The sequence below is a fragment of the Cuculus canorus genome, chromosome W, assembly GCF_017976375.1.
Source record: "Cuculus canorus isolate bCucCan1 chromosome W, bCucCan1.pri, whole genome shotgun sequence".
In the NCBI taxonomy this organism is placed as follows: Eukaryota; Metazoa; Chordata; class Aves; order Cuculiformes; family Cuculidae; genus Cuculus; species Cuculus canorus.
This window is the reverse complement of record NC_071440.1, coordinates 19,113,553-19,257,731: the sequence shown is the minus strand read 5'-3', so window position 1 is coordinate 19,257,731 and position 144,179 is coordinate 19,113,553. Positions and strand designations below refer to the sequence as shown.

The 144,179-nt window shown below is 42.3% G+C and overlaps 1 protein-coding gene across 1 annotated transcript; it reads right to left on the bottom strand.

Moving 5' to 3' along the window:
• Positions 1-63,974: 63,974 nt before the first annotated feature.
• Positions 63,975-116,452, bottom strand: LOC128850235 (transportin-1-like). The gene is made up of 22 exons (XM_054053228.1): positions 116,245-116,452; positions 109,629-109,778; positions 106,798-106,904; positions 105,573-105,706; positions 98,586-98,667; positions 96,856-96,978; positions 90,388-90,506; positions 83,720-83,780; positions 82,875-83,043; positions 80,833-80,985; positions 79,470-79,695; positions 78,336-78,507; positions 76,944-77,030; positions 76,097-76,204; positions 75,738-75,896; positions 74,970-75,057; positions 73,839-73,937; positions 73,539-73,634; positions 70,640-70,715; positions 69,737-69,836; positions 67,122-67,196; positions 63,975-64,082 (listed from the first exon to the last, which is right to left on the bottom strand). The coding sequence occupies exons 1-22, from the start codon at positions 116,450-116,452 to the stop codon at positions 63,975-63,977; spliced, it is 2,700 nt and encodes an 899-aa protein (XP_053909203.1).
• Between the last annotated feature and the right edge of the window lie 27,727 nt (positions 116,453-144,179).

Sequence of the window (144,179 nt, the reverse complement as noted above, 5' to 3'; positions counted from 1 at the left end):
GGGGTATAAACTCTTCAGGCGGGACAGGAAGGGTAGAAAAGGAGGTGGGGTAGCCCTCTATGCTAAGGAGTGCTTCGATACCCTTGAGCTGGATTACGGTAAGGAAGGGACTGAGTGCTTATGGGTTAAAATCAGAGGAGCCCACAAGAAGGCAGACATTGTGATGGGAGTCTGCTACAGACCACCCAGCCAAGAGGAGGCAGCTGATGAGCTCTTCTATAAACAGCTGGGGATGGTCTCTAGAGCTCTACCTCTTGTCCTCATGGGTGATTTCAACCTTCCAGATATCTGCTGGGAGTACAATACAGCAGAAAGGAAGCAGTCTAGGAGGTTCCTGGAGTGCATGGAAGACAACTTCCTCACACAACTGGTGAGCGAACTGACAAGGGAGGGTGCCCTCCTTGACCTGCTGTTTGTGAACAGAGAAGGTCTTGTGGGGGATGTGACGGTTGGGGGACACCTGGGATTAAGCGATCATGAGATGATAGGGTTTTCAGTTCTAGGTGGGATAAAGAAGGGGATTAGCAGAACAGTCACGTTAAACTTCCAGAGGGCAGACTTTGGACTGTTCGGAAGGTTGGTTAGCAAAGTCCCATGGGAGAGAGTCCTTCAGGGCAAGGGAGCCCACGAGGGCTGGGTGTTCTTCAAAAATGAAATCCTAGCAGCTCAGGAGCAAGCCATCCCTGTGTTGCAGAAAAGGAGCCAGCCGGGGAAAAAGCCAGCTTGGTTGAGCAGGGAGATTTTGGGATGCATCAAAAAGAAGAAGAAGGTCTATGAACTTTGGAGGAAAGGGCAGGCGTCTTGGGTGGACTAAAGGGAGGAAGTGAGATCGTGCAGGGAAAAAATCAGGAGGGCTAAGGCCCAAGTAGAAATCAAATTGGCTAAGTCTGTGAAAGATAATAAAAAATCTTTCTACAAATAAATCAACAAGAAAAGGAGGACTGGGGACAATATTCAGTCCCTATTGGATGCAGAAGGAACAACAGTGACAGGGGATAAGGACAAGGCTGAGGTACTTAATGCCTTCTTCGCCTCAGTCTTTAATAGCAAAGAAAGTTGTTCCTTCTGTTTACAAACACAAGAGTTAGAGGAGCAGAATGAGGCTTCCATGATCCAAGAGGAGGAGGTTAGAGACTTGCTTGCCCAGCTAGACACCCACAAGTCTATGGGGCCGGATGGGATCCACCCAAGAGTATTGAAGGAGCTGGCAGATGTCCTTTCCAAACCCCTTTCCATCATCTTCCAGGAGTCCTGGCTGACTGGGGAAGTTCCACTGGACTGGAGGCTGGCTGATGTTATACCCATCTACAAGAAGGGTTGCAGGGAGGATCCGGGGAACTACAGGCCTGTCAGTCTCACCTCAGTGCCAGGGAAAGTCATGGAACAGGTAATCTTGAGTGCTATCATGAAGCATATGCAAGAGAACCAGGTGATCAGGCCCAGTCAACATGGGTTCATGTAGGGCAGGTCCTGCCAAACTAACCTGATTGCCTTCTATGACAAAGTGACCCACCTGCTGGATGAGGGAAAGGCTGTGGATGTAGTCTTCTTGGACTTCAGTAAAGCCTTTGACACAGTTTCTCACAGCATTCTGCTTAGGAAACTGTCAGCCTCTGGCCTGAACAGGCGCATACTCTCCTGGGTGGAAAACTGGTTGGATGGCTGGGCCCAGAGAGTGGTGGTAAATGGAGTTAACTCCAGCTGGAGGCCAGTCACAAGTGGTGTCCCCTAGGGCTCAGTGCTGGGTCCAGTCCTGTTCAGTGTCTTTATCAATGACCTGGATGAAGGCATTGAGTGTATCCTTAGCAAGTTTGCAGATGACACGAAGTTGGGTGGAAGTGTTGATATGCTGGAGGATAGGGAGGCTCTTCAAAGGGTTTTGAACAGGCTGGACCACTGGGCTGAGACCAATGGTATGAGGTTTAACAAGGCCAAATGCCAGGTCTTGCACTTGGGGCACAACAACCCTATGCAGTGCTACAGACTAGGGGAAGAGTGGCTAGAAAGCTGCCTAGAAGAGAAGGACCTGGGGGTGTTGATTGACAGCCAACTGAATATGAGCCAGCAGTGTGCCCAGGTGGCCAAGAAGGCCAATGGCATCTTGGCTTGTATCAGAAATGGCATGGCCAGCAGGTCCAGGGAGGTTATTCTGCCCCTTTACTCAGCACTGGTGAGACTGCACCTCGAATCCTGTGTTCAGTTCTGGGCTCCTTGCTACAAGAAGGGTGTTGAGGCTCTGGAGCGTGTCCAGAGAAGAGCAACGAAGCTGGTGAAGGGGCTGGAGAACAAGTCTTATGAGGAGTGGCTGAGGGAACTGGGGTTATTGCTCTGTACAACTACCTGAAAGGAGGTTGTAGAGAGGAGGGAGCTGGCCTCTCTTCCCAAGTGTCAGGGGACAGGACAAGGGAGAATGGCTTCAAGCTCTGCCAGGGGAGGTGCAGGCTGGGCATCAGAAAAAAGTTTTCACAGAAAGGGTCATCAGGCACTGCAACAGGCTGAACAGGCAAGTGGTTGAGTCACCATCCCCATCCCTGGAGGTATTTAAAAGATGTGTAGATGAGGTGCTCAGGGACATGGTTTAGTGGTTGATAGGAATGGTTTGATTAGATGATCCTAGTGGTCTTTTCCAACCTAGTGATTCTATGATAAATCTGAGTGACCTTAGCTGTGTTCGAGGATCAGATTGTAATCTGATGAGATTGAAATCTGTTTTTTGCAACTCTGGGAAGCTCCCAGTTGTTCACAATGTTTGGAGTCTTAGCAGCCACATGGATGGCTGCTTGGAAAGGGAAGTCTGAGAGACTTAAAGCTAGTGGAGAGAATGAGGCCTTGAAAGAGACAGTTAAGGTGTTGGTGATAGATAGGCCTTGAAAGCAGAGTGTGTGGCTCAGGGTCCTTTAGATGAAACAAAAGTGATTAGATAGCCACTGCTGGACAGCGGTGGGCGATGTTGTGAAACTGTTTTGTCCCAGAGGCTCCTGATGTGGCTCATTGTCTTTTGGAGGACGGGGGTGGTGAAATCTGTTCCTGCTCCTGATTCTGATCCTGAGCTCCAACTCCTGATTATCAATAATGGGAGGGTGGCGAAGCCTGATCCTGCTCTTGATGTTGATCCTGACTTCAAACTCTGGCCCCTAATCTTTATTGATGAGGGGGAGGAGTCTGAAACCTCGATTGTAAGGAAAGCAAATGCATGTGCTCTAACTGAGCTCACTCAGTTGCAGAAGCATGAAGGAGCACCATGCTTTGTGATTCAAACATTACCTTGATGGGGTGGAGGAACTGGATTTTTGGAGAAGGATGATGTGATTTCCATCTCTACCCCAGGGATCCGCCACCTCACTGGAAACACACAAAAGGCAGCTTGCTTGCAGTTGATGTGTGGAGCATCAGAGAAAGGGGGTTCCCCAATATTTAATGGATGGCCTGCCCCTATCTGACCTGCAATTGCAAGTAGAAACATGGCAACCACTGGACAAAAGACCCCTGACTCAAGAGAAGGAAATGCCTGTGGCCCCTTTAACAAAGGGAGCAGCAGCCACTCCTTCATCTCCTGTCTGTAAGATGACCAGGCCCCCCAGGAGAAAATGAGAAAACTCATTGGGCTACCTTTAGCATATACAAAAAGCAGTCAATGGGCTTATTCTAGAAGGCTCACAGAAAGTAAGCAAGGCTACTTTTCCCCTTGGCAAATCTAGATACTGCCCAGGACAGCCTGTCCTGGTGAAACTCCAATTATTGGAGAGATCCCTCTTACTCAAAAAACAACCTCTCTTAATTTGTATGTGTAGGTGCCCACCAATGCCCACAGAAAGGAGCATAAAATAAACGCATAGTGGATTGTTCCTTCTTTTTAAAACCGGTTCTGTTCTGGACCAAGTTTTTTCTTTTCTTTCTGTTTTTCAGGGAAAAACAAGAGGATCCATGCTGGAGACATGTGCAATGGGGACATGACCTGCTGTCCCCTCAGCTGCTGAAGACAGGCTGAGATTTTGTTTGTTCGTTTTGCCACACTTGTTGATTTTGTCTTAGTGTTTGATATGATCAATGTGGCTACTTTCACTATACCTGTATTACAGACTTTGGTTTTCCCTAAGTTGAGTATTTCCTTTCATAAGAGAGTTATATATTTCTCTGTTAATATTCTCTTACTGTTATTATTGCTCCTCAGAAAGAGAGGTTTAGACCCACTGATGTCAACTGGAAGCAAGAAAGTGGTGGTGAAGGATATTCTTCTGAAGATGTCATCACCACACAGATTTTGTGGTTCTGTCCTTGGGATCCAAAATTCCATCCTTTGGAGGGACCAGATTATTATGAGGCTTCGCATGTGCCTCAAGTTTCCTAATACTCTGGTTTTAAGCCCCCTAAATTAGTCTGAGTCACTGGGATTCTGGTTACAAAATGGAACCTTAAACTTTTGGGAGAATAAATGGCACCCCTTTGAATGCTCCAAAATTATTGCTTGTGGTTTATGGATTTGGATTAGAGTCATGTATTTACAAAGGCTATTAATTTAAGGGATAGAAAACCAAGGATAAGAACTGTAGTTTCAACTCTATTTGTTAAAATGTTATTTTTTGTTTGCTAGATTTATACTTGTACTTGTTCACTTGGCTATTCTTATATTAATCTTGTGTGATCACCTGTGCCATCCAGGTTGTCTTTTCCTTCCCTTCTTTCTTCCTCTCTTTTATAACTCTTCCCTCTCTCTCGGCTTTACTCTCCTTATCCTCTCCCCTTCTTGTAAGGGTCACCACTATAGGCAGCCCGGATCTGAGTTCTGGATTTGAGTTCTGCGACAACTGTTTAAACCATGGGGTGGAATGTAAAGTCTGACTTTACCTCTTTGTTTGCCTTAAACATTCGTCTGAGGGTTGTCCATTTGCAGTCTTGTTTTGTGGTGCCATCGGTGAATAGCAGAGGGGGTACAGCAGAAGACAGGGAGGTGATTCGAGGCAGCCAGCATGGCTTCACCAAGGGCAAGTCCTGTCTGACCAACCTAGTGGCTTTCTGTGATGGGGAGACCACATCAATGGACATGGGAAAAGAAATGGATGTGATCTATCTGGACTTCTCTAAGGCCTATGACGCGGTCCCCCACAACATCCTTCTCTCTAAATTGGAGAGATATGGATTTGATGAGTGGACTGTTTGGTAGATAAGGAATTGGTTGGATGGTCATATTCAGAGAGTAGTGATCAATGACTCAATGTTCAGACGGAGAACTGTGACAAGTGGTGTCCCTCAGGGGTCCGTACTGGGACCAGTGCTGTTTAATATTTTCATCAATGATATAGACAGCGAGGTCGCGTGCACCCTCAGCAAGTTTGCGGATGACACCAAGCTGAGTGGTGCAGTTGTCACACGGGAAGTATGGGATGTCATCCAGAGGGACCTGAACAAGTTGGAGAAGTGGGCCTGTGTGAACATCATGAGGTTCAACAAGGCCAAGTACAAGGTCCTACACCTGGGTCAGGGCAATCCTCAATTTCAGTACAGGATGGGGGATGACGTGATTGAGAACAGCCCTGTGGAGAAGGACTTAGGGAGTGCTCATTCGTGAGAAGCTCGACATGAGCCAACAATGTGTGCTTGCAGCCCAGAAAGCCAACTGTATCTTGGGCTGCATCAAAAGAAGTGTAGCCAACAGATCAAGGAGGTGATTCTGCCCCTCTAATCCACTCTTGTGAGACCCCACCTAGAGTATTGTGTCCAGTTCTGGAATCCCCAACATAAGAAGGATATGGAACTGTTGGAATGGGTCCAGAGGAGGGCTACAAAGATGATCAGAGGGCTGGAGCACCTCCCATATGAGGGCAGGCTGAGAGAGTTGGGCTTGTTCAGCCTGGAGAAGAGAAGGCTCCGAGGAGACCTTATAGCAACCTTCTGGTACCTGAAGGGGCCTACAAGAATGCTGGAGGGACTTTTTACAAGAGCATGTAATGATAGGATGAAGGAGAATTGCTTTAAATTGGAAGGAGGTATATTTAGACTAGGCATTAGGAAGAAATTCTTCACAGTGAGGGTGATGAGGCACTGGAACAGGTTGCCCAGGGAAGTTTTGGATGCCCTATCCCTGGAAGGGTTCAAGGCCAGGTTGGATGGGGCCTTAGGCAGCCTGGTCTAGTGGGAGATGTCCCCGCCCATGGCAGGGGGATTGGAATTAGATGATCTTTAAGGTCCCTTCCAACCCAAACCATTCTACAATTCTACGATTTTGGATCAGGATCTGAAGTGTTTAATTCCTGCTGTCTTTAACCCACTGCATAAAAAAGTGTATCAGGTTCTTGGAAATGGGCTCTATTCATGCGGGAAATTAAGGAATCAGTAATCAGTATGTAAATATATATGCAATGTAGAAAATACTATGTAAAAATACCTGAACTAGGGGAACCTTATGACCTTATGGCTGAGACCAGCCCCCATCTCTGATGGGCTGTATTCTCATGTAGCTGCATTTATGGATCTGTCCACCTGCTTGCTAGCAGTAGTCATGGGCTAATTCTTTTTTTGGATCTACTAGCCACTCTTAACATGCATTTGGTCTTGCCAAAGTCTTTTCAGGGCTTGATCATATTGCAGGATGGCAAGGTATATGAAGTCTCAGCATGGGCTATGACTTGCACCCATCATACCTATACCAATTGAACATGTTTGTGCACCCCTCCTCCCTGGGGCTAGTGGGGGACCAGAGACAAATTCCCACATAAGGCAATGAGGATCGCTGGAGCATTATTGCAATGGAGGAGTTCTAGGCTACGTCAGGAATCCTCCTTTTCAGTGGCTGAAAATAATGAGGTTACTTTCTTGATGACAGCTGATTACCTAGTTTAAACTTAGGGATTGAGATCACTGTGGCCAATGGGTGCATTTTTTTTTATATGCAGCTGCAGGGAAAAAGGCTGTGCTCTGCACTTGCCTTCAAGAAATGTATAGATGTGTTTTTAAATAATGTGGATTTTATTCTAGACTCCACCAAAATTATTAGTCTTTCTGGTGTTAATAAGTCTTGATGAGAAACCCCAAGAGAGAGATCAGTCAGTGCTCTCTGACTATGGGATTTCTGATTCACTTGCTGTTGATCGATACTTTCCTGTTCATAGGCATTGCAACTTCTGGATCTGAGGGAGAACCTCTGCCCAGAGAGGTTGTGTAGTCTCCATACTTGGATGCTTTTGGGACTCGTGTGGACAAAGACCTGAGCAACCTGGTGCAACTTCTATGAATTCATAGCTGATCTTGCTTTTAGCAGGAGTTAGGGCTGGAGACCTGAGGCCCATTCCAACCTGAATCATCCTAGAAGCCTAATGCTGGGGTTGCTAGATGGGCTTGATAATTATCTCCATGTCTTTCCCTGGTGAACAGCTATTCATTTCAAATTTGTATGGTTTGGAAACTAGCTTTCTATTTTTTGTGTGTTGTCTAAAAGAGAGGAAAACCCCACGTTCCTGTGAGCATTGCAACTAGGAAGCCTGATTTCCTATGGTTTCGTGTCTTGAGGTTGATTGATTTTGATGTTTAAGAAAGTATGAACTCTGACTGAAAGCTTTCTGATGGTCAAGTCATGTTAAGGGATCTCTGGGGTGTGTGTGTTTCTCCAATATTTAATAGCATATGGAACCATAGATTGATTCTTACCCTGAGTGGATATACTTACAGGGTCTTTATCTCTCTCTGTTCTCCACAACGCAAACTTTTGAAACTTTGTAGACAAACTAATTCTTTGAGATGATTCCTTCTTTGTCCAGTTTGCTTAAAAACTTGCCAAAATAGAATCATAGACTCATTTAGGTTGGAAAAGACCTCTAAGATCACCAAGTCCAACTGTTAGTCCAACATCACCATGCCTACTAATACACATCCCAAAGTGCCATGTCTACATGCTTTAGAACACCACCAGGAATGGTGACTCCACCACTTCCCTGGGCAGCATATTTCAATGCTTCACCAGTCTTTCTGTAAGAAAATTTTCCTAATATCTGTGGAAGAATGGCTCGGTGAACGAGGGCATGATTTAATAGCAGTGAACAATCCAGGGTTTGCTGTCTGTAGCTAGGCCTGACCTTGAGATAAGATAAAGGGAGTAGAATACAAGAATGTGGAATTCAGCGCTGGAAAGTCCCGAAGAGTTGTGAAGCTGATGAGAACTTTGTATCTGCCCCATTCACAGAATCACAGAATCACAAGGTCGGAAAGGACCCATTGGATCATCGAGTCCAACCATTCCTAACACTCCCTAAACCATGTCCCTAAGCACTTCATCCACCCGTTCCTTAAACACCTCCAGGGAAGGCGACTCAACCACCTCCCTGGGCAGCTGTTCCAGTACCCGATGACTCTTACTGTGAAGAATTTTTTTCTGATATCCAACCTGAACCTCCCCTGACGGAGCTTCAGGCCATTCCCTCTAGTCCTGTCCCCTGTCACTTGGGAGAAGAGGCCAGCTCCCTCCTCTCCACAACCTCCTTTCAGGTAGTTGTAGAGAGTAATAAGGTCTCCCCTCAGCCTCCTCTTCTCCAGGCTAAACAACCCCAGCTCTCTCAGCCGCTCCTCGTAAGACTTGTTCTCCAGCCCCCTCACCAGCTTTGTTGCTCTTCTCTGGACACGCTCCAGAGCCTCAACATCCTTCTTGTGGTGAGGGGCCCAGAAATGAACACAGGACTCAAGGTGCGGTCTCACCAGTGCTGAGTACAGAGGGAGAATAACCTCCCTGGACCTGCTGGTGACCCCGTTTCTGATACAAGCCAAGATGCCGTTGGCCTTCTTGGCCACCTGGGCACACTGCTGGCTCATGTTCAGTCGGCTGTCAACCAGCACCCCCAGGTCCTTCTCTTCCGTGCAGCTCTCCAGCCATTCTTCCCCCAGTCTGTAGCGCTGCATAGGGTTGTTGTGCCCCAAGTGCAGGACCTGGCATTTGGCCTTGTTAAATCTCATCCCATTGGTCTCAGCCCAGCGGTCCAGCCTGTTCAGATCCCTTTGCAGAGCCTCCCTACCCTCCAGCAGGTCGACACTTCCTCCCAGCTTAGTGTCATCTGCAAACTTGCTAAGGGTGCACTCGATGCCTTCATCCAGGTCATTGATAAAGAGATTGAACAGAGCTGGACCCAGTACTGAGCCCTGAGGAACTCCACTTGTGACTGGCCTCCAGCTGGAGTTAACTCCATTGACCACCACTCTCTGGGCCCGGCCATCCAACCAGTTTTCAACCCAGGAGAGTGTGCGCCTGTCCAGGCCAGAGGCTGACAGTTTCTGAAGCAGAATGCTGTGAGAAACTGTGTCAAAGGCTTTACTGAAGTCCAAGAAGACTACATCCACAGCCTTTCCCCCATCCAGTAGTTGAGTGATTTTGTCATAGAAGGTGATCAGGTTAGTTTGGCAAGATCTGCCTTTTGTAAACCCATGTTGACTGGGCCTGATCACCCGGTTCTCTTGCATGTGCTTCATGATAGCACTCAAGATTACCTGTTCCGTGACTTTCCCTGGCACTGAGGTGAGACTGACAGGCCTGTAGTTCCCCGGATCCTCTCTGCAACCCTTCTTGTATATGGGCACAACATCAGCCAGCCTCCAGTCTAGTGGAACTTCCCCAGTCAGCCAGGACCTCTGGAAGATGATGGATAGGGGTTTGGAAAGGACATCCGCCAGCTCCTTCAATACTCTTGGGTGGATCCCATCCGGCCCCATAGAATTGTGGGTGTCTAGCTGGGCAAGCAAGTCTCTAACCGCCTCCTCTTGGATCACGGGAGCCTCAATCTGCCCCTCTAACTCTTGGATTTGTAAACAGAAGGAACAACTTTCTTTGCTATTAAAGACTGAGGCGAAGAAGGCATTAAGTACCTCAGCCTTGTCCTTATCCCCTGTCACTGTTATTCCTTCTGCATCCACTAGAGACTGGATATTCTCCCTCGTCCTCCTTTTCCTGTTAATGTACCTGTAGAAAGACTTTTTGTTGTCTTTCACAGACTTAGCGAGTTTTAATTCTAGTTGGGCCTTGGCCCTCCTGATTTTTTCCCTGCACGATCTCACTTCGTCCCTGTAGTCCACCCAAGATGCCTGTCCTTTCCTCCAGAGCACATAGAGCTTCTTCTTATTGACGCATCTTGAGATCTCCCTGCTCCACCAAGCTGGCTTTTCCCCCCGCCGGCTCCTTTTCCGGAACACAGGGATGGCCTGCTCTTGAGCTGCTAGGATTTCATTTTTCAAGAGCGCCCAACCCTCATGGGCTCCCTTGCCCTGAAGGACTGTTTCCCACGGGACTTTGCTAATCAACCTTCTGAACAGGCCAAAGTCTGCCCTCTGGAAGTTTAATGTGACTGTTTTGCTAACCCCCTTCTTAATCCCACCTAGAACTGAAAACCCTATCATCTCATGATCACTTAATCCCAGGCGTCCTCCAACCGTCAAATCCCCAACAAGACCTTCTCTATTCACAAACAGCAGGTCTAGGAAGGCACCCTCCCTTGTTGGTTCGCTAACCAGTTGTGCAAGGAAGTTGTCTTCGATGCACTCCAGGAACCTCCTAGACTGTTTCCTTTCTGCTGTATTGTACTCCCAGCAGACATCCGGAAAGTTAAAGTCTCCCACAAGGACAAGAGGCAGAGATTTAGAGACTGTCCCCAGCTGTTTATAGAAGAGTTCATCAGCTGCTTCTTCTTGGCTGGGTGGTCTGTAACAGACTCCTATCACAAAGTCCGCCTTCTTGTGGGCTCCTCTGATTTTAACCCATAGGCACTCGATCCCGTCCTCACCGTAATCCAGTTCAAGAGTATCAAAGCACTCTTTGACATAGAGGGCTACCCCGCCTCCTTTCCTACCCTTCCTGTCCCGCCTGAAGAGTTTATATCCCAACATAGCTGTAGTCCAGTTATGTGAGTCATCCCACCACGTTTCTGTGATGGCAATGACATCATAGTCACCTTGCCCTACAACAGCTTCCAGCTCATCCTTCTTATTGCCCATGCTGCGTGCATTGGTGTAAATGCACTTCAGCTGGGCTGATGAACCTTCAGCCCTCGTAAAGGGAAGAGAGTTTATTCTCGATTGACTGGTCCTTGGAATAACTAATTCCACAGACCCAGTTTCATCCTTACTGTCCCCACTTGTACTCGCCCTCACTTGCCCTGTTGTGGTGTACTGGTGGTCCTCTCCAGCACACCATTTCTCAGCCGCCCGTTTCCCACTTCCAGGCTCATTCCCAACTAGCCTGGTCTCCTCCCCTTCCCCCTTCACATCTAGTTTAAAGCTCTATTTAAGAGCCTAACTAGATTTTTAGAGATAACTTTAGTCCCCCTTCGAGACAAGTATGACCCATCCCTAGTAAGAAAACCTGGGGGTGGGTGGGTCACCCCATGATCAAAGAAGCCAAAGCCTCTCTCCTCACACCAGGCTCGGAGCCAGGCATTAATCATCTGTACGTTCCTGACCTCCTGTTCCATATTCCTTAGTATTGGGATGGAGCTAAACACCACTTGCGCTCCAGAGCCCTTTATTCACTTGCTTGAGAGCATCTAACCAATTATGTAACAGCACAAGGCGCGTGAACAGTATGATAAAACCAATTATGATTTGTTGTGTTAGCGCGTGTATTATTAGGATAAGTATATAAGGAGTGCTAAGTGTGTGAATAAAGGAGAACGATCATACTCATATTGAGACTCCATCGTTACTCTGGGTCCACCTCCCACCCCGACATCTGGTAGCAGAGGATGGTCACAGGACACCTTTAACTTCTCCGAGACTGCGGTAAGCAGCTAGAGGAGGGGAGTGGGAAACCGCGGCTAAGGGAAGCGCTGCCTGTGAATAGTCAAGGTAGACAGCTGGTGTGAGGTCGCTCCTCGCCCCTTAGGGATAATTATGGAAACAGAAGCTGTGGCAACGCTACTTGCGGGAATCCCCTCTAAGAGAGGGCATGAACTGCCCACAAAACTGCTGGAAACAGAAGCTGAGGCAATGCTACTTGCAGGAATCCTCTCTAAGAGAGGGCATGAACTGCCAGCAAAACTGCTGATAAAACTTCTACATTTAGGTAGAAAATGGGGACACTTTATTGATCCACATACGATGTTTTCTGTTACGCAGTGGCGAGTTTATGGAGAAACGTTGTGGCAAAAGACCGTATCAGAAACGGACAAGGATGAAAAGGAAGTTAAAGCTGTTTGGGGGGACTGCACGATCACGAAAAAGGGCAAAGAGCCTTTTGGGGGCTGTGGGGAAACTTGGCGAACTGTCGTTAATACTTTACAAGCGCTGAAGGCGGAGTCAAAAGTTGCCGCTGCCGCTGTGCGCTCCATAGCCTCCCCCAATCCCCTGGCTGAAACTCATCGCACCACGACGAGTCGTATGAGTGCTTTCTTTGGGGTGAGCCAGAATTACCCAATGAAAGGAATGGCTGGGAAAGTTTGTACCAGTGTCTGCGAGCTCTTAAATCCAGCTGTAAAAAGGGGGAATGCGTCTGAGGACATAGACGGCCCCAGTGCGCCGGAGGCGCCCGATGTTCACCCATCAGAGGGCGGAAGTGCAATGACACAGAAACCGGAAGTGCCCACAGTAGCCGGCTGCGCTGATAAAGTGCGGGGCGGACCAAGCTGTCGGGCTAGCGAGGAATCGGAGGAGGAAGAAGATGCCACAAAAATGCTGTAACAACCAAGGACTGTTACCTGTTAAACAGTTGATACAAACCTTATTTTATAATATATGTGCATATTGTAAGTGTTGTATGTGTTCGGTACCGTGTATAGTTTAAATATTCATACCATCATGCTCTTCTTATTGACCGGTCGTAAACAATATTGTATAGGTATATTAAGCCAGCTCTCAAAAGAGTGGTTCTGTGTGTGTATGCGTGTGTGTGTTTAAAGCGCTTTAAACGTTTGTAAGATTTGCAAATTGGGGTTTGGTTATAGGAGCTTGAGCCTCTGTTTGTTTTGATTAATCTTAAAAATACAACTCTGAGACCTTTCAATCTCAAACGTCCACTAAGCCGGCAAACAGGTAGATTTACCTGGGACCTTTGAAGTGAAAGGCTGCAGAGGACACAATTTTAAACTGAAAAAAAAAATGCAAAAAGAATGTAGACAATAGAAAAAGAAAATGGATAAAACCCCAGCCCTGTGGCTGTGTGTGAGTTTCCCCCCCACCCTATTCCACCCCCAGCCCTGTGGCCGTGAGTTTTTTCCCCCCCCCCCCATTCTTCCCTGCCCTTACTCCTGATCTTGTTTGAATGTGAAGGGTTTTTGTTTTGTTTCAGCTTGGCAGTCCTTATCTCTCTAGTGGAGTAACAATTTATGAAGAACACTCTGCATTCCAGTGTTCCTTATCAGAATCATTTGATGAACTGGCACTGCAGACATTGAGGGATATGCTGAGAGATAAAGGACTTGTTGTTGCACCTGAAATAGTACAAAGGTCACCTCTGTGGAAGTATTTGGGCTGGTGCATTTCTGATGCCAAATCCCACCGCAGAAAATCGAACTGATGACCAGTTTATGAACTGTTAAAGATGTTCAAACGTTGTTAGGGAATATTCAATGGGTCTGCCGTTGTGTGGGCATTTCCAACTCTGATATTGCTCCCTTGACTGTGTTGTTGCACAGTGCCGACCCAGCCTGCAAAATTGAGCTTACCGCAGATCAAAGGACTCTTTTACAAAAAATCAGTTGTTGCTTACAAACATCTTGGTCATCTCGAAGATACTGAATTTACCGATCTCCCTTTTGTTTTGTAACAATAGTGAATCCCCATATGCAGTCATCTCTCAATGGCAAAACAAAAGAGGGGAATCTGGGAAGGACGGGGAGACCTGAATGACCCTGCCATTGCCAGTAGCAAGAGAACCGATAAAGCTGAATCATTCTGGGTATTGGAATGGGTGTTTCTGGGTGTGCAGCCAAAAACGAGCATTCAAACCAGACCCGAAGCTGTGGCAGAGTTAGTACGAAAAGGCAGATCTCAAATTATTGAGATCAGTGGCCAAGAACCTGCAGACATTAGCATTCCAGTTAAGGCTGTAGACCTAGAGTGGTGGTTACGAAATGTAATACCACTTCAGGAAGCCCTATGAGGATTTGAAGGACAAATACATTCGCAGCAGCCGCAAGTGAAGAAGTGGCAAATATTGTCACGAAATCAGTGGCTGGAGAGAACGAAAGTCAGTATGCAACCACTGGTGGATGGCCTTACTGTATATACTGATGCCGGAAAATGACTGCATCGTGCTGTTTGTGTATGGCACGAACGTGCTGAATGGCACAAGCATATTTTGGAGGGACAGCCCCAAGATTCTTTACAGACCTTAGAGTTAACTGCTGTTGGTTGGACCCTGTTGAATTGGCTAACCACCGCTCTTAATGTTGTAACAGACTCATTATATGTAGCAGGAGTAGTCCCAAGATTAGAGGATGCTCTTTTAAGACAGACAACTAACCCAAGATTAGGAGCATTGTTTGTGCAATTACGCTCCACGCTTCAACAACGCACAGAGCCTTGTTGTGTTATTCATGTGTGAAGTCATCAACTTGATGTAGGACTAGGAAGGGGTAATGAGATATCGGATAGCTTCATTAGTCCAGCTCAGCATATGCCCCCTATGGATAAATTTTGTGTAGCAAGACAGAGTCACGACCAATTTCACCAGAATGCCAAAGGATTAAAACGACAGTATGGCTTAACAGGAAATGAAGCCCATAGTATTGTTCAAGCCTGTCCAAGATGTGGAAATCACGGTCCAGGAATAGGGATCAGTGTTAACCCTAAAGGACTAAAGTCCTTAGAGCTCTGGCAAACGGATGTCACTCACATTGGGGAATTTGGAAGACTAAAATATGTTCACGTGACAATCGATACCTTTTCAAAATTTGTATGGGCAACCGCATTACCTGGTGAGAAAGCACAACATGTGTGTAAACACCTGTTGTCCTGCTTTGCTGTAATGGGGGCGCCTGAGACCATAAAAACGGATAATGGACCTGCCTATACTAGTCAAGAGACGAGGGTCTTTTTGTCCAAGTGGGGAGTACAACATATCACAGGAATCCCGCACTCTCTCACTGGGCAGGCTTTGGTGGAGCGAACTCATCAAGTGTTGAAAGATTATTTACAAAGACAAAAAGACACTGAAATGGACATGCAAATGAGATTGAATAACGTTTTGTTCACATTAAACTACTTGTGTTTAATGAGTGATAGAGAAAAGCCACCGGTGATAATACATCATCAAAGTATAAGGTTGAATGAAAAGACAATTATCCCCAGCTTTCGAGTATTATATAGAGATCCAGTAACGGGAATATGGAAAGGACCTGTTGCTGTAATATTTAATGGTCGAGGATATATGTGTGCTTCCACGGAAGGTGGTCCTAGGTGGATACCAGCAAAAAGCATTCGACCCTATCAAGAGACGTCATCAGAGCGTGATCAATGGCCTACACAAGAAGATCCTGCACAGGAATGAATACAGAAAGCTGAAGTCTGCTGTTTTAATTGTGGGAATTGTGATTCCTGGGTGTTGCATAATTGTGGTGACTGTGGTAATAATCAGTGGCCCTGTAATATGGACTATTAAGGATCAAGATTGGAAGAGAGTAAAAGAAAACTGTAGGCATTCTTGTAAATGGAAACGGTATCGAAAATGAGGCAGTTTTGGCTGTGTTTAGTATGTTTAAATTTAGTCATTGCAGTCTATCACCCCGCATTGTTTGATCCGTGACAAAATGTATGGGTTACTCTTGTACAAGTCTTGAACACTACTAGTTTTTGTGCCAGTTTGGCGACCCCTAGCTTACCATTTGTGACTTGTCTTATAGGAGTTCCCATAAGAAATTTTTTGAACTTTAATCAAACAATGCAAGAGTTGAAGTCACAGTTTAACATCACTAGTAACCTACCTTTTCGATGGAAAAATGAGAGCGAAGCATTTGACAAATATGATAATTGGGATGACAAACTTCCAATTGGACCTGAACCACAAGAACTTGAACTTGTGGATTCATTGAACACTACATATTGTCTTTTTATAGGTTTAGGATCATGGTCTGAGGCACAAACGGAAGGGAGATTAGTGGACCAAGCAGCACCAACAATAATTGATCCTATAGGGAACAGCAGTGATTGGGAGCAGAAATGGTGCAACATTATAAAACGAAATAAAACTAATTCTGCTCCTGGCACTGTATTACCAAGACGATTACCACCAGGATATTTTTGATCTGTGGTAATCGAGCGTGGGCAGGCATGCCCTCTAACCCGAAGGGTGGACCATGTACCATTGGTCAGCCCAGTTTGGGCATTCCACATCATCATCCAAATCAAACTCATCCCACAAGGTGGAAAAGAGACCTGACTCAAACCCTAAGTCAAGGCTGTGAGGATAACATTTAATTATGGATTTTTTGGGAAAGATTTATTTCATTTATGGATTATCCAACTGGTTAGGATTGACTGGTTGGCTTAGGAGCGTATAAAAAATGGGATTAATGTTGTTGATAGCTAAAGTTGTAGGAATAATTCTTTTCAGTTGCGTAAGGTCATGTGTAAGAAAAATGCTATCGCGAATAACAAATGAACCCTGGCTTGTTCAAAAACAAAAAGGGGGAATTGTGGAAGAATGGCTCGGTGAACGAGGGCATGATTTAATAGCAGTGAACAATCCAGGGTTTGCTGTCTGTAGCTAGGCCTGACCTTGAGATAAGATAAAAGGGAGTAGAATACAAGAATGTGGAATTCAGCGCTGGAAAGTCCCGAAGAGTTGTGAAGCCGATGAGAACTTTGTATCTGCCCCGTTCGCATGCTTGAGAGCATATAACCAATTATGTAACAGCACAAGGCGCATGAACAGTATGGTATAACCAATTATGATTTGTTTTGTTAGCGCGTGCATTATTAGGATAAGTATATAAGGAGTGTTAAGTGTGTGAATAAAGGAGAACGATCATACTCATATTGAGACTCCATTGTTACTCCGGGTCCGCCTCCCACTCCAACAAATATCCAATCTACACCTCCCCTAGTGCAACTTGAGGCCATTTTCCCCTTGTCCTATCACTTGTTACTCGAGAGAAGAGACCAACACCCACCTTGCTACATCCTACAATCCTACGTTGTAGAGGTCTCCCCTCAGCCTCTTCTTCTCCATACTAAACAACCCCAGTTCCCTCAGCCGCTCCTCATAAGACTTATGCTCCAGCCTCTTCATCAGCTTCGTTGCTCTTTTCTGGACACTTTCCAGCATGTAAACATCCTTCTTGCACTGAGGGGTGCAAAACTGAGCACAGTATTTGAGGTGCAGGCTCACCAATGCTGAGTACAGAGGCAGAATCACTTCCCTAGTCCTGCTGTTTTTGATACAAGTCAAGATGCTGCTGGCCTTCTTGGCCACCTGAGCATGCTGCTGCTGGCTCATGTTCAGCCAATTTTCAACCAACAGCCCCAGGTCCTTTTCAGCTATGCAACTTCCCAGCCACACTTCCCTAAGCCTGTACCATTGCATGGGGTTTTTGTGGCCCAAGTACGGGATCCGATGCTCGGCCTTGTTAAACCTCATACAATTTACCTGGGACCATCAATCCAGCCTGTCTAGATCCCTCTGTAGGGCCTTCTCATCCTCAAGCATATCGAAACTCCCACTCAATTTGGTGTCACCTGCATACTTACTGAGGGAACACCACTTGTGACTGGCTGCCAACTCTGTTCACCACTACTCTCTGAGATCAGCCATCCAGTCTGTCTTTTTACCCAGTGAAGAGTACACCTGTCTAAGCCATGAGCCACCAGCTTGTTTAGGAGAATGCTGTGGGAAACAGTGTCAAAGGCTTTACTGAAGTCAAGGTAGATAACAACAAGAGCTGTTAGGGTCTGGAGGTGCTGCTATTTTACACTGTGGGGTGTTGTGCCGTGTTCAAGATCCATAAGACATCTGAGTGACACTAATCTGGCAGCAAGAAGAGGTGGCATGAAAACCCTGTGCCTCTAGGAAAAGATAAAGGGTATTCTTGCCCTGCAAAATATTCCACTTGATTATTTTATTTAGGCACTCGGGTTTCTCTACTGGGATGGAGAAAGGCAGCTTTTGTTTCACAGAGAAACATGGGCTTGGTTATGCTCTGGCTTCTGCCACTCAAGGAAGGTCCATCCTGCTCATATGTATAAGAGTTTGAACAGTAACCTGCTCCATTTACATATACTAAAATAAGTAGTTTAACAAAGAATGATGTGTTCTGGCTAATTTTCCATTCAGTGCCCTGGTCAGCTCTGAAATGTCATCAAGGAGAAGATAGGCCTCGCCAGGGAGAGGTCCCAACTACAAAGAAGCAGAAGTAAGGGAGAAGGAGCAAGCGCAGCGAGATTTTTCTGAGTACTATAGATCAATGGGTTGGTCCCTCCATGCTTTCAACAGTCTTTGCATTGCATTCCTGAAAAAAAATATGATGCAAGAGGGTGGGAGAGTAAAATCATAGAATCATAGAATCACCAGGTTGGAAAGGACCCACTGGATCATCGAGTCCAACCATTCCTAACACTCCCTTAAACCATGTCCCTAAGCACTTCATCAACCCGTTTCTTAAACACCTCCAGGGAAGGTGACTCAACCACCTCCCTGGGCAGCCTGTTCCAGTGCCCGATGACTCTCTCTGTGAAGAATTTTTTTCTGATATCCAGCCTGAACCTCCCCTGGCGGAGCTTCAGGCCATTCCCCCTTGTCCTGTCCTCAGTCACTTGGGAGAAGAGGCCAGCTCTCTCCTCTCCACAACCTCCTTTCAGGTAGTTGTAGAGAGCAATAAGGTCACCCCTCAGCCTCCTCTTCTCCAGGCTAAACAACCCCAGCTCTCTCAGCCGCTCCTCACAAGACTTGTTCTCCACCCCCCTCACCAGCTTCATTGCTCTTCTCTGGACACGCTCCAGAGCCTCAGCATCCTTCTTGTGGTGAGGGGCCCAGAACTGAACACAGTACTCAAGGTGCGGTCTCACCAGTCTCGAGTACAGAGGGAGAATCACCTCCCTGGACCTGCTGGTCACACCGTTTCTGATAGAAGCCAAGATGCCATTGGCCTTCTTGGCCACCTGGGCACACTGCTGGCTCATATTCAGTCAGCTGTCAACCATTACCCCCAGGTCCGTCTCCTCTGTACAGCTCACCAGCCACTCTTCCCCCAGTCTGTAGCACTGCATAGGGTTGTTGTGCCCCAAGTGCAGGACCCGGCATTTGGCCTTGTTGAACCTCATGCCATTGGCCTCAGCCCAGTGGTCCAGCCTGTTCAGATCCCTTTGCAGAGCCTCCCTACCCTCCAGCAGATCCACACTTCCACCCAGCTTCATGTCATCCGCAAACTTACTTAGGATGCATTGATAAAGGACACAGGACTGGACCCAGCACTGAGCCCTAGGGGACACCACTTGTGACCAGCGTCCAGCTGGAGTTAACTCCATTTACCACCACTCTTTGGGCCCAGCCATCCAACCAGTTTTCCACCCAGGAGAGTATGTGCCTGTCCAGGCCAGAGGCTGACAGTTTCCTAAGCAGAATGCTGTGAGAAACTGTGTCAAAGGCTTTACTGAAGTCCAAGAAGGCTACATCCACAGCCTTTCCCTCATCCAGCAGGTGGGTCACTTTGTCATAGAAGGCAATCGGGTTGGTTTGGCAGGACCTGCCCTACATGAACCTATGTTGACTGGGCCTGATCACCTGGTTCTCTTGCATGTGCTTTATGATAGCACTCAAGATCACTCGTTTCATGTCTTTCTGTGGCACTGAGGTCAGACTGACAGGCCTGTAGTTTCCTGGATCCTCCATCTGACCCTTCTTGTAGATGGGTATAACATCAGCCAGCCTCCAGTCCAGTGGAACTTCCCCAGTCAGCCAGGACCGCTGGAAGATGATGGAAAGGGGTTTGGCAAGCATGTCTGCCAGCTCCTTCAATACTCTTGGGTGGATCCCATCCCACTTCCTCTTGGATTTGATCCGACACACATTGATACCAGTCAAAAAATCACAGTAAAATAAATGAGAGAGAGAGCAAGACAGTGCGCAGGGGGGAGGGGTTGGGGAAGGAGAGAGAGAAGGGAAAAGGAAGGGGTCACCACTTCAGTGGGCAGCAACAGTTCCTCAGGAACACGTGCTCTCTCTGACAGCAGCTCTAGCAGCAGGTTCTTTCAGGCTACGTGGTCCAGTCTGGTTTGATTTGAGTGATGAGCGCTCACACTGCATTGCTTCTTGCAAGTTCTTTTATAAGGCCAGTCCATGCCCCGTCAGCAGGTGAGAGGGTGGTCTTGCCATGTGCGTGCAGAAGCTCCTTTGTGAGGGTCCAGTTGTTCCTGGGCAGTCAGGTGTGAGGAGCAGGGTGGGGAAGCACCTGCTGCTGCACCTCCTCGCCCTCGTAGCAGCCGGCTCAGGACCTTGAGTTTGGCCAGGCGAGGGGGAGCGGTACTTACTCCTACAACTCTGGTCCCATTGAACGTGGCTCCAGAGATGAGGCTGTCAGGTGATTTTCTAAGATCAGTCTTTCGGGAGTGCCTGCTGCTGCACCCCCTCCACTATTCATTGCTTGTACCACACAACAAGGGAGCAAATGGCCAGCCCTCAGATGAATGTTTAAGGCAAGCAAAGAAGTAAAGTCAGACTTTACAATACCTGTAGAAGCCCTTCTTGTTAGTCTTCACTTCCCTTGCCAAGTTCAGCTCCAGCTGCACCTTGGCCTTCCTGACCTCATCTCTACACAACCGGTCCCTATACTCTTCCCAGGTTCCCTGTCCCTGCTTGCACTGCCTGTGCAGTTCCCTCTTGCTTTTCAGTTTGAACAGCAAGTCTCAACTCAGCCACGCTGGTCTCTTCCCTTCTCTGCCTGATTTCCTACATCTGGGGACGGAGACCTCTTGTTCTTCATGGAAAGCATTCTTAAATATCTGCCAGTTCTGTTCTGCTCCCTCTTCCCTGAGGACCATATCCCAGGGGGTCCTACTGAGTAACTCCTTGAAGAGTTGGAAGTCTGCTTTCCTGAAATTTAGGGTCCTGACTGTACTCCTCACCTGTCCCATATCCCTCAGGACCTTGAACTCCACCAGTGCGTGATCACTGCAGCCCAGGCTGCCTCCAATCTTGATGACACTGATAAGCTGACTTGCATTGGAGACCATCAGGTCCAGTAGTGCATCCCCTCAAGGTAGGGGTATCTATTAGATGGGTTAAGAAATTATCTTTGATGCACTCTAGGAGTCTCCTGGATTGCCTACAGCTCACTGTGCTACTTTTCCAGTAGATATCAGGGTGGTCGAAGTCCCCCAATAGGATGAGAGCTTGTGAGCATGAAGCCTCCTGTAGCTGGAGGAAGAAGGCTTCATTGGTAGACTCTCCTTGATCAGGTGGCCTGCAGTCGACATCAACCACAAGGTTCCTTTTGCTGCCTTGGTCTTTCGTTCTGATCCACAAGTTTTCAGCCTGCTTGTGCCTAATCTTCAAAGACAGCTCTTCACAGTCTATCCCTTTCCTGAGACAGAGGGCAATGCCTCCACCCCTCCTTCCTGGTCTGTCCCTTCTGAACAGCCTGTAGCCATCGATAGCCACACTCCAGTCATGGGATTCGTCCCACCAAGTTTCAGTGATGGCAACTAGATCATAGCTTTCTAGTAGCATGGTAGCTTCCAGCTTCTCCTGTTCGTTGCCCAAGCTGCGTGCATTTGTGTAGAGGCACTTCAGCTGGGCTGTTGATTGCATCGCCTTCTTAGTGAAACACCCCTTATTTCCCTTAAGGTGTTCCGTTGAAGTTTCTTTCCTGGCACCTACTAACTCAGGAGCCTCTTGCTCATCTCCACAGGACTTCAACTGTGCTGCAGCATCCCCAGCATACCCACATTTTCCTCTGGGCAGTCTTCCACAGCTAGAGCCTTGTATCTGTTGTGCAGAGGGACCTGGGGAGGCGTGGGCAAGTAGGGGGGTTCTTTTTCTGCCCCGTTGGTGGACTTGCTTCCACTCACTACTTTCCTTTAAGTCCCTGCCTACATCCTGGTGGGGTGAGGATACCAAATCCCTTTGATCAGGGGCTTTTTCTGATGGCTGTCTCTGTTCCTGTTTCAGGGAGCTCAGGGTGTGGTTCCACCAGTCTATCTCTAGCTCAGACTCCGTGATGCTCCTTAGTCTCTCTACTTCCTCTTGCAGCTCTACCACCAGGCTGAGATCTTCCACCTGCTCACACCTTACACAGTCCATATCTTACTAGAGTGAAACTTGAAACCCACCAAGCCCGAATGTCAAATGCTGCTCAGTCAGATGAATAGCAGCAGCCACCAGCAACCAGCATTCACTGGGGCAGTGTTTTGTGTCTAAGCTTTGTTTCTCAATGTAATATGCATTTAAAAAACTCCAAACAAAACATTTGTGCAGAGCTGGCAACCTGCATTGAAAACCAACAACTGCTGTGTAAGCTGCTTCTCCTCCCTGCGCACTCTCCCCGGACAGTTGGATGCTAAATATGTGATCGATAGAGGGCAAAGTCATCCCTTGCAAGCATTATATTGGGTTTTAAAGTGCAAGGCTGTAACAGTAAAAATGGGGACTTCTTTCCAGGACTACTTCTACCCAGACATTCACCCTGCAGCCCCTCTTAGATCTCTAAATGTCTCTTCTTTGTCCTCACTCATCCAGGAAGGTTTTTCTGGCAGCTGGGGGCTCGTATTGCTGCTCACATGCTCCCCAGAGCACCCTGCACACATCTACACTACCGCACCATACCTTTGAGGTGATGTTAGTGGGACACTCTTTGCCTCAGGCACCCAATTCAAAGTGTGGGGTGCTGTTGTCAGGAGGAGAAGCTGGTTTAGTCAGACTGTTCTCTTCAAGGTTTTCTTGCTTGCATGCATGCATGGTTATTAGTGTAGAAGCCCCAAAATGCAAAACACTCTCAGGTCAGAGGAACCTGTGAAGTCACAGACAAATTAAAAAATTTAAACTTGTTTTTAATTTTTATTTTTTTTTTCCTCCCTGTTGAACCTTTTTCTGGATTTGACTATAGCTCCTGCATGTGAACTTCAGAGACGCTCATTCAAATGCTTTCAGACCATGCCTTTGCAGAGCAGTGGTGATTGGGTACGGTTCAGCAGTACTGAACAGTACAAATATCCCAAGCAATTAATCTCAGCAGAGCAGGTGTATCAGAGATAATAAATAATGGTCCGTTGTTGGACATGATATATATAGTCAAATGATATATATATATATATTGTTCAAGTATTGTACACTTGAATTTTAAAGTAGTGAATTGGATTAAGCAACAGTTCCTAGCCAGCTTGCGGTGAGAAAGCATGTGACTGTGTTAGACTGTTTTGCAGAATCAAACCTTATATCCCGAAATGAGTTATAAAGCAGGTATCTTTATTTCCAGCGCTGTGGTGCAAGGGGGTTCTCCTCCTAGCTTGCACACCGTATAACTTAACAAACAGCTACTTATACTGTAAAGACATGCATGGTTATAAGCACCTACTACATATTCATAATCTTTCCCCATTTTGTATTATAATTAGTTCTGGAAGGTTCGCTCCTGTCTTGCGCCTGCGTAGTGCCTCCTGGTGGTAGTGGGCCGGGGTCTTAAGGATGAAGTGTTTTGAGGAATCAAACCCTATAACCCAAAATGAGTTATAAAGCAGGTATCTGTATTTCCAGCGCTGCCGTGCAAGGGGGTTCTCCTCCTAGCTTGCACACTGTATAACTTAAAAAACAGCTACTTATACTGTAAAGACATACATAGTTATAAGCACCTACTACATATTCATACCCTACCACCGCTTCATATTATAATTAGATCTGGAAAGTTCGTCCCAAAACATTTTCTGGATTTCGGTGGGGAAAGTACCCTCACCACCTTCTCTTATAATTAAGGCAGCCACTGATTGCATCCATAATTGTGCTTGTATACAACTGAGGGCCAAAGAAACACTATCTTGGATCATACTGAGTGCATTTCCTATTAATTCATGGTCTTGTTCCTCCACCTTCTCCCACTTTGGTAACATTTCTGATAGTCAATTCCATTTAGGACCTCCAATCCTGTCTGTAACACTCTGGTTAGGATCCTTTGTGTTCTGCCCCTGAAGGGCACTTGCTTTCACAGCCAGATTGTCCAGCCCTCGAAGGATGTTTTTAGGAAATGAGAACATGCTGGTTGAATTTCAGAAATATCAGTTTGCATTAGCAGTTCAACACATTTAGGAGAACACTATGGGTTGAACAGCATTTGCTGTTGGCCTGTATTCCTGATTATATGGACCAATCTCATAATTTCTGGGTTGTAACAGGCTTAGCTATAATATTTTTAAAATTTGAATGAGAGCCCAATGGCATCATAGGCCCAGAGACAAACCACCTGAACGGTCTGTACTAATGTAAAAATATGCCAACAGTCTAATTCATTGGAAATACAGGTCGTTGTATTCTTAACTAGGTGTAGTTGAGATAGTAATTTGGGATGCCTTTTTATGGATAGTCCTATTAACCATTCGGCATCCTACTTTGATTTCTCCTCCTACAATCCCCTGAAGTTGCTGAATCCCCTGTTCTTTATCTACATTCCATTCTTGCCTCACATATACATGATTTTCATGCATAACCACAGTTGATAGATTTTAACCCTTTCAATTCAGAATATTTCCCAGGGCTCCAGTATACCCAATAAAAGCTTGAGGCCAAGGCCACTCAGTATTCTTTTGGCTAGAGGTGTCTTTCCCTCCCTGGATTATAATTATAATCATGAGAAAAATAATTTTCCTGGTTGGACTTGTGTGACCCTTCATGGAGGTCTACATGCCTTTTTCTCTCGGGTGCGATGGATCCATGCACTCTGCTCTTTGATTTCGATTGCTGTGAAGGAGGCAAGGAACATCTGGAATGGTCCTTCTCACTGTGGTTCCAGAGTCCTCTCTGCGAGAGACTTTACATATACATAATCTCCAGGTCGTATGTTATACACAGGTTCATCCAAACTCCTACTTCACGTCTCAGTCTCATGTTTTTCAATCTTTTGGAGCTGTTTGTCCAATGCCACCATGTAGGAGGTCATGATTTCATACGCAAATAGTGACTGATCTGTTGTACTACTTTTCAGATAAAATGTGGTCCCCTATCATGAGACATAGTTGCTGGAACCCAAATGCGTGGTATTATCTCCTGTATTAACATCCTGGTTATCTCCTTGTTCTAGTAGGGAATGCCTCCGGCCAACCTGAAAAGGTACCAGTTGATACCAATAAGTATCAACATCCTCCCCTGTCGTGGGAGTTACGAAAAATCAATCTGCCATTATTGCCCAGGCCCATTGCCTCTTCCAATTTGGCTCATTTCTGGTTTGGGGTAATTTGGGGATTAGTCTGGAGGCAAAGGTCACACTGCTGAGCCACTTGTCTCACAACGGTGTATAAATTTCTAGCTGCAATCCCTTTAATTAGGTGTTTATATAAAGCTTCTGCTCCCCCCGTGTCTCTTCCTGTGTTTTTCCCCCATCAAAAGCCATGTTAAATAAGGGGGAATGATTAGTTTCCCTTGTGGAGTGAGGACCCACCCCTCTTTACTATATGACCCTTCCAGGTGTATAATAAATTTCTGATTATCTGATCGTCCTTGGTATATTCTGGCTTACCTTCTACGGAGATTTGCCTGTCAGGGATCAAAGCCACTTTTGATTTTGCCTTGCCTTTGGCTGCCAGTTTTGCCTCTCTGGCTGCCAGCTCATTTCCTCTCCCCAATTCCGAATTCACTTTCTGGTGCACCTTGATGTACATGACTGTAGCTTTCTCAGGTAGCTGGACTGCTTCCAGCAGTCTCAGGATCCCTCTGTGTGCTTGATGTTTTTGCCCTGGCATGTGTTTTATTGCTTAAGACATAGCTGTTTCCATCCATGAACCAGCTCTCCGCGTCTTCCATGGGACTGTCTTTCAGGTCCGAATGGCTTAAGCAGGTGGCCTCGATGGTTTCTAAGCAGTCCTGGTGCACTGGTTCTCCGTTATTTCCACTGAGAAAAGAAGCCGGGTTGATGATGTTAGTAACCACAATTCCCATGTCATGTTCCAAAATTATGGCTTTGTATTTAGGAACCTTTGTGGAGAAATTCAGTGCCCACCTTTTGCTTCCAGACACTAACACAGTCATTTTCATGAGAGAAGAGGAAAAATGGCTTACTTACATCTTGCAGTCCTAAGACCGACATCAGGGCTTTCTTCAGCTGTTCAAAGGCTTGCACAGCCTCTTTGCTCCATTGGAGGTATTTCTGTTCGGTGGTGGTTAGTGCATACAGGGGTTTAACAAGCAGTCCATAGTTATAGATCCATAGCCAATACCACCCAGTCATCCCCAAAAAAGTTTGTAACTCCTTCACTGCTTACAGTCTCAGGGTTTGGTATATTGCCTCTTTTCAGGCCTATCCTAAAGTTCTTTGCCCGGCACTGATTTCATAGCCCAAGTAGATTGCATTATTTGGGCCTTCTTTTAGATACCCAGTATCCCTGGAGCCCCAAAGAGTTTAACAGACTCACCATCCAGGTCATGCAAGCATTATCTTGGTGGCAATCAGGATATCATCTACATACTGCAACAGTCTCCCTTCCTCAGGTGGGGCTTCCAGGCCTCAAGATCCTTTGCAAGTTGATTACCAAATATCCAGGTGAGTTGAGTTCCGCACCCACTTTCAGGGTTTTCCATTCAAATGCAAATATTTTCTGGCTGGCTTCATGGAGAGGAAGGCAAAATTAGACATCCTTCATGTCTAAAACAGTAAGCCAGGTTAGTTCAAGGATTAATATAGTTAACAAGGTATATGGATTTGCCACCATTGAGTAAAAGTTTTTTTGTTATATTTTCTTAATTGCACTCCTGTATGCCATGCTGATTAAAAAGAATATGCTTAAAGAAATTTGCGAGGTCTGCATCTCCTTCATTGCCACAGAATGGTGCCCTGTGTGAGACTCTTCTGGGTGAATGCGCAATCTGATGGGTGAGTTTGTTCATTTTTTCAGTATTTTTGTGGCCACAACCCTTAAGAAATGTTACAGTAGCTCCTGTTGAACAGGAAAGCTATGGGATTGTATTGTAGTGTTTTGTGGCTCAGACTCTATAACTCAATAAAAAATTATAAAGCAGGTATGTTTATTAATTTTCCTGTCTTTAGCAACTTCTAATGCTCGAGTTAAAGCTATTATTTCTGCCTTTTGTGCAGAGGTGCTCGAGGCAAGGGGCCCAGACTCTATTACCTCGTTCATAGTGGTCACTGCGTACCCTGCTTTGTGCTGACCATTTTTGATGAAGCTGCTGCTGTCTGTATACCATGTGTCCTCAGCATCCTCCAGCGGTTGTTCCTTCAGGTCTGGTTGACTGGAGTAGACCGCTTCAATGATTTCCAGGCAATCATGAGTCACTGGTTCCCCTGTCGCTCTGCTAAGGAAAGATGCTGGGTTGACGATGTTAGTTACTGTTATCTGGACATCATCCTGCTCCACCATAATGGCCTGATATTTGAGGAATCTTTGTGGGGATAGCCAGTGCTCCCCTTTTGCTTCCAGTACAGTGGACACTGTATGAGACACTAACACTGTCATCTTTTGGTCCATCGTGAATTTGCAAGCTTCCTGGATGTTAAGCACTACCACTGCCACTGCCCTCAGGCAGCTGGGCCATCCTTAATTTACTTCATCCAATTGCTTGGAGAAGTATGCCACTGCCCTCCAGTCTGGGCCAAGGTTCTGAGCCAATGTTCCCAGCGCAATTCCTTGCTGCTCATGAGAGAATAACCAAAAGGGTTTCGTGGGGCCTGGTAAACCTAAGGCCGGTGCCTGCATTAGCTCTCACTTTAATTTGTGAAAAGCCTGAATGGCTTCTCCAGTCCAAGCAAGATTCTTTGAGTCACTATTTAAAAGTTCATAGAATGGCTTCACCAAAACTCCATAATTATAAATCCATAACCAACACCAAGCTGTCATTCCCAGGAAAGTACGAAGTTCCTTAACTGTTTGTGGCTTCAGAGTCTGGCAGATGGCCTCCTTCCATGCTGCTCCCAAGGTCTGCTCACCAGCTTTGACTTCCTCCGTATATCCCTAGCAGACTGCCTGATGAAAAGTGAAACTAATTGCTATATCCCGACCTCTGACTCAGGATCTAAAGGAGTGTGGTGCCTTATTGTATCTTTCAGTTTCTCGAGAAATTCTGATGGGAATTCATTTGGACCCTGTCGAACCTCATACAATGCTGACCAATTTACTGTTTTAGGGATAGCTCTCTCTCTTCCTTTTGCAATCCACTCTCAATATTGCTCCAAGAGCTCCATCTGTGTTGACCTATTGGGATCCCAATAGGGATCCTGTAAGGGAAAATAATCTTTTACATCCTCCCCTGATCCTTTAAGGTGGTCTTCAGCCAACTCCTGAGCCTTCTTTAATATTAGCTGCTTCTCGGTTTCAGTAACACTGTCTAGCATTAACTGGACATCCTTCCATTTGGGGTTATGCTGCCTGACTAAATACCAAAAATGTTTTGCTACTCCCACAGGTGTAGAAACATTTTATATTAACGAAGGCCACGATGCCCTTGAAGGACCATGAACAGTGCGGTAAAAGGAAACAATGGCTAGCAACAGTAAACTATGGCTGTATGCCCAGAAGCTGAGAGGGAGGTGTAAGTTAGAAAAGTAGAAATCATGATAACTTAGGGGAAAAGCATGTAAAATATGCAAAGCTAATTAACCAAGTAAGCATTTGATCTAGGCGCGTGGACAGTAGCAACTAACCAATAGTAGTATAAACTTATACGCGTGAACAGTTGTTTGTAACCAATCAAATGATATAGATGCAACATAACGTTGTGTATATAAGGAGCTCGCTAAGAGCAATAAAGGTCTCCATTTACCACCTCACTGGAGTCCGTCTCGTCCTTCATTCCTGCAAATGGTGATCCGACGTGATAGCGCCATCGCGTGGCTATAGGGACTACAACTGCTCCGAGCAGCCAGCAGGAACCCCGACTCAACTCAGAATCGCCAGCTGGACTGCTGTTCTTTGCAAACCCCGGGACATCACCTATGAGGTGAGGAGGGTGAGGAGGTGAGGAGGGTGAAGGTGAGGAGTCGGGAAGTCATAGGGCAGGGGGCATCATCGGAACAAGAGGCAATAGCGAAACTCCTGCTCCAACTCCTCCTAAAGAGAGGAGTCAAATATGATGGGACTAAAGTGCACATTCTATTTAAAAGGCTCCGTAATAATGGCACCCCTACAGATGGAGCACTTGTCTTCGATCCAAGATATAGGAGTTTGTATCACCAATCTCCCCAAATGGTGACAGAAGAAAAGGCAATAGTAAAGATGTTTAAGCGTATTTTGAAAAGGAAAGGAGCTCATTATGAAGAACTTAAACTGGAATTATTAGCATGGTTAAGAAGTAAGAATGTGCCTGCGGAATCACCGCGTGATTTTGACATTGGGACTTGGAAGGAGGCTGGTGAATTACTGTTTGAACATGCCACAAAGGGAGATTTAAATGCTTCCCGTGTGTTAATAACATGGTGATTGCTATATGAAACACCAAAAGATCTTAAAGCACAACAAGATCTAGCAGAGGCTAGTGCCTTAAATAATCTTGACCCTCCTGGTCTGGTATTGAAGGACCTAAAGGCGACTTCTAAAAGGACTTCAAGGAAAATAAAAAAGCAACCACTATTGCGGACTGATTCTGAGGATGAGGAAGCTGTTAACAAACAATCATATCCAACTAAAGACAGGACTTATAAGATGCCCACTGAACTTGCGAGCAAATCCGAGCCACAAGGTAAAGGCGAACAATTAACTGTAGTACAATCCTCTGCCTCGCCTCTTTCCGATGTAAGATCTCCACTGAATACCATTAATCCACTCCTCTGTCCTTCACTACCAAGTGAAACCTCTGAGGATGAAAGTAATTCAGATAGGCACAAGTCCTCCTCCTCGAGGAGGGAAGCGCAGCTGCCAGAACAGGTTGAAGTGTTGCAAATTTTTCCCATGATTTATTACGAGATGCTTGCCACCAGCTCCATTACATGCATGAATAATTCAGAGTCACCACAGGACAGTCCTTTGCCACGAAAATGCTGTAACAGCCAAAGACTATTACCTGTTAAACAATCGATACAAACCTTATTTTATAATATATGTGCATATTTTAAGTGTTGTATGTGTTCGGTACCGTGTATAGTTTAAATATTCATACCATTGTGCTATTCTTATTGACTGGTTGTAAACAACATCATATGGGTATATTAAGCCAGCTCTCAAAAGAGTGGTTCCGTGTGTGTGTGTGTGTGTGTGTTTAAAGTACTTTAAACATTTGTAAGATTTGCAAATTGGTTATAGGAGTTTGAGCCTCTGTTTTGATTAATCTTAACAATGCAACTCTGAGACCTTTCAATCTCAAACGTCCACTAAGCTGGCAAATAGGTAGATTTACCTGGGACCTTTGAAGTGAAAGGCTGCAGAGGACAAGATTTTAAAATACCTAGAAACAAAGAAAGGAGAGAGAGAGAGAGAGAAGAAAATGGGAAAAAAATAGAAAAAAGAAAGAAAATAGAAAATGTGGAAAGAAAAAAAAAAGAAAATGAAAAAAAGAAAAATAGAAAATAGAAAAATAGAGAAAAGAACATAGATAACAGAAAAATAGAAAAAAAGAATAGAAAAAGAAAATGAAAATAACCAAAAACCCCAGCCCTGTGGCTGTGTGCGAGTTTCCCCCCCCCCCGCTTTTCCTCCCCCCCCTACTTTCTCCTGAATTTTTTTTTTTTTGAATGTGAAGTTTTTTTTCTTTCAGCTTAGGAGTCCTTATCTCTCTAGGGGAGTAACAATTTATGAAGAAAAGTTAATGCAATTGCAGCCTTGAAAATTCCCATACAGGTAAAAACACACAAAAGGGGCCAAGAACTCGACAATGCCTGGACTGTTACCATACATGTCAAAAAGGTTGTCACTTTACAAATCAACACCGTTTCAAATACAAGATTGGGGGTAAACCATTAACATTAAAGAACCAAGAAAACCAGCAACCCAGCGTGCGGCAGAGACGTGTGACAACAGTAAATGATCCCGCTTGGATCTTCTCCACAGCCTCCTCAATCACAATAAAGGATTAATATAGTCACAAGGTATCACTCCAAGCTTTTGGTCCTATCAGTAATGGTTTAAGTGCTTGGTTAGTGGGTCATTCGAGTGTTACTTTGCAAAGTCTTTTTCTGTAACCTGGTGTTATTAATTCCTATTTTATTGGACAAATACAAGCTATGGTTTATATTCCTTTTCCCACCTGTGTATATCACCCAAAGCAGTTGTGTTGCTCAATTAATACCATTTCAAAGATTGTATTAGAGAAAATAGGCCTTCAAGTCGCACCTGAAAAAAATCAAACCTGGAAATATCTTGAGTGGAAAATTTTGAATGCCACAGTTGAACCTCAGCGAGTCAAATTGCAAATAGTAATTAAAACAATTTACAAAAGCTCCTAGGAACAATCAATCAAGTTAAACCTTATTTAGATATTACTAACACAGAACTAAGTCCATTATTTGATCTTCTTAAGGGGGACATGGCTTTAACAGCACCTCGTACTCTTAGGAGTGACCCACAAAAAACTTTGGGCAAAATTGAAAAAGCCATCACTCAGAGAAAAGCCCATAGACGACTTGCTGGTCATCCAATATGTTTGTTTGTTTTTGTTACTCTGTGTCAGGCATTTGGTCTAATAGCACAATTAGTACCTTTTAAAAGTAAAGCTCCCCAAACTGAAAACAAAGAAAGGGCGAGTGGAGGCTTCAGATCTACAGGACAAGAAAAACAGATAACATGGGCATTAGAAATTCAAAAATCAAAACCACAACTAAAGAAAATCAAACAATTCAAATAACTATATTGGTGGATACCAGTGCGAATGTCACTGTCATGGCAGAAAAAGACTGGCCTGAAGGATGGCCTTTGGTCAGTCCTCAAGAATTTATAGAGACTGGATCATTTTAGTTATTGACTTAAAGGATTAACATGCAGAATTCTGCCCCCCCTGTCTGTGAGGAAACAGCGTGCCCCTCCCTTTTCAGAGTGAGCAGGCTATCCTCCCTACTTCTATTCACCCAGAGCCTGAAACCACTTGGTGGCGCGATGGGCTCGCTTACCCGCTTGCGAACCCAAAAGTTGGTCATTCGAGTTTTCCCTGGTGCTCTCTTCCATCCAGCTTTTCTCCTCACTTCAGTTCCTGCCAAACTCCAGCACTTTACCTACCATACATCAGACGATTCACAGAAACATGGATTAGAACTCTGCACTCACTTCACGCTCAATTGCATTTCTCACACTACCACACACTCGCATACAAGCACTCTACAACATATGTGAAGTTTAAAATGAGCTCTTAGCAATGTTAAAATATGCACGGTACTGTTATGGAGATCTTACAGCACAAATATATGATGATAGCTACCACAGAGTGCTCCAGCTATCCCAGCAAAGAGTGCCCAAGTTACCATACATGCGAATTTGCTAATTTCCCAGGGGCGGGCAGTATCACTCTCTGACCATGCGCAAGGGGGATTTATATCCCCTTTCCAGCTTACGGGGTCTTGGTAAACTACTACTATGCCTCGTCACTGCATGAGGCGTCCCATACATGGCTTATCGACTCAACCCCTGCAACTATCCCCAAATTACATACCTGGTCTGCTTGCCAAGGGTCCATCTCTTCCCCTGCAGCGTTTGGGTGGGGATGGGAGACTCTCTGGAGAAGCAGTCCAGGGCGTGCCTTAGAATGTCCCACTCCCAACCAGTCCTGCAGCCGGGTAGAGAGGGTCTCCTGCCTGGCTCACCAAAATTGTTTTGTGGGTCAGACTCTATAACTCAATTAAGAATTATAAAGCAGGTATGTTTATTGCCAGCTGGGGTGTGAGGGAGATAACTCTGCCCAAACTTGCACACCATATAACTTAACAAACAGCTACTTATAGCATAAAGACATGCATAGTTATAAGTGTCTACTACATAGTCATAACTTTTCCCCGCTTCGTATTAGAATTAGTTCTGGTAGGTTCTCTCTGGTCTTGTGCCTGCACAGTGCCTCCTGGTGATCGTGTCTCAGGGATGAAATCAACAGTCTTCCTCAGGATTAATTTTTTGTCGTTGAACTGTGCACAGGCACAGTCCCTCCTAGTTGTTTTTCAAACTGCTGAACAAGGTGCAGCCAGCTTTCTGCATTCCAATACGCACTTATCAGTAAACTTCTGCAAGCTAGCTCTCTCGTTATCAACTTCCAAGGTCTTCAAGGCCATCCCCGATGAGCAGAGTGAGTTCCAGTGAGCTATTTACATGCACAATTAACTAAGTCCTTCCAACTTCTCAGCTTCCCCCCACCCCATGTCTACTTTTGCTCATTAGTAATGGGACAAACACTTTCACAAGAGCACAGGAATTACTGCAAAAAGTATTTTATGCCGCCAGTTATAGAGAAACTGAAAAACATTTAACATAATTATTACTACCGGTAATAGAGCATTGTGACTGGTTTCTGGCAGATATTTCTTTTGATAGTACTGTTTGGAAGTGAGTAGGGGAATGTTTACAGGCACATAAATCATCAGGTGCTCAAATCCCTGATTCTGTTTTTGTGACATGGCAATTCTTATACTCCGTGTTAGCACAGCTCAAACCATCAGAGGCTATTCTTAAAAAAAGATAGAAATGAAAGACAAAATATACATGATCAGTTTAAAAAAGCTCCAAATTACTCCGAGGCTGAGGACCCTTTTAGTCCCAGGCCAGTTAATTCACAGAATGACTCAGACTCCCTTCTGCTTTGTTGAAAACCTCAGCTCCACTTCTGTTAACTCCTGCACTGCCCATGGCTCCTACTAATCCCTTTACGGAGGAGTTGACAGAAGTAAAATCAGTAATGCAAAAGTGGAAAGAAGAAGCTATGAAATGGGGTGATTTTAGTTTTGCCTTCTCTGTAATACATGATCCAAACCAGCCTCCAGTTTATGAAACTTTGTCCTAACAATTTTTCAAAAAGCTTAAAAAATCTGTTACGGACAATGGAGTACAAAAAGCATTCACTGTAGGAATAATAGAGGCAGTAGCTATGGAATATATAATGACACCATGGGATTGGAAAATATTAATGAAAACAGTATTATCCTCAGCACAATATGCAGTTTGGCAGTTAGAATATAATGATGTAGTAACAGAGCAAGTGATGGACAATTTGGCTGCAGGAATGCCAATTCATCAGGATATGCTAACAGGCACAGGACAATATATAACTATACAAGCACAAATAGCCCTTGATAGGTGAGTTTTTGAACAAGTCTCATATATTGCTGTAGCCACATGGAAATGAACGCCTGACTCTCAACAACCTACAGGATCTTCTGCGACAATAAGACAAGGTTCTCAGGAGCCCTATATGACCTTTATAGACAGATTGCAAGGAGCAATTACATGGCAAGTAAATAACCCTGAAGCCACTAAAAGCTTTTTATTTCAATTAGCTTTTGAAAACGCAAACACTGACTGTGAAACAGCACTAAAACCACTGAAAAGAAAGGCAACTGACCTCGGAGAATATATTAAAGTATGTCAAAATGTTGGAACCCAAACTCACAGAGCATCAGTTCTCACTGCTGCATTAGCTCAATTGTAAATGAATCAGGACACTATGAAATGTTTTAATGTTTTACAAAAAACCTAAACAGATATGTCCTCAATGTCAGAAAGGATATCATTGGGCTAATCAGTGTAAATCTAAATTTGACAAAAGTACAACAGGCAGTGCCGGATTGGATCTGGCAACTGTCTCAGAAGTAACTCTTTTACAACCACATAAATTTCAAAGTGTAGGAACTAATATGTGTGGACCTTTACTGATGAGATATGTAGGAATGATTGTGGGGTGTTCGAGTATTTCAAAACAAACTTTATAAGTATAGCTGAGAATAACTGACTCATACTATATAGGTCAAATTCAGATAATGCTAGCTGCCATTCAAACCCTGTGCTGCATACCAATAAATCAGAAGGTTGCACAAATTATTTTGTTACCCTCTTCCATTCCCCAAAGTTCCCCTCAGATTAAAGAGTGACGTGCGGAATCAAACTTCACAACTCAGGAGAGTTATAAAGCAGGTATGTTTCATTGCCTGCTGGGATGCAAGGGGGAATTTCTCCTCCTAGCTTGCACACCATATTGTCTAACAAGCAGCTTATAGTGTAAAGACATACATATTCATTAATGTGGGTAGGCTATTACAATTAGTTCTCTAAAAGGGTGTTACTACTACAATTATTTCCATTATTCCATTATCATAGGTCTACACTTTGCCTTAGCTGAGTTGGCTGTGTTTTAAACCACAGAAATGGTTAGCCTTGGACAGTCTCCTTTCTCACTGAAGCATAGCTACACAGCTTCTGCCTGAGCCCCAAGTGTTCCTGATAATGTGTCCTTGTTTTGAAAAATGCCTTCAATTCTTGTTACTGAATACCTCTGTTGGTTAACCCTTTCATTCCTTGTTTCAATTCCCCCCTTTTCTAGCCTATTATTAAATTCTTTTACTTATTTAAAGGGTGCTTTCTGTATTGAGGCTCTTCTTAAAGTATTTTCCTGATTCAATCTTCTGGCGAAGTTGATTTTTTTTCCATTGTTCGTAATCATTAATAGCCCCTCTAGTATAACATATAAAGCATTTCAACATAAAACACAATAAAAGTCCTAAAGTCATTAAAGCAACTATCAAAGCAAACAATTGTCTAAGCCAAGCAAAGTTAGGCAACCAAGCGGTAATCTTTCCTCAAAGTTCAGTAAAACCAAAAGAGGTACTGTCTTGTGCTGCTTCATGTAAAACCTTAGTTTGTTTCTAGATTTCATCTATGTCCTTTGTCATCTTTCTTGATTGGTCAATGTAGGTGCAGCAACTTGTATTGATTAAGGTACATACTCCTCCCATTTGTGCTGTTAATATATCTAAACCCATTTGATTTTGTAAGACCACTTTGCTCAAAAGAGGGCCTCTGCAGGGTGATTAGTTATGATTTCCATTTCTGCTGAGATATCTATTGCCTCTTCAAGTTCACTAACTCCTAACATAGGAAAAATTCATCTCATAAAATTATGAAATTTAGATGGTCTTTCGATGAGAGGATTAGTATTTCTCTTGGTTCGTATCCAAGGAGTTCTTAGGATTCCTTTCAGTTCTTTATGAATAGTGTTTTGTGGAGTTAATTAACCTGCTATACAAGTACCTGTTCAGTTTTGTGGTAAAGTTTTTCTAGCATATCCATCTCCACAGAGCCACCAATATCCATAGGGTAACTCGCAATATGACTGAGTTTGCAGGGCTAATCCTGCACTCACGTGATCAAGTTGCCCAGGCTTTGATGAATTACAGTTTTCTCCTTGTGCCCGTGTATAATTGATACTGGATAGTTCTCCTGGATTATCAAAACTCCAACTGCAATCCATTCCACTAATATTCCTAAACCCTACATTCTCTCCTGTACTGTTTTGTTCTACAAAAAGAGTTAGTTTAGGTTCTAATGCTGTCAAATCAAATTTTGGCCCTTTTCCAACCATGACTTCTTTTCTAAATTTACAGTGATCTCCTCCTGTTGGAGTTATCCACACCTCTGGTCCCCACGTCAATTTGTAGATGCTACCGCAAACATGGGCATTTCCATATTACCTCCGTGAAGAGCTGTACATAACCAACAATTTGACAGATTAAAGGTTTTGGATATGTTTGCGATCAGTTGCAAATATGCATTTTGGTCCCAAGATTTTGCTGTTCCTGTACATAACATTACATTAACAAATGTAATCAATATTCATCTTTTTGTTGAATCCGTAGTTTCATAGGTCCAGTCAGAGTTGCTTTCCATCGTGGCTTAGGGGCCCTTTTAATTCTGGTGTAGTGTATCCATGATGTTTGCTAAAGGCCTCTGACCATCCAGGAATGGTATCTGTGAATACTAACAAGTATCTGTACCCCCCTTTTCTTGGGAGTTCAGAAAAATAAACTTGCCAACACTTTCCAGGCACATTTCCTTACCTAATTATTTCTAATTGTATTCAATTTAACATATTTCACACTGTTGAGTCACTTGCTGAACCATAGTATATAAAATTCCTACCTATCCATTTTTGATTTAGGATTTGATATAAAGGGTCTGGTTCTCAGTGGGTTTTATCATGTTGTGATAAAGTGTGCCTCCAAGTTCTAAAGTTTGCTCTTCTTGCATTCTTTCTGCCACCCATTTAGCCTCATAATCAGCCAATTTATTATTGGTTTCCTGGTCAGTGTTACCTCTCAGGTGCTCTTGACAGTGCATGATGGCTACTTTGGTTGGTAATTGTACTGCTTCCAATAGGTGAAATATTTCTTCAGTATGTTCAATCTGTTTTCTTTGTGCCATCAATAACCCTCGTTCTTTCCAGATCGCTCTGTGAGCATGAACAACTCCAAAGGCATATTTAGAATCTGTCCAAATATTTATCTTTTTCCTTTTTACCAGTTATAAGGCTCTGGTCATGGCAATGATTTCAGTCTTCTGAGCCGAAGTCCCTGCAGGTAATGGTTGAGATTCGGTTACCTTGTTCCTAGTAGTTAGTGCATATCCAGTTTTATGGGTACCTTATCAAACAAAGCTGCTTCCATCGGTATACCGGGAATCCTCAGCGTCCTTTAGTGGTGTTTCTTTCAAGTCTGGCAACTGGAATACACTTGCTTCAGGTGACTTCCCAGACATTCCCGCCTTTTGTTTTTGTAAAAGGCATTTAAGTGTACCATGGGCACGTTCTACAAGTGCCTGACTAGTGGGGGAGCGAGGAATACCTGTAGCATGGCTGACACCCCAAGACTGTAAAAATGCTTTCACTCGCCCAGAAACATAAGCGGGACCATTGTCAGTTTTAATTTGTCGAGGAACACCACAGGTGGCGAAGGCTTTTTGCCAATGCCTAATAGCATCTTTTGCTGTTTCTCCAGTATGTGCAGTAGCAATAATGACAGAAGAAAAGGTATCAATTGATACATGTACATACTTTTGTCGGCCAAATTCTGTAATATGAGTTATATCAGTTTGCCAAATTTGTAGGGCCTGTAAGCCTCTAGGACTTACTCCACAAACTATTGGAAAATGTTGGCCCTGACAATCCGGACATGAGGCAACGATAGATCGAGCTTCAGTAGCAGAAAGCTCAAACTGTCTCTTGAGTGCTTCGTGACCCTGGTGAAAAAATTGATGAGAAGCAATTGCTTGTTGCATAATGTTTGGTACTGGTCCTAATGCTACCGCAGATACTAATTGGTCAGCCCGGGCATTTCCTTCTGCTATAAAACCACGTAAGCCAGTATGACTTTTTATGTGTAGAATATAATAGGGTAGGCTGCGTTTGTGTACAGTTTCCCACAGGAGCTTCATAACTCCAAACAACAGGTGGTTTGTCACTTGTCCAAGAACTGTTTTATCCAATCTCTGCACTAAGGCCCTGCAACATAAGCAGAGTTGGTTACCACATTTATGGCTTGTGGGAACTGTTGAAATGCCAATGTGACTGCTCGTAATTCCACCACTTGTGGGGAGCCTTGTTGATGCTCAATTAAATGTTGCCAATTTTGTCCATCAAACCATGTAACAGCAGCTTTTCCTGTTTTCCCAGACCCATCTGTGAAAACTGTGGGCCCATCAACAGGTGCTGTTTGGCTTAACAATTTCTGTGTGATAGAGATTTGAGTTCCCAGTTTACAAAGTGGATGGGAAGGAAAATGATATGATATCTGGCCTGTAAAATCCAGGAGAGCAGCTTGAAGTGCAGAACTATTGGCAAGACACCATTCAAAATATTGAACTTGTAGAGGAATAACAATACATTCCGGATCTCGTGCCAATAGTTCCACACATCGTGTTCGAATTTTTATAATGAGTTGAGCTAACAGCTCATATAATCCTGGAGCAGCCTTTTTTGTTCGAAATGGTAAGAAGATCCACTCCAATATATGGAGGGGGTCTTCCCACCCCTGATCCCACTGCACGGGCGCAGCATAGGGCATTGTGCCTTCCACAAAGACCAATGCCTGCACAATTACAGTCAGGTCAATGCGCCAGACATGCTTTTCCTGAATGGCTTGCTCTACAAGTGTCAGAACATTTCTGGCTTCCTTATTTAGAATCCTGGGTGCTGCAATATCTGTGTCCCCTTTTAACAGATCAACTAGGGGTTGTATTTGTGATGATGTAAGGCCCAAGTAGAGTCTCAGCCAATTTATAATTCCAACTATTTTCTGAACATCATTTAAAGTCCTGATTTCAGTTACTATCTTAATTGCCTGAGGTTGGACTGTTTTGGCCAGCACTTTCATGCCCAAATACAACCACGGTTGAACACGTTGTACCTTTTCAGGGGCAATGACCAGGCCATAACATTCCAACATTTGTCTAGTGTCCCTTTCCAATTCTCCTAATTGTTCTGACATTGCAGCAGCCAATAAGATGTCATCCATATAATGATAGCAATAGTATTCAGGATATTTCTGCCGTACAACACTCAGTGCCTGGGCTACAAAACGCTTTTTTTTTTTTTTTTTTTTTTTTTTTTTTGCGGAAAACCTTCCAATGATATCTTGCATGATTAGTGAAAGGAACTGTAAAAGTAAATTTTTCGACAATATTTCGAAACTGTGCACTGAACAGGCTGAAACATAATTTGTGCAATTTGGGCAAAGTCATATGGTGTCATTTCTTCCATAGTTAATAATCGAAGCAATTGCATTGTTGCAGGGGAGCTGGGACCATACTGTGTAACAGTTTTTTTGAAGTTCCTGTACTACTTTCCAGGTGTATGGTCTGTGCTCATCCATAATTCCCTGTCCTGGATCCCCCCGGACCACCGGGAATGCCATAGCTGTCACAGGACTCAGGTCACGTTCCTTTAAGGGTGTAGTTATTGCCTCAGACAATGTCCAATGTCCTTCTAGCATAGCCCATTGTTTTACCTTTTGCCAAAATAGACATGGATCATACGGTCTCACAGTAACCTGTGCCGAGGGTGGATCCCACGCCCGAGGGGTTTTAGGTTTACCAGAGGTTTAGGTTTACCAGAGGTTGGCTCGGCATTAGCCTTGATCTTTCTTTTTTTTAAAGCAGCCGCCTCAGTGCCCCCCACCACCACCACGGGATTGTCCCAATCATCCGGCTCATCTGGCAAAGGCGGGAGTAGCAGTGGATTGTACGGTTTGGGTGCCCCTCGCTCTTCAGGGGGCAGTGGAGGGGTGGACGGCATTACGGGGTTAACCTGCTGTTGGCTTTGTTTATATATCGGACAGGCCGAGTCTGTTTCATCATCCAACTCATCAACAAGAAAACGTTTTCGCACTAACCGAGATGGTTTATTCTCTGGGTGCGTTACCGGATTTCTTGAATTTAGATGTTGAAACTCAGATAGAGATGCAGAGTCTGGGTCGGCAGTTAATATAGAAAATTCCTCTTGCTCCGTTAACAGATCCTCAGCAGATGGAGGCTCGTTTCGGGAGGCAAGGGGTGAAAGATCTTGCTCTGCCCGATCCCTCTGTTTTTTAAAGTCTTTCAAAGTATCAAACAAAAGGCACCATGTGGTTAACAAAGATACTGACTCTTTGTCTCCACGTGAAGCACTATCAAACAGCCTGTCCCCTATTTCTTTCCAATTCGAAACAGTAAATGATGTCATTATATCTGGCGTATAACCCTGTCTCTTACTCCATAAAAGCATCTTTTGCAACATTGATTCTTCTAGCTTTACCCCCTTCTTTTCTAGTATTTGCTTCCACATGCTTGTAATCGTTTCCTCCTCTTTTGTTAGTGAGGCTCCCATCTTTTTTCCCCAGCAGCTCACCTGCACTCGGTGGCTTCTTAAAAGTCCCGGATCCGGAATTAAGCAGCTTCTCTCGCCGCTCCTCTTGGCTATTCTTGCCGAAAACTCTTTTAGCAGCTTCTCTCGCTGCTCCTCTTGGCTATTTTTGCCGAAAACTCTTTTTTAGTGGCTGTGCCACCTCGGGGAACCCCTAAATTAAAACTCTCGGAAAATCGCTCGCTATATCACGTCGGGGTCACCAGATGTCGCTGTTGAGACACGACACGGTGATGTGGAAGCAAGTTTCTTTATTGACGTTACAGGGCTGGCCGGCGGCGCTTGATCTTACACGCGCCTCTTATACCCTTGATTAACACACGCGTCTCCGCATGATTGGATTAGCTTATACATAAACAATCTGTGAATGGATGGTACTACTTTCATGCATGGTCCTATATTGTCTGCCCACTTCCCGTCCCATGATCTCCTTCCGGGTGCATTAATCAGGGGTCCACAGCGGGCTGAGAACCCCACACCAGTCCTCGTTGTTCCCTGGATAGTCCATATCCCAACTTTGTCATTCGTTCTTGCATCATTTGGGCTTTCTGCTGAGAGACTCGATACCCATTTAGTCCAAGAAAATTTAACAAACTCAGTCCACTGAATGTAGTCAGATCTTTTTCATTTGCTGTTAACAAATTATCCATATCCATATGTTGTAGAAGGATTTTATCTCTGGAGGGAGAATCCCATGCTTCAATTTCTCGTGCTAATTAATTTCCAAAAAATGTTGGGCTATTTTTAAAACCTTGGGGTAACACTGTTCAAGTAAGTTGGGTTTTCCTACCAGAGGTAGGACTCTCTCCTTCAAATGCTTTTGACTTTTTTGGCTAGTGGCAGATAGAAAAATGCATCTTTTAAATTTAACACTGCAAACAATATCTGGTTATTCAAATCTTTGACAATTTTTTTCCTGCACTACTTGGTAAATTCCATCCAGCTTTTTCACTAGTCAGATTTGCATTCCACTATTAGTTCTATGTTGTAAAACAAGTTATTAATTGGGCTTTCTGTTCCTTTGCAGTCTTCTAATCTCAGAGGGTATTGTCACTGGCACACTCCTTTGGGCCCTTAAACTATACTTTCACTAGTATGTGCTAAAAATCCCATTCACTATTGTCTGTACCAGAGCCCAGCAGTTGCTGATCTGATAAGCGACACCGGAATGCAGAGTGTTCTAGGAACTTAGTATCCCCCTACAGAGATAACATGGCCAACTCCCCCGGACTCAGCAAAGAAGCTGAAAAGGAAAAAAACTTTCACATTCAGAGAAGAGAAGGGGGGGGGAGGAGGCATTTACACACGTAGCCACAGTTTTTCTTTTTTCCTTTTTCAATTTTTTTCTGTTTCCAATTGTTCCAACAAATCCTTCACCAATAAGGGCTTTAGTGAATTTGGCAAATATAAACATTTATGTACCCCTAATTGTTCACCTCATTTAAAATTAAGAGGCTTCAAAAAGTATGCCTTTTTGCTCTGGCCAGTGGTTCCCCTTACCGTCAAAAAAGACTTTTCCTGCTTCCCTCCCATCTCATATAACCTTATTCAGGATTGAATCCTGTTAACGCAGAAGTTTACTCCTTTGTTGCTGTGCAATTGCTTTCCCTCACATCATGATAACTCAGACCTGTCACCTTTACAGCACCAACCGTGATTTACAGAGTATCTGGTTCTTGCGTCATTCCAAAAAAACTAGCAACAGCTAATGATTGCCCACGTTCCTGGCAGCTAGGATTTAAACTTTCTCATAAACTTACTTCCAAGGGTGTATCAGACCAACAATTTTTACATTTAACAATCACTGCCAGATGACAATGATTACAATGTGGGCATAAGTATACCGAAGGGTTATTTCCCGAAATAACTGTCTCAATGCTTCCAACTCCAGCACCTCCCCTCCCCCTCAACTATTTTCACATAAGAATACTGACTAACTAGTTCTGCTACAATAAAAGCGTACCCAGGGGACGAGATGCAACGGTGTACTTTTCCGCAACTTTTCCTCAACGAATGCACCCGAAATCTGAACAATATCTCAGTTTAACTTCTTATTTCCCCTGTGTGTGTGCAGTGATAGGTTTACGACGATGCCGGCACTTAACACGTACAAACAAATGACACCAATGACAAATCACACACAAACACAAACACTTCTCCCAAGTGACTGAGGACAGGACAAGGGGGAATGGCCTGAAGCTCCGCCAGGGGAGGTTCAGGCTGGATATCAGAAAAAAATTCTTCACAGAAAGAGTCATCGGGCACTGGAACAGCTGCCCAGGGAGGTGGTCGAGTCACCTTCCCTGGAGGTGTTTAAGGAACGGGTTGATGAAGTGCTTAGGGACATGGTTTAAGGGAGTGTTAGGAATGGTTGGACTCGATGATCCAGTAGGTCCTTTCCAACCTGGTGATTCTATGATTCTATGATTCTAAGTAAATACTTTCGCTTTGTTCGTCTCCTGCCGTGCCCCTCATGGTATTATGGAACCGCAGATCAGAATTCCACACTCACTTCACAACAGGGTCGCATCTCAAGCACACAAATCACTTATTCCAAACCTCGTTTAACACTCACAACATTGGATCCAAAATATTTGATGTTACACTAGTTCTTTAAAATATACATGGTACCGAACACTTACAACAAATGGCTGTAACTATGACGACACCACATACCACTCCCATCACCCGGCTGGGTGAACCCAGGTTCCCATACCACTCCTATCACCCTGAGCTAGGTGGCTAGGAGAACCCAATTAACGGTCATACTACCCTACAAGTGCACTTTTCCTTAGGGGCGGGCGACCGTGCTCTTCCCCAGGGGTGAGAGACCACTCTCTTTCCCTCACACGGAGCATCCTCGGGTGGCTTACAGGTACTATCCCCTTTACCTTATATTAACATACCTGTTCCGCTCAAAGACGGTCCTTGTCTGCTTCTGTGGTGATCAGGGTGAGTGAAGGGAGTCCTCCCGAGAAATCTCGGGGGCACCCAGAGGAGTCCCCGTCCTCAGCAGGTCCCACAGTCGGACAGAGAGGGTCCCATCTCGTGTGCCAAAATTGACGTGTGGAATCAAACTTCACAACTCAGGAGAGTTATAAAGCAGATATGTTTTATTGCCAGATGGGGTGCAAGGGGGAATTTCTCCTCCTAGCTTGCACACCGTATTGTCTAACAAGCAGCTATTTATAGTGTAAAGACATACATATTCATTAACGTGGGCTAGGCTATTACAATTAGTTCATTAAAAGGGCGTTACTATTACAATTATTTCCATTATTCCATTACCATAAGTCCACTCTTCACCTTAGCTGAGTTGGCTGTGTTTCAAACCACAGAAACCGTTAGCCTTGAACAGTCTCCTTTCTCACTGAATCACAGCTTCACAGCTTCTGCCTGGGTCAGGAGTGTTCCTGATAATGTGTCCTTGTTTTGAAAAATGCCTTCAGTTCTTGTTACTGAATACTTCTGTTGGTTAACCTTTTCATTCCTTGTTTCACCCTTCATCACACTCCTTATTTAGAGTGGCATTTGGAAGGTCACACCCAGCTGACCATGGCTTTTAACCCCAAGATCACCTATAGTTCCACATGCTTTTGAGAATACCTTCAGTGCCAGGTGATAGGTGGGGAGCTCCAAGCAAGTGTTAAGTGGAATTTCACTGCCCCATAACTGACTGTTCCTGAGTTTTGCTCTTGGTTACCAAAATGAATAGGATCAGCAGGTTCGGAAAGGTTTTTTTTCTGATACACCTCAATGGGACACCAACACCAAGGTGTAGAACAGCAGAGGACCACACACATCCACACCTGGGTGTAACCATAGCTCCCAGAAGCCTTGTCCCTCCTCTCCCCCCTTATTTCCTCCTCCATACCCCATTTATTTGCCTTCTTTGCTGCTGTTCATGAAGGTGCCTCCAATCACTTTTAGCATTCATGACCTGCCAATGCATGGCACAGGAACTCAAGCACAAAGCTCACACTTTGGAAAGCAGCAGTGCTGTTTATCTCCTAACTTGCTGCTTTTACCTTGCTGGCTTTCAGGATGTTGATCTGTTCCTCATACATGGTGTCTCTGTTCTTCTCCAGAAATCCTTCTCTCTGGTATTCCACCTAGGAGGAGACAAAAGAAGAAGCCCAGAGTATAAAGTCCAACTGCACAGGGACAAGGTGCTGTGTCCCACCACTTTCCTACTGTCAGAGCTCACCTGAGAAACCAGAGGGAGAAGTGAGGGGGATAATTGAAATTTATCAAATAAAGCAAAAATCCTTAACACAAACCTACAGTGTTTCTTGGTCATTACACTGACCTGTATGGAACCCAACCACACTTCCATGGAAACCAGGGGTAAAACCACAAAAATCATCAGTCCCTCTACACGCTCTTTTGTTCACTCCTGAACTCCTTTTAAGCTTATCAATAAACCTCAAAAGACCTCCTGGCTACATCTCTTGTAGGTCTCTTGTGTTTGAGACTGCAGAGGGTTGGGGCAGCACAGGGAGAGTTCTGAGAGGATGGAAGAAAATTATTTTTCACATTTGAAGTTGGCTGAAATAACTGATCACAAAGTAGACAGGCAAAACTTGCAACAGAATAATATTTGTGAGGGATACACGTGCAAAACTATATGTCTAAGGAAAGGCAAGTATTAACCTTTGCCATGAAAAGTGCTACTTGCATCCAGAGCAAACCTGGTTAGGAGAAGCACCTGTATGGGATCGCAGCACATGCATGACATCTGGCTCCTTGGACACATTCCTAGGTTGGCATTATATTATCCTTTCTAACAAACATATTTTGATAACTGCAAGCTTTTAAGATTCTTATTTGCTATGAGTGACACCTGTCACATCAGGGTTTCAATGAAGCTGGAGCTCATGGATGAGACTGTCCAGCACCAGACACTGGGACTTAGAGTCCCACAGTTGGCATCATCTCCCTCACAAGGGTGGGACCAGCCCAGGGTCACCTCTCACATGCTCCTCTCCACTGTGCCTTGCTGACTCACAGCTCCTGCTCTTCAAAAATAATTCTCTTTTCCAATACATTTTCACTCAAGCTGCCCTAACAGAAATCCATTTTCCCACAGCTTTGAGAAAGGATTTTTCTGTCCTCTAGAAAGCACAACAACTTAAAGCTCAGTGCAACAGTTCAGAGGCTGAAGTCCTCCAACCCAGATCTGAGCACCTAACCAAGATTACTGCCAACAAGGCATCCCTATTATGAAAAAGCAGCTTACTGGTGCTATAAACTAATTTATCCTCATGCGGTTCTTTTTCCCCCTACATGCATTTCCCATTTTCCCATTTCTGCATTCAAGTGCATGCAACAGGCACACAGTTACTGTCTTGGGAAAGTGTAGGATGATGAAGGAGGTGTTGGACATGCGGGACTTCTGGAAGTGCTGGCTCCTGGTGTGTCGGTTGTACAGCTTCTTTGCTCAGTTCTGGTCAGTGCCTTTGGGAACCTGGATGGGGAGAAAATGAAACAAAAATTGTGGTCAGGTATGCAAAGAAGGTGCGGGGAGATTTTCATAGAATCATAGAATGATTTGGGTTGGAAGGGACCTTAAAGATCATCCAGTTCCAACTCCACCCCCAGTCCCAGGCAGGGACACCTTCCACTAGATCAGGTTGCTCAAAGCCTCATCCAACCTGGCCTTGAACACCCCCAGGGATGGGGCATCCAACACCTCTCTAGGCAAGCTGTTCCAGTGCCTCACCACTCTCACAGTAAAAAATTTCTTCCTAATATCTAATCTAAATCTCCCCTCTTATAGCTTAAAACAGTTCCCCCCTCATCCAATCCCTGCATTCCCTGATAAAGAGCCCCTCCTCAGCTTTCCTGTAGGCCCCCTTTAAGTACTGGAAGGCTGCTAGAAGGTGTTCCCAGAGCCTTCTCTTCTCTAGTCTAAACAAGCCCAACTCTCTCAGCCTGTCCTCACATGGGAGGTGCTTCAGCCCTCTGATCATCTTTGTGGCCCTCCTCTGGACTCACTGTAACAGGTCCATGCTTTTCCTGTGCTGAGGACTCCAGAACTGAACGCGGTACTACAGGTGAGGTCTGATGAGAGTAGAGGAAGACAATCACCTCCCTCAAACTGCTGCTTACACTTCTTTTGATGCAGCCCAGGCTATGGTTGGCTTTCTGGGCTGCAAGCAGACATTGCTGGCTCATGTTGAGCTTCTCATCCACCAGCACTCCCAAGTCCTTTTCTGCAGGGCTACTCTCAATTCATTCTCCACCCAGCCTGTATTTGTGCTTGGGATTGCCCTGACTCAGGTGCAGGACCTTGCACTTGGCCTTATTGAACTTCATGAGGTTATCACAGACCCACCGCTCAAGCCTGTCAAGGTCCGTCTGGATGGCATCCCTTCCTTCCAGTGTGTCAACCGCACCACAAAGCTTGGTCTCATCAGCAAACTTGCTGAGAGTGCCCTCAATCCCACTGTCCATGTCTATGACAAAGATGCTAAACATCACCAGTCCCAATACTGACCCCTGAGGAATGACACTCGTCACCAGTCTCCACTTGGACAGTGAGCAGTTGACCATAACTCTTTGAGTGTGACCATCCAGCCAACTCCTTATCCACTGACTAGTCCATCCATAAAATCCATGTCTCTTCAATTTAGAGACCAGAATGTCATGCAGGACAGTGTCAAATGCTTTGCACAAGTCCAGGTAGATGATGTCACTTACTGTTCTCTTACCCACGGATGCTGTAGCCCCATCATAGAAGGCCACCAAATTCAGCAGGCATGATTTGCCCACCAGACAGCGGGGATGGTGTTTGGAGATGTTTGGACTAAAGGGTGGAGATTCCCTCCACCATCACCTCCAGCAGAAGGACAATTAACTGGATAAGCAATGAAAGTTCATTCAAACCTAATGATCTATAAGCCAACCCTCTGAAAACACAGTAGAAGCTATTTAATTTTTTATTTCTTTTCTCCTCATGACTACAATATATGTTAAAGCTTGAAATGAGCCTGGGATTCCTCTGTGCTCCAGAGACACATTCCACTGCAAGTGATGTACCTGACTTTAAAGTCATAAAAGCTGACAGCCTGACGTAGGCAAGGTTATTCTGCTGTCGGTGGTCCACCTGAAAGGAAAGCCCAGAGGTCCAACTTCCATGTATCTGCTCGCAGAGTAGAAATCCCTCTGGATGGGACTGCGTGGCACAGGAAGGTGACATGCTAATTTCTTATGTTCAAAAAACTAACAAATCCAGACAAGGGAAACACATTTGCTCATTTCAGAGATGCATGGAGACAAGTGGGATTGAAAACCAGTCTGCTAGAAACAGACTTCAGTGGTTTTGGCACTTGACAGAAGGACACAGGAAAGGTTAAAGAGCATCTTTTGAACAGCATCAGAAAATGTATTTGGCACGTTAACAGCATAACACCTTGGCAACGTGTCATAAAACACAAAACAGATCAACAAGAGAGTTTGAGACTATGAGGGAGCTTGTGGGTTTGGTGAGACACATCCCCCTTTGGCAGCCTCAGAGTCACATTACTCCTCAGCAGAAAGAATTTCACTAAAATTCATAATAAATCTTGGACAACAATGTTGTGACTGACATATCAACCCTTCTACATTCCCTCTACAATAAGGCCAACTATACCCTAAAGCCATTCCAGACATCCAAGCAAGTCTTCCATATGACCTCCCAACTTCCCATGACTGGATTTTCAGAAGACACCCTCCCTCCTTAATGCCTGTCTCTTCTGATGGGCTCTACATTGGTCTCCTTGCTCTCCTCAAGGGCTCTGCTCTTATCCCATATTATTTCCCACCACTGTTGTTGGCCTTACAGTGACTCCCTCCACATTTCACAGTCCACCAGCAAGGACGTTCTCCTGGATGCCCTTTTCTCCTTTCCCTCCTCTTCAGGCTCATCAGTTTGTGCTACAGCATTTCAATGTTGCACCTGTTGCAGTGGCCTTGGTTTCTGGACAAAGCCATTTCTGTGCACAGGACACAAACGCTTGCTGTTCCTCTGGCATCTTTAGGCCAAAGCAAAATAAAAAGGTCCTAAAAGCTCCAGAACTGGGCAGGTGACACTCCAGTGCAGAAAACTGGGAAAAGACTCCTTGAGGACTCCAAGGTCACTTAGGACATAAGGTTACAGACTTGTGGAGATTATAAGGCTTCCTGGGCAGATCAGGGACACAACTGGAGGTTGGACCAAAGGACCTTCAGAAGCCCCCTTCAGTTCCAACCCCCCTGTCACGGGCAGGGACACTTCCTACTAGACCAGGCTGCTCAAGGCCCCATCCAACCCAGCCTTGAATACCTCCAGGGAGGGGGCATGCACACGTTCCATGAGCAACCCGTTCCAGTGCCTCACCACCCTCATTGTGAAGAATTTCTTCCTAATGTCTAGTCTAAATATACCCCTCTCCAATTTATAGCCATTCCCCCTCACCCTGTCACTACAAGCCCTTGTAAAACATCCCTCCCCAGCTTACTTGTAAGGCCCCCTTCAGGTACTGGGAGGTCACTATAAGGTCTCCCCAGAGCCTTCTCTTCTTTAGGCTGAACAGCCCCAACTCTCTCAGCCTCACCTCACAGAAGAGATGCTCCAGCCCTCTGATGGCCTTTGTGGCCCTCCTCTGGACCCATTCCAACAGTTCCATAGCCTTCTAATGTTGGGGATTCCAGACCTGGACACAATACACCAGGTGGGGTCTCACAAGGGAGGAATAGAGGGGCAGAATCACCTCCCTCGACCTGCTGGCCATGCTGCTTCTGATGCAGCCCAGGATATGGTCGGCCTTCAGGGCTGTGGGTGCACATTGCCAGCTCATGTCGAGTTTCTCATCAATGAACACCCCCAAGTCCTTCTCTGCAGGGCTGCTCTCAATCACGTCATCCCCCATCCTGTAATGAAACAGGGGATTGCCCCAACCCAGGTGTAGGACTTGGGACTTGGCCTTGTTGAACCTCATGAGGTTCTCACAGGCCCACTTCTCCAGCCTTTCTAGGTCCCTCTGGATGATATCCCGCCCTTCCGGTGTGGCAACTGCACCGCTCAGCTTAAACTTGCTGTAAACTTGCTGAGGGTGCACTGGATCTTGCTGTCAATATAATTGATGAAGGTACTAAACAGCACTGGTCCCAGTACAGACCCCTGAGGGACACCACTCGTCACGGATCTCCATCTGGACACTGAGCCACTACTCTGAATACGACCATCCAACCAATTCCTTATGCATCAAACAGTCTACCCATCAAATCCATATCTCTCCAATGTAGAGAGAAAGATGTTGTGCGGGACTGTGTCAAAGGCTTTGCAGAAGTACAGATAGAGTGCATCCATTGTTTTTCCTATTTCTACTGCTGTGGTCACTCCATAGAAAGACACTAAGTTGGTCATATAGGACTTGCCCCTGGTGAAGCCATGATGGCTGCCATTAATCATCTCCCTGTCCTCCATGTGCTTTAGCATAGCTTCTAGGAGGATTTCTTCCATGATCTTCCCAGACACAGAGGTGAGGCTGACAGGTCGGTATTTCCCAAGGTTGTCTTTTTCTATCCTTTTTAAAAATGAGGGCAATGTTGCATTTCTTCCAGTCACCCCAGGACTCTGGGATGCATCTCATCGAGACTTATATATGTTCAGTTTCTCAGGTGGTCACGAACCTGATCCTCCCCTACAGTGGAAGGGGCTTTATCCTCCTGGTCCCCTTCTTGTTGTCCATTGACCCTCAATATAGCAGTTAAGAAAGATACATCACCAGTTTTCTTATTATCATCACACAGATCCAGTCATCACGGGAGCCCTTGTTGCAGCGAAGATTTGGAAAGCCTGTCCCAGAAAACTGAGGGGTCCTATGCAGTGCATCCACTTGTAGGTGGGGTCTCCCAAGATCACTGCAAAAGGGTCCAGCTTTTATATTGTTCAATAAACAACTAATATAATTCTAAAAATACGGAATTTCTGGTCCCAGTTGCTTTATCCCTCCTAGTCCCGCTCTTGTCCATTGACCCACGAGGCCTGAGGAGAGCGGTTGTCATTGAAGACTGAGGCAAAAAAGTTGTTGAGTACCTCAGCCTTCTCTTCTGTTGATACGAGGTCACTATTTTCATCCACCAGTGGGAGTATGCTTTTTTTAACCTTCCTTTTCTAACTGACATACCTGTAGAAGCCCTTCTTGTTAGTCTTCCCTTCCCTTGCCAAGTTCAGCTCCAGCTGCGCCTTGGCCTTCCTGACTCCATCCCTACACAACTGGGCAACATCCCTATACTCTTCCCAGGTTCCCTGTCCCTTCTTGCACTGCCTGTGCTGTTCCCTCTTGCTCTTCATGTTGACCAGCAGGTCTCAAATCAGCCACGCTGGTCTCTTTCCTTCCCTGCCTGATTTCCTACATCTGGGGACTGAGCACTCTTGAGCTCTGTGGAAAGCATCCTTAAATATCTGCCTCGGTCTTTTATTCTCACCCATAAGTTCTCAACCTGTTCATGGCTATTCATCAAAGACAGCTCCTCACACTATCCATTTCCTGCTATAGAGGGCAATGCCTCCACCCGGTTTGTCCCTTCTGAACCACATGTAGCCATTGATAGCCACATTGATCCACTGTTGTACAGGCAACGAGATGACTTGCAATTACCCTGTTGTGGTCCTGTGCCCACCATGGCTGGCTCCCCCCAAGAGGTGAAACGCTGCTGCAGGTGATGTGGGTGTTAAGGTTTTCATCGATAAATGGGTGCATTTAGTTGTCAGGCTTTGCTGAAATTTTCATAAAGTTGGGAGATACTTGCAGGGTGTGGATGGATGGATAGATCTTGTATTTCATTTTTTTAGATAAAAAAAAATAGCATTGATGGAAAAAAAAGTATTACTAGGCAGATTTGCAGCAAACTTGACCATATTGCTGTTATTGCATAGGAGTTGTTCCATCTAATGCAATGTCATCAACAGTGACCAGTGTCGAGTGCTTCAGAGAGGAGACCAAGGGGCATTATCAGCCAATATGGCATGAGGCAAACTTTCATTATGATATCACAAGACCCAGGATCTGGTTCAAGCCTGAAGAATTTAACAGCTTTACTAGTGTAGAGACCAAATCATAGAATCACCAGGTTGTAAAGGACCCACTGGATCATCGAGTCCAGCAATTCCTAACATTCCCTTAAACCATGTCCCTAAGCACTTCATCAAACTGTTCCTTAAACACCTCCAGGGAAGGTGACTCAACCACCTCCCTGGGCAGCTGTTCCAGTGCCCAATGACTCTTTCCGTGAAGAATTTTTTTCTGATATCCAGCCTGAACCTCCCCTGGTGGTCAGTCACTTGGGAGAAGAGGTCAGCTCCCTCCTCTCCACACCCTCCTTTCAGGTAGTTGTAGAGAGCAATAAGGTCTCCCCTCAGCCTCCTCTTCTCCAGGCTAAACAACCCCAGCTCTCTCAGCCGCTCCTCATAAGACTTGTTCTCCAGCCCCCTCACCAGCTTCGTTGCTCTTCTCTGGACACACTCCAGAACATCAACATCCTTCCTGTGGTGAGGGGCCCAGAAATGAACACAGTACTCAAGGTGCGGTCTCACCAGTGTCAAGTACAGAGGGAGAATCACCTCCCTGGACCTGCTGGTCACACCCTTTCTGATACAAGCCAAGATGCCATTGGCCTTCTTGGCCACCTGGGCACACTGCTGGCTCATGGTCAGTCACTGTCAACCATTACCCCCAGGTCCTTCTCCTCTGTGCAGCTCTTCAGTCACTCTTCCCCCAGTCTGTAGCACTGCATAGGGTTGTTGTGCCCCAAGTGCAGGACCCGGCATTTGGCCTTGTTGAACCTCATGCCATTGGCCTCAGCCCAGCGGTCCAGCCTGTTCAGATCCCTTTGCAGAGCCTCCCTACCCTCCATCAGATTGACACTTCCTCCCAGCTTAGTGTCATCCGCAAACTTGCTGAGGGTGCACTCAATGCCTTCATCCAGGTCATTGATAAAGACATCGAACAGGGCTGGACCCAGTACTGAGCCCTGAGGAACCCCACTTGTGACTGGCCTCCAGCTAAAGATAACTCCATTTACCACCGCTCTCTGGGCCCGGCCATCCAACCAATTTTCCACCCAGGAGAGTGTGCGCCTGTCCAGGCCAGAGGCTGACAGTTTCTGAAGCAGAATGCTGTGAGAAACTGTGTCAAAGGCTTTACTGAAGTCCAAGAAGACCACATCCACAGCCTTTCCCCCATCCAGTAGTCGAGTGATTTTGTCATAGAAGGTGATCAGGTTAGTTTGGCAAGACCTGCCTTTTGTAAACCTATGTTGACTGGGCCTGATCACCCGGTTCTCTTGCATGTGCTTCATGATAGCACTCAAGATCACCTGTTCCATGACTTCCCCTGGCACTGAGGTCAGACTGACAGGCCTGTAGTTCCCCGGATCTCCCTGCAACCCTTCTTGTAGATGGGCACAACATCAGCCAGCCTCCAATCCAGTGGAACTTCCCCAGTCAGCCAGGACCGCTGGAAGATGATGGAAAGGGGTTTGGAAAGGACATCTGCCAGCTCCTTCAATACTCTTGGGTGGATCCCATCCGGCCCCATAGACTTGTGGGTGTCTAGCTGGGCAAACGTGTCTCTAACCACCTCCTCTTGGATCATGGGAGCCTCATTCTGCTCCTCTAACTCTTGGGTTTGTACACAGGGGGAACAATTTTCCTTGCTATTAAAGACTGAGGCAAAGAAGAAATTAAGTACCTCAGCCTTGTCCTTATCCCCTGTCACTGTTGTTCCTTCTGCATCCAATAGAGACTGAATATTCTCCCCAGTCCTCCTTTTCTTGTTGATGTATTTGTAGAAAGATTTTTTATTATCTTTCACAGACTCAGCCAATTTGATTTCTAGCTGGGCCTTAGCCCTCCTGATTTTTTCCCTGCACAATCTCACTTCCTCCCTGTAGTCCACTCAAGACGCCTGTCCCTTCCCCCAAAGCTCATAGACCTTCTTCTTGTTTTTGATGCATCCCAAAATCTCCCTGCTCCACCAAGCTGGCTTTTCCCCCCGCCGGCTCCTTTTCCGGAACATGGGGATGGCTTGCTCCTGAGCTGCTAGGATTTCATTTTTTAAGAGCACCCAGTCCTCATAGGCTCCCTTGCCCTGAAGGACTGTTTCCATGGGACTTTGCCAACCAACCTTCTGAACAGTCCAAAGTCTGCCCTCTGGAAGTTAAATGTGACTGTTCTGCTAATCCCCTTCTTTATCCCACCTAGAACTGAAAACCCTATCATCTCATGATTGCTTAATCCCAGGTGTCCCCCAACCGTCACATCCCCCACAAGACCTTCTCTATTCGCAAACAGCAGGTCAAGGAGGGCACCCTCCCTTGTTGGTTCACTAACCAGTTGTGTGAGGAAGTTGTCTTCCATGCACTCCAGGAACCTCCTAGACTGCTTCCTTTCTGCTGTATTGTACTCCCAGCAGATATCCGGAAGGTTGAAGTCTCCCACGAGGACAAGAGGTAGAGCTCTAGAGACCATCCCCAGCTGTTTATAGAAGAGCTCATCAGCTGCCTCCTCTTGGCTGGGTGGTCTGTAGCAGACTCCCATCACAATGTCTGCCTTCTTGTGGGCTCCTCTGATTTTAACCCATAAGAACTCAGTCCCTTCCTTACTGTAATCCATTCTCACTCCTCTCTCCAGCTGCTGCTGCACAGCAGTTTCTACCCCTTCTTAAACAGGTTATCCCAGAGGCACTACCACTGTCTCTGATGGGCTCAGCTTTGGCCAGTGGAGGTCGCATCTTCTCACAGAAGCCATCTCTGTAGAGCTAAAGGGTCGTTATGCAGCCATTACCACCTGCAGATTGTCATCTCCAGAACCCATCATCTTTTGTCTGAATGTTTGTCAGAATGCTAAGTTATGGAAATGGCATAGATCACACCTCCAAGCTGGAGGGTATAAAATATCAACTTACCCAAAAAGCTTTTGAAGTGGATACAACAGCAGCTGTACCGCAGAGGCCTTCCTGCTTCCCAGTGTGATAATGAGGATGCTGGCACCATGATAGAGGAGGAAGGATGAGCACTCTCACTGTCAGCTAGGGAACTGATTTTGCTCACAAGTGTATGAGTTAAGAGTTATGGGTTATAAGTTATGAGTTGTGAGTTATGAATTAGAGAACTTGCAAGTGAGAAACCTCATGACTTGAGTGGTGAATAACTATATATATGTGATGGACTAATCTGGGCAAAGGGGGATGAGCCCTTGTTTGTGATGTTTGTTATATCTTTTCATGAACTCATAAAATAAAGTTTAATTTACCAAGTATGTTGTCCTGTAAATTCGAGAAATTAAAATAGACCATGGCAACCTGTTCAATGGCTTGCTTAACTTATATTTTTGATGTATCAATTTATTTGACATTGCATACATATGTTTTGAGCACTTACCTTCAAATGTAAATCAATGAACTTGAAGCTGCTTATTTGCAGTCAACTAATTAATTTTTTTTTAATTTAGGTTGAGTTTAAAGGATTTGAATTAAATGAAAAGTAAGCAAACCTGAAGCATTTAGAAGAGCAAGCTCTGATTGTATAACAGTACCCAAGTGCTTCATAATACATACTATGCAAACAAGATGTGTTGTCCAGATTGCAAAGATCTCCAATCTTATATACACATATATGTTATAATATGCAACAGAAACAGAAAAGGTACCTTGTGGTAGAGAGGTTTAAAGCTACACTAGTAAGATTACATGGTATCTTAGGAAGATATTCTTAATACAGCATAGTGGAATAAATGGTGCTTGTGTTTTTAATTGAACCAAATAGAGCTTTTAATTATTACTATACTAACAAAAAGTGGAAAAGCAAAGTCTCAGTAGTGAGTTTTAAGAAAGATAGTAAATGAAATAAAGATATTACCCTGGAGAGAATTTTTAGCTAAGAAACTGCCATTAGAAATGCTGCAAAAGAGGTAAACCAATTTGCTTATACAGGTACAAAAGTAAGATTGCACATTAAAAATCAGAATGGCAGTACAGACAGGATAGGGAGTAAATGGGTCATTGTTTGGGCAGAAGTCATGTTATGTGAAAATAATTCACCTTTGATTCTTCACAACTTCCATAGTGATTACCAATGGCAGCCACCAGCTTGAGCAGCTGGTGAACAGACATCAACTTCATAGTATCCTTATCACCTCAATAAAAATCTTGAAGTCTAAGTGCTTATGGAGATGTGCAGACTTGTATTAGTAATGATTTAGAGGGCCTCCTATCTCCAACACACATTTAATAACATTCTGTTATTTCTGCCAAATTTGAAATTAAAAGACAGTTACGTTTTTTTAAAAAAGAAATAAAAGTAATCAAGATGCCTATGGTTCTTAATTAGGTAAACAAAGCTCTGAGTTGTTCCATTGGGCAATTATTTGACCAACAACCCTCTGATAAATGCTACTGTTTTATCGCTTGAGGAACAGTTTCATGGCTCAGTGAATGTTTGCAACAAGTGAGAGCTGTGGTCCAAGGTTCCATTTAGCTTCCATTTGTTTTTGTTCCAAAGACAACTGTTTTGGTGTGTAAGCAAAACTAAAACTAGCTACATCATCTTATGGCAGAGTACTGGAGAAAATGATGCAAATATCTTACTCCCTTATGCTAAGCTACGTAAAGAAGTAAAGAAAATGTATACTTGAACACATTTACAGTCTTGGGGTTAGACATGGCTCCAAATTCTTTTTTGACAAGTACATTTCAGAATGAGACATGTATAGGCAAGACCATGACCATCATTGTGATAAGGAGAAAAAAAATTATATGCAAGATGACAAACTTTCCTTTTGAGACATGACCAAGTTAAAGGAAAGCACTGAAAGATGCCTTGTGTCAAGATGCAGTTCTGTCAAGATGCAGTTCTGTCAAGTATCAGCTGTTTCAAACAAACATACAGTCAATGTTGCACTTCTCAGCAGTAGAGCAGTTACCAGTATTACCCAATAAACATTTATTTCAGTCTAATTAAACCTCCTATGTCTACATGTATCTGCCCCCAAGAAGAATGAAACATCTAAACTGAATTGACCTTAACTTGTCCAGAGATCATTTTTGTTCAGATAAAATGAAAATCCTCCTTATTCAAGAGACTCTAGAACTTACATGTGTGAACCAGAAGAGTGCCCTACTGAGTCAGGCAAAACACAAACTGACCATGAAGTTTTAATCTTTCATTAAAAATTAGAATGCAACATCTATATTGAAACAACTTTATTAACATAGTCAAGCACTGATTAACATTCACATCTATTATGTCACATCATACAAATGTAAATACAAAATTACTACAGTACAATATATATTCTCTGCATGATCCAAAATATTTGGTGGTCCCCAAAACTCTTTAAAATTCAGCAGCTTATCAAAAATTAAAACCATATTCTATTTAAAATGAAGTTCTGTTAGCAAATAGGCAGACTTCAAGAAATATCACTCAATTTAATACAGTTTGAGGGTGCAGGAGGATATGTTTGAAGGAAACATTCCAATATTGTGACAGTCACAGAAACATCAGTTTTAAAGCTTTCAAGCAAAACTCATACAACCTAAGTTGTCAGCAGAAAGATCAGTCATCTTTAATTTTAAACTCTTATATACTGCATCAAATTAAAAATTTAAAATTGCTTAGTGTTAGTAAGTCAGACGTACATAGCTACCCGTCTCTGCTCATGAAAAAAAAAAAAGATAGTATTACACTGGAGATTTCAACAGCCAAATAAACCTGCTTATGACCATCTTTTTTTCTATCACTGTCCCCACAAAAATCACCCAGGCCTTCTCTGTTTCGTTGCTCACGCAAAGAAAGGAATTAGATACCTAAGGTGCAAGTAACACAATAGAATCAGTTTATAGAAAAGTGATACTATACTATAAGCACTGAATTCTTCAAGAAGTGGATTTGGCTTACTTAAAAAGTATACTTTAATAGAGCCATTTTAACTTCCCTCACATAAATACATTCAAGTAAGTATATAATTATTTTAGTAGAATATACTCTACAAGGCAAGCAACGAGAGTACTCACCTCAATTTCCCATTCAAACTAATCATCTAAAACTGGCCAACTCCAACCATTAAGTGCAAAGAGCAAGTATCAGCAGCATAAAAAAATAGTTTCTATTGGAGAAGAATACTTAGTAGACTGAAGGATGCAGTCATTCTGGCAAATGCATAGGTGGGGTGAGTGGAATACACAGTTACTGATCAAGCCTTATTTACTCAAGATGAGGTTACTGGAAATACATAATATGTCACAAATACGTATACAAACTACATCATCATCTATCTGAAATAACTGCAGGATGTTTTGCAATTTACAGCAGTCATTTCACTGTAGAGCTTAATCTTTATCTAAGAAAAAGTTACTCTTTAGACCCTATATAGAAGCTTTATGCATTTTTCCTCATGAATGAGATAGTACTGAAGCAATTTTTGCCAAGTTGCAACTTCTTTCCTTGACAAAATCTGAAACAAAATATTTCAAATACAATATTACATTTAAAGCACTTTTCAAGAAATATTTCACTTGTTTGAATATGGATGCATTCTCTTCAAGGGAAGAATATTTTTGCACCTTTATCTGTTAATACATTTGATATGAATAAAATAGGTGAAGTAAAAGGCATTATTGTCCAAGAGTAGAAGTTTAATTTAGAGTCAGTTTAAGACAGAGGAGCCGCCCTAATATGAAGTACAAACTGACATAATTAAGACACAGTTTTATAAGCATGTGTTCTGAACGAAAACAGTACATGAATATTCACCTGAGATAAAGCTAGTATTTGAATATTTCTAGGTAAAAATAAGTTTCGCTTGCGGAAAGCCTGTTGAAGTCTTAAAATATACATTTTGCTATTGTACAATTTATGCAGTTTAAGAAATTAAAATTTATGCTAACATAAGAGTCCTAAAAAAAAGTCACAGTATATCAATATTGTTAGTTACAAAATTTATGCTACTTCATAACCTTTAAAAATTATGATGATTATAAATTTTAAGCCTATTCTTCCAAAACTGATCTTTTAGGTACAAGCTTTAAGGAGCAATAAACTAAAGCATAAAAATTAGCTTATTACAATTTAAATATATACACATTCACCAATTTAGAAAATAATCAAGCTTAGGAAAAAAAATTACTGATTACTCTTGCTTGCAATGCTTAAAATAACAAAATATTCTAATCATTTTTCCTAAATGAAAAGAGATGTTTCCTGAATGCATAATGAAAAAAAAAATAGTGTTGGACTTGTAATTTAACAGCAATTTAGAACTGATAAAAGGATGCATTTCATAAGGATTTTAAATACCCTTTCTGTTACCAACTTAGGTTGATCAGCAGCTTTTCTTCACTCTGAATCCTTCAAAAAGGGAAACTCAAACCAGGAAAAGGGTACATATAAAAACAGTAAATACTGACCTCCTGAGCTTCCTACAACAAAAATATTCAAGTAGAAAATCTATACCATCACTTAGTAGCAGCTATTTCTGTAGTTTAGTAGACTAACAGCACTTTATTCAGTGTGTAAGGAGCAAAAGAAGCCACACTTTTAGCATGCCAAGAGGCAGAAATACTGGAATGTAACAAATAATTCTACCAGTATAAACATTCAGTCAACATTCAAGAACTGTCAAGACTACACCACAAAAATTACAATACTTTTTATATATACAGTAACTGAATTATAACTACTAATGCCAATTCAGAGCTTTTCTTACCTCAGATTAAACCCTAAATGGCTTCTGCAAATCTCTGCACTATATTATGCATTAGGAATATGGTTTATTTGCTTTAAAATATACCATGAGAGAACTTACTGATACAGAAAACCATTTTGTCAATACTGTTTATTTCTGCCTTAATTATTTTCCTTGCTGTTATACCACAGCAGTTCACATATATACAAATACCTATTAAAATACTATGTACATAAGTGGCATCCTAAAATAATCTGAGGTGGAGTGGTTTTATTTGGTTAAAGGGGCTTTCTAAAATTTAAAAAGTTTAAATAAACTCATATTCTAGCAGTAATGCTAAAGTATTATTTGGGTACTTTTTCTGTTCTATTATTTTTTTTAACGTCATTTCTCTGAAACTCTTCCCTAATATTCAAACACACTCAAAATTAAAGGAAGTTTGTGTCTGAAGTAATATTCTACCTTGTTCAATTTTAATGTTTTCTTTCTTCTTCCTCCAGAATTTGGTTTTGAAGTGTTTTTAGTGACTAAGACTTAAGTGACTAATTTACTTCAATGTTATTAGTTAAGAAGGAATTTTGTATTTGTTACCAAAGCAATGTAATTTGAAAGTAAGTTATGACATGCTATTTTGATCAGCTTGAATAAATACTAGCATTAGTACTAGCATTACTGAATGTACTTCAAACAGTACATGTCCAAACTATTCTTTAGGTATAATCCATTCAAGATTTGCAAAGACAAAAAAAAGGAGGAGGGGAGAAACAGGACACATTTTAAATGTACATGCTATCATGCATAAAAAAAACCCTTCTCCAAACAGCATTTATCAGTCCACACTCATATAGTTTAAACTTCAGTACAATGGCTAAATCATTTATCAGTCAAAGAACAGAACTCATGCAAAGAGCAGCAAGTTCTTAAAAAAATGCCCAAACACAACACCCCCCCCCCCCCCCCAAACTGTTGTCTAATATCCAGTTCTGTACTGCAAAAGTGAGAAACTAAATCTATAAAAAGGCCATTATGGCTTAGTTTTGTTTTGCAGGTTAATTATGCAGGACTTGAAAAATGGAAAGGTGTAGCTTCACCTCTGACCAGCAGAGTTAAAAATCTCTCCATTTTCCTTTAGCATCATGGGATATCCTTTAGGCAATCTAAATTATTAAAGACTTGACACTTTCAGATGATCACAAGCTCAAGTGTACCAGTTAGGATTTCACATTCACAGTACATAAGAAAATACACATGGAAAGAAAAGTAAAGGGTTAACTTAACAAGGATTTATTCACAAAATTACATGTAAGTAGAGAGAGAAAAAAACCCACCCATCAACAGAAAAGCTAAACAAATGAAATGAAGAGGATCCAAACTACCTTTCACTCTGTAGCCTTTAAACTTGCACCCTTGTGGATTTAACCACCTCACAAAGGGCCATCAACATGCGCCAATATATTGTAGATACCCTGCACTACATCCATTAACTTAAACATCTCTAAGATTATGCTGTGAACAAAAAAAAAGGATAAAAGGTAATATGTTGAGTGGGAATAAACACAAATATAGCAATATGTTATCAACTTCTACAGTTGTCTTTATGTACCAACTAACATTTACACAGCCTTTAACAGTTCTTACCATGTAACTCATTTTTAGAGATTCTGCCAAAAATCACTAGTATATAACCATGCAGAAAGCACATTACACTGACAGCAAAGAGGCAAATATTTTTGCACAGTTATATCAGCTTTCCACATTGTGCAGGTTACACACAATACTATATCAATCTTAATCTTAACAGATCCTAAAAGGTATTTCAAGGCCTAATTGTTAACTACAGTACTTGATATCTATAGTCATAATAAAAATAAGATCCACGGAATCTTAGAAAAAGAATTTTAAATGCAGGGCTATATTGAATTGGTAAACTGCAACATGACTGGCGCAACATAGGTAAATATATACCAGTTTCACTCTATGTGATGAAAGCATGCTACGTTCCCACTAATTGAATTTATTTCTGGTCACTATGAGCCAGAATGCATGCCTGAACCTTAAAATGCACATTAAGAATAATGTCTTACTCTAGAAATTAAATCTAACAAAGTACAATAACCAAATCATATCTGGTACTTTTTTTAAAATGTAAAAATTAACGTCAGTCTTTCCTTTGAAGTGTCCCTTATTTGGCACCTTGCAGGTTGCTTCATTTTGTCCAAGTTCATTTATTAATTTATGTTGGAGTTTCTATCTTGTACACTGCAAGTGCTTCTCCTAATACAGATACAAGCTGCATTTTAACTGTAGTAACTTAATTCTTTAGTTATTCATTAACATGCAAATTACCTAGAAATCCCATCAAGCTGGATGAAATAATGTAGGAAATCCTTATTGAAAAGAAAACCAAACAGTAAAAGAAAAAAGAAAGCCTTTAACTGTTTGTGACTCCCATTCTTAGGTTTCCTTTATTGTGCGCAAAATAGTTTTCCTCTTTACGTATCCCTATGGTTCAATTGTATAGTTCTTATTTTGGTACAATTCCCCACAATAGTCCAGAATGTGCTGTTTTGTTAATAGATTTTTTTTTCCTTCTTCAAATCCAGTGCAGAGTTGTAATAGGAGACATTTCCACCCACAAAGGCTCCAGATGTTAAAACATTTCCCAACATCAACTTAATACAGTGATGGCAACACCTCCCTCCCACCCCTCCCAGTAGGGTTGGGATTTTACTGTATTCCCTACTGGTTTACCCTTCCCCCTAGTAAAGGGTAACATTTTCCCTGGGTGCAGAGGGTCCCTCACTTCTCCCAGACTGAAGGACCTGTAAAAGAAAATATAGAGGTATAGTTACTTCCAACCTTAACTGACAGATCATTACATTTTTTAGCGGTAGGTGCCAATCTTTAATTTAAAAATGAATTTATGCATAGATTTTTCCCTTTTACGTCTGTTTAAGAAAAGAGTCCATTTATACCAGATAAATTATTATTCCTAAAACAACATTGTCTACTTTAGAGCTATACTGACAGTTCAACTATTGTGGCTAAGCTTAGATTAAAGATAAAAACAGTCCTATATATTCTAACAAGCTTTTGCCTTTTTAGTACAACATTATGAGGTAGTTATGACATTGAGAAAGAATATTAAATATACCTGCTTTTGACCTAACAACTTCACTTTTAGGTGGATTAAACAAGATAGCCCCAGTGTCTCCTCAGTAATAACTGAGAATAATTGACAATTTTACCACTTTGTATTCTTCTTCATTAGGATGAAAAAGCCCCACTTATTTTGGAACTAAAACACCCTCATTTACGAATATGTAAATATTTGAAATTATTTTTAAACCATTGTTCAGATTAAACATGCAATTCGAACAATTTCTTATGTCACTGACAAATCTTAGGCTGACTTTTAAATAGATTTTCATTCAAAAACAAAACAGAATTGCATGATTCATTTCAATAATTTCAGTACAAAACTTATAGAGCAAGTATCAAATTTATATAAAGATTGAATGAATAAATTTATCTTGCCCTCTTTTTTGGGTTGTATAATAATCTCTTCACAGTATCACACTACACACAGGAACTTTGCTTTATACAGTGTGCATGAGCAACATACAAAGCAAGGTGGAATAACAGTACAAGTATTCTAGAATGCACAATCACTGTTCTTTGCTGAAGTTAAATCATTCCCCACACAGAACTATAACAATTCTGAATTGGTGCATAAAGTGGAATGTGGCAACAAGCAGCATATCAGCCTCCTTAAAACATGAGTCTCTATAGTCAGCCGTTACAGATTAGCATAACATCCTTTATTCAGTGCAAAGATTATCAAGTATGTGGTTAGGAACATACTGGACTTCTAATGGCTGAAGTATCTTAACAAACTTACTCTCCTATCCTAGGGAAATATTCCTGCTTAGACCACATCCACCATCTACTAATTCATAAGACATAAGTGAGCCTGTGACTTTAGTATGATGTCTTGAGGATTATAATCATTATTTTGTTTATTAAACCTGAACAGGCACTTTGTTACATCTACGCTTCCAATGTTACCTTGATACACTACTGTGCATATCATACACTCACACACTCTCTCTCTAAAAATAAAAGAACATAGTCAGACAACTGCTTTTGTTACAGCTACCACCATTTAGGTACACTATAATATTTTTTTTTTAATTCTTATAGTAAGGAAAGATATCTGTTCCAGTGTATCTGAAAAATTTTAGCCTAGTGAATTAATTATGTTTCATATAATGTAAACAGGGGGGAAGTCTGTTATACAGCTCTGCTTAGCAAGGAAGATTTGTGTGCTCACCTCTAATTATGGGACTGCAGCTACAGTGCATGAGGCTAAACTCCATAGTAAGCTGCAAGGCGCTCTTTTAAGGGAAGAGGAAACTGGTCAGAGAAATGCCTCCAATTCTCATCCCCAACTTGATTTTTAAATCCATGAAGAATCTACAAATGAGTGGAGGGGAAGTCAAGATAATCATTAAAGAGCATATACACGATCAATATTTAGTAGCAACACATGCAGTAAGCCAAACACTGCTGGATTGTGCAAATGTCCATTTGAATTCCCCAGTTTAATATTTCAACAAAAAGCCCCACATTTCAGTTAAGGGTGACATACAGACTATAGCTACCCATGCAAATTAGTATAAAATATATAAATATATTCTATATAAATATACATGTACGCATGTATGTATTTTTAATGACTATAGTGACTTACAACCTAGAGTTCAGCCATTTCAGAATGCTAAAAATTTTTTCAATTGACATGATTTATGTGTTAAGATTCCTGTAGTCATGTTTTTTTAAAACGCATGATATGTTCTGGGAGGAAAGCTGAGCCAGAACCACAACCAGCATTTGACAGAATGTCAATTTCTAAGACAAATACAAAAGCATCCTGAGAGAGTTGTGTTTTTTCCATGGACCCTCTAGACAACTATTACTAAAAAGGAAGCTATTAAAATCTTTTGTGTTTTGAAAGAACAAGGATCCACAGCAGTCAAAAGCTAGCATAAGAGTGGAATAGAAAAAAAAATAAATCTACAGGTTTCAGTCTGGAACCTCCAATGTAATAAATTAACTGAAAACTATGAAAATCAAATGATACTGTCAAAAAGGTCTTAGTGTTTTAGCTTGAAACCAGCAAGTTAAAAGGCAAACATATGAAAGAACAACAGCAGAAAAAAAGACTCCTCCTAACAGAAAATAATGCAGAGTGTTTAAAGTTTTGGGTTGTTTTTCTTTTTTAAACTCAAGGATACTGAATTGTGGAACAGTCTGTCATGAAAACATCCTCACAAAAATGGCAATGTCAAAGTTCATGGTATTGAGTTCACCCTCAACACAACTTTCTCGATCAGTGCTGTTCTTAAACAGCATGTAGCAATAATAACATCACAGCATCACCAGGTAATTTACTGCTGTTTTCCCTGAAATAGACCTTCCACAGGCAGATTAATCTCTCTTTCCTAACCCAGAGTCTGATTAGTCAGCTGCCATGAAACTACCAAAAAAATCTAAGAATGTTCATGTACAATAAAAGGAACATTTTTTTTTAAATCATCTTCCAGTACAGCAAGTAAGCTTCAACTACAGTCTTCAGATATCTTGCTTCTATAAAACACGATACAATTCTTCAAGTATGCATTGGATCTCAACACTGGCAGCTCATCTAAACATGCTTTCAGAAGGAGTATTTTCTCTCTCATCTCTGATGATCCAAACAAACCAACCAACCCACCCACCCCAAAGAAACAAACGCTGGACAATCCACTAGCAAGAGAAAGACCTCATGGGAATACAAAAAGTTTTTTCTATTGTTCCTAAAAGGCACAATTATCGTTGCAAAAACATGTAACTGGACTACAGTAATCACATATTCAGCTAGCATAAAAACTCACTCCAATGAGGAAGCAATCTAAAAAATTTGCATGCAATTACTTGAAGAAAGCTTTGTTTCCTTTCTTGCATGACAAAAAGCACAAAAGAATACACTTTAAAAAACAAGGATGTCCTTATGCCAAGTGACCAAGAGACATAGTGTCTATTTTGAATGCATTAGATCCCACATGGATATCCTGGAAAGAATCTGAAAAAGAGGAGCATAGCTTATTGAAGCAAGTAATGAAAGCTGGAGGACTAGGACAGAAACATGTACTGAAACTGCTGTGGACAATCATCACAGACAGCATCCTGGATTTTATTTTAAGCTTGTATTTGCCATTTCCTTCTACTGATGCTAGAATACTCACAGCCATGCATTTCCTGACCCTGATGGTCTTTCGAAGAGATACCGAAAATGCCGGCAAATAAAACTCTCTAAGACTTGTTTGGGAGTTTTAGAGAAGCCTCTCAGATAACTGGTCTCCTAACTAGAACACCAAGATTTTTGTCTTTGCTCCTCAAGATGAGATTCAAAACTTCTAGATTCTGTTCCAATGTTCACATCTGGCATTACGTGAAAAGAAAGTGCCAATGCTGACCCATGATCCAACTACATACTTAGAAATATGCTCTATTTTAGCTTTAAGAGGACTATTAACTTTTGACATACATCCTTCCTAAAAACAGATATTTCACTTTACAACATACATAGCCACGCTACTGAACACTAACAGCATCTGTTCATGAAAATGAAATCATTTAATTTTGTTCTGGGTTTTAACCTAAGACACTAGTGCCAAAACACAATATATTACTTTCTAGATGGGGTTTGGATTTTTTTCCTTTGCTTATTTCACACTAGGCAAACGGTCCTTTTGCTTAAATTCTATTGATAGTTTATCCAGGGATGCGTTCTTGGCTATCACTGTCCATTAGTTTTTTGAAGACTTGCTTATGCAATAGGGATTCTGAGGAGGAATAAGCAATCCTAAAACCTTATTTTCAGCTGAAACAAGACAAACAGATCAGGATACCACTGGAAGATTTTTTAATTTGCAGTTTTCTAAATATTTCTCAAAAAAAATAAAACATGGGGGGAAGTCTTGAACCACACAAAGAAAAGAAAAGAAAAGAAAAGAAAAGAAAAGAAAAGAAAAGAAAAGAAAAGAAAAGAAAAGAAAAGAAAAGAAAAACAAACCCCAAAAAAACACCACCACCCCCCTCAAAAAAAACCCCCGAAGTCTTCTATGTGGTATAAAAAGCCCCTGTTCTTCTAAATGCAGTCAAAATGTAGTCGTTTGGATATTATGAAAAGCTCTTTGAGGATGATTATCCTTTCAAATAAATTCTCAAGTGGGCTTTTCAACATTTTTAAAAAGAGTTTTGAAATAACCTGAAAGCAGAAAGCATATAAGAATATATAGGTAAAATAACTTCAGATTTTTATGATATTTTGCCTGAAAGTCCATGACTTTGAAAGAAAGCTTTCATGACCACAAATACAGTAAGTGCTAATAGTAGAAAGAGAAAGCAAAAAAGAAACAGAGGATCCAAAACAACCACAGTTCACATATACTGTCATACTAGAAACATTACCTTACAGAACATGTCTCGGAGATCATCTTTTGGGCTAATCCATGATGCAACAGCATCACAAAAAAAAATAAAGTCCTATAAGATTAAACAATCACATAGGTTAGAAACCTCAATTTATAGGTCTAAAAATCATGCTAGATGTTCATTCTATGAATTATGCAGGGTATTTGATCCTAATTCACAACTGATTTTGGATTTACGTTTAGGAATAGCTTTGTTTAATCAGGTTTTTGATTAAATAAACCACAGTTAAAAAAACCAAACAAATCAAAACACCTCCATCCCTTCCACACCACACTTGTCTAACTAATTCTTTCAGTACACATGCCAAGTTTGAGTACCAATCATCCTAATAACAATCAACAAACTCAAGACCACATTCACAACTCACTCTTGCATATTTCCAGTTGGGTACAAAGATACATATTTCTTTAAGCAGAGACAGAAGTTGTTTCTGAGATACACAAAATGTTTATCATACAGGTTCAAAACTAAAGCCACCCCAAATCCTTATGTTTAGTTCATCTGCTGTCATGAATTACCTCCTACTACACCATTAAAACATCAGTCTTCATCATAAGTTGATAATGCACATGTTTTTGGATAGGAACTGAGGATAACAATTACATAGGAGACGAGCTGGGATAATGAAGAGTCCTTATTTACTCGCTCTCTTTAAGCCGTGTGAAAGAACAAATGGACAGCAGAAGAGGGAAATGCTAAGTACAGAACAAGGGATAAATGAAATGAACGGAAAAATTCAAAACAAGACAGAGCCTCAATTCTTGTGTTTCAGGGAGAAGTATTCCAGGCAGAAGAGAGGGAAATTCATCTTGATAAAAGCCTGTGGATGCTCTCTACTGGGATTTCATTAAAGCCTTTGACAGTGTTTCCCACAGCATTCTCCTGGAAAAGCCGGCAGCCCATGGATTGGGCAGGCATATACTTCACTGGGTAAAACACTGGCTGGATGGCCGGGCCTAGAGAGTGGTGGGGAATGGAGTTCAATCCAGTTGGAGCCTGGTCACAAGTGGTGTCCCCAGGGCTCTGTGCTGGGCCCAGTCCTGTTCAATGTCTTCATCCATGATCTGGTTGAGGGAATCAAGTGCTCCCTCCGTCAGTTTGCAGATGACACCAAGTTGGGTGGAAGCGTTGATCTGCTTGAGGGTAGGGAGGCTCTGCAGAGCGATCTGGACAGGCTGGATCCATGGGCCCAGGTAAATTGTATGAGGATAAGAAGGCTAAGTGCCGGGTCCTGCACTTGGGCCACAACAACCCTGTGCAGCTCCAGGCTTGGGGAAGAGCAGCTGGAAAGCTGCCTGGTGGAGAAGGACCTGAGGGTGCTGCTCTACAGCAGCTGAACATGAGCCAGCAGTGGCCCAGAAAGCCAACAGCATCCTGGCTTGGATCAGCCATAGGGTGGCCAGCAGGAGCAGGGAAGGGATCGTCCCCCTGGACTCAGCACTGGTGAGGCCACACCTCAAATTCTGGGTTCAATTTTGGGCCCCTCAATCCCAGAAAGACATTGAGGGGCTGCAGCGCGTCCAGAGGAGGACAACGGAGCTGGGGAAAGGGCTGGAAAACAAGGGTTCTTGAGAGCAGCTAAGTGCCCTGGGGTTTTTCAGTCTAGAGAAGGGAAGGCTGAGGGGAAACTTCATTGCTCTCTGCAGCTCCCGGAAAGGAGGTTGTAGCGAGGTGGGTGCTGGTCTCCTCTCCAAAGTAACAAGTAACAGGATGAGAGGAAATGGCCTCAAGTTGTGCCAGGGGAGGTTTAGATTAGGCATCAGGAAAAAATTCTTTACTGACAGAGTGGTGAAGCACTGGCAGAGGCTGCCCAGGGCAGTGGTGGAGTCTCCATCCCTAGAGGGGTTTAAAATCTGTGTAGATCTGGCATTTCAGTACATGGTTCAGAAGGCATGGTGATGTTGGGCTGATAGTTGGACTTAATGATCTTAGGGGTCTTTTTCAACCTCAATGATTCTGTGAATCTCTTATTAATTTTCCTCTTAGAAAAAATTACATTGGTACAGCTTTACTTTGGATCTGCAGAGACTAATGAGCAAGTCATATTCTATTCTTGAGATATACTATTTCTTTTAGAGATGCATCTTCCTTGTCATACTATTTAAGCAAAATATCCAAAGTTGAAACAGAATCTCCACTATCCAAGTTTTAAGAATGAAGGGGTGAATATTGGTTTTGTTCTGTTTGTTTTTTAAAAGTCTAGATCACATGTGAAAAATAGGTTTTAGCATGTCAGATTTTGCCTTTTATTTTCATATATAGCCTCAACATAAAAGACTGACAGAAGTATCAAAATACAGTTTAAGGTCATTATTTACATATTCTTTGCAATAAAGGACAAAAAAAGAATTTAAGAACACTGTCCTTTTCCCATACGTGATAACTCCTGAAGCAGAAATCCAGAATTATCATGATATGTATCATTTGAAATATAAACATTTTGTCCTCCTTGATGTCAAAAAAAGGAGATACAGTATGTACTAGAGGGAATCAACATCAAGCTAATCTCTTTCATACTCCATATACAGCTTTCACTAAAATCCACATGAGTAAACAAAAAAAATAAATTACGATCTATTTATGTATCTTACTTGGACTACTCCACTGGGGTTGACAGAGATCATGGTACATATCCCACGGAATGCTGAATCCTTTTCCTCATTGTCTCTTATGTTTCGCAGAGAGGTGCACCTAGTAAATTGAAGAGCAAAACTTATCTAATTCTATTACTTTTTCATTCAAATAAGTCAGAACTAGATGTCAGTATTTGATGGAATAAGTCACACTGATAAGATTTTCTGAAACACTATTTTGAACACTTAGAAAGATACTTGTTGCACAGTCTTTACAAGTATATTCCCATTAGGTATCATGTCCAGAATCTTGTTTTTCTGTTGCACTATATACAGTTGGAAAGTGTGACCTGTATTCCACTAAATACAAAAGAAACATGTATATGAAATATTTATAGAAACTACCATTACTAGAAGCAGAACATATATTATTGCAATATGAATTATATCAGATAAAACAGAACAGTTATTTAACTTTTACAGCAGCAAGCAAGCTATTTTATACATAAGTCTAGAAACATATTCCATACAGCAATTCAAACCTCAGACTGAATTTTAAGTAAAGTAATACACAGTTTAAATTTTACAGTATTTGCATGCATTGTATTATCATTCTGGTGGATTTTAAAATGCTCTTTCGTAGTCAAGCTTTAACACGCAAGCATGTGACAGTCTTATCCCATGCATAAATTAGTTGTTAGCCACAACATAAAGAATACATAAAAGTGCTACTAAAAGCTCATAAATCTGATAGGACAAGATTAGTCACATGGTTCGCAATGATTAAGGATTGAGATTATGTAACCAACTGAAAATATATCTAAAAGTGAGATAGAAGACAGAAAGAAAGGCAGACAGAAAGAAAGGCAAGAAAGAGTGAAAAAAAATGAATTAAAAAAAAAAAGATTGAATAATACACACCAGGGTCTTATAAACTGCTGTAGCATGGGGGCCACCTCTTGAGGACAAACGTAACCAAGACGACCAATTGTTATTGCTAAGGTAATGCAATCATGGTTATACACCACCAAACGTCACCCAAGACATGAGCAAATGAGGGGGAAGGAGAAAAAATAAAGAAAAAAACAACAAATAACTCAGAAACAGAAGCCAACAGAATCTGTGTATGATAGTAAACATAAGATTTCACTAGTGCTGTTTATTACTACCCCCTAAATAAGAGGCAGCAACATATATGGTATACTCTCCAGGGTAAAATAAAAATTAAAGAAAATGAGAGAACACCAAAAAAACCCCAATTTAAAATTCAAAGGCTTTCTGATGTGAGTAGTCATTCTGCCCTCTTCTGAATCATCTCTTATACTAAATTTACCTACCATAAACTTCAAAGTTTTTAATAAAAAGTACTATTATAGATATTCTTGACAGAAAGGAATTAACAGCTTTCAGTTTTAGTATCAAATAGTCCTAAACATTTTATTTTTTCAACATTTTGAATTAAAGATTTTATTAGGCCTACTATCTATCAGTAAAAATATATTTATAAATACTTTTCCATTGAATATATTATGGTCTATCCAATAAATGCTAAATAGATTATACACTCCTCTAAGAGCACCAAATATTTGTTTTCTTCATAATCTTGTAGAGAATTTAAAGTGGTTGCTAACTCACAGCAACTGACTGCAGAAAATTAATTCTTTAGTCCCAATATTTCTTCTGTTCAGAAAAGGCTTCCTCATAAAAGTTGTATAAGAATCTGTTTTCCAATAGAAAAGCATAAGGACACATGAAAAGCAAACCCACTACTTTGGATGGTTAGGTAATATGGTCCTTTGTTCTGAGGGCAGACTGAAGAAAATGTCATCATGGAAATATGTTTTAATGGTGTTTGCTCAACTTACAAAAGATTAATTTTTAGAAAAAGGAGGTGGGGAATAACATATCAATGTATTTTGCTTCAAGTAATCCTGATAATACTAAAATCCAGCAGATTTATATGATGCAGAGAAAGGAAGCCTATGTTCAAGGGACATACTATGGAACACTAATTAACAGGCATTTGTGAACAGTTTCATGAAACATGCAATAAAGCAGATGATGCTTTCTCCAATAAAAGTTTAGTGTAGGATATACTAGTAGTTTGAAACATACTCATTCCATGAAAGCTATTGCTCACTATTTTGCTCAGACATTATTCAATTTCAATATGCAGTGTCTCCAATTTTCAGCAGATCTAACTTACAAAACTGCATTTGAAGTTCTACTTTCAAATGAAAATACACTTTTTAAAGGTTTATCTAATTTCTCAGAGCTACAGTTTGTACAAGGAATAGTAATTTCTGTCAAAATTTAACTTTTTTGCATGCACTCATTATTTTCTATGCAACTACTTTTACTTAAGGTGGTCTCATATGTTTCCATAGAAATGCTTTCATAGCTCATTACATAACAACCTAAAATAGAAAATGGTAATACTCTTGCACATATCAAGGGCATGCAGCACAATATCCCATATCCCACAGAAAACTTTATTATAATCACACCACACAACATTTATTTGCAGTTATGCATCCACATTTAAAGTAACTATTAAGATACTAAGAAAAAAAAGGCAGCATTTGGATGCTTCAAAAAATTCTCTAGCAGTGATGAAAATAAACACTTAAGCACTGGATGCTTCTCAGTTACAGGTATTACATACAGACAAAGGAGGCTAGGGGAAAGAAAATTTATATTGCTATACTATTCCATGGTGTGTTTCATAACAAGTAGTTATTTGCTCTGAGATTATCTTTTCAAAAAGTAGTACCTATAATACATCAGACAACTAGGCAATTTTTCCTTCAAGTTCACCCTCCATACTAAAAAAACAAGGGGTGGGGTGTAAAGAATATTAGAGGAAAAATATGCATAAAGAAATCTCTGTCCAATTTATCCCGTGTTTAGCTCAAAAAAAAAAGTAACTGCAGCACTGAATTTGCATAATATTCAGTTATGCCAGATATAATGGCTAAAGTATCTTTTTCCTTACAATAAAGTTTTCAAACAGAAAAAAAAAGTCAAAAGGTTCTCAATTAGTAAAACAGTAAACCAGATCCCTCTTAAGTTATTAACAAAGTTTTGCTAAAGTATGGAAGATGCTCTTCATATCAGAACATGCCCTCTTATAAATGCAAAAGAAACAAGCCTCAGAAATTCTGATTCAACAGGTATTTGGGGACTGCTCCCAATTTGGAAGGCAAATCTGCTGGCCAGAACATATAAACATGCATGCCACTGTTAGACTTCTTTTCAGAAATTTGTGTGACCAGGTAATAGAAGTTATACGTATATTTCAGTTATGTTGTGGTAAAGCTGCCATCAGAGATCTAGATTGTTGAGCATATTACTACAAATTAATCTTAAAAAAAAGCACATTTTTTTAAAATTCAAAGAGTTCATGATTTGTTTTATATATGCCAATTACATTTGTTTCAAACACTAGATATACATAGATATACAGTACACATGTAAGGACATGCATATATTAAAATCAGTGTAAAGCCACTAAGTCTTTAAGTGTTACTGCATACATTTGACATATTGTATACATAAATAAAACTGGAAGAGTACTTAAATAGATGATAAATAAATATAAATTGTTATAAAGGTGAGAAAGCAATAACCTTAATAATCTAGATATATGATACATGTTTTGCTGCTAGGTTGAGACTTGTAAGACCTTCTGCAAAACAGAATTCTTTTTGCTTATAAAAGCCAAATACATAGCAATAAAATAAGTTCTATAAAATTTTTAAATCACTATAAAAAATAATCTCTAATTTCCTTCACGATGAATGGTTCAGTTTGTGGGTACCTGTGTTCTCTAACAATGTCTTTGGTGTGTTGGGTCTGTTAATTATTTCTACAAGCTGGTGCAACACCATTGGAATATAAGGCTGCATCTCTATACCTGAAACATCCAAAAAGAAACATTCAGAAGAAAATGACCATTAATATACATAATCTATTAAGATCTGGTATATTGAACTTACTGTCAAGGACAAGAATATAATGTTAACATTTAAATTCAATTTGAAAGTAGCACTAAAAATAAAAAAACAGACAAACCACTCTAAATGTGCAAAAATTCAAAGAAAAAAAATTAAAATCTTACCCATCTGGATGGAGATTTCCCCAATTGCCCAGGTGGCATTGTTACACACAGAAATGAATTCAGGGTTTAGGTTGGTTCCCAAAATAGGCATGAAATCAGCTAGAAAGAACAACATTTTAAAATCTCATCACACAATACAACCATCTTGTTCCACTACTGTAAGATCACAAAGAGGGGGAAAAAGTTTATTAAAAAAATAATGTAAGCATATTTTAATTATTGTAAAGCATTACACAGGAATTAACAAGAGCTATATTGCTATATTTCTGCTATATATCAGATTAACCTGGATTTTACAACCAAAGCAGATCAATGTAAATATTTTCAAACTATGATTTAAAAATATTTCTAATAGGCTTTACCTTTATGTCACTCTACAAACCTTGCTCCCCTTCCTGGGGGGAGAAAAAACCGCAAGCACCTCCCACTCCACCCCAAAAAAACCAAAAACACACACACTCCCCCAAAAAACTCAACAGTCAACAAAAATGAATACTAGAAAGCAAATCACAGCTTTGATTACATTTTAATAAAATATTAGTCACAAAAATAAATTATAACATCTGCCAAATAGATTTTAAATTCCAAACCTCTCCAAGCATTTATTTGTTAAGATAAATATATCTCAAGAGTATCTGAGGGAAGATACCATGAATATTGTGGAAGTGTATTAACTGATGCTACTTCCCTACTGAAATTAAGAACAAAACGAAAAACAAACCCAAATCTACCCCCTAGCCAAGTTTTCTAATTTCGATATATATAAATTGTATGGAACAGTAGATTCTAGTAAAACAAAAAAGCCACAAAATCAAGAATTTATCAAAGAAAGCAACTGATCTAACTGAATTCTACATGCATCTGTTTTGCTGTATTCCAGCACAACAGGAAGCATGTTACATTATAAAAATCAAACAGCAAAATGAAGTTTTGCACTGTCAACAAAAAGAACAGGTCTTAAACATGCAGTTCAAAGGAGAAAACACTACAGACCCTTACTGATAAATGAAAATGAAAATTTACACCACCGTGACAAGGGAAGTAACAGAAAAGGGAACTTAACAATGGCTAAATCAGTCTCTTACATTTTACAATCTGATGTTAATTATTTAATATGTAAAAGAAACATACCGATGCAAGGCTTAACATGCTGAAAACACGCCTTTGTCAGATCACCTAACAATGCAAAAGAACTCTGCCGTACCTCAGGCATTTTATCCTAAAGAGAAGAAGAAAAAAACCCCTGACAATTCCAGAAGTGTTTCCAATTCTCTTAAGAAAGAAAATCTTTGGATTTGTGGTAGGTTGACCTTGGCTGGCTGCCAGGTGCCCACCAAGCCGCTCTCTCACTCCCCTCCTCAGCAGGACAGGAGGAGAAAATAAGATTAAAAACTCATGGGTTGAGATAAAGGCAGTTTAGTAAAGAAAAGCAAAGGCCATGCACGGACGCAAAGGAACCAAACACATTTATTCTCTACTTCTCATCTGCAGGCAATGTCCAGACACTCTCCAGGAAGTAGGGCCTCGGTACACGTAGCAGTTGCTCCAGAAGACAAGCACCTTAATAACAAATGCCCCCCTCCACCTCCTTTCTCCTAGCTTTTATTGCTGAGCAGATGTCATGTGGTATGGAATATCCCTTTGGTCAGTTGCGATCAGCTGTCCTGACTGTGCCCCCTCCCAAGATATTGCCCACCCCCATCCTGCTGGTGAGGAGGGAATGTTGGAGAGGCAGTCTGGATGCTGTGGGAGTGCTGCTCAGCAGTAGCCAAAACACCAGTGTGTTATCAACACCTTTCTGGCTACCAATACACAGCATAGCACTGCGGGCTGCTATGGGGAAAGTTACCTCCATCCCAGCCAGACCCAACATAGGATTGAACAGGTTACTCATCTCACCTGCATGCATTGGTACATTAGTGTCAGGACATTGCTGCGGGCCACTAGCTGTTCAATGTTGCCTCCCAGTCCTTCAGCTAAACCACTGAGCAAATCAAGAGCTACAATCATGAAATCTTTATCTGGAGCCTCATATTGGTCTGGCTGAGCATTGTGCAACTGCAACAAATAAGTATGCATTTTCAAAACAAGTATTACATTTTCTCAGGTACACACAAATGTAAAATCAAACCAACAAAAAATTAGTTTCACAACTGCAGCTTCATTTATGTGTTCAATGGCAAACTTGTAACTTTATATGGTTAATACATTGGTTTAAGGAGATATTCTGAAACATTAGAATAGCAACAGAAAAATACCATGGCTTGTGCAAGAGTCTTCTGCACCAGATTTACACAACGCTGGTACACAGGTTCACAGTATGGAAGAAAGCCAGACTGCAAGGCAGTAGCAACTGATGACAGGCACTGGAATAAAAGAAAAAAATTTAAAAAACAGAAGAGTAAGAGAGACACACTAACTTTCCTCACCTCCCCAAAGTACCTATTACTTGGCAGTGGTAAATTAAAAGCATTTTAATAAGTTACTTGTGAGTATACTTAAGTAAAAGCAACCTAGAAAGGCAGTACCTATTAGCTGAGCCAAGGCATCTGTTAGGTAATTGTTACTCTCCCCTACATGTATCAGTTGAGAAAATTTCTCAGAAGTAGCATCATCTTAAGAGGTGGCCAAGAAAGTTCATATGAAGACAGTTATTATAATTCAGTTAGCATTTACACTAAACTTCAGTATCTTGACCACAGTCAAGCCCTAACTTTACCCAAAAGTTATGAAACTAATTTCTCTAGAAGAGTTTTACTGCTTCGCACATGGAAAGTATTACAGAATCGACTACATGGTCTGGTTCATATGTTCAGCCTCTCTGATAATAGTTTTAATGGAGGGATGAAGGGAGAGCAAGGAGAGAGAAGACAAGAACATGGGGATGGAACAATTTTTTTTTTTAAAAGAACTGCAAAGAAACACTCAAGAATGGCAGAAAATTAATCTAAATGATTTTCTCACTGCAGTCATAATATTTTCTCCAAATGGGAAATACCTAACACGATCAGCTTTTATAGTCACACTTCCTAGTAGGATCATCTTTACTAAAACAGGTAATTCCTAGAAGTTCTTAATAAAACATACTCAAATTTTAACATTTACCTCCAATAAAGGGAAGAGATCTTTATCTTCATCCTTCAACATGTTCCACTTCTGGATTAATGGAGGCATTAGCATCTGAATATATTCCTGTTTGGGATGAAAATGCACCAGCTACTGAAACACTTTATTGCATACTAGTTTATTTCAAAGCTAGAAAATTTATATAATAAGAATTGATATATTCTACATTTTCAGCAAAAGAAATTTGATGTACTGTAATTCAATCATTGCTGAAATATGTAGAAGTAGTTAATTATTAGAATATACAAGTTATGTCTTAAGATTTTTTTTCTGAAGCACATAAGTAACTTTGCAGAATGATTTTTTTCTTCCAGGTTTGGCTTCAGTCTAGCAACTTTTAATAGCTGATGGGTTTGTTACAAATCTATAGGGCCTACAGAAAACATTTTTACCAGCAATGCAGTCTGGATGCGCATCTACCATCTGCTTTTCTCAACCATCTCTCATTGCCCTGATGCAACAATCCTGTAGTACCATTGTTCCCAGAAAGTATTTAAACAGCTAACAGATGCTGACAGCGAATACTATGTCCAAAGATACAATATTCTAAGTGACTGAACAAAGTCCCACCATTAGCAGGTGCTCCCATTTAGCTTCCTCCTAGTGCTGTCAAATGTCAAACTGGTCGGGGCCAGAGAGAGATTGAAAAAAGATGTCCTTTGATAGTGTGGAGTCTTGGATGGCAATTAAAATGCCATAGCGACAACTCAGATTGTTTTATTATAGTGTGTATATGTCAAGTGAAGCACTATAGAGAAATAAAGCAAATTTCAATAGCCATCATAAGATGCATGACATGTGCATATCCTATTAATGAACACGTGTACAATACAAAAAGCCTGTATGCTATCTGTGCTTTGTCCAAAGGATTCTGTGCTTTTATATATAAAATGCATATCTCCCACACTGATAAAGCAATTTTTAATGATGATGTGCTCCAATGTATTGGAAAGACTAACAGAGCGGCTTAGCTATACTGAAAGTGGTTACAACCCCCCCCCCCAGGCATTAGAAATTGTCACACACATTCTACCAATTTCTTTAAAGTCCCATTTCATATCTATATTGATATATGCATCTCCTCTAAGCTGAAAAATTCTGAGAAGGAGAAAAGAGAGTCAGGATAATGAGAAGCACATTTCACAAGCCACCACACGCACACAAAATTGTTTAGTCAAAATGGGGAATATTTTTGTAATGGGAAAATTACATGCAGTCTATGTATTTTACATGTAAATATCTATTATTATTGAAGCCTACACAGAAAGGTCAGCATTTCTGTTTTAGAACATGTAAAGTACACTGTAAAACCCACCAGACCAGTGTTTTGATATATGACAAGTGCTTCTACAGAACATAAGGTATACTCACTGGTTTATTTAGATGATGTCCTACAGAATCTGCTAGAGTTCCTATAGCATCATAAAGAATGAGCAGGTTTTTATGCTGGTATTTACTAAATGCGAAGACCAAAGTGTCAAGTATATACGCAAGATAAGGAACAAGCTCTGTACAAGCCTCCTCTTCTAGAGTAGCAAAGGCACTGAATGACAAAAAAACCCACCCCAAACAGGTCAGTTAGTATCTTTGAAAAAAAAAACAAACAACAAACCCAAACATAAAAGACAAGATCATCACAAAATGCCCCACACTACCTATTTCTGTTTAAACACAGAACTATATTTAATCTTCAAAATAATCCAAAGTATGTTTTCAAAGTGGTATTACTGAGATAAACTCAATCTATTTTGATTAAACAAAAATATTCAACTCTTGCATTGTGATGAGAAAAAATTAAAAATATTCCTGTAAAACCTGTTATGTATACATGTTACAGAACTAATTCTGTTTTATGAAGAAACTTTTTTGGCAGTCTGCCATGTACACTCCTGCCCCACACAAACTGACACATAAGAGCTTTTTTTGTTGAACTTCCTGTGCAAGAGGCATACCCATTCCATTTTTTTTTCTAAATATCAGCAGACAAGGGGGAGAAGGGAATCTTACCTCCAAGGACCTCCTTTCAAGAGAAAGGGAATATCCCTTGAAATAACTGCAACACAAATGTTTTGGTAATCCTGAGCTAAATATAAAAACATCACTAATGCAAAGAGGATAGCTTTACTTTGTTACTAGCATTGACCTTGTTCATAAACATATAAACGCCAGATTTCTGGTCACTGAAACTTAAAACATTGAAAATAAACAAGTGTCACATACAGATCATTCTTTTTACTGCAATAGATTGCTTAGTTTGGTGATTCATATACTCTGAAAACAAAATGGACAAGAGAAATACAAATTAACTTTTTTCATTTTATTACAACTTTGAGTAATTTATGACTACTTCAGAAGAAGCTGAACTTACTCCAATTTAAAAGGAAAAAAAAAACATTAAGAGCCAGAAATGGATTCATGCATTAATTCATTGATAAAGGCATTAAAATAGTTTCCCATGAAAATACGGTGTCATGGACAATGCTTTTTGTTTAAGCTTTGGCTCACCTGCAGGCAGCTTCTTGTACTCTCTTGTTGCTATCCAGAATACGCTTTAGCAACTCAGTCATTAATGGCTTCAAGTATGTGTCTGGGGGTTGACTAACTACCCAGTGTGCATAGCGACTAAGAGTCCAGCATGTAATGGAGCGCACAAGAGCCTTTTTGTTAGAGAGGCACTGAATAAGGTGAGGAATTAGCTCAGGAAGATATGGAATCATACCCTGCATGCAGCCTAGAAGGAAAAATACAGCAATTACAGTAAAGAATTAGAAAACATAATAGAACTTTGTTATTTCCTGGAAGGGAAATATTTTCATCCTCTATCACATAGTAATACATAACATAAATTAGGTTGACTTGCTAAGTCCTTAAAAGGAAACCTCACCATAAACAATAATTAAAATCCGCAAATTTATATTAATTTCAACTACATTTCTACTTCAGTGATTCCCCAATCCTCAGAAATACTGCTTTATTAAATGAAGTATAGCAAGAACATCCAAATAAAAATTAGTTTATAAAGCTTGGAAGTCTTATGCCAATCTACTCAGAGTGACCAAGACAACAAGTAGAGACAGATTAGGCCTTTATAACAAATCATTGTATCATTAAAAAGGATTCCTCAAGATATTTTATTTTCTTCTTGTTTTCTCCTAATATCACACAAATACTGACCAGCAATAAAAGATACACACTTCAAGTCAGCAAGGGCAGTAATACGCTTGAGATTTGTCAGAAGTACTAACTATTACCTTGCTTGACTTGAAATCCAAGCCAACAAAATGTTTTGTAGCAACAAAGAAAAAGTATGTTCGCTGTATGAAGAGATAGATAATCCAGGCATGGACCTAAACATATTCCTGCAGTTTGCAAAGTGGACAGAGATGCTGGAAATACAGGCAAAAAGCCAAGCCTATGAGCAAATATGAAGAAATGGAAGTTATCACATTTAAATCAGAGAATCGTCCACAAAAAAGCAGCTCAGGGCACCAAAGTCACATGACCAGTCTTCTCCATTTCTGAAAACACCAAATGAAATGTAAGAATCAAATTTATTAAATATTCTTCTTGTATCAAATCCAGGTAGTACTTATTGACAGACCTATAAATATATGCTGCAGAGTTAAAAAGGATAATTTCTTTTATTCCTCCCCAAGTTATTTAGTCTCCAGAGCATGCATAGATTTGAAAATGAAAAATTAAATGAATAACTGCAGTCACCAAATAGTAGATGTACAGATTAATCGCTAAAACCAAATCAGCTAAGGATGTATACTTGGCTGCACAAGTAAATTCACCTAGAAGAAATCACAGAGCTGCTTTAGAACCAATAAAATATTCAGCAACCTGATATGCACTGTTGCCTTACCTTCAGCAATTGCTCCAAGAACAAGGATACCAGATTCTTTAACTACCCATTCATGATGGAAGAGTAATTCCTTCAAAAGGGGCAAGATGTGTGGCAGAAGTTCATCACGAAATACATTAGCCAGGACATCTAGAGCAGCAGCAGAACATTTCCCTGAGGGGAATTAAGAGTGTTAATCACTGCTTATTATACAAGCAGTTATAGTTAAACAGTACAATCTCCATTTTTACTTTGAGCTGCCAGGGCATTAGGAGGAAAGACACTTCCATTTTATCACAATACACAGGTCTCCACTGTGCTCTGGTACAAAGCCATAGCTCTTAGAAAGCAAATTTTGTGGCACTAAAAGGACTTATACACTGCGGATATTTAAGCATCCACTGACAGGAACCACACCACTATATTGCAACATTATATGTACTACATAATTTCAGGATGGTATAACACTACACAAGAGGGAAGGTCTGTGACATGAGCATAACATACTGGAGAAACTAAGGAGAAATAGCCTAAAAATATTAGCAAATGATTAAAAAGGAAATGTTCAAACATGATCCATGTCTCAAAGCAAAAAAGCAAAATAATCAACCTCCAGACACATAAATAAATTTGCTGGTCTTTGCTCTGAGCTTTTATATCTTAGTCCCAATTCAGTGATACACCAATACAAAGAACATCACCACAAAATTTGAAAGTTTTTAATCTCATATTTTTAGCACACAAAAGCTCATAAAAGAACAACTTCAAAGCATGATTCAGAAATCCTTACTCTGATTTTCTGCTGTGGTGTTGTCACGTCTAGAAAAGTAATGCTAAGATGGCTTTATAAAGAATGCTTGTATTACAGAATTTGTACTGCGCTTTTTTTTTTTTTCTTATTATGATCTCAGTTCCTTCTTAATCTGTCAGAAATTATCTAACTGGAACAAAAGTATATACAAAAGACAACTAATCAGAAAAAAAATATATATAGCAAGTGTAACATGCAAAAATCCTAAACTGGACCTAAACTGCTAGCAGGCCCAAACAGGACACAGACATTTTCAGCTGTGAGGTAGCAACTACTAGCATAGATGAGAAATACAAAACTTTTTCTGCTCTGCTCCTAGATAATGTCCAACAGGTTTGAATAAAACAAAACATGAGCCCCCAACTCAGAGCAGATCTCCAATGCAAAGCAATAATAAAGAGCACAGACTCTCCAAGACCAGTACCTGCTGCTTTCTGCTAAGACTGTTTCAGCTTTCTACTAGAGGAAAAAAAGGCAGGCTCCCATAATTTAGTTACCAGGTCTCATTAATAAGCAGTGCTGCTAATTGTCAGACTGCTGATGTTTCTTCTTTGTTCAAATTGGAAGTTAAATATAGAACACTGGATAAGAAACAGGGCACAGAATTCTAAATTTCAGATAATCCAAATTCTCCCAAATTCAGATGACATAAAGAAAAATGGATTTCTTAACTGTTCTGTTCTCTCTCTTTCCTAGTCAGCTTTAGCTTCCTCAGCATCTTAACCAAAAACTGTGGAACGTAGGGCCCCCTCTGTCTTTTCATACATATTTTTCAGAAAATGTGTATTTAATTCTGCCATCTCTACACACAACAAGTACAAGACCAGCACTATGAATTTAAAACTATAAAAAAATACTTTACAAGAGATAGCATATCTGTGCTTATTTTCTTCTAAAATAAAAATAATAATTATAATAAACCCCCCAGGTAATTAATGATTTGTATTATCTTGTAGAATTAAAAGTCAAAATCTCTTTTTAATTACATCCAGTAGATGTTTGCGGCTCTACTGACCATATGCAAAATAAGAAATAAGCTTACAGGTGGCTAGTTTTTGTCTATAGTTACATAGTCATAACATTACCTGAAAGACTCCCCCTCTGACCCCAACTACCAATTATATCAGCAGATAGTTCTTTTTCCGAAAGAAAAGCCTTAGTATTCCTATACACAAACTCTTCTTTTCACTGTGGTTCTTGTATTATGCAAGTAGCTGTATTTTAAAACATTTTACATATTACTTTGACATACTTAAATTCCAGTCAGAAATAGTATCATCATCATCATCAAGATCATCATCATCATCATCATCTACAATATCATCTTCTTCATGCTGCTGAGCTACCGTCCGTGAACGATGAAAACGAGGTCTTATGTCCTGTTCGCTATCTGGAATAGCTTCATCTTCTTCAACATCCCCCTGTCATCAAAATGTTTTATCAGATAAACTAGTGCAACTATATTGCTCAAGGAAGTTAAGAACATAGTATAAAATCCTGAACTAAATTGGCAAGCATATGAAAAATTCACATCCCACTTCTGCTGCCCAGCTAACTAAAAATGCAATTGTTCCTGCATTCTGCTATAGTATTTACCAGAAAAATGACAGGAAAATAGAAGCAAGAGTGGTAAGCTCACACAAAAGCACAAAGTGCCCTTCCTGTTAAGAAATTACTCTTGATGAGAATGAATTATTAATAGAAGGAAGAAGTGATACAGAAATTCTAGTACACAGACAAATACTAAAACGTTGTGATAAAAAAAGCTGTGTAGTTCAAGCTAGAAGAGCTAGAGAATTAATTCTGAACATTTTTGTAAGCTGCATTGCTGTAGTAATTAATGGGTAAAAGTATCCTATCTCTGCCAAAATTGGGTGGAAGGGGACAGAGGCAAAGCGGGAAAGGCCACAGATTACTTTCAGACAAACAAGGCAGCAGTCACATTTAGTTTTTGGAAGAGCACATCTTGCCCCATAAAGCTAAATCGCCATTAGACAGATGGCATACCAGATCTGGCCTACCAGCTCAATCATTTTGATTTACAAGTCAGAAGCTAACCAGATATTGTTACTGAGTATAAAAAAAATCAATGCTTACCTTCAACAGAATAATATCGATCTCTGAATATTTCATACCATTTACCAGCACAGGTATCAGTCTACAAAAAAATATTGATACATGTCAAGAAGGAAGACCCTGGTGATTACAGGACTGTCAGTCTCACTCCAGTGCCTGGTAAAATTATGGAGAAGTTCATTCAGGGAGTTACTGAAAAACCCTTGAGAGACAACGCAGTCATTGGTCCAAGCCAGCATGGGTTCACAAGGTGAAAGTCATAGAATCATAGAATAGTTTGGGTTGGAAGGGACATTAAAGATCATGTAGTTCCAACCACCCTGCCATGGGCAGGGACATCCCACTAAAGCAGGCTGCCTAAGGCCCATCCAATCTGGCCTTGAACACCTCCTGGGACGGGGCATCCACAACCTCCCTGGGCAACCTGGGCCAGTGTCTCACCACTCTCATAGTGAAGAAATTCTTCCTAATGTCTAGTCTAAATCTGCCCCTCTCCAGTTTATATCCATTCCCCCTGGTCCTATCCCCACAAGCCTTTATGGATAGCCCCTCTCCAGCTTTCCTGTAGGCCCCTTCAGGTACTGGAAGGTCGCTATAAGATCTCCTCGGAGCCTTCTCTTCTCCTGGTTGAACAAGCCCAACTCTCTCAGCCTGTCCTCGTAGGGAAGGTGCTCCAGCCCTCTGATCATCTTTGTAGCCCTCCTCTGGACCCATTCCAACAGCTCCATATCCTTCTTATGTTGAGGATTCCAGAACTGGACACAGTCTTCCAGGTGAGGTCTCACAAGACAGGAATAGAGGGGCAGAGTCCCCTCCCTCGCCCTGCTGGCCACGCTTCTTTTGATGCAGCCCAGGATACAGTTGGCCTTCTGGAGCGTGGGCACACACTGCCGGCTCATGTCGAGCTTCTCATCAACCAGCACCCCAAGTCCTTCTCTGCAGGGCTGCTCTCAAGCATGTCATCCCCCATCGCGCTTGAGAGCAGCCCTGCTTAACCAACTTAATTTCCTTTTATCACAAGGTCACCCATCTAGTTGACCAAGGGAAGCCAGAAGATATGGAGGTTTTTGATTTTAGCAAAGCTTTCCATACTGTCTCTCACAGTATCCTTCTGGATAGACTGTCCAGCACACAGCTAGACAAGACCATAATACATTGGGTGAGCAACTGGCTGATGGGTTATAGTAAAAGGGGTTCCATCAGGCTGGTGGCCAGTCACTAGTGGGGTTCCCCAGGGCTAAGTTGTAGGGTAAATGCTCTTTAATGCTTCTATAAATGATCTGGATGCAGGAGTGGAATGTACATTAAGTAAGTTTGCTGATGATACTAAACTAGGAGGAGTTGTGGACTCCCTTAAGGGTAGAGAGGCTGTACAGAGAGATATGGATAGACCAGAGAGCTGGACAATCACCAACCGTATGAAATTCAACAAGAGCAAGTGCCAGATTCTCCACCTGGGATGGAGTAATCCTGGGTATATGTACAAACTGGAGTGACCAGAGCACTGCAAACAGGAGCAGGCAACCAGGTATGTGGCACGGCAGAGAAGTGTGGCGCGGCAGTTTGTGTGGTAGTTTGCGCAGGCAGGGCGAGCAGGGAGGGCACTCGAGCTCAGCCAGGAGGAACAGAGAACCATGCTGGCCACTCGGCAGAAAATCAGGGCTGCTCCAAGCTCCGTACCAGCCGTGACCAATGCAGCCTCCCAGACAGAGACCCAGTGGGTGCATGCTGCCACCCAGGTGCCGGGCTGCAGGGCGTGCCCCCCTCCTGCTTCAGTATCAGACACTAGTGAGGAATTCACCTGTGGGAGTTGCACTCGGGTGGAGGAACTCCTTCAGCTGGTGACAGAGCTCAGGGAGGAGGTGAGCAGGCTGAGGACCATCAGAGAGTGATAGATGGGGAGACTGACCACTGGAACAACACCCTATGCTCCATGTCTCAGACCCAACAGGAGGGCTGTATGACAGAGGATGCCCCATCCTCTCTGCATCCAGCCAAGGAGAGAAATTCAGGAGATGGAGGGAGTGGCAGCATGTTCTTGCCCAGCGCACAGGTGTGTCTGCCCTGTGCCAGCCTTAGCCTCCCAGGTTCCTCTGCGCAATAGATATGAAGGTCTGCCAGTGGAACCAAACCTCAACGAGGATGGTGGCTCCCACAGCCTAGAAATATTCCCTAGGTTAAGACGCAACAAGCCTTCGATTAAAATGGCCTCTGATAAGAAGCAGAGGCGAGTTATCATCCTAGGGGACTCCCTTCTAAAGGGAACAGAAGGACTAGTCTTCAGACCAGACCCATTACACAAGGAAGTTTGCTACCTCCCTGGGGCCTCAGTTAGAGATGTAGAGAGAAAACTACCAACTCTGGTCAGGCCCACGGATTATTATTCACTGCTGATCTTCCAGTTAGGCGGCAATGAAATCTCAACAGAAAATTTGAGAGTAATTAAAAGGGATTTCAGGGCCTTGGGAAGTATGATGAAGTGTTCGGGGACAGAAGTTTTCTCCTCTGTCATTCCTCCTACTGACAATGACGAGGGAAAGAATAGGAAGTGCTGGGAAATAAATAACTGGTTCCGAACCTGGTGTGAGGAGCAAAACATTGGGTTCTTTGATCATGGGTTGACAGGCAAATCACCAGGCTTGCTAACCAAGGATGGGGTACACCTGTCTCCTAGGGGCAAAAGGGTACTCGCCAAGAAGCTATCAGGGCTCATTAATAGAGCTTTAAACTAGACGTGAAAAGGGAGGGGGACAAAACCAGGCTTGATCGAGAAAAGCATGGGAATGTCACTCCAGTGTCTGAGGGACGGGGTGCTGGCAAGGACCTTTGGTCTGCCACCTCACAGGAAGTGGGGAGTAGCACTTCAAATGGCACCACAGAAGGGTTAGATAATTCAGTGAGTAGTTGCTTAGGAATTAAGACTGTTCCCCTCAGGAGTGTAGCGGGATCAACAGCCCAACTGAAGTGCATCTACACCAATGCACGCAGCATGGGCAACAAACAAGAGGAGCTAGAAGTTATTGTAAGACAGGAGGACTATGATATTATTGCTCTCACGAAACGTGGTGGGATGACTCGCATAACTGGAGTGCTGCTATGGATGGCTACAAACTCTTCAGGAGGGATAGGCTAGGAAGGAGAGGTGGTGGGGTAGCCCTCTATGTTAGAGAGAGTTTCGGCAGCTTCGAACTCATTGACGGTGATGATAGGGTTGAATGACTATGGGTGAAAATCAGAGGTGCACCTAATAAGGCAGATATTGTGGTGGGAGTCTGCTATAGACCACCCAGCCAGGACGAGGAGGCTGACGAGTTATTCTATAAGCAACTGGGAGAAGTCTCACGATCGCTAACCCTTGTCCTTGTGGGAGACTTCAACTTACCAGATATCTGCTAAAAGTATAATACAGCAGAGAGGAAACAGACTAGGAGGTTTCTGGGCAGAAGACAACTTCCTAACACAATTGGTGCACGAGCCAACTAGGGAAGGTGTCCCGCTAGATCTGCGGTTTGTGAGCAGAGAAGGCCTTGTGAGAGATGTGACGGTTGGAGGACACCTGGGGGCACAGTGATCGCAAGACGATAGAATTCTCAGTTCAAGAAGTAAGGAGGGGGGTCAGAGAACCAGCCTGGCTGAGTAAAGAGCTCTGGGTTGAAATCAAGAAAAAGAGGAAAATATATGAAATTCAGAAGAAGGGGCAGGCAACTCATGAGAACTGCAAAGATGAAGTGAGATCCTGTAGATATAAAATCAGAAGGGCTAAAGACCAATTAGAACTTAGATTGGCACATTCTGTGAAAGATAAGAAAAAAGCCTTCTACAAACATATCTACAACAAAAGGAGGCCAAGGAGAATCTCCATCCTCTACTGGATGCAGGGGGAACAATAGTGACAAAGGCTGAGGATAAGGCTGAGGTGCTTCATGCCTTCTTTGCCTCAGTCTTTAATAGTAAGGTCAGATGTTCCCTGCGTACTCAACCTCACAAGCCAGTAGACAGGGAGGAAAAGCAGAACAAAGCTTCCTTGATCCAAGAGGAAATGGGTAGAGACCTGCTAGGCAAATCAGATATACATAAGTCTATGGGGCTGGATGGGATTCACCCAAGGGTAGTGAAGGAGCTGGCAGAGGTGCTCACCAAACCCCTTTCCATCATATCCGAGCAGTCCTGGATGACCGGGGAAGTTCCATTGGACTGCAGGTTGGCAGATGCTACACTCATTTACAAGAAAGGCTGGGTACTCAACCTCACAAGCCAGTAGACAGGGACGAAAAGCAGAACAAAGCTCCCTTGATCCAAGAGGAAATGGCTAGAGACCTGCGGATCCAGGGAACTCCAGGCCTGTCAGTCTGACCTCAGTGCCAGGGAAGGGCATGGAGCAGGTCATCTTGAGCGTCATCACACAGCATACACAGGACAACCACGGGATCAGGCCCACTCAGCATGGGTTTAGGAAAGGCAGGTCCTGCCAAACTAACCTGATCACCTTCTGTGACGTGGTGACCTGCTTCAGTGAAGCCTTTGACACAGTTTCCCACAGCATTCTGCTTGAGAAACTGGCTGCCACTGGCCTGGACAGGCCTAACGTCTGCTGGGTGAAAACATGGCTGGATGGCCGGGCCCAGAGAGTGGTGGGGAATGGAGTTCAATCCAGTTGGTGGCTGGTCACAAGTGGTGTCCCCGGGGCTCAGTGCTGGGGCCAGTTCTGTTTAACAGCTTTATCAGTGGCCTGGATGAGGGTATCGAGTGCTCCCTCAGTGAGTTTGCAGATGACACTAAACTGGGCAGAAGTGTTGAACTGCTTGAGGGTAGCGAAGCTCTGCAGAGGGATCTGGACAGGTTGGATCAATGGGCTGAAGCCAATAGGATGAGATTTAACAAGGCCAAGTGCTGAGTCCTGCACTTGGGCCACAACAACCCCGTGCAGCTCCGGGCTTAGGGAAGAGGGGCTGGAAAGCTGCCTGGGGGTGTTGGTCGATAGCCGACTGAACATGAGCCAGCAGTGGCCCAGGTGGCCAAGAAGGCCAACAGCATCTTGGCTTGGATCAGAAACAGTGTGGCCAGCAGGACCAGGGAAGTGATTCTCCCCCTGTACTCAACACTGATGAGGCCACACCTCGAATCCTAGATTTCGTTTTGGCCCCCTCGCTACAAGAAAGACATTGAGGTCCTGGAGCACATCCAGAGAAGAGCAACAAAAGTTGTCAAGGGGCTGGAGAACAAGTCTTATGAGGAGCAGCTGAGGGAACTGGGGTTGTTTAGCCTTGAGAAGAGGGACCTGAGGCAGGTAGATGAGGTGCTTGGGGACATGATTTAGTAGTAGACAGGTACAGTTGGAGTTGACGATGTCTAAGGTCTTTTCCAACCTAATGATTCTATGATTCTATGAAATGTGCAGTTTTTGGCACTTCAATAGAAGAAGGACAACAAACTATGTGAGCGTGTCCAGAGGAGGGTGACCAAGATGGTGAAAGGCATTGAGGGCAAGACTTAGGAGGAGCGGCTGAGGTCACTTAGCTTGTTCAGCTTAGAGAAGGCTGAGGAGTGACCTCATGGCAGTCTACACCTTCCTCAAGGGGGGCAGCGGAGGGGGAAGTGCTGATCTCCTCTCTCTGGTTACCAGCAACAGAACACAAGGAAATGGTATGGAGCTTTGTCAGGGGAAGTGCAGACTGTCCATTTGTAAAAGGTTCTTCAGCAAGAGGGTGGTCAGTCACCGGAACAGGCTCCCCAGGGAAGTGGTCACAGCACAAACTTGTCAGAGTTCAAGAAGAGTCTGGATGATGCTCTTGGTCTTATGATTTAGTGTTAGGTAGCCCTGCAAGGAGCAGGGAGCTGGACTTGATGATCCTTATGTGTCCCTTCCAACTCAAGATACTCTATGATTATAACACACAAATAAAGCAAGCTGGTTTTCAGTTATCTGGTTCATAATTTTGGTTGTAAAGCCACCCCCACCCCAACAACAATAACAAAAAACCCCAAATAAAAACCCTAGCCTGATAAAAAAAAAAACAAATAAAACGTATATATTCATTACCATTCAAACAAGGATCTGTTTTAAGGCTTACTATAACTGTTTGAAACTTACTAAAATATTTTTATAAACTTAAAATACTACTGTCAGTCTGAAGAAGTATGGAGAAACACATTATACATGCTTTCTTCAAGTTTAAACTGCAGTGGCAATTGATATGAAATTGATTCCTAAATCTAAGTGATCTTGTCATTTTGTTACTTTCTTCATAAAGATGCAGAAACCCTTGGCATGACTATGCACATCAAGGCATTGCACAGAGATGCTCAAATTAACAGTTATCAAGACAATGTGTTCGTGGTACACCAGATATTACAGGTAATGCCACATGTAGATGTTTGTTTAAGGTAAAGTGCACATTAGTACACCTTTGCATCCATCTCATGCTTAACAGGCTGTTAAGCTCGAGGTAAAGCACCAGTGACACAGTTTAGGTTGCTTCTGGAGCCGAGTCCAAAATCTTCAGAAGTCTTTTCAGTGATCTCTGTGCTACAGCCATTTTTAAAATGCACAAGAACTAGCTATAGGAAATTCCTTCTAAGCATAAAGCAAGCTAGATACAGTCTCTTTAAAAAGCAACCAGAAACAAGTCAACTGAAGTTTAAAGATGACTATTTCGAAATAATTAGGAGCTGTAATTCTTAATACTTACTTAGTAAGATGCCGACATAATACATCTTTACAAATTGGCTGTTCAGCCAAAGTCAGCCAAAACTCGCAAGCCTCCAATGCCACATTTTCATCTTGGTCCTGGGTCCTTTGAAGCATGTACTATACAATATAAAAAAAAACACTTGTAGAAAATAAATATTTTAAGTGCTCAGAAGAAGCTATCAATATCCCAAAGTGTGTCTGCAAAAAAAAAGATTATACTACCAGAGTAATTTTGTTTCTTTGAGGGGAAGAAACAGATATGAGACTCCTTAAGGCTACAGTGAGAATAAATGAAGACTCATTTGTTAATGCTATATGATTCAGATTCTAAGTTTCTTCACTGCTTAAGTGAGAACATTGCCTATAGTTTCTTGGTAATAGAGACTCAAGACAATAAACAGCAGTTTCCCAAAAGCATTTTTTAAAATTATTATTTTACCACCACCCCATTTGCCCTTTTGAATAAAAGGATTACCTTGATTACCTGACAGGATGCAATTAAGTAGAATCCGTAACAGGGAAAAAAAAAATCTCACTTTTTTCTATCATGAATGGTAATTCAGAGATTCAAGTATCAAATCTTTAAACTTGCCAAAAAATACTCAGATACCTGCATAAACAGAAAGCCTAAGTATACCATGGCTACATCAGTTTCTTATACATGACTGTCAAAAGAACTTAGGAAAGATGCTTGCAAATTCCAAAATAGTAATTTCTGCATTATTCCATGCCAGCTGTTTTCTGAAACAGTTGGTTATTCCATTTATTTTTAGAAGTCTCATGGAAGTCTATGTAGCTACATTACACATGGATTTGAAATGAGCAAAAGAAATTCTTCTCCAGAATACCATTTTATTCTCAGAATTAAATAGAATGCAGTGCAGAATGCAGTACCCTTACGAACTTCAGGTATGCCACGAACACACCCCATCCTACAGAACTGCACTAAATTATAAGTGTTTCTTAAAGGGTCACTACTATGATTAAGAACTCACAGTAACAGAAATACTACTCTATTTTTAGTTGTCAACAGATTACAGCCTAGAAAATTTGAAAAAACATCCTACTCATTGCAAGCAAGGCTTCATTAATACACCTGAAGTGATTCGTCATTTTTCCCCAGAGGGTTTGAAAATCCAGTACTTTATTGTATCCAGTTATTTGTCACAAAGACAAAAACAGAATGACAAAAAGTAATCTTTGTTTGAAGGTGCTCCTCACACTGTCATTTCCTCTTTAATTATGTATTATAGTAGATGCTCCATTAAGTTAGAGATCAACAGATTGAAAAGGCTACTGTACTCAGTGGTATAAGATACCCATATACACAGCCCAGAAATCCTGGAATGGTTTGGGTTGGAAGGGACCTCAAAGCCCATCCAGTTCCACCCCTTGCCATGGGCAGGGACACCTCCCAGTGGATTAGGGGCTCCAAGCCCCATCCAACCTGGCCTTGGACACCTCCAGGGATGGGGCAGCCACCACTGCTCTGGGCAACCTGGGCCAGGGCCTCCCCACCCTCACAGCAAAACATTTCTGCCTAAGATCACATCTCAATCTCCCCTCTTGCAGCTTCAAATCATTCCCCTCGTCCTATCCCTGCACTCCTTGAGCAAGAGCCCCCCCCCAGCTTTCCTGTAGGCCCCCATAGTAAGAACAATGATACTAGTAAGAAAGGGTGGGAAGTGCATTTGAAGACTTTTTTTAAAATTTTAATATTATCATGCCAAATTTTAATAAGTACTTTTAATGATAAGCTATAAAGTCCAACTGACTTTAGGCTATGGAAATAGTTGCTATACAACAATAAATTACAAAATAGCATAGGAAGATTATTCAGAACTGGTTTGCATAAACAGTTTTGTTAGTCTTATGTCAAGCCATCAAGAAAAGCAAAGTATTAAGAACACATCCTTTGGGCAGTAAGACATCTTTAACTAATGAAAGCAACAGGATGCACACAATCCTACGACTTCAGCAACAAGCTGTTTCTGTGTTATAAATCCATAACATCAATACACCATTCATTACAAGTAATCTCATTATGCATTGTATAATAAAAAGTAAGAACTTTAATTTCTTAAAAGTAAGAACTAAATATGCTCTACGAACATACAAGTAAAATCTAACAACTGAAATTTATGTCAGTCTACTCCTGACATAACTCATTGTCATGTCATCATAAAAAGGAAGAAAAATCAAAAAAAATCCACAACCCAAAACACACCACACCACAAAAAAATACACATCTGCTTCTGCTCACCTGGAAGTACACACTCAAAAAAATGACCGTTCCTGTGTGCTCCAAGAATTTGGCAAGAAAATTAATACTAAATCCGTCTGCTTCCAAAAGCAAAATGCTGGCCAAGACCACCTTAGACCACCAAGACCACTACTGGTTTATTAATCAAAGAATCATAGAATCACTAGGTTGGAAAGGACCCACTGGATCATCAAGTCCAACCATTCCTAACACTCCCTAAACCATGCCTATAAGCACCTCATCCACCCATCCCTTAAACACCTCCAGGGAAGGTGACTCAACCCCCTCCCTGGGCAGCCTCTGACAGTGCCCAACGACCCTTTCCGTGAAAAATTTTTTCCTGATGTCCAGCCTGAACATCCCCTGGTGGAGCTTCAGACCATTGCCCCTTGTCCTGTCCCCTGTCACTTGGGAGAAGAGGCCAGCTCCCTCCTCTCCACAACCTGCTTTCAGGTAGTTGTAGAGAGCAATAAGGTCTCCCCTCAGCCTCCTCTTCTCCAGGCTAAACAACCACAGCTCTCTCAGCCGCTCCTCAGAAGACTTGTTCTCCAGCCCCTTCACCAGCTTCGTTGCTCTTCTCTGGACATGCTCCAGAGCCTCAACATCCTTCTTGTGGTGAGGGGCCCAGAAGAGAACACAGGACTCAAGGTGCGGTCCCACCAGTGCCGAGTGCAGAGGGAGAATAACCTCCCTGGACCTGCTGGTCACACCATTTCTGATACAAGCCAAGATGCCATTGGCCTTCTTGGCCACCTGGGCCACTGCTGGCTCATGTTCAGTCAGCTGTCAACCAACACCCCCATGTCCTTCTACTCCAGGCAGTTTTCCAGCCAGACTTCTAGTCTGTAGCACTCCATAGAGTTGTTGTGCCCCAAGTGCAGGACCCGGCATTTGGCCTTGTTAAACCTCATGCCACTGGTCTCAGCCCAGCGGTCCAGCCTGTTCAGATCCCTTTGCAGAGCCTCCCTACCCTCCAGCAGATCCACGCTTCCACCCAGCTTAGTGTCACCTGCAAACTTGCTGAGGGTGCACTCAATGCCTTCATCCAGGTCATTGATAAAGACATTGAACAGAGCTGGACCCAGTACCGAGCCCTGAGGAACCCCACTTGTGACTGGCCTCCAGCTGGAGTTAACTCCATTGACCACCACTCTCTGGGCCCGGCCATCCAACCAATTTTCCACCCAGGAGAGTGTGCGCCTGTCCAGGCCAGAGGCTGACAGTTTCTGAAGCAGAATGCTGTGAGAAACTGTGTCAAAGGCTTTACTGGAGTCCAGGAAGACCACATCCACAGCCTTTCCCCCATCCAGTAGTTGAGTCACTTTGTCATAGAAGGCGATCAGGTTAGTTTGGCAAGACCTGCCTTTCATGAACCTGTGTTGACTGGGCCTGATCACCCGGTTCTCTTGCATGTGCTTCATGATAGCACTCAAGATCACCTGTTCCATGACTTTCCCTGGCACTGAGGTCAGACTGACAGGCCTGTAGTTCCCCGGATCTCCCTGCAACCCTTCTTGTAGATGGGCACAACATCAGCCAGCCTCCAATCCAGTGGAACTTCCCCAGTCAGCCAGGACCGCTGGAAGATGATGGAAAGGGGTTTGGAAAGAACATCCGCCAGCTCTTGGGTAGATCCCATCCGGCCCCATAGACTTGTGGGAGTCTAGCTGGGCAAACGAGTCTCTAACCACCTCCTCTTGGATCACGGGAGCCTCATTCTGCTCCTCTAACTCCTGGGTTTGTACACAGGGGGAACAACTTCCCTTACTCTTAAAGACTGAGGCAAAGAAGGCATTATGTACCTCAGCCTTGTCCTTATCCCCTGTCACTGTTGTTCCTTCTGCATCCAATAGAGACTGAATATTCTCCCCAGTCCTCCTTTTCTTGTTGATGTATTTGTAGAAAGATTTTTTATTATCTTTCACAGACTTAGCCAGTTTGATTTCCAGTTGGGCCTTAGCCCTCCTGATTTTTTCCCTGCACGATCTCACTTCCTCCCTGTAGTCCACCCAAGATATCTGTCCCTTCTTCCAAAGCTCATTGACATTCCTCTTCTTTTTGACGCCTCTGAAGATCTCCCTACTCAACTAAGCTGTTTTTTTCCCCCAACGGCTCCTTTTCTGGAACATGCGGATGGCTTGCTCCTGAGCTGCTAGGATTTCATCTTTGAAGAGCACCCAGCCATCATGGGCTCCCTTGCCCTGAAGGACCGTCTCCCATGGGACTTTGCCAACCAGCCTTCTGAACAGTCCAAAGTCTGCCCTCTGGAAGTTTAATGTGACTGTCTTGCTAATCCCCCTCTTCATCTCACCCAGAACTGAAAACCCTATCATCTCATGATCGCTTTGTCCCAGGCATCCTCCAACCGTCACATCCCCCACAAGGCCTTCTCTGTTCACAAACAGCAGGTCCAGGAGGGCACCCTTCCTCATCGGCTCACTCACCAGTTGTGTGAGGAAGTTGTCTTCCACGCACTCCAGGAACCTCCTAGACTGCTTCCTTTCTGCTGTATTGTACTTCCAGCAGATATCAGGGAGGTTGAAGTCTCCCATGAGGACAAGAGGTAGAGATCTAGAGAGTATCCCCAGCTGTTTATAGAAGAGCTCATCAGTTGTTTCTTCTTGGCTGGGTGGTCTGTAGCAGACTCCCATCACAATATCTGCCTTCTTGTGGGCTCCTCTGATTTTAACCCACAGGCACTCAGTCCCTTCCTCACCGTAACTGAGCTCTAGGGTATCGAAGCACTCTCTAATATTCTTAACTACTTTAAAAATTATTCTCCATAAACATAAAAAAACCCCATCAAGTAGATACAAGTTTTTCTCTTTTTAAGATGTCCTTCAGTTAGAGCAGCTGTCATCAGCAGCACTCAGCTTGGGGGTATTCAAGCTTCAAAGGGGAAAACCAGACTCATTTGAATGCTGAACAATAGTCAATTCTGGGATATTACATTTGCTTACACAAATATGAACTGGAGAAGTCAGTAACAGTACACAGTAGTCCCAATACTGATGAGAAAAAAAAAAAAAAGTCTAAATTTTGTTATAGAACAAAAATTCACTATTGCTGTCTTTTGTAGATATGAAGCCTAGTAAAAGTTCTCCCAACAACAAAATACCGGATACAATGTGAATACAATCTTGGATCTTCTTCAGGTTGGTGACATCATTTCTACCTGCAAAGTCCAGAAATTCCTTACTAATGAAGAGAGTGAAGAGCCAGAGAAGTTTACTTGTTGACAATGTAACCTCCAAAGCTTTATTCTCTCTCTCTCAAAAAAAAAAACCCCAAACTCAAACAAAAGAAAAAAAGCCACTTCAAGTACCAGCAATCCCTACTTGTCTCGTGTTGCATGAGAACATGTCTGCCAGGATTGGTATTGTGGAATTCCAAACAACGCATAGGAAGAATAGACAGCAGGCCAAGGCTGTCATGGGTCACCTCAATTTTATGCCTCTCTAATGCCTTTGTCCAGAAGCAAAAAAAATTTAACATCATCTTCATGTTGTCTGGAACTAACCCTTATGGAATTTGACACTGGGTTATAACGCACTTGTTTCACATGAAATCTGTGTAAGAAACATATACATCTTAGCTATATTTCCAGTCTAGCAATTAGTGTATGTAAAGGCTACCTAGAAACTGCCAGTGTTGCCCAGAACCGTGGAAATTACAACTCAGTTGAACAGACAAAAATCAGCTGATTAGTCCTCTGGTAGGCAAGCCTGCACTACTCTAGAATGATAAAGGAATTATCAAAATGACATTAACCTCTATAACTGAATGCAACGGCAGGCAGCTTAGTTAGTAGGTCAGCTCTATAAGATAACATTCCTTATCCTTGTTGTGGTCAAAAGATACAAAAAAGGTGACAGCTTCAATGTGTAAACTAGCCCTAGAATTAAGATTAACATGATCTTCTCACTTGTGGTCAGGCAACGCCTGGCTGCTCAGTGGTATAGCTGATCCTGGTCATTTCAGGATCAACTAACTTAATGAAGAATGAAGCATGTGTTGTCTGTCAAATATAATGTCAAGTTAGCAATTAGCTAAAAAGAAACTTTTGCAACCTCAGTCTTGAAGGAAAATGAAAAGTAGGTAAACACAAGAGTAACATACCTGTTCTGATGAATGCTTTTAATTTCACATTATTTCTGCAATCTCAAACATGTTTCAGCATGCAACTTGGGAAATGAGACTCACCTCAACTATACTAATCATATGAGGAAGCAGGCGATCCATTCGAACTTCCAGCAACATTACCAAAGCACGGCAAACATTTTTGCGTACTTCAGGCTCCTCATCACCAGCCAGCGCAAAAAGATTCTGTTGGAATGTAATACCAGTTGAAAAGTCTCAATTCATCTAGTTCAACTTGTATTTAAATTGACATTACTGGCAAACTAAAGTATGCATTCATGTACTTCTGTACTCTCCCACTCCATACCTCAGAATACCATAAATACCATATTATTTCATAAATACATACAGTTTAGCAAATAAACTCTTCAGACTCTCAATGTGTATTGTTACCCAGTGTTTTGGTCATGTGTACATTACACATGAACATTATTTCCTGAATTATTTTTTCCTCTAAGCATTAATGAAGTTCTGAAGCTAGAAAACTCCTTCAGTACATAACAGCAAATACTCTAGATAAGCAAAAACAAACAAACAAACAAACAAACAAATCATCCTTCTAAATCACATTTAGTAGTAGTATTCAGAGAGAGACATCATCCAGACTCAGCAACATGATGATACCTGTACTGAACTCTCCATCACAGATAAGTGACAGACTGCTGTCAGTACCTGAAGTGTCAAGGGCCTGATCAACGAGTTTATAACAATATAGGTGACCCATGGATGATTTGTATTGTATTGCTGTGTGTGCTGTTCAGTCTGTAACGTCTCATACTGCTATGATCAGTAGAATTGTGCTGTGCTATTCTTGGTGCAGAGAATATGAGAAAATGTGTCATGGTCAGCATTATCAGTAGAATTGGGCTGTGCCACCTTAATTGTAGCTTCTCCAGCATACACAGGATGAGAAAAAGAACATCAACACCCTGGATGACCAATCAGCATGAGCATGAACTCTGGGTGAAAGGAGAGGAACTGTGCAGACTTGTTGCACCTCAACAGCCCCCTTTAGTTTAAAGATAAGAGATATCCAGCTGCCTCCTTATCTCCTCTCATGGGGCCTTGGCCATGCTCCAAGAGGGGGGGGGCAATGAGCCACTGGGACCAGAAACTCCACGCTTTTAGAATGATGCAAGTTGTTTATTTAACGATAAAAGCTGGACCCTCTTGCAGTGACTTTGGTGACCTCACCTACAAGTGGACACACTGCATAGGACCCCCAATTGTCCAGACAGGCTCTCTGAATCCTCACTGCAACAGGGGCTCCCCAGTGACTGCAGATCTGGATGATGATGATATGGCAGTTGGTGATGTATCTTTCTTAATTATCAAACTTATTCTCTTGTAGCAATGATGAGATGTATTGCCTTGAAAGCTGTTGCCGTTAACTTGTTGTTAATCGCTACTGATCATTTGTTACCTTTCTTGTTGTAATAAGTTAAGTAAAACTTGATTTCACAGAGCATTCGAGAGTTTGAGCTTTTTATGCGGATTGCACTCTGTGTTTTGCACTTGGTAGTAAAACAGTACTTTTATGCAACAAGAGTTTCCTCTATTTATGAAAGGGAAGCATTTTTCAAAATACTATTTCTTGGGCTGTGAGAGTGCTTAGACTAATCTGAGCATAAGCATACAGAATGAACTTCAATCCATAGGGACTGAAGCTAAGAATGGGAAGCCAGCAATGTGGAGTTTTGGGGTAATGGTAGTTGCAAAACATTATTAAAAGTTCTTGAGAAATCACATGTGTAATTCGACTTAACCCTCCACAACCAAGAATGCACACTCACCTCAATAAAAGAATCTATGTGCAACATAAGAGCTTGAGTTCTGCTGATGATAAATTGATTGACACATGCAACAGCATGAGACCTACAAATGAAACAGTTATTATATAATTCTTTCATGACTTTAACATTTTTTACACTGTACATAGGCATCAAAGACATTAGGAAGCAAATCATATTGTCCAAGAATCTTCTAGGAGCAAGAGGGAACAAATCTGCACATCGATATTGTTACCAAGAAAAATTACTAAACCAAATTTTTCAGTACCATTTTATACTCCGCTATATTAACTGAATACTTTAAATTATTTATTAGATAAAAAACAGAGCAGGATGACTATGTCTGGCACATTTGTTCTGAACAGTATGTAAGGATATTCTTCTTCAGTATGATTACTGATCTTCTCTGATATTAACAATTCTATACAAGTCAATATGGTGAAATTCTAGTACCCTCTTCTTTGTTGCTAAATATCCAACTGCCTTTGCAATATTTTTAGTATTTAATGAGACCAATATACATCAGCAATATAGTTGTAGCTTAGAACAAATACACACTTGCATTAAGATACATACTAAAACACTTGTGGTAAAAACATACTTGAAGCAAAGAATTGATTCTTCTATTCCACTTCACGCAAAAACATTACTTACAAGTCTTTTCATTCTATGATACAAAAGCCAAATTACATAAGTTAAAGGTACAAGGCAAAGCTATGTTTAAAAGCCTTTGCAGATTCACTCAAGTATTTTACTAATGTAACTCCAAATATTTAGTTTGTTCAGGCATTTCTTGGAAAACAGCCTCATAAAGCATTCAAAAATTGTCTCTTGACAGATTTAAATATGAACTATTTTACTGACTTTACTAATATTTATTCTTCATACTTCAGCACTATGACCTGCAGCCCGGTTTCAGTACAGCAGGTGATCTGCTTTGAAGTTGAAGCAGGCTTAGCTATTTCAAAGCCACAAACATCACACCATACAAAAAGTGAAAGGCTCAGTTTAACATGATAAGGAAAAAAGGATGTTTTTTTCCATCTTTCCCAGCTCAAATGAAGTATTAGGCTTATCTTTCCACAAGTACAAGTTCATCCTTTGTTATATATTTTTCTTACTACACACCTATGTTAGGCAAGTTTTTAAATCTTATTTAAATCTTATCAGAAGTATACACAGTCTGACAATCCCCCGAGACTAATCCTGTAGCTGGGGAACGAAGATTGGGAGGGGAGAGACAGAGATGGGTATAGAACATGTTCTAATCTGTCACAGTGAGACAAGGTTCAGTTCGACCCCTTCACTCAATGCGAGTGGACACGGGTTCAGATAGACGTTTTCTTACCCTCAATCAGAAAATGTTGCTGTGCGCCAGCCCACAGCGCTTTCTCTGTGGTACAGTTTTTAGCTCATAACAACATCGCTGTGCTTCAGACCCCATCCTGTTCACCAGACCTGGCTCCCTCTTCATAGAATCATAGAATCACTAGGTTGGAAAGGACCCACTGGGTCATGGAGTCCAACCATTCCTAACGCTCCCTAAACCATGTCCCTCAGCACCTCATCCGCCCATCCCTTAAACACCTCCAGGGAAGGTGACTCCACCCCCTCCCTGGGCAGTCTCTGCCAGTGCCCAATGACCCTTTGAGATCAAGGGTATCGAAGCACTCCTTAACATAGAGGGCTACCCCGCTTCCTCTCCTACCCTTCCTGTCCTGCCTGAAGAGTTTATACCCCCACATGGCTGCACTCCAGTTATACGAGTCGTCCCACCATGTTTCCGTGATGGCAATGACATCGTAGTCACCTTGCCCTACAACAGCTTCCAACTCCTCCTTCTTATTGCCCATGCTGCATGCATTGGTGTAAATGCACTTCAGGTGGGCTGGCAAACCTTCAGCCCTCATAAAGGGAATAGAGCTCATTCCCAATTGACTGGTCCTTGGAGTAATTAATGCCACAGTGCCAGTTTCGTCCTTACTGTCCCCAGGTGTAATCACCCCCACTTGCTCTGTGGTGGCGTACTGGCGGTCCTCTCCAGCTCACCATCTCTCAGTCACTGGAGTCCCACTTCCAGGCTCACTCACGACTAGCCTGGTCTCGTCCTCCTCCCCCTTCACATCTAGTTTAAAGCTCTATTTAAGAGCCTAACTAGATTTGTAGTAAGAACTTTAGTCCCCCTAGGAGACAAGCATGTCCCATCCCTTGTAAGAAAGCCTGGGGGTGCGCGGGTCACCCCATGATCAAAGAACCCAAAGCCTTTCTCCTCACACCAGGCTCGGAGCCAGGCATTAATCAGCTGCTTCTCTTTGACCTCCTGTTCCTCATTCCTTAGCATTGGAATGGAACTCAACACTACTTGTGCCCCAGAGCCCTCCATCGTTCTCCCTAGAGTCCTGAAGTCTCTCTTAATGGCTTTCAGCTTTCTGCGCTGTAAGTCATCATTGCCTATTTGAAATATTACCAGAGGGTAATAATCCGTCTCTTTGACCAAGAAGGAAGTTTTCTAGTTACATCCTTCACTGATGCCCCCGGTAAGCAGCAGACCTCCCTGTGGAGCGGGTCGGTTCTGCAGACGAGTCCTTCTGTTCCTTTTAGAAGGGATTCCCCTAAGACAATCACTCTCCTCTTCTTATTTACTGAGGATGTTTTTATGGTCATCTGAGGATGGCGCAGTCTAGGGAATGTTTCTAGGCTGTAGAGAATGTTTCTAGGCTGAGAGGCTGAGGACTGATGGCAAAGAGACTGAATTATCCTCTCACCAGTCTAAATACAAAAGGTCTGATTGCCTCTAGGAGAGGAGGGTAAATTCAGAAAAACTTCAGAAGTTTTTTTCCCCATTTGAAGACACACAGGCTTTGCTTCAGGTGCTATAAATCAGGATACTGTAAGATTTATTTGTTTAGTACAAATCACCTCATCTGAGGATGGCACAGCCTAGGAAATGTTTCTATGCTGTGGGAGCCATCTTCTTCATCCTTGGAGATGGGTTCCACCTTCAGCGCTTCGTATTTGTTCCTCAGGGGGATCTGGCGGTTTGTTGTCTGGGTAGGGGGAGCAGGTTTCCTGCGCCAGGCAGGAACTTGCTGCCATTCCCCATCTCTTGTTTCCCCAATCTTGCAGTTTGCAAGTTTGATCTTCCTAAAGATCAAGTCGGTGCTCAAAGGAACCCATTTTCTGTGGGTAGAAGTGAAAGTCAAACCAGCAGAGATGCTCAGCAGCCTTTCAGAGAAAGATCTGTGGAATGGCTTTGGACATCGGCAGTGTCAGATGCCGCTGTGTGTCAACTCAGAAGGGAACTGTTTGGAAGGTGAGAGTAGTTGATTTGCTTAATTTGGTAAATAAATAGTTACAGGCAAAGTCTTGGGGTATTTGCATCAGACCTCGTATTCCTAGTTATACTCTTCTTTTAGTCTTCACCACCTACTACTGTTGTCAATAATTGCTGCCTCCAAGTTGTAGAATCTTTCAATATAATTTACAAAGAGGAGTTCAAAAGCACATTTCACAGAATCACACAGCATGGTTGAGGTTGGAAGGGTCCTCTGGAGGTCATCTGATTCAACCCCCAACTCAAGTAGTCACCTAAAGCAGCCTGCCCTGGACCATGTCCTGGTGGCTTTTGAATATCTCCAAGGATGGAGAGTCCACCACCTCTCTGTACAACCTGTTCCAGTCCTTGGTCACCCTCATAGTAAAAAGGTATTCCTTGATGTTAAGGCAGAACCTCCTGTGTTTCAGTTTGTGCCCATTGCCTTTGGCCCTATCACTGGGCACCACAGAAAAGAGCCTAGCTCAATCTTCTTTTCACCCTCCCTTCAGGTATTTATATACACTGATCAGACAGACAAACACACACCCTCTCCCTGAGCCTTCCCTTCTCCAGGCTGAACAGTCCCAGCTCAGAGATGCTCCAGTCCCTTCATCATCTCCATGGCCTCCGTTGGACTCTCTCCAGTATGTCCATGTCTCTCTTGTGCTGAGGAGCCCAGAACTGGACACAGGACTCCAGGTGTGGCCTCACATGGAGAGTGAGGGGATCACCTCCCATGCTGGCAACACTCCAGCCCAGGATACTATTCACCTTCCTTGTGGCAAGGTCACATTGCTGGCTCATTTATGAGTAAAAGATTGAGAAATATTAGCAATAACATGTTAATTTTGTAATTTTTCTTCTATCCTATAGTTCTGTTACTTTGGAGAGATTATTACTGTATTAAATTAAAAAGATGTTGAAGCCATTTAATTTGATCCAGATGAAAGATAAAGAGCTTTCTAAGTTTTGGTGCTGTTAAAGCAGAAAAATATTTTTCTTCAAGAACTTGACCTTGTTCTTACCAACAAGGAAGGGCTGGTGGGAAATGTGAAGTTCAAGGGCAGCCTTGGCTGCAGTGACCATGAAATGGTGGAGTTCAAGATCTTTAGGGAAGCAAGGAGGGTGCACAGCAAGCACACTGCCCTGGACTTCAGGAGAGCAGACTTTGGCCTCTTCAGGGATCTGCTTGGTAGAGTGCCATGGGATAAAGCCCTGGAGGGTAGGGGGGCCCAAGAAAGCTGGTTAATATTCAAGGATCCCCTCCTCCAAGCTCAGGAGCAACAAAGAGGAAGGCAGGCAAAACTGCCAGGAGCTCTGCATGGATGAACCAGGAGCTCCTGGACAAATTTAAACTCAAAAAGGAAGACCACAGAAGGTGGAAGGGCAGGTAGACTGGGAGGAATACAGAGAAATTGTCCGAACAGCCAGGGATCAGATCAAGAAAGCCAAAACCCAGATAGAATTAAATCTGGTCAGGTATGTCAAGGACAACAAGAAAAGCTTCTATAGGTACATCAGTGACAAAAGGAAGGCTAGGGAGAATGTGGGCCCTCTCCAGAAAGAAATAGGAGACCTGGTTGCCCAGGATTTGGAGAAGACTGAGGTACTCAACAACTTTTTTGCCTCAGCCTTCACCAGCAAAGGCACAAGCCACACCACCCAAAGTTGCAGAAGGCAAAGGCAGGGACTGGGAGATGGAAGAACTGCCCTCTGTAGGAGAGTTGTCAGCTGCAAGACCATCTAAGGAACCTGAAGATGCACAAGTCCATGGGACCTTATGAGATGCATCCGCGGGTCCTGAGGGAACTGGCAGACAAAGTTTCTAAGCCACTGTCCATCATATTTGAGAAGTTGTGGTAGTGCAGTGAAGTCCCCGCTGACTGGAAAAGGGGAAACATAACCCCCACTTTTGAAAAAGGAAAAGAGGAAGACCCGGGGAACTCCAGGCTGGTCAGTCTCACCTCTGTGCTGGCAAGATCATGGAGCAGATCCTCCTGGAAACTGATGAGGCACATGGAAAATAAGGAGGTGACTGGTGACAGCCAACATGGCTTCACTGAGGGCAAATTGTGCCTGACAAATTTGGTGGCTTTCTATGATGGGGCTACAAAATTGGTGGATAAGGGAAGAGCAACTAACATCATCTAGCTGGACTTGTGCAAAGCATTTGACACTGTCCCACACCACATTCTTTTCTCCAAATTGGAGAGACATGGATTTGATGGATAGACCACTTGGAGCATAACGGATTGGCTGGAAAGTTGCACTCAAAGAGTTGTGGTCAATGGCTCAATGTCCAAATGGAGACCAGTGATGACTGGCATTCCTCGGGGGTCAGTATTGGCACCGGTGGTGGTCAACATGTTTGTCACAGACATGGACAGTAGGATCAAGGGCACCCTCAGCAAGTTTGCCAATGACACCAAGCTGTGTGGTGCAGTCAGTGCGCTGGAGGGAATGGATGCCATCCAGAGGGACCTGGAAAGGCTGGAGAGGTGGGGCTGTGCGAACCTCATGGAGTTCAACAAAGCCAAGGGCAAGGTCCTGCACCTGGGTTGGGGCAATCCCAAGCACAAATACAGGCTGGGCAGAGAATGGATTGAGTGTAGCCCTGAGGAGAAGGACTTGGGGTGCTGGTGGATGAGAAGCTCAACAGGAGCCGGCAACGTGCGCTCGCAGCCCTGCAAGTCAACTGTGGTCTGGGCTGCATCAGAAGTGTGACCAGCAGAGCAAGGGAGGGGATTCTGCCCCTCTACTATTGTGAGACCTCACCTGGAGCCCTGCATCCAGTTCTGGAGTCCTCAGCATAAGAAGGACATAGAGCTGCTTGAGTGAGTCCAGATAAGGCCATGAAGATGTTTACCTCCCCTATGAGGACAGGCTGAGGGAGTTGGGGTTGTTCATCCTGGAGAAGAGAAGGCTCTGGGGAGACCTTAAAGCAGCTTCCAGTACTGAAAGGGGCTCTGGGAAAGCTGGGGAGGGTCTCTTGATCAGGGGGTGCAGGGACAAGACAAGGGGAACGGTTTTCAGCTGAAAGAGGGGAAATTGAGATGAGCTCTCAGGGAGAAATGTTCTCCTGGGAGAGTGGTGAGGCCCTGGTCCAGGTTGCCCAGAGCAGTAGTGGCTGCCTCATCCCTGGAGGGGTTGTTCAAGGCCAGGTTGGATGGGGCTTGGAGCCCCTGATCCAGTGGGAGGTGTCCCTGCCCATGGCAGGAGGTGGAACCAGATGGGCTTTGAGGTCCCTTCCAACCCAAAGCATTCCAGGATTCTAACTCAGAAACTATTAAAAGAAAACATTGTTTTTACTCTCCCATTTCTGCAGTCCTTAGGAAACGAATGCAAGATAATTCTTTCTAATTGGAAGATGAAATTGTAAGCACATCACTGAAATTTTCATAATAATACACAAAATCTTAAAAGAAACAGTTTGATTTTCAAAGTCAGACAGCTTCTAGATTGGAATATGTATAAAGAGTTGAGACTGATCTATTAAGTAAGTAGATAAGCATAGAAATTCCTGATGCATGAATTCTCTGTGTATTCTCACCTTTGCAAATGCGGGATCATTTAAAAAAAATAAACATGTTTTATTTCGTAGATCAGTTTATCAACCTTGCTGCTCACATAAATAAATTTTTAAGAGGTAACTTAAGTACAACTCCTAAACCTACCTTATTTTTGGACTGCTGTGCTTGAAGAATTGCAAGAATTTAGGTATCATGATATTGAGTGGTCGGTCCAATACATCGCTATCTAAAATTTCAGCAGAATCTTCACATATTTTCTGAAGAGCACCAAATGCACCCTGTTTAAAAATAATAATTAAAAAAAAAAACCCCGTCCTTTTACATTTTGAAGAAAGCAATGTTTCAGGTGTTGTACAGAACAGCTAATTTTAGCAGGCCACCACAGTAAATGTAGATAATTAACAAAGTAAATGCAGTTAACTAAATATGGAGTTAAATTAAAACATCTTTAAAAACTTTTTATTTAAGCACTTTATACTGTCATCTGTAAGCTCTCAAGTTGAATGAGTCTATAATAAAGAAGTGGTAATTTCAATTTTAGCATTCAACGCTCATTTATTCAATTGTATTTTTAAAAATCCTTAAAAGCAAGATAAATGACAAATTTGCAGAAGCATCCAGTTTAATTTCATATATGATTTTATTTCTTTTAATGATTTGTTATGGTTAATAATTTAAGTTTCATTCTCAAGTGGGTTTTTTTTTTTCTTTTTCTTAACAAAGCAGCACTAAAACACTACATAACCGTGACATCTTGGACCAGTCATATCTCTAATGATTGTTACATACAAAATGCTTTGCACAGTTATGGAAACAGCATTAAGTAATTACAATTGTGTGATCATAGGTTTTTTTTTTAAAAAAAAAAATAATCAGACAAGACTTCTTTTTCCTCACACCTTAAAACAGTTGAGCTGCTATTTATTTTCCTTCATAAACACTGAACAAAAAAAGTTCATTTTACAGTAGCCTGATATAGCAGTAACAGATCACATTTCCAGATTGAGTAATAAGAAGAATGAACAATGTTACTTTTAAGTAAGAGAAAATCAAAGGTCAACTTGATCATGCCTAAGATTGGGCATCACAAATTGGTAACTTTAATACACTTCTCAGCTGAGATGCTATGACTACTCATCTACAGTCTTATTCTGCTTTTATGCAAAGAAAATTAATTCATTTGAATGAATACTAAGAACATGGAATGCAAGTATAATAAAAAGTATCAAATTTGAGCCACTGTTCTCCGAAAAGATTCTATATGTGCATATACACACATATACACACTATACATATGTATAGTATCCATGAAGAGACAAAATAAAAATCAAATTTAGATGATAATCCATTTCAAAATAAGTCTCCTTACCTCACAGGTATTGTAATCTTCAGAATCCAACAGGCTGCAAAGCTTTGGTAAGAGTTCAGGCCAATTCTGTAATTCCCCTTTTGAAGCAATAGTTGTTATCAGAATGCCTAAGTGAATCAGAGGAATAAAAGAAATGAGATCTCATTTCTTCACACCAATTTTTCTCATTTTACTCCTCTCAAAGATCTAAGGAGTTAAGAAATTTCTTGTTTTATTAAGAGCTGATAGGCATAAAAAGAGGAAGTACATTTAATTACAAACAGTACTTGAAGGGCTTTGAAATGCAAAAGCAGGTTGTTTCTTCCTCCTACCATGAAGGGCGGATGTGGTAAGTCAAGCACAAAAGTAATTCCAATTAAGTAAATAATCATGCCCAAACACTGCAGGGCAGGTTCTGCTCTAAGTTTACTAAAAACTGTACAAATCTTGACCTCCAGTAAAAACAGAGTATCCACCTCAAATCACCTCCTCTTTATTATGATACAAAAGCATGAACATGGGAAGTTGTCAATCAATAAACTTATAAGCCAATGGTAAATTATGTGTTCAGAACTTTACTATGTTTACACAAAACATCAAGGACACATTATAAGACTAAGATACCTACTAAGAGCTTACATACTATTGCAGATCATCCAGTGATCAGCTGAAGGGGTTGGCTGATTCAGATCTAGCAAACAGATAGGATGGCCCAAAGAGTCACTAATTCTATTTCCAGCACATACAGAAATCCCAGGAAAAAACAATTAGGTGACAGGAATGGGGAAGGCTGCTTATAAACTAGGACTGACTATGAGTCCATTTTGCCTCAACTATTAATCTCCCAAGTGACAAGTGATTTTTCATTGAGCTAAACACCATATAACATTTCACTCCAAATAAAAAGGAAAAAAAATCTTATTAAATATACAAGAATACAGGACACTACAGAGCAAGGATATTCTGTGCAAGACACAAGGATATTTTGCATTGTGTTTCCTTTGATGCAATAAAGGCTGGAGAACCCAAGAAGACAAAGGGCAAAAATGAAGACAGAGGTAAAATAATTTTACAGCTCCAGAAATAGTTTGTATCCAGTTGTCTTCATAATTGCAACTGAACAGAAAAGATTCACAAAAGCCTATGGAGATCTATGGAGTCTTAAACACTATTTCTTCTGAATATTATGATCTTGCAAAGAATATCAGATGCATTAACAGAAAATACATTTTTTATTGTTGCTGGATCTTAATGATCTGTATTTAAAAAAAAATTAAACTGAACTTCATAAACAGAACAAAATAAATGGATGTTCTTGCCTCCTAGACAAAGCACTTAAATTGCAAAATTATCTCCCTGACTTAGGTTTGACACAGGTTTGTAGAATTAACACAACTTGAGAAACAAAATTAAAGAGTGAAATTCCTAGAACTACTCTGGACCAACATGTGAGAGAAGTCATAAGCCTTAAACAGGTTAGTAGTTCTGGAAAACAGCTGGTTTAAAAAACTTTCCAAGATCCCAGAAGTTTTCAGAAGATGACAAATGGTCTGTCTGTAATTGTAATATGTGCAAGCTTTCACAGCTAAACTGAAGACTATTTGAAAACTACTTTAAGCATTCTTCAAAAAGGCTTATCCTAGATAGCAACAGGATAACCTAGGAGAAGACACTTCCAAATGTGCAGGCAAGAAGCAACTTGAAGCCATCATCCCCTTGCAGAGACACATGCAGTTCAGATCATACATGTCATCATGAGCTTTCTGTTAAGGTCTGCAGAAAACCCATTTAATGAGCTAGTTTCCTTTTTTAAAAAAAAAAAAAATGATGAAGAGACACTTTGGCAGGGACAAAATTAAATAAATAAATAAATATCAGACTATCAAGAACTTAAAGAGGCAAAGAGCAATAGGTACAACATTTGAAGCTTTGCAAAAGGTTTTAAGAATGATGTGGAAACAGCCATATAAAATTAAGTTTTAGGCACTGCATCAGAGATAATAAATAATGGTCCATTGTTGGACATGGCGCATATATATATACACAAATGATATACATATATATTGTTAAAGTATTGTACACTCAAATTTTAAAGTAGTGAATTAGCTTAAGTAACAATTTTTAGCCAGCTTGCAGTGAAAAAGTACGTGACTGTTTGTACTTAACTCGGCAGATAACAGGCAGGGAATTGGATAAAAAATAGTAGAAAAGCAGTTGGAACTGCCTGGTATTTACAAGACCTTGAAGCAGAGCCCAAGGAGCAGACAGAAAAGCAACATTATCTAGAAATAAGTAAAAATAACACAAATATTTATGTTGTAGAAGTGTACTAAAACACAGTACTTAAGAAATCAGATATCCATGCAACAAAGACACTTCTAGATGATGTCTGATCACCCCACTTAATCTACAGTTTTCTGACAGAAGGTATTTAAAAAAGAGAAACTCATTATGTTAATGTGTGTCACATGGTATAATGATTACCTGAAGGGGTGTGAATATGGGGGACAAAGGAAATTAGCTAACAGAAGCAAACTTTTACCTTGTTCTTCATTTTAGGTATAAAAATTGGCAGCAAGCTGAATTTCAGTAGAGTCAAGTAAACTTATGTTCAGTCATATTTCAAGCAATACAAACTGAATTGCTATATATCAGTTTTAAGAGAATAGGAAGCAAAAATAAGTATGACTTTCATATATTCCCAGTGAAGATTAAGATCAGCATCAAAACATGGTGTAGTGGCAATTATCAGAGGCAAACAGTTTTAGGAGTTTAATAAAGTCTCACTAGTGCAGCTGTCACATATCAGTAACATTTTTATGTGCAGAAAACAACAATAAGAGTAAACTTACCTACAGTAGCTCTAATTAAGGGGGAGGAATCACCAATGTTGTTAAGACATTCACTTTTAATGAAGTCAGTTACCCCATTTGGAAAGTTGTGAAAATGTGCTTTTACATTATTCTTTAAGATAAGACCACTCAAGGAACGCGTCGGTTCATCTGCAACAGAAAATAATTACATTCAAACTTCACAGAATCACAGAATGTCCTGAGTTGGAAGGGACCCACAAAGATCATCCAGTCCAACTCCTGTCCCTGCAAAGGACACCCCAATATTCACACTGTGGGTCTGAGGGCTTTGGCCAAACACTTCTGGAATATTGCCAGGCTTGGTGCTGTGACTGCTTCCCTGGGAGCTGTTCCAGTGCTCCACCACCCTCTGGGGGAAGAACCTTTTCCTAATGTCCAACCTAACCCTGCCCTGGCACTTCCATCAGCTCGTAGGATAAAGCAGATTTCCAGAACAACACAACAAGATCAAAGCTTAAAGTGAGAGATATTACTCTCTATTTTCTTATCTCTCCTTCCAAATACACCTGTCAATTCACGTAAAAAAGTTTTTTAGTCTCAGAATTCACTATTTCTATCTATGAGTGGGGAGGCTGACGCTCCAGAGCTACCCTCCAGGAAGACCTGGACAGGCTGGAAGAGCGGGACAACAAGAACATTATAAAGTTCAACAAGGACAAGTGTAAGGTCTTGTACCTGGGAAAACATAACCCTGGAGTGCAGCACAGGCTGGGATCCACTCAGCTGGGAAGCAGCTCTGTGGAAAGGGATCTTGGTGTCCTGGTGGCCAACAAGCTCAACATGAGTGAACAGTGTGCTGCTGCAACACAGAAAGCCAGCGGGCTGCTAGGGTGCATCAACAAGGGCATCACCAGCAGAGATAAAGAAGTCATCATCTCACTCTACTCAGCGCTTGTCAGGCCACACTTGGAATACTGTGTTCAGTTTTGATCCCTGCTATACAAAAAAAGATGTAGCCAGGCTGAAGAGGGTCCAGAGAAGGGCCACTGAGATGATCAGAGGACTGGGAAACATTCCATACAAGGTAAGTTTGAGAGAGCTGGGTTTGTTCAGCCTTGAGAGGAGAAGGCTTAGAGGAGACCTTATCACCATGTACCACTACATAAAGGGTGTCTGCCAAGAGGATGGAGATGCCCTTTTTACAAGGAGTCATGTGGAAAAGACATGGGGTAATGGGTAGAAGTTGCTCCTGGGGAGATTCTGATTGGATTCCAGAAGAAAATGTTTCCCCATGAGAACCGTTAAACACTGGAGTAATCTCCCCAGGGCAGCGGTGGATTCCTCTGCACCGGACACTTTTAAGGCTCAGCTCAACAGGGTGTCGGGCCATCTCATTCAAACTATAGATCACCTAAAAGGTTGGACCAGATAATGCTTGAGGTCCCTTCCAACCTGGCATTCTATGATTCTATCTATTCAAAGTTAGAATATCAGTATTGCAAATTCTACATTTTAAGAAAGTTTTGTAGAGATAAAAGCAAGGAATAGAATTGAATTCCTGGGATATAGAAGACTCATGAAAGAGATAGTCAAAGACATTAAGACATTCTAATTATACTGACAAGTTTCTGTAGCCCTATTACTGTATGAAATAGAAGACAATCCAGCTTTCACCATAGTAAGACTTAGAAATGAGGTAGGGACTACACAGTAAGTCCACTGCCCCCTACTCCCACAAAAATACAGTGTTCAATTTTTCTGCAAAATAAAGTACTGTACTTCCTTCAGATACCAGCTTTCTATTACTCTGTTAAATTAATAATTAGAGAAGAAAGAAAGGCTTTAAACAATGTTAACAGTTAAAGTGTTATATAGCATGAAACATAAGGAAAAAGCCACCAGAACTGACCTAAACAGAGTAATAATTTAAGTTTAGGCAACAGTTTGAGTTCTCTTCAATGAGCTCTTCTTGCCTACAAATTCCTCTAAATTATTGAGACAAGGGGAGAAGCGGAAAAAGAACAGCCTAGATTTTTCAGTTATACTGAAGCAAGCTCCCGTTTAGTTCTTCAACCAAGGGCATGAGTAACTTCGTATTACTTCTGAAACATGCTGAAAGTGAAATCTGGATGTTCAACATAGAAAAGTTTACATTATAGCATAAGAAAATTTAAATTTACAGTTTATGGCAATCCTAATCAGCACATGGAGCTAATTTTAATTAGCATTTTAGACACTTGTTTGTTTTTTTTATGAAGCTGATGTGGTTTAACCCTGGCTGGCAGCTCAGCCCCATAGCCACTCATTCACTCACTCCCCCCACAGTGGGATGGGGAAGAGAATCGGAAGGGTAAAAGTGAGAAAACTGTGGGTTGAGATAAAGACAGTTTAATAGGGAAAGCAAAAGCCGTGCACATGAGCAAAGCAAAACATGGAATTCATTCGCTGCTTCCCATTGGCAGGCAGGTGTTCAGCCATTCCCAGGAAAGCAGGACTCCATCATGCGTAACAGTGACTTTGGAAGACAAACACCATCACTCCGAATGTCCCCCTTCCTTCTCCTTCCCCAGCTTTTAGTGCTGAGCGTGACATCCTATGGTGTGGAATATCCCTTTGGTCAGCTGGGGTCAGCTGTCCCGGCTGTGTCCCCTCCCAGCTCCTTGTGCACCCCAGCGTGCTCGCGGGTGGGGTGAGGAGCAGGAAAGGCCTTGGCTCTGTGTGAGCACTGCTCAGCGAGAGCTGAAACATCCCTGTGTTATCAACACTCTTCCCAGGACAAATCCAAACCAGCACCATACCAGCTACCACAGAGAAAATTCACTCTCTCACAGCCAAAACCAGAACAGAAGCCCTAATTTGGGCAAGTAGTAAGGATTTTCAAAGTTCCTTTGCACCAAGAGCTACAGTTTACACATAGATCTATTCTAGGCCTTCAAAACTATTAACATCCCATCAGAAATATAAGCAAAATAAGAGATATAACATTCAAATATAAATTATTTTAAAACGAAAAGTTACTGCATCGCAACACCAGGGCTCTCAGTACACCCATGATGACTGACTGAGGGCCATTAAAATACTTTTTATCGTGATCTGTACTAGCTAGAACAGAAACAGCACTTTTAAGAAGAAAGGGTTCTGTTAAAATTCATTTTAATCAACTGATTTTGAGCTACAAAATCAGAATGCTATGTTTTAGTTGGAGTAGAAATTGTATCAGGCCTAACCCGGGTGGAAGCAGTTACCAGGGCAACTGGAGACAATGCTATAAAGGCATTGAAATGTTTGTTTAGTTACTTACTGAAACCCCAATCAATCCAAACAGATAACAGCACCCACTTCACTGCTGGAGTGGTGCAGGAATGGGCTAAGGGAAAAGGGTATTCCCCTTTCCATAGGTATTCCACACCTCATATTATCCTGAGGCAAATGGGATAGCAGAGAGAACCAACAGCCTATTAAAGTGAATTTTAAAACCGCAGTCACCCAACTGGACCATTTGGTTGCCTGAAGCAGTAACCCAGGCAAATAATCATTGGGGAGTTATTGGATGCCCTCGGCTTAATGCTTTCTGCCTACAGCCTTCATCTCTACTCCCTGAGAAGGGAGAGATGTGGGGGAATGTAAAAACACCACATCAGCCAGGACAACTGATATTGGCAGAATTGCCAAAAGTTGGGAAGGTTCCCCTAATTTAAAAAAACCCATTGAATACATATACCTGGATAGCCGCTGATGCCCATGGAAAGGATCACAAAATTAATACCCAGTGGACTGTACCTTCTTTTTAAATCATTAATTGCTGGTTCCAACTGAATTGAGCATTTGTCGTTTTGTTTGTTTTTCAGATATTCCAAGAGGAGTGGTTCTTACTGATGAAAGAAGACACATATCGATACCAATATTAGGTTTTGTAATAGAGCATATCACTGATAAGCTTCCCCTCCTCCTTTTTTCCATTATAAAAATCAGTTTTCTTTTTATTTTTCAACGTCTTTTAAAGGTTTATTACAGATTTATTATCAAAATTATGTTATTAATCTAAAAGTAGATTGTCATTTTTCTTTATCATTTTAATTTTGTTAGTTTTCCTGTTTTCCTTATGGCAGTGAAACCAGAATGGTATGGATAATCTTAGTCAGCTCTGTGCAGAATTCTGCCATGAAATGGCCGTAGTCTCAAGTCCATATCGAATATACAGCAAGTATGGGAATACATTCCAGTGATATAAGCCTGAATTTGGCTACTGTGATTTTACATGGAACTGAAATATAAGCAGAACACAAGCCAGGGTGGGACAAAGAAGAATAGATTCCGCTTTTAATGAGAAAAATTGGAGAAGAAATTGAAGCAGGATGTAGAGTAATTAATGGATCCACATATGACAAAGCCTCTATAGTTACAGTATCTGGTAGTATAGTCAACCCAAAAGAAAAGGCTACCAGATGTTTTATCACCGAACAATGGGATCGTTGGCACAATTTCACCTTAGTTAAACCAGTTTCTGTGGTATGCCTTTGGCACCATCGAACCTAGGACTAACATTTAGATTTAAAATGAATGCTGTCAAATCCGATCTAAATGACCTGTTTGAAGTACCAGGTGAAAATTTCCAGGGAGGATGTGAAATAGATATCCTAAGCAATCCACAAATTCTTTTTAATTGGACCACATTGAAGTGACAGGGCCTGATGGACAGGCCTGAAACAATATGGATGACCCATGGATGATTTGTGTTGCATTGCTACGTGCACTGTTCAGTCTGCAACGTCTCACATTGCTATCATCAATAGAGTTGTACTGTGTTATTCTTAATACATAAGAGTGTGAGAAAATGTTTTATTATCAGTGTGATTGTGCTATACTTGGTGCAAGAAAGTGTGAGAAAGAGAGGCAGTGAGCAGCTGGGGCCAGAGACCCTGCGGTTTTGGGGTGATGCAAGTTGCTTGTTCAATGGTATAAAAGCTAAGCCCCTCGCAGCAATGGTCGGAGACCTCACCCACAAGTGCACGCACTGTATGGGGACTCCAATTGCTGGGACAGCCTCTTCAGATTCTCGCTGCAAAAAAAAGGGACTCCCTGGCGACTGCGGATATGGATGATGATAAAGCAATTGGTGATGTATCTTTCTTAATTAATATACTTCTTCTCTTACGGTAATGATGTCAAAGGCTTCACTGAAGCAGGTCACCTCGTCACAGAAGGTGATCAGGTTAGTTTGGCAGGACCTGCCTTTCCTAAACCCATGCTGAGTGGGCCTGATCCCGTGGTTGTCCCGTGTGTGCTGTGTGATGACGCTCAAGATGACCTGCTCCATGCCCTTCCCTGGCACTGAGGTCAGACTGACAGGCCTGGAGTTCCCTGGATCCTCCCTCCAGCCCTTCTTGTAAATGGGTGTAACATCTGAACATGAGCCAGCAGTGTGCCCAGGTGGCCAAGAAGGCCAATGGCATCTTGGCTTGTATCAGAAACGGTGTGACCAGCAGGTCCAGGGAGGTTATTCTCCCTTTGTACTCGGCACTGGTGAGACCACACCTTGAGTACTGTGTTCAGTTCTGGGCCCCTCACCACAAGAAGGATGTTGAGGCTCTGGAGCATGTCCAGAGAAGAGCAACGAAGCTGGTGAGGGGGCTGGAGAACGTCTGACGAGGAGCGGCTGAGAGAGCTGTGGTTGTTTAGCCTGGAGAATAGGAGGCTGAGGGGAGACCTTATTGCTCTCTACAACTACCTGAAAGGAGGTTGTGGAGAGGAGGGAGCTGGCCTCTTCTCCCAAGTGACAGGGGACAGGACAAGGGGGAATGGACTCAATCTCTGCCAGGGGAGGTTCAGGCTGGACATCAGGAAAAAATTTTTCACGGAAAGGATCATTGGGCACTGGCAGAGGCCGCCCAGGGAGGGGGTGGAGTCACCTTCCCTGGAGGTGTTTAAGGGATGGGTGGATGAGGTGCTGAGGGGCATGGTTTAGGGAGTGTTAGGAATGGTTATGATCCATTGGGTCCTTTCCAACCTAGTGATTCTATGATTCTATCTGCCAGCCTCCAGTCCAATGGAACTTCCCCGGTCATCCAGGACTGCTCAGAGATGATGGAAAGGGTTTTGGTGAGCACCTCTGCCACCTCCGTCACTACCCTTGGGTGGATCCCATCTGGCCCCACAGCCTTGTGAATGTCTAATGGCCGAGCAGGTCTCTACCCATTTCCTCTTGGATCACGGGAGCTTTGTTCTGCTCCCAGTCCCTGGCTTCTGGCTCAGGGGGCTGGGTACCCAGAGAACATCTGACCCTGTAGAAACGTTTTATATTAATGAAGGCCACAATGCCCTTGAAGGACCATGAACAGTGCAGTAAGAGGAAACAATGGATAGCAACAGTAAGCTATGGCTGTATACCCAGAAGCTGAGAGGGAGGTGTATGTTAGAAAAGTAGAAATCATGATAACTTAGGGGAAAAGCATATAAAATATGCAAAGCTAATTAACCAAGTAAGCATTTGATCTAGGCGCGTGGACAGTAGCAACTAACCAATAGTAGTATAAACTTATACGTGTGAACAGTTGTTTGTAACCAATCAAATGATGCCAAGTTTTAGATGCAACATAACATTGTGTATATAAGGAGCTCGCTAAGAGCAATAAAGGTCTCCGATTTCCATCCCTACAGAGTCCGTCTCGTCCTTCATTCCTGCAAATGGTGACCCGACGTGATAGCGCCATCGTGTGGTTATTGAGATCTACAACTGCTCCGAGCAGCCGGCAGGAACCCCGACTCAACTCAGAATCGTCAGCTGGACTGCGGTTCTTCGCAAACCCCGGGACATTACCTATCATAAAAGGTGAGGAGTTGGGAAGACATGGGGCAGGGGGCATCATCGGAACAAGAGGCAATCGCAAAACTCCTGCTCCAACTTCTCCTAAAGAAAGGAGTCAATTATGATGGGACTAAAGTGCGCATTCTATTAAAATGGCTCTGTAATAATGGCGCCCCGACAGATGCAGCACTTGTCTTCAATCCAAGATATCGGATGTTTAAGCATATTTTGAAAAGGAAATTGACAGAAGAAAAGGCAATAGTAAAGACGTTTAAGCATATTTTGAAAGGGAAAGGAGTTCATGATGAAGAACATAAACTGGAATTACTAGCATCGTTAAGGAGTAAGAATGTGCCCGTGGAATCACCGCGTGTTTTTGACATTGGGACTTGGAAGGAGGCTGGTGAATTACTGTTTGAACATGCCATAAAGGGAGATTTAAATGCTACCCATGTATTAATATAATGGCAATTGCTATACAAAACACCAAAAGATTTTAAAGCACAACAAGATCTAGCAGAGGCTAGTGCCTTAAATAATCCTGACCCTCCTGGTCCAGTATTGAAGGACCTAAAGGCGACTTCTAAAAGGACTTCAAGGAAAATAAAAAAGTGATCACCATTGTGGAGTGATTCTGAGGATGAGGAAGCTGATAAGAAACAATCATATCCAACTAAAGACAGGACTTATAAGAGTCCCTTTGAACTTGCGAGCGAATCCGAGCCACAGTGTAAAGGCAAACGATTAACTGTAGTATAATCCTCTGCCCCACCTCTTTCTGATGTAAGATCTCCACTGAATATCACTAATCCACTCCTCTGTCTTCCACTACCAAGTGAAACTTCTGAGGATAAAAGCAATTCAGATGGGCACAAGTCCTCCTCCTTGAGGACAGAGGCACAGCTGCGGGAACAGGTTGAACTGTTGCAAATTTTTCCCATGATTTATTACAAGATGCAGATCTTCGTTGAGAATCAGTTAGTTATGAAGCGATAAAAGAAATTCAAAACGCTGTAAAAAGAGAAAGTACTGACTGTTTCACCGCCAAGCTGCCCACCGGCCCAGCGCCTGAAGCAGCCGCCGGCTCCATTGCATGCATGAGTAATTCACAGCTGCCACAGGATAGTCCTTTGCCACGAAAATGCTGTAACAGCCAAACACTATTACCTGTTAAACAATCGATACAAACCTTATTTTATAATACATGTGCATATTTTAAGTGTTGTATGTGTTCGGTACCGTGTATAGTTTAAATATTCATACCATTGTGCTATTCTTATTGACTGGTTGTAAACAACATCATATGGGTATATTAAGCCAGCTCTCAAAAGAGTGGTTCCGTGTGTGTGTGTGTGTGTGTGTTTAAAGTACTTTAAACATTTGTAAGATTTGCAAATTGGTTATAGGAGTTTGAGCCTCTGTTTTGATTAATCTTAAAAATGCAACTCTGGGACCTTTCAATCTCAAACGTCCACTAAGCCGGCAAACAGGTAGATTTACCTGGGACCTTTGAAGTGAAAGGCTGCAGATGACAAGATTTTAAAATACCTAGAAAAAAAGAAAGGAGAGAGAGAGAGAAAAGAAAACGTAAAAAAAAATAGAAAAAAGAAAGAAAATAGAAAATACAGAAAGAAACACAGAAAAGAAAATGGAAAAAGAAAAAATAGAAAATAGAAAAATAGAAAAAAGAACATAGAAAATAGAAAAAGAAAATGGAAAAAAAACCCAGCCCTGTGGCTGTGTGTGAGTTCCACCCCCTACCCCCCGCTTTTCCTCCCCCTCCTTTTCTCCTGATTTTTTTTTTGAATGTGAAGTTTTTTTTCTTTCAGCTTGGGAGTCCTTTTCTCTCCGGGGGAGTAACAATTTGTGAAAAACAATCTGCATTCCAGTGTCCCTTCTTAGATCAGCAACTGCTGGGTCCTAGTGCAGACAACCGTAAAGGGGATTTTAGACAGACACTAAAGAGAGCATGATTTAAGAGTCCGAAAGGAGGATCCTCTGAGATTAAAAAACTGCAGAGGAATAGAACAGTTAATGCATTTGCAGCCTTGAAAATTCCCATACAGGTAAAAACAGACAAAAGGGGCCAAGAATTTGACAACGCCTGGATCGTTACCATACATGTCATAAAGGCTGTCACTTTACAAATCAACGCCGTTTCAAATATGATATTGGGGGTAAACCGTTAACATTAAAGAACCAAGAAAACCAGCAACCCAGCGTGCGGCAGAGACGCATGACAACAGTAAATACTCCTGCTTGGATCTTTTCCACAGCCTCCTCAATCAAAATAAGGGATTAGTATGCTCACAAGGTATTGCTTCATGCTTTTGATCCTATCGGTAATGTTCAAGTGCTTGGTTAGTGGGTCATTCGAGTGTTACTTTGCAAAGTCTTTTTGTGTAACCTGGTGTTATTAATTCTGATTTTACTGGACAAATACAAGCTATGGTTTATATTCCTTTCGCACCTGTGTATATCACCCAAAGCAGTTGTGTTGCTCAATTAATACCATTTCAAAGATTGTATTAGAGAAAATAGGCCTTGAAGTCGCACTTGAAAAAAATCAAACCTGGAAATATCTTGAGTGGAAAATTTTGAATGCCACAATTGAACCTCAGCAAGTCAAATTGCAAATAGTAGCTAAAACGATTTACAAAAGGTCCTAGGAACAATCAATCGAGTTAAACCTTATTTGGGTATAACTAATGCAGAACTAAGTCCATTATTTGATCTTCTTCAGGGGGACATGGCTTTAACAGCTACCTCCTACTCTTAGGAGTGACAGTAACGCACAAAAACCTTTGGGCAAAATTGAAAAAGCCGTTACTCAGAGAAAAGCCCATAGACGACTTGCTGGTCATCCAATATGTTTGTTTGTTTTTGTTACTCTGTGTCAGGCATTTGGTCTAATAGCACGATTAGTACCTTTTAAAAGTAAAGCTCCCCAAACTGGAAAAAAAAAAAGAAAGGGCAAGTGGAGGCTTCAGATCTACAGGACAAGAAAAACAGATAACATGGGCATTAGAAATTCAAAAATCAAAACCACAATTAAAGGTGACATTGATATTAGAAAATCAAACAATTCAAATAACTATGCTTGTGGATGCCATTGCGGATGTCACCATCATGGCAGAAAAAGACTGGCCTGAAGGATGGCCTTTGGTCAGTCCTCAAGGATTTATAGAGACTGGAACATTTTAATTATTGAGTTAAAGGACTGGGTATTTTTTACCATACCTATTGACCCTAGTGATAGTGGAAAATTTGCCTTTTCGTTTCCGATAGCAAACAGAAGGGACCAGTGTAGAGATATCAATGGGTGATGTTACCACAAGGGATAAAAAATGCACCAACAATGTGTCCACTTTATGTTGACCAAGCCCTACAAGGTTTTCAGAAAAAATATCCACAACTGTTATCGTATCATTATATGGATAATATACTAGTGACAGGGAAAGATAATTTGGAACGGTAGAAACAGGAATTATGTGACATGCTGCAAAAACATCAATTGCAAATTGCACCAGAAAAGGTGCAGAGTGTTGCACCATGGATGTATTTGGGGTGAAAAAATTTTGAATAAAACCATGAAACCACAAAGGGTATCATTTAGAATTAACATCCAAACGCTTAACGATGTGCAGATCTTGCTGGGTAATATCAATTGGATCAGGAATTTGATAGGGGTAGATAATCAAACATCGTTACCTTTGTTTGAGTTGTTAAAAGGAGGTACAGATATATTAGCACCAAGGAAACTAACAAAGGAAGCAGAACAAACGTTGGAAAAAATAGAAAATGCAGTAAGCAACAGACAAGCACATCGTGTAGTATATGGGTGTTCTGTCGATTATTTGATATATCAATAACGCTTATCAGCCTGTTGGGTTAATAATGCAATGGGTTGAAACCGATTTGGACAAATTAAAAATTGTAGAATGACAATTCTTATCTAATCAGCCATCAAAGATGATTGTAACAAGAATAGAAATGTTTGCACAGTCAATCATGAAAGGTCGAGATTGGATAGAGGAATTGAATGGGAAAGAGCCTGAAACAATAGTCATTCCAGTGACAGAACAATATTTACAATGGAGTATGCAGAACAGTTTAGAATTACAAGTGGCCTTGGTGAACTTTAGTGGACAAATTAAAATTCATCATCCATGCCATCATTGATAACCTTTTTGCAACAAGAATGTCTAGAGGAAAGATCTAAGCGTAGTACCACACCAGTAAATGGGCTGACAGTTTTTACAGATGGGAGTGCAACACCTTATTGGCATTCCACATTCCCCAACTGGACAGGCAACTGTAGAACAAACGCATTGCACCATCAAAACTCTTTTGCAAAAACAAAAACAGGGGGAACAGGGAGAAACACCAGCAAATAGGTTAGCTAAGGTACAATATGTTATGAATTTTTTATGATTGCCGGGAGATACTTTAATCCCTCCAATAGTGAAACATGTGCAAACCATGTCAACGGGAATGATTGAACATAAAAATCAAGTGAAAGTCATGGTAAGAACTTGGGAAGGAAATTGGGAAGGTCCATTTCCATTCTTAACCTGGCAATGAGGATATGCTTGTGTCATTACCGACAGCGGTCCAAGATAGGTTCCAGCAAAATGGGTCAGTAATAATGGATGCTTGTGTAATGTATAATTATACCTATAACATCACTCAAAAAGGTCAGAATGTAAATGCTACTTTACCTGTGTATAGAAACGCTACAGTCTGGTACAGTTGTACCTCTCCTAAAGTATCACGTTCTTTTTCTTTTCCAGTTGCTTTGCCTGTAGAAATTTTTCTGATTTGTGGAGACAGAGCGTGAGGAGGAATTCTGTTGAAATTTAATGGTGGGCCATGTAGCCTTGGACAGCTTACGCTACTAACACCCAATCTCACTATGATTTATAACAAGAAACGAAGTAAACAAAATAAATGATCTATCCATCAATTCGGGCCTGACTGTGAGAGTACAGTCACCTTTCTGGGAACCTGGAGAAATTGTAGCTGCCTCAGCATTGGCTCCTGGGGCAGCAACTACAGCAGCCTTGACAAAGCTGACAAATTTGGGATGTTGGTTGAGTAAGCAGACTAATGCTACTTCAATGGCTTTGAGTGGCTTGTTAGCTGATGTTAATAGTGTTAGGCATGTTACATTACAAAATAGAGCTGCAATAGATTTTTAGTATTAGCACAAGGACATGGGTGTGAAGAATTTGAAGGAATGTATTGTATGAATTTATCGGATCATCCTGAATCAATACATTATCAATTGAAACAGTCAAAGGATTTGACGAAACAATTACAACATAACAATGATCCAGATTGGTTAAGGCAGTTGTTGTCTGGATGGGGCATCGGAGGTTGGCTCCAAGAACTAGATATGAAAATTGGAATCATTTTACTGGTGATCATTGTGATTTTAATGATAATTCCTTGCATACTACAATGTGTCCAAGGAATGATATAAAAACAATATCAACAACTGCACGCTCTAGTTGTCGAAGAAAAGAAAGGGGGAATTGTAGAAACATTTTATATTAACGAAGGCCACAATGCCCTTGAAGGACCATGAACAGTGCAGTAAGAGGAAACAATGGATAGCAACAGTAAGCTATGGCTGTATAGCCAGAAGCTGAGAGGGAGGTGTATGTTAGAAAAGTAGAAATCATGATAACTTAGGGGAAAAGCATGTAAAATATGCAAAGCTAATTAACCAAGTAAGCATTTGATCTAGGCGTGTGGACAGTAGCAACTAACCAATAGTAGTATAAACTTATACCCGTGAGCAGTTGTTTGTAATCAATCAAATGATGCCAAGTTTTAGATGCAACATAACATTGTGTATATAAGGAGCTCGTTAAGAGCAATAAAGGTCTCCAATTTCCATCCCTACAGAGTCTGTATCATCCTTCATTCCTGCATGACCTTACTTGACTGAGGCAAAAAAGTGATCAGGTAGGTTTGGCAGGACCTGCCTTTCCTAAACCCATGCTGAGTGGGCCTGATCCCGTGGTTGTCCCGTGTGTGCTATGTGATGATGCTCAAGATGACCTGCTCCATGCCCTTCCCTGGCACTGAGGTCAGACTGACAGGCCTGGAGTTCCCTGGATCCTCCCTCCAGCCCTTCTTGTAAATGGGTGTAACATCTGAACATGAGCCAGCAGTGTGCCCAGGTGGCCAAGAAGGCCAATGGCATCTTGGCTTGTATCAGAAACGGTGTGACCAGCAGGTCCAGGGAGGTTATTCTCCCTTTGTACTCGGCACTGGTGAGACCACACCTTGAGTACTGTGTTCAGTTTTGGGCCCCTCACCACAAGAAGGATGTTGAGGCTCTGCAGCGTGTCCAGAGAAGAGCAACGAAGCTGGTGAGGGGGCTGGAGAACAAGTCTTACAAGGAGCGGCTGAGAGAGCTGTGGTTGTTTAGCCTGGTGAATAGGAGGCTGAGGGGAGACCTTATTGCTCTCTACAACTACCTGAAAGGAGGTTGTGGAGAGGAGGGAGCTGGCCTCTTCTCCCAAGTGACAGGGGACAGGACAAGGGGGAATGGACTCAATCTCTGCCAGGGGAGGCTCAGGCTGGACATCAGGAAAAAATTTTTCATGGAAAGGGTCATTGGGCACTGGCAGAGGCCGCCCAGGGAGGGGGTGGAGTCACCTTCCCTGGAGGTGTTTAAGGGATGGGTGGATGAGGTGCTGAGGGGCATGGTTTAGGGAGTGTTAGGAATGGTTATGATCCATTGGGTCCTTTCCAACCTAGTGATTCTATGATTCTATCTGCCAGCCTCCAGTCCAATGGAACTTCCCCGGTCATCCAGGACTGCTCAAAGATGATGGAAAGGGGTTTGGTGAGCACCTCCGCCACCTCCTTCACTACCCTTGGGTGGATCCCATCTGGCCCCACAGCCTTGTGAATGTCTAATGGCCGAGCAGGTCTCTACCCATTTCCTCTTGGATCAAGGGAGCTTTGTTCTGCTCCCAGTCCCTGGCTTCTGGCTCAGGGGGCTGGGTACCCAGAGAACATCTGACTTTACTTGACTGAGGCAAAGAAGGCATGAAGCACCTCAGCCTTATCCTCAGCCTTTGTCACTATTGTTCCCCCTGCATCCAGTAGAGGATGGAGATTCTCCTTGGCCTCCTTTTGTTGTTGGTATCTTTTTGGAAATGTTTTTATTTTCTTTTACAGAATTGGCTGATTTCAGTTCTGTTTGGGCTTTAGCCCTTCTGATTTTTCTCTCTGCATGACCTCACTTCATCCCTGTAGTCCTCCTGAGATGTCTGCCTCTTCTTCCAAAGCTCATAGTCTTTCCTCTTTTTCTGAGATCCACCCAGATGCCTCTGCTCAGCCAGGCCAGTTCTCTCCCCTGCCAACTCATTTTTCAACACATGGGGATGGCCTGCTCTTGCACCGCCAGGAAGAAGAGCATCCAGCCCCCTTGGGCTCCTCTACCCTTCAGGACTGCCTCCCAAGGAACTTTATCGACCAGCCTTCTGAAGAGGCCAAAGTCTGCCCTCCGGCAGTCCAAGGTGGCCATTCTGCTGACCCCCCTCCTTACTTCTCCTAGAACTGAGAATTCGATCATGTCATGATGGCTGTGCCCCATTCGTCCTCCAACCGTCACATCTCTCACAAGACCTTCTCTGCTCACAAACTGCAGGTCTGGCAGGATGTCTTCCCTGGCCGGTTCACTCACCAGCTGTGTCAGGAAATTGTCTTCCATCCACTCCAGAAACAGCCTAGACTGTTTCCTCTCTGCAGTATTATACTTCCAGCAGACATCTGGGACATCTCTCTCCAGTTTAGAGAGAAGGATGTTGTACACAGTCCTCCAGATGAGGTCTCACAAGAGAGGAATAAAGGGGCAAAATCACTTCCCTTGCCCTGCTGGCCACGCTGCTTTTGATTCAGCCCAGGATACGGTTGGCCTTCTGGGCTGCAAGTGCACATTGCCGGCTCGTGTTGAGCCTCTTATTGACCAGCACCCCAAGTCCTTCTCTGCAGGGCTGCTCTCAAGCACATCATCCCCCAGCCAGTACTGAAATCAGGGATTGCCCCAACCCAGGTGTAGGACCTTGCACTTGGCCTTGCTGAACCTCATGAGGTTCTCACAGCCCCACTTGTCCAGTCTGTCCAGGTCCCTCTAGATGACATCCTATCCTCCTGGTGTGGCAACTGCACCAGTCAGCTTGGTGTCATCTGCAAACTTGCCGAAGGTGCACTCGACCTCGCTGTCTCTATCACTGATGAAGATATTAAACAGCACTGGTCCCAGTATGGAGCCCTGAGGGACACCACTTGTCACAGATCTCCATTTGGACATCAAGCCATTGACCACTACCCTCTGAATGCAACCATCCAACCAGTTTCTTCTCCACTCTACCGTCCAGCCATCAAATCCATATCTCTCCAGTTTAGAGAGAAGGATGTTGTGGGGCACCGTGTCAAAGGCCTTAGAGAAGTCCAGATACATCACATCCATTGGTTTTCCCATGTCCACTGCTCTGGTCAGCCCATCATAGAAAGTCATTAGCTTGGTCATACAGGACTTGCCCCTGGTGAAGCCATGCTGGCTGCCATTAATCACCTCCCTGTCCTCCCTGTGCTTTAGCAGAGCCTCTAGGAGGATCAGTTGGCTTGGTTCCAACAGACCCTTGATCCATTTCATATGAGCAGTTGTTTTCCCCGCAGAGGTTAAAAACCCTCTTTCTTTCCAAAGAGTCGTGGTTGCATGGCACACCTCAAAATCATACTTTGAGTCTGTATAAATATTGGCACACTTCCCAATCAACTATTTAGCTGCTTCAGTGAGAGCAGCAATCTCTGCTCCCTGAGCACCCAGGGCTGCAAGTAAGAGACCCGCTAGTAATACTTGCATTTCTGTAGTTACAGCAAAGCCTGTGCATCTGCGTCCCTCTTCGTAATACAATGAGCTCTGAAAAGGTTCAAGTCAGGGTTGTCTATGGGTTGATCTCTTAGGTCATCTCATGGCTTGCTGGTTTCAGTTACAAGCTGAGTACAATCATGAGTGTCCTCTCCATCTGAGGTAGAGGCATCAATGTAGCTGGATTCAAAGTGTTGCACCTTTCCATTTTCAAATTATCAGTCAATAATAAACTTATTTCATATTTATGCATTCTTTGTGGAGATAAAGGAAAAAATTTTAACAAAATTTTCTACTTCATGGGGCATGCAAACAGTTAGCGGATGTCTTAAAACTATTGGTTTTGTCTTTTCAACCATTTCAGCAGCAGCAGCAGCTATAGCTCAAATACAAAAGGGAGTTCCTTACACTACTGGGTCTAAGGTGGAAGAAAAATATGCAACTGGTCTTTCATGTGGTCCCAAAGTTTGGACCAACACTCCTTTTGCTGTGCCTTTTGTCTCATCACAATATAATTTGAAAGGTTTTGAATAATCAGGCACCCTTAATGCTGGGGCAGACAAAAGTCCTGCCTTTAAGGTTCTAAAAGCCTTTTCTTTTTCTGCCCTCCAAGCAATTGGTTCAACCTCTTCATTACAAGTAGCCTCACGTAGGGGTCTGGCTATTTCACTGAATCCTGGGATTCAGGGGTGACAGAATCCTACTTGCCCTAAAAATCCCCTTAATTGTTTTTTAGTCACTGGTCTCGATATTTCTTGGATCGCTTTTACTCTCTCAGGGTCCAACTCCCGCTTCCCAGGTTTTAGGATAAAGCCCAAATATTTCACCTCTTATTTACAAAATTGTAATCTAGATGGAGATGCATGATGTCTCCTTTTAACTAATTGAACACACAAATACTCAGTGTCTCTTACACAATCATCTTCAGTTCGGCTTGCCGATAACAAATCATCTGCATATTGAACCAATACTGATTTTACTCAGAAAACTTAAATCTCTCAAGTCATTCTTTAAAATCTGAGAAAAAATTGTCAGCAAGCTTGTAAACCCCTGTCGCAACCTAGTCCAGGTTAGTTGTTTTCCTTTCCATGTAAATGCAAAAATTGTTTGGCTTTCCTCTGCAATAGGGATACTGAAGAAAGCATCTGTTAGATCTAATACAGTAAAATATTTTCCCCAAACTGGGATTTGTGTTAAAATTAAGCTGGGATCAGGTACCACAGGGTGCAGTGTTATTACATGTTCATTTATAGCTTGTAAGTCCTGAACAAATCTATATTCAGGATCCTTGTCCTTATCAAGCCTATGTTTGCTTACAGGTGGAACTGGTGTATTGTAAGGACTTCGAAATTCCTTCAAAATCCCTTTTTCCAAAAATTGTAAGATTTGTTTTTCTATGCTGGGTATAGCGTCAGTAATAATTGGATACTGCCGGATCAAAGGAGGCATCCCTCCTTTTGTTTTTATCACTACAGGTTCCACTGATTTTAATAATCCTACTTCATCCCCGGATGTACTCCACAATTCTCTGGGAATGCCCACCAATTCAAGTAGTATTTTTTCCTGTTTTACAGATTCTGTGTTTTCTATGGAGATTATTTCAGACCCCATAACCATCAACTGGATCCCTGTTGGAGTTAAGGAGATAAGCACACCAAATTCCTGCAACAGGTCTCGTCCCAAAAGAGATACAACAGAATTTGGAAAAATGACAGATCTTCCCCATATCAAAGTTATTTTTTGGGGGATATAAAAATTCAGTAAAGACAAAGTTGCTCCTGTGTCTACCAAAAAGGTGACAATAATACTATTTACCTTTGCAGAAATTTGACCACGCTCGTCTACCTGAATTCCAACTGGCTCCATTCTTCAGTTCCCAGAGAAGGTGTGTATCATCTGGTCTACTGCGAGTATGGTCTTGATGATCTAACAGGTGGAGATCCTCCTTGTTCTCCTCACAGAGCAATGGGTCTCAAAGGACAACTTCTCTGAATGTGTCCTAAATTTCCACAATAAAAACATTGTAACAAATTAGCATGTTATGAAATCAGTATCGGCTGAGAGGAAGGATGTCTACCTGGGACTCCTCTCCCTCTAGCTCTACCACAGGGAAATCTCCTTCTTTTGCTGCTCCGGTGAAGACTGAGTAATGGCTGCAGCTAACAGACTAATTTATCTTTCTTTATCTTTTTGCTCTTGCTTTCTCTCAAGCTTCAATTTCTTTTCTTCCTATTTTTGCTTTTCTTTGCTTCTGCCGTCAAAAACAAAGGTGGCAATACTCAAGATTTTAATTAATGTTTCACCCTGCCATCCCGGCATATGTTTTTTGAAATATTTACTTATATCAGGAGCTGACTTGTGGAAGAATGGCTTGGTGAACGAGGGCATGATTTAATAGCAGTGAACAATCCAGGGTTTGCTGTCTGTAGCTAGGCCTGACCTTGAGATAAGATAAAAGGGAGCAGAATACAAGAATGTGGAATTCAGCGCTGGAAAGTCCCGAAGAGTTGTGAAGCCGATGAGAACTTTGTATCTGCCCCTTTCGCGTGCTTGAGAGCATCTAACCAATTATGTAACAGCACAAGGCGCGTGAACAGTATGACATAACCAATTATGATTTGTTGTGTTAGCGCGTGCATTATTAGGATAAGTATATAAGGAGTGTTAAGTGTGTGAATAAAGGAGAACAATCATACTCATATTGAGACTCCATTGTTACTCTGGGTCCGCCTCCCACTCCAACACTGACTGATCCACAAAAACACTAATTGCCAATGGTTCCTGGAAATTTTCATGGGTCATTCCTCCATATTTCAGTCGGGTAGCTTTTAATCTTGCCAAATAATCACTCAGGTGTTCATCAGGTCTCTGCCTGCATTCCATAACTTTTGTCCCATTAGTCACTCTCCCATCTGGCGAATTGCCTTAAGCAATTGCTGGATAGCAGCTCTATAGGCTCTTAGCTCAGCATCCTTAGCAAAATCCCAGTTGGGATCCTGCTTGAGCCAGGGAGTTAAACCTTGACTCCGCTGAGCAATCTCCCTATCTTTCTGGAAAATCTTTTCCCTTTCCTCAGTTTTGGAAGGGTTCCCTTAATAAAGTTTTCATATAATTCCAATTAGGGTTATAATCAGTGATAATTCCCGACAATAATTGAGCACACCTTTTGGGATGATCCTGTAATGTTGGCATTTTTGACTGCCAAGCAATCAAATCCCCTTGTTTCCAAGGTTCATGCGTCATGACCACAGTGACTGCAGGCAAATCAGCTGCAGCACCTGGCCCTGCCTGGTGGTTTGGGATGTAATCCACGTGCATTGGATACATGCCAATATCCAGGGACAAAAGCTTGATTTCCTCAGCTTCAGGAGCTGTGGGAAGTAAGCTTTTCTGAATTCTGTTCCCAGGACATTTTTGCCTTAAATTTGTCCAATTATCCCAGGCTTCCCAATAATCAATATCTTGAGTTCCAGAATCCGCTAAAATTGATCCAAAAAATTTGAGTTTATAAGAATCAAAAGTCAAACAAAATTCACATGTAAAGAAAACTTATGGGTTTTAAGGCTTGAATATAGAATATAAGGTTTCTGTTAAATTATTCCTCTATTAAATAATTTAATTTTATATACCATTCTTACAAGCTATTGTGAAATCCCGTAAACATGCAAAATATGCTGCTTATGAAGAATCTAACATTAAGGACACTTGATTTTAAATAATTCATCAGTGCTAAATATGAAAGCAGAGAGAAAGGTAAGACAAAATATTTTTGGTGGAGAAAAGAAAATAGGTGCGTAGGTACAAAGACGCAAGAAAATTTTTACTCTATTATAACCTGAAAAGGAAATACTTGCAGAAATGATGGTGAGGTAGCACAGACCAGGGGAGAAGGCTCCCAGGAGACCTTAGAGGAGCTTTCAGTACTGAAAGGGGCTCCAGGAAATCTGGGGAGGGGCTAAATTATCATTTAGATGCTCTGTTAGTGTAGCCATTCCTTCTTGTTTTGGCAGACATAAAACATGGCAGAAAATGTAGTGGTACTGCCCTGCCTTAGTTTGTTTGGTTTTAAATTTTGGTGGTGGTTTGGGTTTTTTTTTTAGTACTCCCTGAGATGAGCTCATAATCCTATAGGTCTCTCTTATGTTAATAAGTTGTTTTCTGGACCGTGTGCATGTTGGTGCTGCTGCTTCTCAGATCACTTCCTTTATTTTATACATGTGTGCTGGGTTGACCTTGGCTGGCCACCAGATGCTCACCCAATCTCATTCTCACTTTCCCTCCTCAACTGAGGAGGGAAATGATGAAAGGCAATATGATGAAAGGCTTGTGGGTCAAGATAAGGATAGGGAGTTACTGTCACGGGCAAAACAGACTTGAAATTAATTTATTACCATTCAAATCACAGCAGGATAATGAGGAAAAAAAAAATCTTAAAATATCTTCCCCCATCTCTTACTTCTTCCTGGGCTCAACTTCACTCCCAAATTCTCTGCCTTCTCCCCCTGAGCAGCACAGGGGGATGGGGTATGGAGAGTTGCAGTCAGTTCATCACAGGTTGTCTCTGCTGCTCTGCCTCAGACTTTGCCTGCTCCAGCATGGGCTCCTCTCCCCACGGGCCACAGGTCCTGCTAGTACCTGCTGCAGTGCTGGGTCTCCACAGGGTCACAGTTTCCTTCAGGGCACGTCCACCTGCTCTGGCATGAGGTCCTCCCCAGGCTGCAGCTGGATATCTGCTCCACCACAGACCTCCACAGGTTGCAGGGGAACAACCTGCCTCACCATGGTCTTCCCCACTGGCTGCAGGGGAATCTCCGCTCCTCCCCTCCTTCTTCCCTGACCTTGGGGTCTGCAGGGCTGCTGCTGTGTTGTGAGGGAGGTTCAGAGGCCCTTGTTTTTTGTCGAGGAATGAAGAATTGCACAACCCAATATGAGTTATAAGCAGGCTCCGTTTATTGCCTTCAGATAGCTCAGTTATATACAGCATGAGTTAATTATGCCTACTAGTCCTACTCTAATTGGCGAAGCCTAAGGGTTAGGTTTTTGCATGAGTCCTCCTACTTGCGGTTTCAGCTTAAGCTTGTTTCTCCCTAAGATTATTTATGAAACTAGTCAAGGTCACAGTGTCCTTGCTAGTTCGCGCTATCAAAATGATTGTGCAGCTTCTCGGTACTCCTCCATTCAGTCTATTGTGCAGGCCTATGCCTTGCTTGAATGTAGCATTTTTAAAGAGCCATGTCCTTGTTCTTCAAGCCATTCACCAACAATTCCCCCCCCCTTTTTTTTTTTGTACCAAGAATGGGTGATCTGCTGCTTTAACGAGTAGCCGCTTGCAAATACCCATAATACACGTCAAAACAATAGCGTTAACTATCACTATAATAAGCAACATAATTAAAAATTTTAACAGTCCTGAAAGCCACTCGGAGAGATTAAACCAGCTAAAAAACTTGTATAAACCAAAAACCCCCGTGTCTTCTTGTATTCTTTGAGTGCGTCCAATTAAGGCTTTTATTTGTTTATGTATGGATTCTGAATGATCTGCCAGATCCATACAACGCATGCCTTCAAAATTTTCACACCCATGGCCGTGCTAATACTAAAGATCTATTGCAGCTCTATTTTGTAATGTAACATGCCGAACACTATTAACATCAGCTAACAAGCCACTCAAAGCCATTGAAGTAGCATTGGTCTGCTTACTCAACCAACATCCCAAATTTGTCAGCTTTGTCAAGGCTGCTGCAGTTGCTACCCCAGGAGCCAATGCTGAGGCAGCTACAATTTCTCCAGGTTCCCAGAAAGGTGACTGTACTCTCACAGTCAGCCCCAAATTGATGGATAGATTGTTTATTTTGTTTACTTCGTTTCTTGTTATAAATCATAGTGAGATTGGGAGTTAGTAACGTAAGCCATCCAAGGCTACATAGCCTGCATTTAAATTTTGACAATATTCCTCTGCACACTTTACCTCCATTAATCAGATAAAAAATTCCTACAGGCAAAGCAACTGGAAAAGAAAAAGAGCATGATACTTTAGGAGAGATATGACTATACAAGGCTGTAGCATTTCTATACACAGGTAAAGTAGCATTTACATTCTGACCTTTTTGAGTGATGTTATAGGTACAATTATATATTACACAAGCATCCATTATTACTGACCCATTTTGCTGGAACCTATCTTGGAGCGCTGTCTGTAATGACACAAACATAACCTCTTCCTGTCATTTTTAGCTCAACAGGTCCTTCCCATTCGCCTGAGTCCCAGTCTTTGTATAGTACTTTGATACCTTGCTGGTCCTGGTTATTCAGTCCTGACTTTATGGTTGCGTGAGAGTGTTCTACAATTGCTTGACCTGTTGGTGAATGTGGAATGCCAATAATGTGTTGCACTCCCATCTGTAAAAACTGTCAGCCCATTTACCGGTGTGGTACTACACTTAGCTTTTTCCTCTACACATTCTTCTTGCAAAAAGGTTATCAACCGATGGCATGGATGATGAATTTTAATTTGTCCACTAAAGTTCGCCAAGGCCACTTGTAATTCTAAACTGTTCTGCATAGTCTATTGTAAATATTGTTCTGTCATCGGAATGACTATTGTTTCAGGCTCTTTCCCAATCAATTCCTCTATCCGATCTTGACCTTTCATGATTAACTGTGCAAACATTTCTACTCTTGTTACAATCGTCTTTGATGGCTGATTAAATAAGAACTGCCATTATATAATTTTTTAATTTTTTCAAATTGGTTTCAACCCATTGCATTATTATCCCAACAGGCTGAGAAAGCATTATCGATGATCAAAAAATTGTCAGGCCACCTATATGCTACGCGATGTGCTTGTCTGTTGCTTACTGGATTTTTTTATTTTTTTTTTTTCAGTTTGGGGAGCTTTACTTTTAAAAGGTACTAATTGTGCTATTAGACTGAATGCCTGACACAGAATAACAAAAACATACATATTGGATGACCATCAAGTCGTCTATGGGCTTTTCTCTGAGTAATGGCTTTTTCAATTTTGCCCAAAGTTTGTTGTGCATCACTCATAAAAGTACAAGGTGCTGTTAAAGCCATGTCCTCCCTGAAGAAGATCAAATAATGGACTTAGTTCTGCATTAGTTATACCCAAATAAGGTTTAACTCGATTGATTGTTCCTAGGAGCTTTTGTAAATTGTTTTAACTCCTATTTGCAATTTGGCTTGCTGGAGTTCAATTGTGGCATTCAAAATTTTCCACTCAAGATATTTCCAGGTTTGAATTTTTTCAGGTGCAACTTGAAGGCCTATTTTCTCTAATATAATCTTTGAAATGGTATTAATTGAGCAACACAACTGCTTTGGGTGATATACACAGGTGGGAAAGGAATATAAACCATAGCTTGTATTTGTCCAGTAAAATCAGAATTAATAACACCAGGTTACACAAAAAGACTTTGCAAAGTGAATGACCTACTAACCAAAGCACTTAAACTGTTACCAATAGGACCAAAAGCTTGGAACGAAACCTTCAATCCCTTATTATTGAGGAGGCTGTGGAGAAGATCCAAGCAGGAGCATTTACTGTTGTCACACGTCTCTGCTGCATGCTGGGTTGCTGGTTTCCTTGGTTCTTTAATGTTAACGGTTTACCCCCTGGCTTCTTTTGTCTGTTTTTACCTGTATGGGAATTCTTAAGGCTGCAAATGCATTAACTTTTCTATTCCTTTGCAGATTTTTACTCTCAGAGGATACTCCTTTTGGGGTCTTAAATCATGTCTTCATTAGTGTCTGGCTAAAATTCCCTTTATGGCTGGCCGCACTAGGACCCAGCAGTTGCTGATCTGATAAGGGACACTGGAATGCAGAGTGTTCTTCATAAACTGTTACTCCCCTAGAGAGAGATAAGGACTCCCAAGCTGAAACAAAACAAAAAACCTTCACTTTCAAACAAAATCAGGAGTAAGGGGGGGATGGGGGGGGGGAAACTCAAACACAGCCACAGGGCTGGGGGTTTTTTTTCTTGGTTTTTTTTTTGTTTTCTACGTTCTTTTTTCTATTTTTCTATTTTTTCTTTTTCAGTTTTCTTTTCTGTTTTTCTTTCTGTATTCCCATTTTCTTTCTTTTTTCTATTTTTTTTTCTAGGTATTTTAAAATCTTGTCATCTGCAGCCTTTCACTTCAAAGGTCCCAGGTAAATCTACCTGTTTGCCGGCTTAATGGACGTTTGAGATTGAAAGGTCTCAGAGTTGCATTTTTAAGATTAATCAAAACAAAGGCTCAATATAACCAAACCCCAATTTGCAAGTCTCACAAATGTTTAAAGCACTTTAAACACACACACACATACACACACACAGAACCACTCCTTTGAGAGCTGGATTAATATACCTATACAATATTGTTTACGACCAGTCAATAAGAATAGCACAATGGTATGAATATTTAAACTATACATGGTACCGAACACATACAACACTTAAAATATGCACATATATTATAAAATAAGGTTTGTATCAATTGTTGAACAGGTAATAATCTTTGGTCGTTACAGCATTTTCGTGGCAGAGGACTATCATATGACAGCTGTGAATTATTCATGCATACGATGGAGCCGGTGGCTGTTTCGAGCACTGGGGCGGTGGGCAGCTTGGCAACGAAACAGTCAGTACTTTCTCTTTTTACAGCCTTTCAAATTTCTTTTATCGCTTCATAACTAACTGATTTCCAGCGAAGATCTGGTGTTTCCTCTGCCACGCCATCTTCTTCCTCCTCTGATTCCTTGCTACTATTTTCTGGTGTTGGATTTCAACATCAACATTCAGACCATCCTCAGGGGAGTTGTCATGCCCCATTTGTATTGTAGGGCCACAGATCTTCACAGGATATCCTGATTTTTCCTGGCATGTTATCTGGACCCTCTAGTTTTTGTGTAGCTACTGCTGCTAACTGTTTTTCTACCTTGTAACATTTTATACAATTTGTAATCTCTCTCCAAGCTTTCATTAATTTCTTTGCAGTTTTATCATCATCTATAACTGCCTCCCACAGGATGTTCCCAAATTTGCGCCATTCACTTTCCTCAAATACCTCATCCGGATCCTTAAAACATCCCTTAGTTTTTCTAAGGCAATGAGGCCCGCAAGTTGTTTGAGATATTGTGAGTCAAGTCCTCGCTTCTCTAAGAAGCTTTTTAATATTTCATAAGCCACTTCTTTATCCATTTCTGGCCAGAAAAAAAAAACCCTTATAAATTTATGAGGACTTACGTGCAGCCCTGTTCCGTCTTATCTCTCCAAAGCCTTATGATGTCGGGCGGCGGATCCCTTTTGGACGATCCAGGCGTTCGGACTAGAGCGCGACGATCCCTAACGAAATCATAAGCTCTTAGTCTTCGCCCTCCGGTCACTGCATCCCGGCGCTTTTCCCGACTCTTACGTGCAGCCCTGTTCCGTCTTATCTCTCCAAAGACTTATGATATTCCGTCTTATCTCTCCAAAGGCTTATGATGTCCTGTCTTATCTCTCCAAAGGCTTATGATGTCGGGCGGCGGATCCCTTTTGGACGATCCAGGCTTTCAGACTAGAGCGCGACGATCACTAATGAAATCATAAGCTCTTAGTCTTTGCCCTCCAGTCACTGCATCCCAGCGCTTTTCCCGACTTCCTTGACCGACAAGGATCCCTCTGTTCGGGCGCCAATTGTTGTGAGAGAGGTTCAGAGGCCCTTGTTTTTTGTCGAGGAAGGAAGACGTGCACAACCCAATATGAGTTATAAGCAGGCTCCGTTTATTGCCTTCAGATAGCTCAGTTATATACAGCATGAGTTAATTATGCCTACTAGTCCTACTCTAATTGGCGAAGCCTAAGGGTTAGGTTTTTGCATGAGTCCTCCTACTTGCGGTTTCAGCTTAAGCTAGTTTCTCCCTAAGATTATTTATGAAACTAGTCAAGGTCACAGTGTCCTTGCTAGTTCGCACTATCAACATGATTGTGCAGCTTCTCGGTACTCCTCTATTCGGTCTATTGTGCAGGCCTATGCCTTGCTTGAATGTAGCATTTTTAAAGAGCCATGTCCTTGTTCTTCAAGCCATTCTCCAACACTGCTGCACAGCAGTTTCTACCCCTTCTTAAACAGGTTATCCCAGAGGCGCTACCACTGTCTCTGATGGGCTCAGCTTTGGCCAGTGGCAGGTCCTTCTTGGAGCAACCTGGAACTCTCTGTCCCGCATGGGACACAGAGAAGCCACCCCTGCAGCACCCCCCAGTACCAGAAACCTTTCCATGGAAACCTAATGCATTAAGACAGGGAGCAAAACCACTTCAGAGAATGCCATGATTGAGACTGGGATGTGAACTACATCTAAGAACACACTAGTTGAGACAGGGACCCAACATCCACTACAGTATTTGCCCAGTAGTAAAAAAGAAACAGTGGACAAGGAGGTCAAATGGTCCATATCATCAATTAGTAAAGGAGGGAGAGGAGGAAGAAGGGTTTAATCAGGAAGTCAATCCTTCAGCAAAGAAATAGGAGGAAGAAGTGAGAGAAATCACAGAAGAGGTGGCAACTACCCAGTCCCTGACATCAAAAGAGCTTCAAAACAGATGGAAACATTGTCAGCCAGGTGAGTGGATTGCTGCCTGGCTGCTCCAAAGCTGGGATAGTGGGGCCAACAGTCAGCAATTTGAAGGTAAGGAATCCCAACAGCTGGGATCTCTTGCTGGAAACCAAGGAAGTGAGAGAGGAATTGGAAAAGAGTCAGCAATTCACAGTCTCTGGCAATGGCTCCTGTCAAGTGTGAGGGGAAGATATCTGTTAAAGGAAGATCTTGCAAACTACCAAAGAAAGTGGACTACTGCAGACAAATATATAAAATTGCCCCCCCACCATGACTGTGTCACCACTGATGCTGCAGAGCAGGCACAGGGAAAGTTCCTGGGCTGGACTCGGTGGCAGGAGGGAGCTGGACACAGGAACTGGATTCAGGAATGCACAGGTCCAGGATCAGGGTAAAAAGACAGATGAGGTCCTCACTGGATGCCAGCCATCAAAGTGACCTGACCCTTGTGATCCCTCAGTTTTATCCCGAGTTTGATATATAATGCGACCCTTTTCCTCCTCTGTCCCTTATGGCTCCACCAGCTCAAGGATGGCCTTGGTGTCTATAGGAATAAGCATAAGCAGTGCCCTTTCAGCATAGCAGTGCCCCGTGTTATCACTGCTAGAGAGAACCACTGTCTGAAACACAGGCAGTTCACTTTCAGAAACTGAAGTTACTCAGATGAGGCTTAGCTGAAAAGTTAGAAACTGATTCTGCCTCAGCTCAAATCAGAACAGATTGGGAGACTCAGTGTGTGCCTCAAGCAGGTTTAACCTTGGGAGAAAAATAATCTGTGATGCAAGTTGTATGTCGTAGGAAGTAATGTAGCAGGAACTACCTGAACCAATGAAGAGTGAGCTTTACAAGGAACAGTACAATGATGAACCAAACCAAGCCAGTGTTGGTGCCCAACAGTCAAATTATGTGGGACCTGAGCATGATGTAAATGGTACGGAATAACGGGTGGAGATTGTACTGGGTCTGGCTGGGATGGAGGTAACTTTCCCCATAGCAGCCCGCAGTGCTATGCTGTGTATTGGTAGCCAGAAAGGTGTTGATAACACACTGGTGTTTTGGCTACTGCTGAGCAGCACTCCCACAGCATCCAGGCTGCCTCTCCAACATTCCCTCCTCACCAGCAGGATGGGGGTGGGCAAGATCTTAGGAGGAGACACAGTCAGGACAGCTGACCACAACTGACCAAAGGGATATTTCATACTACGTGACATCTGCTCAGCAATAAAAGCTAGGAGAAAGGAGGTGGAGGGGGGCATTTGTTATTAAGGTGCTTGTCTTCTGGAGCAACTGCTACGTGTACCGAGGCCCTACTTCCTGGAGAGTGTCTGGACATTGCCTGCAGATGAGAAGTAGAGAATAAACGTGTTTGGTCCTTTGCGTCCGTGCATGGCCTTTGCTTTTCTTTACTAAACTGCCTTTATCTCAACCCATGAGTTTTTAATCTTATTTTCTCCCCCTGTTCCACTGAGGAGTGGGTACCTAGTGGCTAGCCAAGGTCAACCCACCACAAACCTCTACCATCTCAGCTTCTCCTCATAGGAGAGGTGCTCCAGCCCTTGGATCATTTTTGTGGCCTCCTTTGGACCCATGCCAATAGCTCCATGTCCTTCCTGTGCTGAGGACTCCAGAGCTGGACGCAGACTCCAGGTGAGGTCTCACCAGAGAGGAGGAGTAGAGGAGGGAGGAGGGAATCACCTCCCTTGACCTGCTGGTCCTACAGCTTTGGATACAACATTGCTGGCTTGCGTCCAATTTTTCATCCACCAGTATCCCCAATTCCTCCACAGGACTCCTCTCAATTCATTCATCCCCACAGAAATCCAGGAAGACCCTGGCTATGCATTTGTGTTGTCAACTCAAGATTAAATCCAGGATGATGCATCTTTGCTACCTTGCCCTTAGCATTGCTTTTCATTTTTATGATTTTTGACATGTCAACCAGCTCTCGTGGAGCCCTTGCAGCTTGCTGTCATTGCTGCCAATCACCCCCCTGGTGTAGGGGGTTTGGTGAGGAGCCCGAACAGGGGAGCCTGACGGTGGCCAGAGGGAAGGGCACCTGTGAGGGGCCCATTTGTGCCGGTGCATCTGATGGACAGGTACTGCTGAGGAGGTTAGAGAGCTCCTTATGGCTGGGTACATGCTTCCCACGGGGTTGGTGGCCCTTTACACTAATGCTTCTTTGAAGGAGGTGGTGCCGGGTAGGAAGAAATAGGACTGTGTGGAGGTGCCCCTGAGGGGACAAATAACATCTCCGTCGCCAAGCAGGAGGCAGTGCCTAGGCGTGAGGCCTGTGTGCATGTGTCTCCAGCAACGAGCCGTGCGGAAGCAGGCGACCAGCAGGGAGAAGCGGCCCTGTGCATGGGAGCCCGGGAAAGGCCGAGGGCGGGGGCCTGGTTTGAGAAATTGGGTGGGGCCGGGCGGCCATTTCACTGCCGTCTCTATCACACCCGAAGCCACGGACACCAGACTAGGTTGCTGTTGCCAGGCTGACCCGCAATTTGCGCCTCCGCCCCCACCCGCACGCCGAGCCCCGCCCCCTGGCGCCCTTTCCCCCATCCCCGGCCAATAGGAGGGGTGGTGTCAGTAGAGCGGGGTTCTCTTTGTTCAGCCATTTTAGTGGCTGGAGCGAGTTCGGGCACAGAGTCGCGAAGGGAGAGAACGGGCCGCTCCCTCGCCACTCCTCTGCCGCCGGGTTCTGGGATGGTGTGGGTAGGTGCTCGAGCTGCGAGGGGCGGGCTGGGGCGTCCTATCTTCAGCAGCTCCGGCCTGCCAGCGGGTGGAGAACGAGCTGGGGGGCGGGGGGCAGGCGGCCGCAGGCCCGGGCCCAGCTGCCGTTAAGGGTTTTCGCGCCGCCGCTCGGAGGGAAGCCGTGCGGGCCTGACCGTGGGCTGCTCCTTCCCTTCTCGCTGTCGCTGCGTGCTCTGTCGGCTTGTGTCAGTTGATGGGTGGGGTTGGCGGCTGGGGCCTGATGTGTCGCCTTCGGAGGACCGGGCACCCACCCACCCCTTCGGCTCCTTCCGGTGCTACAGCCGGGCCGCAAACTGCCATTGTAGCGAGCAGGAAAGTGAAAGTCTTCTCGGGATATAAGAAAGTGGCTATATTTCCTGCCTATTTTCTGGGATGTATAGGGTCCCTGCTGTCCAGATCTGGCTAGGTGGGATTTCTTTAATATTTTTATTCTAAGAAATATTTGAAAGGGGTGAAACCCCGTGTTTGTCTTGCACTTTTGTTTGCTTGCTTGGAGAGGTGGTTAATTTAGGCACTTAAAGGAAATAGCCGATGGAACTTGTAAAGCCTTTGTGGGGTGACTGTACAAAGGGCCCAAACTCTTTTTGGGTTGTTATGAATGGCTTGCTCAGTCTTTGAGCTCTTTATCTCCTTGCTGTGAGGGTAACAATTCCTCTCCCTTGAATTTATGTTCAGGACCCGAGAGATCCTCCCACTGTGAGGCTTGTTCTGCTATGCACTCTAGCCACCATAGGTTCATAATTTGTTTGTTTGCGTTCTTGCATGTTTAAGTAGTCCTTAATGTGGTACTGGAATACTTCAGATATTGTTCAATCCTTAGAATGCTCCTTGAACAAAAAGTTAACTTATGTCCCTTCAGTATGTGAGTAATTAAAAAAAAAATAATCACATGCCCAAGATCATACAAGCAGCCTTTGGTATAATTGGAAGCTAAGCCCATATTTCTAATTCAGAGGCCCAGCTACATTTAAAAATGACAGTATATGGTCTGTTTCTAAAAGTCTTTGCTTTGCATCTGCTGCGTGAACTGTAGTTATTTTTCAGTTATATGTGGGAGGCTGGAGGAATGCTGCCCAAAACTGGAAAGAATAGTTTCTGTGTGATAGAATTATTTTAGAATGCATTTTTTCAAAGTATCTAGTAAGCTTCTACTCAAAGCAGTATAATACAAAGGGATAATTATGGTCCTGTAAAAACAAGGTTAAAAAGCAGTTTACCCTTTGCCTTAAAGGAGGGAGGCTCTGGTTAGAATGAATATTGACCAAGGACCATGCTTACCATTTGAATATAGGCAGTCACACAGACTTCAGTGACTTCTGAAATTGATATAGATGTAAACACGGCTGCTAAATTGAGTTAAGTATGCCTTGTGGCAGGAAGGTGAAAATATACTAATAGTTTTATGAATGTAGGCTTTTATTGGATTACCTGGCATACATTTTGTTTTAGTATATTTATTTAGATTCCAGTTTAGGAGTACTTGTATGCAGATATTCAAGAGAACAGATATATGTGCTTAATTTTAGGTTCATGGTCTAAATTGGAGCAACCCCAGGGACTGAGCTACCTTATAACCAGCTGATAAGTACACACAGAGCTGTCCAGCGGACTGGCAGAGTTGGAGTAGAGTTTAATTCAGTTTAGTTTCCTTCCTACTCCTATTTCAGGCATATCAAGATGCTATAGGTACAAAGGAGGGCAGCGGAAGGTCAAGTATATTCTTCTTTCATCAAAACTTATATTCAGAATCTGTACAGTTTAAAGATCGGAGCTCAAATTAATACTGAGATTTTATTTTTTAAATGTTTCATTGCTAGATAACTTTTTGTAGACTCAGTGTTGTTGTCGCTGTCATATAAAAATTTGTATCAGAAGTTTGTGCAACTTGAGGACATGCATTGATCAGTGCCTACTATGTACTCAACAACTTTTTTGCCTCAGTCTTCACTGACAACCGCTCTCCTCACCCCTCCTGGGTCAATGGCCAACAAGAAGGGGACAAGGGGGGTAAAGCCCCTCCCTCTGCAGTAGAGGAGGATCAGGTTCGTGACCACCTGAGGAACCAGAACATATCTGAGTCTGTGGGACCTGATGAGATGCATGCCAGAGTCCTGAGGGAATTGGCAGATGTGGTTGCCAAGCCACTCTCCACGATGTTTGAAAAGTCATGGCAATCAGGACAAGTCCCTGGTGACTGGAAGAAGGGTAACGTTGTGCCCATTTTTTTAAAAAGGGTAGAAAAGACAACCCTGGGAACTACCGACCTGTCAGCCTTACCTCTGTGCCTGGAAAAATCATGGAACAGATCCTCCTGGAAGGTCTGCTGAAGTACATGGAAGTGATTAATGGCAGCCAGCATGGCTTCACCAGGGGCAAGTCCTGTCTGACCAACCTAGTTGCCTTCTATGATGGGGTGACCACAGCCAGGGACACAGGAAAAGCAATGGATGTGATGTATCTGGACTTCTTGAAGGCCTTTGGCATGGTCCCCCACAACATCCTTCTCTCTGAACTGGAGAGATATTGATTTGATGGATGGACTGTTCGGTGGATAAGGAATTGGTTGGATGGTTGCATTCAGAGAGTAGTGGTCAATAACTTCATGTCCAGATGGAGATCTGTGACAAGTGATGTCCCTCAGGGGTCCATACTGGGACCAGTGCTGTTTAATATCTTCATCAATGATAGAGACAGCGAGGTCGAGTGCACCCTCAGCAAGTTTGCAGATGACACCAAACTGAGTGGTGTAGTTGCCACAGTGGAAGGACAGGATGTCTTCCAGAAGAACCTGGACAGACTGGAGAAGTGGGGCTGTGAGAACCTCATGAGGTTCAACAAGGCCAAGTGCAGGGTCCTACACCTGAGTTGGGGCAATCCCTGATTTCAGTACAGTATAGGGGATGATGTGCTTGAGAGCAGCCCTGCAGAGAAGGACTTGGGGTGCTGGTCAATAAGAGGCTTGACATGAGCTGGCAATGTGTGCTCGCAGCCCAGAAGGCCAACCGTATCCTGGGCTGCATCAAAAGAAGCGTGGCCAGAAGGTCGAGGGAAGTGATTCTGCCCCTTTATTCCTCTCTTGTGAGACCTCACCTGGAGCATTGTGTCCAGTTCTGGAATCCTCAACGTAAGAAGGAGATGGAGCTGTTGGAACGGGTCCAGAGGAGGGCTACAAAGATGATCAGAGGGCTGGAGCACCTCCTATACAAGGACAGGCTGAGAAAGTTGGGGTTGTTGAACCTGGAGAAGAGAAGGCTCTGAGGGGATTTTATAGTGACCTGCCAGTACCTGAAGGGGGCTACAGGAAAGCTGGGGAGGGGCTATTCGTAAAGGCTTGTGAGGATAGGACCAGGAGGAATGGGTATAAACTGGAGAGGGGCGGAGTTTAACAGAGGCCAAGTGCAAGGTCCTACACCTGGGTCGGGCAATCCCTGATTTCAGTACTGGCTGGGGAATGATGTGCTTGAGAGCAGCCCTGCAGAGAAGGACTTGGGGTACCCATTGATGAGAGGCTCGACATGAGCTGGCAACATGTGCTCGCAGCCCAGAAGGCCAACCGTGTCCTGGGCTGAATCAAGAAAAAGCGTGGCTGAGCTATGTGTTTGGAAATCAGGAGGGTCTTCACTGTATTCTGTTAGGTGTAATATAGATGGGTAGAATTGGCATAAGAGGTGAAAGATTCAGTTGTTGAATCAAGCCCATAAGTAGTTAAAACCAAACTAATTGGGTTTGAATGGACCTTTTCAACAAATGGGAAGCAGTTGTATTAACAAGAACACTAGGATCACGTAATTACATTATTCATTTCTTTGAGTAACTAGTCAGTGCTAGGTTGAAAACACTGGAGTCTGAAGCAGAGATGCTTTTGGAGCCCAATGGAAAAGGAATTGAAGTAGACAAACTGATGAGAGGAAATAATTGGTTTAAACCAAACAGAACTATGGTTGTTTCATGTTTTTCTCTAATACAGTGTATACACTAGTGCAGGTATGTATGTGTTTGTGTATCACATCTTCAGATACCTGCTGATCTTAAAATCTTTTAACCTTTGATATATAAAAATCCAGTTAGTCATTTGGTCACATTACCAAGCATCTTAAGACTGCTTCCCTTCCAAAATCCTTCTCTCTGTAGTAGACTTTCTATGGTCTTTCTCTGTTTCTTAGCTAAATACTGGGTAATGTACTGTAATTTCACACAATATTTTTTGCTTCTGGAGAATACCCTCTTACAGTTCTCTGAGCCAATGAGTTCTTGTAATGTATTCTACAAGTTATGGTGATAATATATATTTCAGTTTAGCAAGGAAGCATATTTTAGGTTAGGTGCTGTCCATTCTAGTGATTATCTTAATTTCTCAGTGATTGCACAGTATCAAAATGGCAAACAAAAATTAAGCACAACTGGCAGTATTTTCACAGCTTTCTTCATTTGGAGTGTACATTTCCAGATGTGCTTTGTTTTGTTTGCTACTCACATTTGCAGTCCTTTAAAATGTGGTTTGGAAAAGATGATGCTGATAAGGGAATTTTATGAGATGAAGGTGAATCTTGCATGTAACCACCACAGAGTTAAGTCTCTTTCATTAATAGTTACACAGCGTGTTTGAAAGATGAGGTTTCTTTTGGATAAGAAAAAAATTAATATATGAAGCTGCATGCTTTAATATTTTCTCTTTTTAGAATATGGACTTTTATAGCTGTGCATGAGATTGAGAATCAGCAGACATTGTGATTATTGCTATTGCTTTGTTTCTTTTACGCTACGTAACAGGACTAAATGAGCACAGTGAGCCTTTGAGAACCTCAGCTCCACTGGGGTGGAACTCTGTTTTTTACAAATAAACGAATAAAATAAGATAGCAGAGGCTGCCTTTTGAATAAGCATATTTCAGGATGTTTCTAAATTCTGAGGTAATGCAGATTTAATTGGACATAAGGATGATTCAAAACTTTACCACAGATAGTTTTTGAAGTTTTGGAGAAAGGGTATACCCTTGAAAACAAATAACAATCCTAAATTATCTGAGGTCATACAAATTGAGCTTATGCTATAATAGGAATTTTAAAAGTTTGCCTCAGATTTACTAGTAATCTGAGTTGCTATTTTCACAAATCACAGATGATACTTAGAAATATTTGGTTCTAATGTAAAAATCTACAGGTAGGGAAAACAATAATGGAATATAACGCATCAATTTGGCAGCAGTAAGAATTTATTTTTTTAATCTAGTTTTCTTGATGCTCTTTTATCAAGGGTAACAGCAGATATTGTAATGAAGTGTTAGAATTGAGACATTTGATGATAAAATAAAGGAGATAAGGGTTCATTTCACAAATTATCCAGTATAGAAGAATTTCCTATCTGTGATAAAACATTATATCTGTCAGAAAAAAATCCTAGAAAAGATACTATAGTATGTGCTTCTGAGCTCTGGAATATCCCTTGTGCTATCTTGTGTGGAAATTACAAGAGGCTCTCAAGTTCAGAGGAAATTCAAAATAGTGGTCATATACAGGGTAATGTTTTCATTTCAATTTAATTC

Coding starts and splice junctions, on each gene's coding strand:
- LOC128850235 (XM_054053228.1), bottom strand. CDS start 116,452: ATGCCCCCTGCCCCATGTCTTCCCAACTCCTCACCTTTTATGATAGGT. Junction 83,781..90,387: donor TTATGTCGGCATCTTACTAA/GTAAGTATTAAG, acceptor ATTTTTTTGTAG/ACTGATACCTGTGCTGGTAA. Junction 69,837..70,639: donor CAGCAGTTTATAAGACCCTG/GTGTGTATTATT, acceptor TCAATTTACTAG/GTGCACCTCTCTGCGAAACA.